The sequence below is a fragment of the Enoplosus armatus genome, chromosome 21 (genome assembly GCF_043641665.1).
Source record: "Enoplosus armatus isolate fEnoArm2 chromosome 21, fEnoArm2.hap1, whole genome shotgun sequence".
NCBI classification, from domain to species: domain Eukaryota; kingdom Metazoa; phylum Chordata; class Actinopteri; order Centrarchiformes; family Enoplosidae; genus Enoplosus; species Enoplosus armatus.
Genome location: NC_092200.1, coordinates 3,741,616 through 3,863,511, shown reverse-complemented (window position 1 = coordinate 3,863,511; position 121,896 = coordinate 3,741,616). Strand labels below are relative to the sequence as shown.

The 121,896-nt window shown below is 39.8% G+C and overlaps 1 protein-coding gene across 2 annotated transcripts; it reads right to left on the bottom strand.

Annotated features, from left to right (window-relative positions):
• Positions 1-9,759: 9,759 nt before the first annotated feature.
• On the bottom strand, positions 9,760-67,206 carry LOC139304387 (cadherin-18). 2 transcript variants are annotated; one of them, XM_070928319.1, is made up of 11 exons: positions 66,976-67,206; positions 54,701-54,995; positions 49,824-49,943; positions 38,086-38,253; positions 36,832-37,019; positions 35,770-36,023; positions 30,883-31,019; positions 28,252-28,373; positions 25,768-25,885; positions 16,522-16,773; positions 9,760-10,262 (listed from the first exon to the last, which is right to left on the bottom strand). In XM_070928319.1, the coding sequence occupies exons 1-11, from the start codon at positions 67,204-67,206 to the stop codon at positions 9,760-9,762; spliced, it is 2,388 nt and encodes a 795-aa protein (XP_070784420.1). The 2 variants fall into 2 exon arrangements, with proteins under 2 accessions (XP_070784420.1, XP_070784421.1); XM_070928320.1 differs by lacking the exon at positions 49,824-49,943 and having other exon boundaries at positions 66,976-67,044.
• Between the last annotated feature and the right edge of the window lie 54,690 nt (positions 67,207-121,896).

The following is a 121,896-nucleotide window of genomic DNA, read 5'->3' as shown; positions in this document are numbered from 1 at the left end:
TGACTGAGTGGCACCAGGTGAAGGCAATTAACTGTTAACTAGCTGCAGGACAGAAGCACTAGGACTGAAAACCACTTCTCTAACTGCTGTTTCACGAGCTTTTACACCTTCCAACAATAAACAGTCTTTTAAATTGTTTGGATGTGAGAAGGCTCGTATTTCAACACATCTTTAAAAAAAAAGAATGTTGCTACGTTTTTAAATTTAAAATCCTAAAATCAAGTGCACTCGTTTAACAACCGAGAACACTTAATACTGCTGTATTACTTGACCGTTATTATCTGTTATCATCTATAATTGTCATCGCAAGTGAAACGCTGCAGTGCCCTCCTTACACAAGCATCAGTTTGAGGAAGCTCAACGGTTTCGTCTCTTATGAAGGCAAATCAAAGTGGTTTACATATTCTGTCCCTCATTCAGCTCAATGTCAGAAACACTCATCAGTGTCTCCCCAAAGACCTCATTATCCTCTTAATTTCCAATTATTTCAAAGACAAATGAGTACACCTGGCATCCAAGCAAACCTGTCAATGATGAACACAGGAGACTGTGCCATCCTCACTTCTCTCACTGGAGATAAATGGGCCGACGATCAAACAGTTTTTAATTTTTTTTTTTTCTTATTCCAACTAGGCTAGAATTCAAGTAGGACTTCATTCTCATAGCAGCAATTTTCCTTTCATTTACATTCACAAGAAGGGTTCCATGCTAACAGCCATGCAGCTCGTTTGTGGTTGACATTGAAAGAGGATCTTCCCATTGTTTCCCAACATGTGTACAGGCGTCCTTGTGGCTCAGCTGGGATATTATTATACAGCGTTCAGCTTTGACCTGGGACCCTTCTCTATTAGTTAACACCCTCCAAATATACAGTAAACACTTTAAAGAATTTGTTTTGAGTTAAACCAATACAGTTCTGTAGCATAGTAGACTCATGTAGGTCTTGGATAAAGAGAAGAAATAATGGGCTTGGCCATTGCATTTGGCCATGAACATCTGAGAGATTGATTGTTTTGTCCAATGTCAATGAGTCCTTAGATGAAGCTTATTTGCTTGGTTGGGACACCATTCGTACTTGATTAAGTTTTCATGTGTCACCACCTGTGGAGCAAAGGAATATGGAGCCCAGCAGGTATTGAGGGTAAAATCTTTGATCATGCCTGTGCACAAATTAGTAATTAATTCCTTCAAAACCGTCTTTCAGAAACCCAGGAGTGATGTCACAGATAACCTACTGCGTGAATTATTTTTTTGCATGATTTACAGCGTACATTATTTAGTAAGTCACATTAAAATTTTACCTGGTGTAGCTTTTTTGAGGAGTGAGTTAGAGATGGCATATGTACTTGTGGGTATCAAGTGGCAACCTCCCATCACTGATGTTTAATTGAATTAAGCCCGTGAACACTGATCACACCACGACATTCATACTTTGCTGACAGTGCACCAGCTGATATTTAGCCCACAAGAGGCCAAAGTTATCAAGTTAAAAACACACCTCATTTGAATCAGTGCAGTAAAGCATGGTTCTACCGACTGATCACTGGGAATAATGTTCTAACACATTAGTGGTTCAATGTGTGCAGTACATATGGCACATTTTACATTTCATCATTTAAACTGTCGTTGTTGACTTCCAACTGTCAGAACAGTGGGGAGTACCAGAGCACCTAGATGAATTGTTAATGTTTGTAATGCATCTGCAGTAATCACTTGTTTAGTTCATGGGGATGTTGACAGTCGGGAAGGTATCACCACACTCCTTTTAGTGAAGAGCTGTGAAAATTGCTTGCAGCTGCCATCACTCATGTATTAGCAGTTTTCACATTTAGCATACCCTTTCAGAAGATGATAAACTCATGGAGTAACTCAAGAACAACATTTGTACTTTAACCACAGGTTCCAACTATAGAGCTGGTGATCTGATTCGATTTTGGAGCATCTCGATGCCAAATGCACATATTAATCGGGTGATATTTAATCATAAGTAAATCTGTAATGCTTCAATGTATGGAATATAAATGAATACTGTGTGTGTGTGTGTGTGTGTGTGTGTGTGTGTGTGTGTGTGTGTGTGTGTTATGGGAAGACCCTAACCCAATGACAAAACACCCCGAAACTTTACAGCTGAGAACCGATAGACGGCCCTTTTTGTAGATGAATAGAAGTTTAAACTTTCCAGTTTCAATTGGAGAGCTTATGCGAGGAGACGTCCACTTCAGGGGCTAATTACCGTATTAAACCCTAATGTTGGTGGACAGATTCAGGTGTCAGAATGTTTTGCCTATTCGTTGCAGTAGTAGTTGCACAGAATTAGTCCTCACTCCAAAGAGAATTGCCCCTTCGTTCTGCAGCGGCCCATCATCCCCTGAGATGTAAATCTGTGTGACAGAAGATTCCTTCTCCAGACAGTGACTGGAAACTTGCACCGAAGCCATGCCAGATGTATTGAGATTCTAAGGAAGAGTAAGGAGTGCTGACTTGCATAGCTTGCTTTTTGGACATATTTGGGAACCTTCGAAAAGGGACCAGGTCAAGCCAACACGGAATATTAACGGTGCCCAGGTGGAGCTTAAAAACACTGACCTGGGTTCAATCCCCAGCTATGACGCTTTAAGCATAGTGCTCCATCTTAACAGACTGCCAGTGTTTGTGGTGTGAGGATCCTCCCCCAACCGGTCAAAGAAGATGACCGCCCACCTAGAGTCTGGTTCTGCTCGAGGTTTCTGCCTCTTAAAGGAAGTTTTTCCTTGCCACTGTCGCCATAGTACTTGCTCATGGTGGGAACTGTTGGATCTCTGTAATAATATTATAAAAAGTACGGTCCAGACCTGCTCTATTTGTAAAGTGTCAGTTGTTATGATTTGGCACTATATAAATAAAATTTAATTGAATTGTTGTATTATAAAATCTCCCTGGTTTGGCAGAAACATGAACCATGAAAGATGACCACATGGTGGTCCAAGGCCATCTCTGAGCAGACAGGCTTCAAATTCAATGCACAGAGTCAATGCAAAGATGTTAGTGGATGCAAACTATTTGTTAAAGATACCCTGTGGAGTTTCTCACCATTAGTAGCGCTATAATTTTTTATGTGGGTCCCCATTTTGTTTATTGTACTGACGCAATAAAGGTGATTCAGTGCTAGCTCGCAAACCTGAGTGTGGCCTGGCATGTTTCAGAACTCAAGGAAACACATCATGAGAAACACTGAATGCAGAAGTTTTCTTAAAGATTAAAGTTAAGGTGATCTTTAAGGCAAGACGTTCAGGCAAACATTATGGAGACAATAAGAAAGGAAAAGGGTCTGGAGGACCAACTAGCTAGCAGCAGCTAACATTCGTACAGTACATTGCCTGTTTGGGGCGAACAAACATGGACAGCAAAGACAATCCAGTGGTGTACTTGAGCGATGAGTATACTTATCTTTAATACTGTATATTTTGGTGGAAAATTAGCCAGGCTAAAGACCATTAAAGAGAAAGGATCTCCACCATTCATTTCACTTCTGTTAAAAATGAATCGCTACTGTCCATTTCTGGAATCGAGTGCAATTATCAAAGTCTAGCTAACACGCTGACTGAATTATGTTTTAAGACAGACAATATGCAGTTCATTCCATGTGCATTAAGTGGCACATGAATCCGTCTCATATTCATGAAGAGGTTTCAATTTCATGATGTAGCTTTATATTAGTCACACGCTGGTGAAGAAAGTCTGCAGCAGCCTGTCCCCACTCCTCCCCTGCATAACTTTTCAAGGCTATGTAGGTCAGCTGTCTCACTGATGGTGCTGTTTTGAACCATGATCTTTTAAATTCTTCATTGTTTATTCTCCCACGTCCCTGGAAATTATGTTTTACCACAGAGGTGAAGTGTTAGGGAGACATATGCTAATCAACAAATGTAAAGCCTTCTTTCCCCTTTCCCCTGAAAGCTCCAAATATCAGAATTATGTAATTGTACTTTCTAAATAGACTCACTTTCAAAGCCCTAAATTCACAGGCATACAGTTTTCCCATTTTGGCCTCTCAACCATCATAAACAGTGGAAGATGTGACACTGATAAGTCATTTTGCATCTTAAAGTAGAAATTCTAACTTTCACGAAGTACTTTTAAACAGCAAACAAACCTCTGCAGCTTCCCAAACTTTTGGGTAAAACAACTTTAATGATCGTGAGTTTGAATTTGAAAGGATTTTTAGTCTCTTTGATCTTTTATTTCCAATTCACCTTCACATACTCCAGAGTCATGAACATTTATGATATGCAAAGCCCTCCTCCATTAAATCATACTCTATGTGAAAGCTTCAAACCTTCTTAGAAGACTCTGACCTCAAACGGTATGAAAAGTAGCACCGGCTGGCTCTGCTGGCCCTGAGGTCTTAGCTTACACAAACCCCTGAAAAATAAAAAAATAAAAAAATTACCCCCCACACACACCTTACCTCTCAGGCAGATACACAAACATAGGCCCTGTTTATACCTGGAATTAATATGCTTCTTGGGTGAGCTGTTCACAAGTGGAAGTGAACCTGACATTAGAATGCATCTCCACATGCGTCTTGAGTGACCACTTGTTATCGGATCTCACTTCCGCTCTATAAACCACGTACAGCATGTCCATTTGCAAAGACCAAATGCGTTGTTGTTTTTAACTGGCGGGAGGCAGCAATGCACTCTCTGTGCCTAGTTAAAATTAAAAGAAGAAAAGGCTTCTAAAGACCTTGGTGCGCAGGCAAAATCAAAACAATACAAGCGGGGTCTATTCCTTGGCATGTTCCAGACAAACCAAATCACCCAAGAGGTTTGACTCACTCGTAATGTATCTTGTGCGACTGAGTACTCACTTCTGCTTACACAAAGGACGTCACTTGAATAGATGGTCCTTCAGTGTAGGCCAGGACACATTCGTGTACACACTGCTAAAAGAATGTGGCCATACCTCCCACCTCTGAATGTAGCCTGAGCAATCAGATCTCAGCGCGTCCTCAATACGTATTGACATTATGTAATATGTAAACAGGGCCATAAATGCACATCCATCCTTGACCTGATATGCAAAGTCCAATTAAAGCTGTTTTGGTATGCAAACATGCTCCGTAAACAAAGTCTGCTGGATGATGCATGGCTGCTCTTCCAAGATATGAGGGTTTTATGGGTGAAGGAGGCAATAAAATATCATGAGAACCATCACCACTTGCAATAGGACTAGTATTTTCTTAGATAATCCATTCTGCTTCTTTTGACAAAAGATAAAACCTTGGGAGCTATTTCCCCAACACATATCCTCATACGGCTTGTGAGATACAGTATTACCCTTGCCTTATCTTGGAAACATATGGGCAGAGCTTTGTAGATTGTGGCTCTATAAGGAAGAAATCTTTATTCAGGGAGTGACGGTTTAATCCATGTAAACCTCTCTCGGTGTCTAACGCTTATCTTACCATTCATTTTCTGTACAAAAGCGCAATTTGGCACTCTTCTGGAAACTTCATACCAGTTTTTAATTAATTTACATTTGAGTTCATTTCTCAGCTAAAACGTGTTCTGTAAGTGTCATGTATGCTTAATTACCTAACAAGTAACTAATTGCCTCGAGATTAGTTTTTCCAGTCATAGATGAAAAATCCCCCCTCTTAAAAAGCTTTATTCTCTACAAGATTTATCTTCAACACAAATTGCATGCCTATGGATGTAATAAGAACATGCTGTGTACAACAGAATGGCACTGCATCAGTTGATTATGTTGATTTCATGTCATTAGTCTGGCACAGATATACCACAGTGTAGTGTTCAGACCACGGTATCCATTAGTGGTCAAAATTGGTGCCTTCAAATTGAATAGGACCCTTAATTACACGTAAGTAAAATTGGCTGATCATGCAACTAAATCATTTAGAGATAGCAAATGATTTCCAGCTTCAGGGCTGTTCACTGACGTGAATATCATCAACAAGTCAGTTTTGTAGGGATTTTGAAATTATGATACTCTGGATATGCTGTAATGTAAATAAAATTCAGAAACTGTATGTCGTTATCACTGATAGTACTGATTATTCCAATTATTGACTGATCTGTTGCTTATTTTTCTTTTTTCAATAAATACCCATAACCCCTAAAAGTGAAGATCGACTTCAAATAACCTGTTTTGTCCACCCAACAGTCAACATATTTAGTTTGACAGGATACAAAGCAGAGCAACAAAACAGCAAATCCTCACATTTGAGAAGCTTGAACCATGCAACATTTGGCATTTTCGCTTGACAAATAACTTGAGTTATTAATTGATCATCAAAATTGTCATATTTCTCTCAACTGATCCATTAATCAATAAATCATTTCTCCTGTAGAAGAAATTAAAGGGGTGCTCCCATGATTTGACAGGGTTAGGGTTAAGACTGATTACAAAAGAAGGATGACAATTTGTGCAGCACGAACCAAGATTTCCTGTTTTTAGGTAAAAAAGCTCCAAATATGGTGGATGCTGCACTTGCCATAATTAATTTTGAAAGTCATCTTTGTGGACTGCCCCTTTTAATGCTTATTTTTTTATTGAGACTAGTATAATATACAAATGAGTTTTAGGCACCTGAAAGGCTCCCTTGGGAAGCCCTTAACAAATACACAACAGTGCTTTGATTCACAAAAACTGAATAATTGCAGGTCTGTATTTTCTATCGTGTAGACAATTTTACCATTGGGAGCACTCTCCTGCTGTATAAGGGCAGCAATCCATCTTCCAGAGCAAGGCTCCCTTTTTCCAAAACTACCTTAAAAATTTCCAGTTCTCACTTGTTCACAAACACAGCCCTCCAGGGCAGGTACTGCTATATTTGTTGCCTGAGGAGAGAAATTTTGACACTTTAGGAGCCTGGGAGTCATCAGAAAGTTGCAGTTTTGTGGGCTATGTTTCCCTTGGCAACCACACTAAGAGAGAATGATTTTGTGAAGAATGAGGAAAAGAGAATGGATGAGAGGGAGGAGGATGATAGATTCTGAGAGTTTGACTGACTGCTGCTGCGTTGATCTGATAATCAAACACAATTCATGCTGTTTTAAAAATGCAAATACACAATGTCTCAAATAGAAACATAAGCAGAGAAAAGGCTACTGAATGTCTTCTGCGCTTGCCTTTGTCTACCTTATATGACCTTTGCTGTGGGCCAGCCCTTGGGCTACTCTCAAATGTTGGAAAAATGTCTATGCTTGTCTCCTTGTTTCAATCCAATTGTGAAAAAGACAAAAAACATAGTCATTCTGAGAGCAGAGGGAAATAATGAGCAAGAAGAAGAGGAAGAAGAATGACACAGAGGATTGTTATGGAGAGAAGAGAGTCGTGATCTCAAGAGGTACGAGTGGATAGTCTAAAATATTCATTATCCTCCGTTCCTCTTTCTTAAGACCATCGTCAGCGTTTCTGAAGCGGCCAACAATGATCGAGAACATGACAGGACAGGGCTGTGTGGAGATAGTTCATCAGCATGTACAAAAACACCAAGTACAAGTGATACTAGTTCTATAAGTTAGTGCCCATGCACTTTTTGTTTCCTGTCATCATTACACACACAACTGGAGAGTTTTGTAGTAAAATGAGACATTCACCATTTGTGGCAGCTATTGAACTCTTCAGACATGATCCTGTTTTACAAAACGCTTGACATCACAAAATGAAAGCAAATCGTACCTCTTGCAGGTGAGCTGGCAACTTTAGCTCCCTGCTGAGAAAATGACACCACTTTGAAGTTTACTTTTCTTCTGTCTTAGACATACTGTATTACATAACACATGTGAGCTGATTCTTTGTTCCCTAATGGATGTAAGGGATGGTGAAGTTCCTTCCACTTAATGTCATATAAAGTATTATAAAGATGCCACATTACGGTACTTTAAATGGGACAAGATATCTTATAGAGAAGGCAAGAAATCATGTAAATGTAATAATGAATGTTCAGGTTCTACATGTCAGGTATCAAAGCATTAAGACTCTTCTGAAACAAATCACTCAACAAATTTAAAAAGGCTGTAATCAGTCTTTTATATTAACAATGGATCACGTGTTCTTGTGTGTAAAAAGCGTCGCTCGTATGGATGAAACCGCAGAATATCACCTGACTCTGCAGAATAAAGCTCTCCCCTCAGCTCTATAGAACTCCAACATCTTCCAGTCTATTGTGTTGGTATTATGGCCTGCATCTTTGCTTTTTTTGTTCACTCTCATTGTTCTCATTTCAGGCGACAAATTTTTAGAGAAAAAGCTCTAAAAACCGAATGACAGACTGACAAAGTTGGTAACTAGCTGGTGAACACAGTAGAGCATTAAGCAGCTAAAGAGCAAGATATTTCCTCAGGAGGCAGTAGAGACCAAAACCGGAGCTAAAAGGAGAGTGAATATTGGACTTAAATATTTTGGCAGAGACACAACTCCAAATGTAAGATAATGTTGCTCTGTATCTCCTGGATGTGAAAACATGGTTGCCATATGTCAGTGCTGTGTTCATTGCAGGTCTGAGACTTTTGTGTGGTATATGTGTGCACACTCTCTTCCCTTTATGCATGACCCAAATAAACACAATATTCTAGTGCTATGCAGTATAGATGTAATGCTAATTTTGTAGTATACTGTTTTGGCAGTTTGTACACAAGAAACCACGATTTATACTGTACTAAGAAGAAATGATCTTGTGAGCTGAAGGACGTCAATCAAACTAGTGACAACAGGGAACATCAGCACACTTAAAAACCAAGCAAGTTTAGTATGCATACTGAGCATACTCTCTTCTTCAGTGTCAAAACGTCATACTTCATAAGCCTGTTTGAATTAGTACGTAGTATTAGCTTTGGCAAAGTTCCTCTGCACCATCTAAAGAGTGCATACCAATTAATCCCAAAGGTCCCATTGCAGAAAGTGTCATGCAAACAAATGACTGAACCGATGCTCGTACAGCCACGTAATACATTGGAAAGGTGACCATGAGGAGATCCTGGGGAAACTTCGAGATACGAAGGTTGCATTTTTTGGTTCGGTTTGGTTTTAGAAAATCATCTGTGTTTTGCTTTTGGATTATATTAATTACATATACCTTAAGTATAATGCTGTATATATTAAAGATGCTAGTTGTGATAACATTATCCACTTAAAATTGTATTTTATAAAAGTCATTCTGTGTTACCATGCCTCTTTTCAGTTAATATCAAAGAAGCTTGGATATAAATACATATATTCCCATATATGGCAGCATGGAATAAATAACACAAAACATATTCTATGCTCAGTTGACTGAAGGTGTCATTATTGTGCATATGGCTAGCTCAGCATCATCCTCTGCGTGGTGAATCATGAACACCTTTGGTAATGCCTCCCACCATGATAATCTTAACTCAATGCTGTACTGTATATCCATTCTTGGAGGAAGAAGACAAATGTACAATTGTTTCACATATCCACTCACATGGATTTCAGGACTTTATTGAGCAATAAAAAATATACACCAAGGAAAATACCATTTTCCTTTTTCCCCATATTGTTGTTCTTCCATCTCAAAATCTGATTTAATACTTCCAGATGAACGACCCATGATCCAAAGCGACAAAAGGAAAAAAATAAAATAAAAAATAGAGCAGTCTTTTTAGTTCAACAGTTAAAGTTGAAAACCACCGGAACAGTTTGAAAGCATCTCTGTTTGTTTTATATTGTTCGCTGAAATTTTGAAAAACTGATTTCAAACAGATTTGGTTTGAACAGGAGGGAAATCACAGACTAGGTCGTCACATCTGAATCTGCTTCTCCGTAGAGTTCTGCCAGTTTCTGGAACTCAGGGCCCCAGTCGTCCAGGTAGTTATAATCCTGCTCTGAATGCACGCCGGGAGAGTCTAAAGGGCTGATGGATCCTGTGGGTGAGCCCTGGCCCTCGTAAGCGTAGGTCTGGAGGGAGTCGTAGGGCGGCACACTGGTGTCCATGTCGGCCTCCACCAGTCTCTGCTTGATGAACTCATGCACATCCACCTCGTCCAGCTCCATTGACGGGCTCCGGCGGCTGCTGAGTGGGCCGCAGTGCCTCGCCTCTGGGCGAACGTCCCGTCGGAACTTCAGCTCTTCAGCGGCCGCTGGGTTACGAAGGGCAATGATGTCGAAGGCCTCTGTGTCCTCCTCGCCTCCGCCCTCGTCGTCGTAGGTGACCACATTCTCTCGGATGTCCTCTTCGGAGATGATGAGGGGCTCTTTCTTGCTCCGCCTCAGTGTGATGAAGAGAACCACGATGGCTGCAAGACAGAGCAAGAACATTTTTTTTGCATCAATGCTTACATTTCCCAGAAGAAATTGAGAGGTGTAGATGACAGGATAATGTAAGTATAACTGGGAAATCATAAACTGACATATTTAATAGTTGCTTTTCTCAACAATTAAATTGACAAATGATTTAGAAGAACAACGACATATAATGTAACAGCTGAATGTGGTTACAATGATCAGCCATGTTTTTTATGCTAATACCAAACCCTGTGTGTGCCTGTGTTGTTTGTTAATTCATAGTTCATGACAGACATGAACATGTTGTGGTTCGTAAACAGCCAACCAAATGAACACAAGACAATTTTATGTGCATATTTATCCGATTTTCCATCAGGACACTTAAACTGGCCAAGCGTTGAAGAGTTGTAAATCAATAATACGAATTAGCCCGCTTTAGCGATGGCTGTGATGATACTTTGAATGCAAGCTGTTGAGATGAGGGCAATATAAACATTGTCATCATCTGTGGAACAAATTTAACCTCACATCCAGGCAAAATGCAATACACCATGCAAATAGAAAGCAAACGTGTGTCAGCATATGGAGCTATGACTCATGTGATCATCTATTAGATTTAGGTGAGGCCAGTAATAGAAAGAATGAGCCACTTGTGCCACATTAAAGAAAATATAGCACGCTGTTGCAAAATGTCTCTGCACATAAGTAGCTTACAGTGAAATATCTTTTCCAACTGTTAATGAAGTCATGGAGCCAAGTAATATTTGATGACATGCTACAGCTTGGAACTTCCTACAACTAATGAGGGTTATACCTCTTTGGGTTAATGATGACCTCTCTGCAAGATGTTAACACTAACATCTATTTAATAAAGTGGCGCCAGCCAGGGCAGTACAGAGCTCGATCAGTGGCATCTTTGCTTCCCAATCAAATTGCAGTGGATGTTCGCAGGAGGAAAAACAAAGGTTCAAAGGAACAAAAAGGGAAATCCACCTGATGAAAAACACCTTTCTTTATATAAATGTTTTCGGCATCTTGGCTTTCTGCATCAGGGCGGTGGTGGTGGATTAAGAGGAGGTCGAGGTTTCAGCTTTCATAACGTCAAGGATGCAGTGATGCATTTGGCTAATCTACTATATTTACTCAAGCAATGCATTTTTTGTATACAATATTATGGTGATGGCATTCTGTAGACATACTATAAAGCAATTTCAAAGACAATATTTAAGCCTCAGAGTAGACTAAGACTTAAGGTGCTTTGACACCAAGCTTGAAGAATTTAATTAAACACTGGAGCCTTTACTTCAGTTCAGGTGAGAATAATCCTATTCAAACTGTGGTAGTATTGAATAAGTGGACCAAAACAGACAGAAAATGTCATATCTGACAAACTGTATCAACTACAGTAAATGAAATGCACATTTTATCACCAGTCATGGACAGTGTTTTGCTGCCTTCTCTGGTTGAAATTTCCAAGTCTGTTTCACCTCTGAACGAACCCTAAATGACTGATGAGTGTGGTCAGAAGTGTGCTCTGTTGCACAACCAACAGTGATGTCACAGGGTCCTGGAGTACACCTGTACATCACTGCAGCAAGGTTAAACCAATGGTCAGCAAAGACAACATTTTTAAGGGGTATTACTCTTTAAACTGGCCGTGTAGGATCGTATTTTCTCCACTCACCAGCATTGAAATGACAAAACTCCACCAACGCAAACCCTTGCATTTTATAATGCAGGGCTAAAATCTTTTTGACCATGGGCCTCTGTACAAGGTGGACAGGTAATAATAATGTATGTGATGACATACCGTAATGCTTATGATTTCTGATGATTTTGTGCAGTATTGGTGCATATTCGCCCAGAAAGCCTTTAAACAATGAATTAAGTTACCTCACACCAAGTGGATAAGTGAATCAGGTGGGTCTGAGAACATGGGGCACTTTCCCATTTTGCCCAGCTGATAATCCAGCCACTGGTATGAGCAGGCATCTAATAGCCAACAGTTATGCTCGCAGCCTAAGGTAATAAAATGATTTAACATAGTTTGGATTCACACTCCTACAACTATTTCTTTATATTTTTCCTTATATTTTAACTGTATGGCCTGGAATCAAAATTCTAAGCCTGGCAGGATAATGGATCACTAAAACTCTAGTAACTGAACTATTTATGAGGCCATGGGGAATTTTTCATAAGCCCTGATTGAGTTGCAGTTGGATAATGTCAAACTAAATGTAGACTGCTGCAAACTTTCCCAATATGGACAAAAAAATTGTTTGACTGTACCCTAAGACATCTTATGACTAAAGTAATTATGCACATATTCATCTATCTACATATATTTAATTGTTCTGTGGGGTTCCTTGCTTGTGTTTTTAATGAAATGTCCCCCAACCCGCATGTGATTAATCTATGCAAAGAATCCAAATTCACTTCACTCCACCTGGTGCAGTGGCATTGCCCAAATGTGGTTAGAGAGGGTGAAAAATGCAATTTGTGTGGGACAGTGCTTATCGCTCGACTTGTTTAAAGCAGCCAATTACACAATGCAAGGATGTGAGAGTGTGTGGGGTGAGCTGGGTCAATCACCGTGCAGAACTAGGGAATAAAGTATTTTATTTTTTCATTTACTGCCTTTTTTCGAGCTGCCACATTTTTTGCCACTTCCTGCTCCCTCTATTTACAGTTGACGACCTCAATGTAGTTTAGAGGTAAACAGCCTGAATATAATGAAAAATAAAAAAATGTTACCCAGACACTCAGTTAATGCACCTTTTATTATTTACCATCATACACCAGACTGCACTTTCCAGAGTTCATGAGTGGATAAGAATATATAAGTAGTATATTCCTTTTCACTGTACACACCATATTGTAATACACTCTCTACATTAATGGTCCCTCAATGGTCCATTCAGGTCATTTCATATGCCTACCAAAGGCCAGTTGAGGTCTTACTGTGCTCAATATACCACTTATGGCACCAGGGAGCACTACTCCAGTCTACAGTCTATTTGCTGCAGTAGAGGTCATTGTAGAAGTCTAATTTATGCTGCATTTACATTGGGTGCGGACGATTACACTTGAAGCCTATAGGGCTGTGTTGTATTGTTAAATAATGTGTCTAATCCAAATGAGAGGCTATTCCATGTAACGTCTCAAGGCTCAGCTCAGCTCAAAACTTATAGAAGCTAAAGTCACACACTAAATTGTCGCAATTACAGCTTTGTCACTTGTTGTGTCATGTTTTTGAAATGAGTACAGTACAGCACTACGATCAACACGTAAGACATGTCATTGACCACCTACATCTTCACGTGTGAACGATCGGTGTTGAAACAGCTTCATAAATGTGGTTTATATCTGAGAAATATATTTGGCAGTTTGCCTACTAGTCCTTTAACTTGTTGCTGTGGCACTGAAATGAGAAAGAACTGCTACGGATTATTATATAAAATAAGATCCTCAAATTAACAACAAATGTTATCTTTTACCAAAGACATGGTATCACAGTTACCTTAAGTATAACTATTTGTTTTGTGTTCACTTAAGTTTATTCTGCATTAAGCAGGTTATCTTTGTATTTTTTATCCAATTCCTCTTTTAACCCAATTAGCACTGGAATACTGTACCGGTCCAAACAATGATCTACTTATGAATATTTTATATTATTTAAATCATGTGTCAGGGCCATTATCAACTGAGTCAGCTCAGAGATCTGCATCCCTTTCTGGTTTGCTGCAGGCTTAATTAGGATGGATTATTAGAGGGCACAGAGATAAAACACCGACATTAATCGGACAGATGGAAAACAGTCCGACACAAACAAATCATGCGGACAAGCAAAGATGAGCACGAATTGAACGTGTGAACCATTTCTATGTCAGTGATACAGACATTGATGCGCTGGCTCTACCACTTTTATCTGCCAAACAATCAACTTCAGTCTGCATTTCTAAAACCAGCTTGGCACTCTTTCACTAAGTAAGACCTCTCGTTCACTTATTCTCGTATGTCTCTCATGGTGTGTTCATGCAAAACTTGTCTCATAATTTGTTTTCAGCCTTGAGCAGTTTGTTTTTAATGGAATTGTTGACCAGAATGAGCAAACAATCCCAAGGTTTTATGGGTGCAAGGAGATGCATATGGACAGTTTCTTGGTAAGCACTGGCACATACTGTAGCTCACATTAAATAACTTCTTATTTTATTATCAGATTTTTTTGGAGGCATTTCAGAAAGTCTTCAATATTGGTGCCAAAGTGATACATGAGTAGTTTTTTCTATACTTCAGTTTGGGAAGTATAAACATGTTTTAGCCCTTATTTTAAAATGTAACCAAAAAATACCAAACTGAATGTATTAGTGTTACAGTAAAATAAATACTTTTTAAAATAAAGACTGAAGTTAGCTTACGTAGCAATAGCTAGCAAGCCCCTAGCAAAAAACGATGCCTGTCCATGCGAGTGCCTTCCTTCCTTAGCACTTTGAAATCGTTACCAGGTGTACATGGGGCTGATAAGTATTGAGGTTTGATACTAAGCCTTACAGTACAGACAGACAAAGACCATAGAGAGGGGGGTGCGTGACATGCCACTTTAAACTGGGAATATTGCCGTTACTTAGCGTGTGTCTTAGACCAGTATTCCACCAGGACACCCACATTCAGTTATTTCTTCATTGTACCTGGTATGAACACTAGAGATGGTGAATTATGAAAAATGGTGCAGGGAAGTCAAATGACTGGCTGTTAAATGGAGTGGAATCTGATTTATTATGACTGCGGCCTACTGACAAAATGTCAAACCTGTTGGGGTGACGGGTTACCAAACCTCTGTCCGGTAGCTATGTGTGAGACATTTCGCTTGTAACTGGAAAGCGTGAATCCAAAATGCAACGCAGGTCAAACAAAAAAAGAAAAAGGTGTGATCAGTTCCTGTCTGTCCCTGTTTCCCTTTCTCTCTCTCCGTCCTAACTGGTATCTGCCTTGTACTGATGATTAGGGATTCAGCATGTGTCTCTCACTCAAGCGTTTGCTCCAAACAGTGGTGATGGCCTTTTGTTCGCCTCAGCCAGAGGCTTTGGCATCGAGAAGGAAGACAGCCAGGATGAATATGCATAACCTTCACGCACTAATGTCCACAGACAATAACTGAAGAGGGGAGGGGAGAACGGCAACGGTGAAGCTGCGTTATTAGACAGTTTTGTCTAATCATGTCCTTCTGCAGTTTGGTTTGCAGAGGAAGAAATTGGTCTTCGACATCTCTCACAGCCAGTGTTTGGCTGACAGGAGATTGTTGACTTTGGAAAATTTGAATTTTTTCTTTTCCAGACATTTTCCAGCTCTAACATTATGTTCTGATTCTTTTTTTTTATTTATCTGACCTGTAAAGCTGACTGGGCAAATTCAAAGAGACAAGATCATATTTGCGAGCTTATACAAAGACTGGTTGCTATAGTAACAAGGCACGCATAGTCATTTACCGAGGACATTTTTTTTTTGGGGGGGGGGGTACTACAATGAGCTGGTAACATGGATGTAGCCCCTGTTTATGTTCACTGTATTTCCGATGCAGTTTTATATTCATGGTGCATAACACGTCCGTCACACATGAAATCAACACGAGTGGTATCTGTGTTGGCTGTCACTACGTTCTTCCATGCTTGTCCTCTGCTCTTCTAGTCACAACATGCGATGTCAAACATGTGCCAGGCGGGGAGTGATAGGGAAGAAGATTCAGTTGCATAGAAGGACAGAAGGTTTGAACTGAATTTCAAATCGTCAACAAATGTGATTTAGGCCTAATCTAATTTTCTGATTCGAGCTGCCTTTCTGAACATGAATCCTCACTGCTTCCCCCTTCAAACACTGCACATTTATTCAGTATTCTATCAGTTGTATACACCTTCTCCCTGAATCACACTGACCCTTAAATGCCCCTCTTCTTTGCTGTCTTTGTCCTCACCATCTCCTTTCTAGTCACCTCTCCTCCAGTCTCTGTGTCCTCATTCTCTTCTGTCCTTCATATCCTTTTCTTTTTCTTCCACCCCTGCCCTCTCCAACTCGTTCTACCCTCATTCTAAATTCTACCTGTGTCCTCACATGTCTATTCATCCCTCTCTCCTCCTCTGCCCTTGTCAAACCCTTTCAAACCCTTCCACCCTTCCCTGCTCTTCTATGGTTCATCTCCTCCATCCATGCCCTCAGGGTATCTGCCCCCGGCAGCTCCCCCCTGCTGCAGTCCCCACAGCGGCTGTCCCAACTTACCCAGCAGGATGACAATGCACAGCAGGATGGCGATCAGAGCCCCTGTGCTGAGACCCGCCGAGGAGAGGAACGCCTCGCCTTGGCACATCCGGATCCTGCCGTGGCGTTGGCACGGGCACACCCGCAGGGTCAAGGTGCTGGTGCCGCTCAATGCCGGCTCCCCACCGTCCCACACCACAATGGGCAGCTCGTACAGCTCCTGGGTCAGGTGGTTGAAACGCCGCCGCCTGGCAATAATACTGGCCGTGCTGTCTATAATGAAAAAATAAAATGTTAAGGAAAATTAGACCCCTTGGCTAAATGGACTAATTGATGGTTTCCTCTTTCTTCTCAACTGCGTCACTCTTTCAGTGAAGCCTGCAATTACCTATTTATACAGACAGACATTTAGATTAAGGGTAAGAATCATCAATCTGACAGAAACATATCCAATCCACAACATTTGCCATTGTGAATTGGATTTTTTGCTTTTGAAGTATCTGAAGATGGCAGATTTCTCACTGTGTCTTACAGCTGCTTCCCTGTGTGCCAAGGCTAATTAATTTCAAAGGTGTTCATTTACTATTTTAATGTGCAGCAAAAGAGCAATTCACCTTGGCCTCTGCAGAAACACTGTCAATAGAACATGTCATGTAGATAAACAGAAAAAAAAGGCTGAATTTGTAGAGACGAAAAAGCAAATGAAAGAGAACTCGAGAGGAAGGTTTTATGGAGAGATTCAGCAAAGAAAGCAAATAAGCCCACAGATGCAACACTTGTATAAACATGAAAAAAGGTGGATTGAAAAGGAGCTTATTGTTATACTTGTGATGTCAGTACTGTCTCTCAGGTGGACCTGAATGCATGATCTGAGATACAACCACGACAATGACAGTGATGAAACAACTCTTATTGGCTTGAATTCATAGCTGCAGCAGGCAGGCTGTGTACAACAACTCCAGTCCACACCAATATTCCTGATGAAAGATGCTCTGAATTCTTCAAAATCCGTATTTCTATGTGTTTGTCATAAAAACGGAATATTTATAACATGTACAGCAGGCTACTTGCCAATATCCTCTATATTGCTGTGGCCAACTGAAGCAGCCTTGTTTACTTCAGCCAGGTTTATTTTGACATCAGTGGATTGTGGAACTACAGGGACAATACATATATATATATATATCTATATATATATATATATATATATATGCTAAAAAACAATCCGACAGTGAGAAGCACATAGAGCACATTGCTGACAGAGCTGCCATTAGCCATTTGACTTTCACGATGGACTGTTTTCAAAAAGATTGCCAGCGGAGTGCTTTAAACTTTCTTCAAAGATAAACCTAAGAAACTACCAATGCCAACAGGAACAGGGGACAGCTGACTACTGATTCAGTGTATCTGCAACTTCTGTTTGTTTGTACATGAACAGCTATATGATATGTAGTAAGATCAGATGTATTTTTCAGAGTAAAAGTAAAAAAGTGAGTAAAAGATGGTGATTCTATATTTTGAATAATAGGCCCTTATTTTCATGTTTTGATTTGAAGAACTTCACTGCTCAGGCATCCTGTAGCTTTCCAATATCATTTGTTGTGGTTACATGGCTAGCATTACTGCCGAGGCTAGCTTGTTAGCCAAACTTGCACAAGGACGTTCATAGTTTCACCTGCACCATTCTATCTGCACAGAAATTGCCATTGTTCTGTTCCTTTTGCAACAGTGGAGGCTAAGCTCTTTTCACATTTGTTAGGGATGTTAAAACACTTCCCTTCAAAAGGCGTGCACGCTAAGAAGCTTACACCAACACATAGGCCATCACACGACCACTTCGCATGCTGGGCTGGTCTAAGGGGTTTACCATTAAGAATCACGCAATGCTTACTGGTGCAGGCTCTTTGAGAGGGGTTATCTCAGCACGAGATCACCAGCTTAACTGTAAAATGAAGGGCGTCCAAATGGCTACAGTTTTGTGGACTACATAGAGAACTAAATGAGCACAGACTGAATATCTGCAAAACTTCATCCCTATATCCCTTCACATATTTGAATAATGAGATAAGGAATCACAGTGTTGAAAACCAACAACCTACAGTACACGATCATCCAGCCCTGTCCGTTCAAAGTATGGCTGGGTGAATCAGGTACGTGGATGACTTGGCCTCACATGACTGACAAACTAGAAACTTGCAGATTACGCATTTCTGATATACATCCGCACGGTATTTTGAGTTACGAAAATGCTGAATCGTGCACAGGGCAACCTTTTCCCTTCCACCCAGCGAAAACACCTCCGTCGTGCTGTACTATCGTGCCGCTGCTCTCAGACCTCGCCTCCCACTCCAATCTCTGCTCCATCTATGAATAATTATAATGATCGACAGTTGGAATGACAACACGTACTTCAAGCTTTATTAAGTCAGACTCGCAGTATCACCGTATCAGCAAGCAGATGGGTGGGGGGTTGGAGAGACAGGAGTGTGAGAGATGCAAATAATAAGGAAGAGCGATGGGGAGTTGGAAGATGAGAGGAGTAGAGGGGGAGGTGAGGGGGTGAATGAAGGAGGTGTGTGTGTGTGTGTGTGTGTGTTTATGTGTGAGCCAAATAGAGAGCAGAGAGGATGGAGGCTGAGGCAGAGAGAGACAAACAAGCTGTGTGTACGTGGTGTTCGCCGTCACAGCCTTTACACTGTGAAGCACACAACCCCGGCAGCACGGGTCCTTGTACAGACCACGACAAGGAAGTGCACATCAATTAGGTCATGCTAATTTCACATTAAACCGCCTCTCGTCGCAGGTGGGTGGAGGAGAGCTGTGCGCTTGTTGATTAACGCCTCAGCGAGATGGGCCATCTGCAGCCACGTGGCTTCCGCATAAGACGAGAGACAGCACGAATTACACAGTCACAGTTTAACCGTGTTGTGACAGCTCGCGATACCTGCAGTGCGAGGCAGGTGACCATCCAGGAAATGAGGGAAAATATGCTTTTAAGAGCATTTCACGCTTCATTGAAAATTATCCTGAACATTTTGCAGATCACTAGCAATTACTTCTCCATTTTTTCTTCTGGTGTCTGGTTTTCCAGCACATAAAAAAAAAAATCACACAGGCATTAATATGCATGTGTGTGAGGTTCTACACAACCCTGTGGAATTCCCCCAGCACTGGGTTCGTTAAGCCAGAGTACGAGCCAGTAACTGGCAAATGGCCTAATTTTTTCACTTTTCCAAAAGCATTAGCATGATAGGTGAAGTATCACTTACATAACTTTTGTATTACTTATGCATTCCTGTCTCTCCATCTCAAGATATAAAGTTAAGTGAGATTTCACAGCGAGTAGATGAAAAACTTCAGATGTGCAGAAATTAGGCAATTTCAGGGGAGTACTTGCCCTATGGCTCAACTGTGATCTCTGTGGTCACTCTCAACTCTTTCTCACAGTTTGTTTTCTTGATTGAAAACATTTTATGACAGTCATGAAAAGACAATGAAGCCAATTAAACTGGACCATTGAACGTGAAAATGAAACGCTCCGCAAGAGGAAGGCAGATGCAAAATCCCTGGAGAGATGGCCAATTACATTTAAACGTATTCAGGGTATTTACTATATAGAGAATGCAATAATTGTTGTCATAGAGCTGCTTCACTCTAAAACATATGAAAAAAAAAAAAAGGCAAGCCAAAAATATACCAACAATAGACACACGCAACGCAACCACATCTCTACAGACTTCACACTTGCCTACACATGCACTTAGCTGGATTCCTTGTGAACTTTGGTGGGTGTGTGTAGGTGCCGCTGATGGGATTCAGCACGAACCCTCTATTCAGTTGCCACTTGGAGCACAACATACATTGAGGTGGCACTGTTTTGGGGCAGAATATGTATGGGGTCACATACGTCTAAAAGGAGGGTACGTAATGCTCGGGATGGCTACATATATTTTTGTTAGAATCCTCTAAGGTTTATAAGTTTAAGGAATTTTTATTTGTTGCAAATAGTACAGAGCCATGTAGGTAAATAAGAATTGTATGTACCGGGTTGCATCAGTGAAGCAACCTTGATCTTAGGACCTACGTAAGGTCCTAAGATCAACTGCACTTTTGAAATGACTGTATGTTCCACATGTGCCAAGATGTAGACTGCAATCAGTCTGTATTAGACTAATTATACCGTAATTATTTGGATGGTTGATATTATTATGGCTTACCGAACCAAGATAAATCACATGCCAAACCAAACCTTCTGCACCAAACAGAACAGGGCAAATACAGATACAATTACACATCTACGTATCATTATAGGGCAGCTGTGAATATCAAACAGTAATATCATTTTGTGTAGAAATAACGAAGTATATAAGTCTTTCATGCACAATAACAAACAGCACACCAAGAGACAAACACAACACTCTCCTTTAAAAGAAGCCCTTGCGTTCAATAAGGATTAGTCTGACTCCGTAAGTTTTAGCTTAACAAAACATGCCCAGCAGTGACAGGAGGTAGCAGTCAGTGATCGCGCTGCGTATGGAACAACAATATGTTTTTCCCACTGCATTGGTTTCAGCATATTTACACTGTCACAGTATGGCATGTGTGTGCCATAAGGTTGTGTTGTGTTTGAGTTAATTATAGGTTAGCCTGTATGCCTCCGCAGTAACAATTAAAGGGGACCTCAGAGTATTATTATTATGTTCCTATGTTACACAGGAACAAATTGGTTCACAGTTGTTTTAGCCACTACGGCTTTTATCTAGTTTCCTTTGACTTGCACTTTTATTGTTATTAGTTTTATTACATTATATTTTATTTTAGTCAATTTTCTTTTTAACTATTTTATGATCAGCACTTGGAGTGCATTTGATGTATGACTTGTGGTATATAAATACATTTTGATTGATTGATTGATGTAGCAGCAACGGCTGCTGAGGCCTTAGTGCACACAGGGCTTATGCAAAACAATACTGGCTTATTTCATCAAAAGAAAACAATGCTATCCCTTTATCATAATCATAAACATCATGTAATTAGGGCAAAAACTGAACTTTGCTTGAATAATCGGAAAGCTAATCAAATACAATTCTTAGCTGTTTGTTGTACAAGTTTTGACAACCAGCACGAGACAAGCTGCTCTGCCCTTTATTCACAAATCATGCTGTTTCAGCAGATAATGGGTGTATGGGAATCTAGAAGTATAACACCCATTGCAAGTGAAGTGTGAATGACATAAAAGCTAATTAAACGTCCCACATATCAATGGCTTGACAGCGCTTCTTTCAACGCAGCTGATTAACTGTAATATTATAAGGTCTTCTATATGCACACTGGAAGAAGATGCCTTCAGAAATCAATTGATCTCTTTAAGTATGTGGGTTATTTAGAGATCATAGCCTCCGTTTAATTGCCTTTTTAGAAGCAAATGTCATCACAATGTGACAGATAAGGAGATCAAAGAGGCATTCAATTTTCAGTCATTGTAAAACAGGCATAGTCAAGTTGAATATATTTAAAAGGCTTTTAACAGAACAGGTTTGTCACAAAGTGCTTTCCTAGAGCAGTTGAGTAGAAGCATCCCCCTTGTTTTTCATGTTTAATGGTGCCTAATACACTGTAGGAGTTTGACCTGCATTTATTGTAGCACATCCAGCACTCTAACTGCATCAACACATCCACATGACAACTCTGTGTTTAAGGAGCCCTGGCTTCATCGCCGCCATTCCACAAAAAAGGAAACGTCCTGATCTGGATGTGAGGCTGAATCTGTGTTTTCTTGCAAGCTAAAAATCGACTCTCTGCCGCTGTGCTGATCGGATTTTGTTACACAGAGCTGGAGCTGTTACAGGTCCCATATAAAAAGCACCAATCAAAACAAGATAATAGCTTTTAGCAAATCTGATATGGTTGCGAGTACAGAAAATAGCTTGCTGAAAAAGCCATAATGCTTTCGTTAATGGGTTAATTTAAAAGTCATGATTGTTAAATTACCTAAAAATGAGCGAGAAAGCGTAATCAATTGCAGATATCATTAGTTACTTAACCAAAACAGTAGTCATGCCTATCAGTGTCTCAAAAGAAATCCTTTTTTTTTCTAATGCGAAAACTGTGCATAGAGCCACGAAAATCCAAGTTCATGAGGATCCACTGTGAGCAAACTGTAACTGAGGAGGAAAGGAGGTCATGAGAGAGTTAGTCGTGTGAGTGACTGAGAGGGATTTTCGTCAGTTGCACAACAACAGAGGGAAGTATTAGGCTCTGGCACAGAGCAGCTACCAACTGTTGGTCTGCTACAACAGCAATGAAAGAAGTTGCTTCGAGTGTGAAGAGCTTACTTTAATTATCAGACACAGGAGTCAACAGTATGGTGCATTGTGCTTCGCTCTCTCACCCAGATATTGTGAACACAGCAAATAGCTTCTAATACACAGTGGCAGTAGAGCACTGTATGACTCCGACACCTCTTTTGAGTGCAAGTGCAAATGCAGGCTCCAAGTGACTGGAGATGACTGAAGCAGCATGAACTCCAGAGTGCAGCGGCTTAACATTAAGAAGGAGGCTGGTGTTTTGAAACTACAGATGAGCTAGGAGGAATTAAGAGGAAAAATAATTGATGAGAGTAATTCTAGCTGGACAAGACATGACAATATAAATGAGCATATTACACAGCAGAAAAGGTAATCTTGATGCTAAACATTGTAATGTTTTGTCATTTGAGTTTTTGGCCTGAGAACGGACCTGTCCTTCACTGATAAACCTTTGAACACTGTGTCTGGTAGTGGGTGGCTTAAAAAGTAGTTCTTAAAACAAGAACCACTTTGCCTGTCTAAAAGCTAGCTTAAATGTGCCCTTGATCAATAACTGCTCCAGTGGTAGAAGTTGGAGGCTTTGTTGGGCAGCTGCCTCCCTTTCATCTGGTCAACTAACCGTCAGGGTTGTTGCTTTGAATCAGAGCATGCTCTTTAACAGCTTTCCTGGTAAAAGAAAGGAAGCTGTATGAGGAAATACAAGGGTCCCTGTAGGTTAAAGTGATCCTTTCAATTCCCACTATGCTAGCCTGGGAGGGGGGGTCAGAGAGAACTTTTATTTCAAGTTCTCTCTAACAAATGATTAAAATATGAATATTTTTTTATTTCCATGTCATGACACATAATTGGCCTATCCCACATGGGATTATATCACAGATATAGTTTGAGAAAACAAGATCCTGTGGGATGGTATGCAGCAGGAGCTAAACCCAAATTGAAAGGCACCATTACTCAAACAGCGTGAATCAAAAAGACTGCTATCAATCCTTCAAGAAAGAAGGCTTTCCTTCCTGAATGCTTTGGGAATATTTCACTGCAGATGGCTCCGTTGTAAGACATCTAACAACTTCTGAGAGAATGAGTTTGTACGAGTGGGTCATATTTTCAAATTTTGGGTATATGGATTAGACATCTAGACTTTTAAGAGTTTCATTTGCACTATGCACTCAAAGTACACCCGGCCCAACCGGACCCCATCCACAAACCCACCCAGCTGGCACCTGCCTGTAAGGCCTGGCTTCAGAGGGGCGCCCTGGTTTCCCAAGCAGACCTTTCCAAAGACACTGATCCACAGAGGCATTAAATTGTTCTCACTCTCGTCTGACACCAATTTGTCCTGGATGACCCTACCAGGCGCTACCCCCAACAAAAAATCTGCAAGGATCACAAGGTCTGTAATTCATTTGGTCAAAATATTACACATGAAACAGTCCCCCTAACCCTTTACCTCACTATGCCTTTACGTATTAGTATTTGTGGCCATGGAGGACATAATTTACATTTTACTGTTCACACTATATTATGATATGCCTCACATCATCTGGCATCTCACTATAAACAAGAAGCAACAGAAAAAAGTGACTGCATCAATGTGGCCAGCTTGTTGTTGCTTAAAAAGTGATTTTTCAGTATTAGCTTCTTTTAGCGTTCCCTCAAATTAACACTGTGATTCGCTAACACAGCATATGGCAAATCAGCAAGAGATGTTTTGCAGGCAATAGTGGAGGTGTACCACCTTGTATTTCTCAGAAATACCTTAGAGTAACAAAGTGGCAAAGAAATATATTTAAATGAAGTGTTTCTCACAACATATACAACATAGTCACACCAGTAAAGAGATGCCAAAATAACAACAAACAGAGAGTTAGGTGTCATGATGGCTCTAGGTTTTATACCAAGCCCAGACATTTTCAGCATGGTAAAAATATTCTTCTGCACTAGACAGTAATAGATGTAATAAAAGAAAAATGAGTAATGATCAAACTTGGAAACTTAAATAAATACTCTCTTCTCTTCCCCAACAAATACCATCACACTTCCACTACTTGGGAGTGTTCAACAGTTGACTTCAGAGCTGCACTTCTGGTGTTAATATGTGTAAATCTGAGGCAAAACTATCGTTGAATAAAATAGTTTACCGAATTTGCACTTTCACAAAATGATTTATTGTCCTCCAGGAGACACGAGTCCTTGGAGGAGTGTTGCAGTCAATCTTTGCTTTGTTTGATTCATCTGCCCCTTAGCAGTGGAGGTGAGCAGGAGGAGGTGAGGGATGTCCCTAAGTGCCACTTACATGAACGTAGCAAAACTTGCCACTGCATCAGTTGCAGTTGAAGTAGACAGGGGAAGGCTTGTGGTGGGAAGTAACTGGACCAAGGGCTAAACAGACTTATCTCCTATTATCACATCGATTTTTTTGATCTCTCCCGCGCTCTCTTCCTCTGTTTTCTGCCTCTCTCCGGCTCAGAGATTCATCTGGAGTGCTGTGAACTCCTCCTCTCAGTGGGCAACTGTGAGATCTTCTGGCTGAGAGCTTTTAAAAGCCCTGTGATTGCAGACCAACCTAGGGCTAGGTATTCACCTGAGGCTGAGATGGTTGCCATGGTAACACCCACCGTTGGCCCTGCGCCGGCACAAAAAAAAATGCACGCAGGAGGGGGAAAAGTGAGCGCCAAAGCGGGTAATCCATTTGACAACACAATGCGCAAACATGCCAAACCTCTATGACTCATGTTTCATGAAGACCCAACTCAGAGTAGATCCCAGTAGCATTTGGATCTCTAGATGTCTACCGTGCCCAGTTGACAGAGCGCATATTTTATTGAACCACCAAGGTATGAGGAAATCAGTACAGCTTATTGGATCTTGGAATGTGTGCAATGAGGATGGAGCCTTGCCCTGAAGGCAGAGTGCAAAACTCATAAGAAATGCAAACAAACATATTGATCACTTTAATTACCTTCATTGTCTTTCAGGGTGAAGTTGAGATTAACTGGTAGCTGGCTCGGCAAAGCAAAAGAAAACCGCTGTCCATTGGCAAAGTCATCCTTATCCACTGCCGTGACAGTCTGGATCACCTGTTGTTCAGAGGACACCGGGTAAATTACTCTCCAAAGACAACACCTGCAACATTTAATTAGCCGCTGAACCATTTAGAAACACTTTTCACTCTAATTGCATGCAGGACAAGGAGTTGATTTAGTTTCTGATGCATGTCTCATGATTTGTTGATCATAATTGGTCAGAGTCAGAGTTCCTCTGACCTACAGCTAACTGGTGTTGTAACATTTTATCTTCTACCTGTGTATGCTGCTTGAAAGAGAGTGGCTGGTTGCGACGCTAGGATTTCAGAACATTTGGCAAGTGCCGGGGGGGGGGGGGGCTGGCATCTAACAATGACAGGGGTGCTCTCAGGGCAACCTCACTGCCACTTTTGTCAGCTTGTTACCCCTTAATTGGAAAAAGACACAGTGAGAGCGGGGAGAGAGCTGGAGTTGAGAGAAAAACGACCTGATAGCCCCTGTCACCACGGGGAGTTCTTATCTTCAATGTGAGATTCGGGGGGGTGTTGGTCTACTTGCACAAGCCCCTGTCTTTAACTGTGCAGTGTTAGGATGTACTTTCTGTGCACTTTCGTTAACTTATGTGGATGTCATGGTTGACTGGGTTGCACTGGTAGGAGCGTCTGGCGTTAGTGTTAATGGTTCCTAAGTTAGGTTGTAATGATTTTGTAACTGCCACTCGATTACTCTTAAAATCAGGATAATGGGACATTTGAAAGAAACACAAAGAGGAATACAACCGGCTGTTAGCTTGAATATTCCTGCCTGAGGAAACATCACCCCTTGGTTGGTTTCTGAGTGGGTGCAAAGTTGTTCTCCATAATGTAAGTTTTGGTTTAGAGCATAATGACCCTAGTCTAATGTGGCTCTCCTCTTGTCTAAGCAATTTCTGTGCTTGAATTTCTTCAGAAATCTGTGAGCTTGTCTATACAGAGGTCTAGCTACCAGTGGTGTAAAAATACTGCACTGTATCTTTCAGTACAACGTTCTCAGTATTGTGCATTTAGGAATTCACAGTTTCAATTAGTTGAGCAGTACAGTGCTGTCATTGTTGAGCTGACAAGATTCCTCCTCTCACTGTTAGCACATGTAGGTGTTTTTGTAATGTGACACTCTTCATATCCAAAAACCAGTTCATTTTATTATGTACTGTTTCAGCACCTGCTGTTCTCAACACCATTCACGAATCTTGAACCTAGATTTCTGACTGGCAATGAGAATGGCATCCGCCAAACTTGAATTATGTCAAAATGCGAATGTTGTGAATCATTATACCCCTTCCAGTAATACGAGGTTACCATTTTGCTAACACCACGCTAACCCAGTAGTTCTCTTTAACACTGAAGCTCTGCTTATGGGGGCTCTATGTTTTACATACAGTAAGTGATAATGATGTATGTTTTTTCCATATCGGAGCACCTTGAAATGTACAGTTATACTGAGGCCACTTACCAAAGGCAAAGAGAAGCAAAGGAAAAACATTTCCTCCAGTTTTAAAAGCGTATTTGTGGTCATTTTAATTCATAGATTGGTCCATTTAACTGGTGTTCTGTTGCTATGGTTACCTGCAGTTTAATATACCCTGAGCACTAATTTAGAAAAGAGAAAATTCACTGGAACTAGATTCCCTGTTTTTTAACACCTGCCAACCAATCAGGACATTTTCCATGTCCATGGTATAAAAATTTGAAACGCAAACAGATTCTCAAACATTAATGAGCAGCTCTATTCTTTCACGTGTTGTCATCTTAATGGTGGTGTGCCACTGTCTCATTCAACAAATTCTTCCCACTTAATCCCCTGGGCCAAGAACCCTGAGGCTATAATGCAACTTTAATTCAAATTTAATGCGAACTTTAATTCAAACTTTTCTTCCACAAGCTTGAAACTATTAAAAATGTATTTAGTTGTGTCTTCCCAGTCTTTACTCCATCATCCTTTACCGAACCATTTCCATGCTGCTGATTGCTCTATATCTCAAAAACCTTCTTAATTCGAATGAATCAAAGACTACTGAGAGCAAATTGGAATGAGCTTCGATTTAGAGCTGTCATGGTTTGCTGCTAAGATACTCATTTTGAATGAGGGATGATTAAGCAGCTCTCTCCAATGCCTTTACAGTCTCTCACTGCTCAGCTCTCAGTGAGCAACCCAAACTGCTGAGGGAAACAATAGTTTAGTGCAGAATGCATGTGGTCAGGGAGACAACTGAGGTTAATACGCAGCTCTCAACACTTTGCTTCAGTTGTTGGAAAGTTGTGTCTGTGGTGTAGAAAGATTTGAACATGTGAGGAGAGAGAGAGAGGGAGAGACAAACAGAAATAGAAACAGAGACAGAGATAGCTGTTGCAGATTTTTCTCGGTGAATCCTAGACGCTCACCTGTCCCTGCCTTGAGCTCTCACACACAATGACCTCCTCGTCTGTAGCTATTTCTGGCGGATTGTCGTTCACGTCCAGCACCTGGACGGTAACAGGAACGTGACTGAGAAGGCTGGGGTTGTCTGTAGCAAAGAGAGAACAAGTGACAACGAAGATGAAAGTCAAATGTAAGCCTTAATAAGAAAGTAGAGCGTCAACACTGTAATTTTAAACTGGGACACACTGTGCTCTTCTTGTTAGACTGCTTATGGGTTTTGTCTTAGGCTGTGCCACTATGAAAGCACTGAGGGATGCAATGCTGCAAAGGGCACCTTTGTGTACTAAAGCACATCTGATCATCTTTGTGCAACATTTTCTTGTCCCAGTTGATGTGCTTGGTTGTGATGCATTATTTTCCCCTTGTAATGCATGAGCAACTTATGAAGCATGTCAATCTTTTAACCACCTATGCCACTGAAATACATCATTTTACGCTTAAATTATGATTTGCCAAATTAAATGAAGATTTCATATTTATTGCTGAATATGGCATGCTGTGAACACCTATATTTAACTGTACTGTACAAATGTGAACAATCATTTATATCAATATAGCTAGTCTTTCCTCAAAACACAGCCTATCGTTTTCCATTATTTATCTCTAGTTCCACAGATCTTATGGAAGTGCCCCAGAGCAAGGCATTTAACCCTCAATCCTGGTTTGCACCCAGGTGCGAGTATGTTTTACAGTATGAGTATGTAGCAATGACAGTGCTGAATAATAGCATGCTCACTCAGCAAAACCTCCCTTGAATAGAGGAGACGTCATGCAGGTGCAGCAGTCTTTCTGTTTAATTAATGTCTCAAGATTTTTATTTACTTCATCTTGTGCATAAAGGTTTCCAAGCGCTGTGTTTTTTCAGCGCCTAAAGACATTGCACCTACTGCAGTTTAAGACTGCTCTTTGTGCTTTTAGATGTTAAGCGTCAAGGTGATCCAAAACCTGACACTACAATTCAATCATATGTTTATTCTCTAATTCACTCGCTCACTATTGTATCTGCTACTCCTGGTGGCCATTATTAGGCGGGGTAAAGTCTCTTTGTGTCTATGACAGTGTTTGTCCTGTCCTAATAAAAAATTATCTTTCTGCCTTTTGACAGTGTCTTGGCATGTAACTGTATCCTTGAATACCAAGGAGAGGTGAAGAGATAACGAACATTAGCATGCAGCACCTCTGTCGGTTGGCAAGAGATTTGCCTAATTGTGATTACAAATTACCCAAGTTACCTGATAGCAATTCTTGAAGTTAGCGGGGCCTGTATTGATTTAATTAATTTTCAATGTAGGAAAGGACATTGAAACAATTGGGACTAATTTGATTTTGTAGTTAATTATAAGAAAAATACACTCTAACCTATTTGAATACATTCTAATCAATATGCAAATGATCTCCTTCATCCTTGTTTTTTTTAATTTCACTATTAACTCATCTTGCTGCTCTATAAACTGGATAGTGCAATGAACTATACTACACTTATGGTTTACTATTGACCAGTGATGGACATCTTAAGCAATTTGATTAAGAATCATAAAAATACAATACAAAACAAGTGCTTTTCCTTGTTGAAGGCTTCACCTTACCATTTGAAGTGGGGTATTGTTACAGCATAATCCAAATAAATAAGATATATAGGTCTTTGTGGTCAGGAGTGGGTTGCATACAGTCTGTTCACTGTGACCCTTAAATACAATTTAGCAGGCTAGTTTTGCATTAGAGCAATGATTACCTGAATAGCTGCAGGCAACAGCCACTTATTTGTAAACCCTTGTTTCCAAATATGTAATTGCTGGAACTGTTGACTGATAGTTAGGCTAAGACTGACAAGTCAGAGTCCTGCTGCAGTGGAAGTGTGTCCATTAACACGTACAGTATCCTGTGAATATCTGAATAAAATCTGCTCAGGGCCTGAAAGGAGCTGTGGGTTTTATTCTGTAGGTAAAGGGAGAGTGTGCAGTGCAGATTCATATAGTCATTTCATTTTATGGAACCTTTCTTTTGTTGATATTGATTTTGACTCCAATTTTACACCCTATGAATTTGAACCTGGACTGCTCTCTGACTATATGATCCCCTCAGGGTGTCTTGTTATCTTGTGGGAAAGGAAAAAAAAAACCTTCTGGGTAGAACTATAGCACCTAGCTTTATACTTTAATTTCTACGTTTTGAATCACGCTGTTGTGGCACAAAACCCGCCCATGATTTGAATGCAATTCTGATATACGATTTATAATGTCTCCCATTCGCTTGGGGCTAAACAAGATGAGTATGAAAAGAAAGAGCAATCTGTTTTAAGTGCCTCTTTCAGGCAGCTGCATAACAGTATTTCATATGTTTACTACAGTCCCCGAAGGTGTGAAACATGGAGGAAATACACCCCGGTTATTTAAATATTTATATGTCAGCAGGTGAAGAGAATGGTATGTTCAGTATGTGCAGTGTGTGCATGTGTGTACCCCCATATCTGCTTATTCACTTACTGTATTCTGTTTTAAATATGTCAATATGATTGCAAAATGTAGACAAGAAGATGAGTGAAGGATAAGATAAAGTGCCATTTTGTGATAGCACTGAGACACCTCGGTACCTACCAACCTCCGAGGCCATCACAGTGATGTTGTGCCAAGGCATGTCCTCCCTGTCCAGAGGCTGTGTCGTCCGTACAACTCCATTGCTTTCATTGATTCTGAAGTACCTTACTCCTTCCTCTTTGCTGTCCAAGAAATACCTATTAGGAACGGAAATTATGATTATGATTATGTATGTACACATGTATTTTTCAAAAAACAGAGCAATGGAAAACACGAGGTACAAGTGGTCGTCAAGATGGCAGCAGATCTACACTGTCACCTTCAAAACTCCTCACACATACTCCCCAACCACCCCACATGTTCGCACTACCCACCACCACATCCAGCTCACATAACCTACATGCCTTTCATGGTCAAGGAAAGTAAAAGTAAGATTAATAATAGTGGCAATAAAAATGATAAAAATAGGAAAAAATAACAGTAAAAAAATGAAACGGTACAGTAGGAGTAGATAAATAGTAGTAAACAAAAACACAACAGTTCAATAATTATACTCTTAAAAGGTTTTCAGTAAGTATAAGAAATGAGTGATCTGTTCCATACATTATAGTTCCAGACGTTTTTGTAACCAGCTCACATGCGTAGGGAGATCTGGATCTAGCCAACGAATAGTAATACATTTCATAGCTGCAGTAAATAGAATATGAAGAGGGGAAAATGCTTTTTGATCTGCAGGGGATTCTTTTACTTGCAGAAATGTTGTTTGGCCACTGGGACCGATTGCCAGCAAGGCAGACTTGATGCACCATATCAAGCTCCCGAACAATGTATTCACCAAGAGCCTTATGTCTGTCAAAGTACCCTTCAGCATCAACATGGAGCCACTTCCTGTACAACAACACTGTTTGGAAAATACCTATAACGTAGAATACGGCCAAAAGGCCAAAATGGAGTATTTAGTGATATGAAGCAGACTTAAAGGGGCATTCCAGCAATTTAAGGTTGGTTAATGGTTAAAATAAAAGCAACAGAGGCCGAGATATACAGTCTCTTAGTCCGTATGGGTCAAGCTCCAAAGATACTGGGTCCTAAATGTCCCGGATGCAACCAATAGCATCATTGTGTTTGACCCTCCCTACTTAGTAAACACCAGCATCTTTCAAACTCATTGCCCACAGGCTTTCTGTCAGTAGTGAGCAGTCTCCAAGCCCAATCCGACATACAGTAAATGATGATATCATCAGGAGAAAGCTCCCTTCAGGGCCACAGCAGACATTATACTGAGTGTTACTGCTCATTACGAGTAAACTGACCTTTGTGTAAAACTAGTGGAGTTAAGCCAAATTGTACTTAGTTAAATGTCTACAACACTGCGCATGTGCTTTCTGTGTTTTCAGTCCAGGCTTTAGTTCACTAATTCTATTAAAATACACATTTATTTATGTCATATTTGGTATCAAATGTATCAAACCAGATAACATTAATGGTAAGAGATTCAGTCAACCAAAACCATGCAGTGGAATGAATGAAGTGCAGAGCAGCACAAAAAAGGGGATGTTCTTATGCTTCTGTGATTTTCAAAGTCTGGTCCCACCTCTAAAGCCCACAAATAGAATAATCCCAACTGCTTTTAAATGGACTTTAGGTCTTGACAAAATGTTCTTAAAATACATATTTCAAAGTCAAGACCAATTATCTTCAATATTTAATAATGACAAAAGGCTATGTTCTGCTGGCAATGTTTACACTGTTGTAATGGCTTTCTTGCAACCCTGTTATCAAACTAGAAGCAAAGCAGTCTGTGGAATACAAAGCAGAAATGGGCTCAGCTGCTCCTCTCATGAGTTCAAGCACAAAATGAGCATTGACTGTGTATTCCCTAATTTATCTCTTAATGACCTATTTACACCTTTAATCCAGCATTCATTCTCCTGAGTAATATGGCCTAAGTCGACAATTTTCAATTGACATGAGAGTGGGAAATGGTATATGGGTATTAACGCCAGGATTGCATTTATTTGAAATAATGAACTTTTTTCTTTAGCTTGGATTGCTTACAAGTGTAACAAGCACCCTCAGTAGAAATGTTGTCAGGATTTATTAAATGCTCAGACTCATAAGACCATGAAGGCTTTTCAGCTGTAAAAATAAGAGTTTAGGTGCTGAGCATTTGCATTTCAAGAAGAAAAAACATGTTATTTTAAGGCTTTTAGCGGAAAATCCACTGAAAAACACTTCAATTCTGTTAATTAAAACTGGTGATACATTTTGTTGTTTGGTGATTTATTTTCTTATTCCTGCGGATAACTTGCCAAAAGTACAAGATGTTACATCATATAATGATTATTTTCCAGAACATCTTGTTAGCAAAAAATGTTTTCTTTTCTTCAGTAAATATCAGGTTTTCATAGCAGAGCCCCTGAATCATACAACAAGAACTGCTGCATTTGTACATATTTCCATATGTATGGCAATAGCCCCTTCTCTGGAATTCTGGGTAATGTAGGAAATTCAATTCAATTCTGAAATACAGTAATTGCGGGTGCGTTGGTGCACTGAACATCAACACGACTACAAGTCTACAGTATTGCAGACCAGTGAGGGGGGGATGCTTATTACACAACACAAAAACAAAGTTGTTAGATGGAACCTTAATCTGTTCCTCTTTGTCAGCCTCAGATTTACTTTTCTCAACTGGCCTTTTAGATGAGTGCTAATATTTTGCTGCAAATGTTAACTTGCTAACGTGAGCATGTTAGCATGCTAGATTGACATCTCAAAATAAGTCATTTAGGCTTCATGAGCTAAAGTATTAGGACACAAATTTTAACTTTTTGGTGGTATTAGATGAGGAGTCATCCGGATTGTCCTCTGGGTGTCATGAATATTTGTGTTCAAAGGTGAACTTCTGTTTTGAATAAACAATCTGCTTTTTGAAGTAGACTGTTATTTTTACAATAGCATTTCTACAAAATGATTCAAATATGTTAAAACTGGTGTAATCAAGTGTCTTGTTTGGTAGCCTTTCCTAGCATTTCATTATCAATTTAAAACTCACTACTTTCATCAGTCACTTGATCACAGCTGTTTACACTTGAAGGAAAAAGGAATTGTCAGTTAATACGAGCTGAAGATGGGGCTGACGTTTTCACAACTGTTCCTGATGATTATGATAATGTATAAGAGCAGTGAGAGGTAACGAGCCATCAAGACTTTGTTTGGCTATTTAGATGTCAATTTCAGACCAACATCAGAAATGTCACTTCAATAACGTGTTTTGCATGCATGGGCAGACTTCTGATGATCAAAGAGAGCCAAATACTGATCCCTGCTGCATTCTGATGCCAACACAGGGAGCGGTGGCACAGTTGTTTAGCTTTTTTCTGGGTTCAAGTGGATGTCATCGAAATACTTCGCGCTGCCTTCTTCTTTATGTGGAGAACATTGGCAGTGATGTACTGTAGGAACGGACAAGGAGGATTTATCCCACAAGGAGTGCAAGGAAACGCTTTCATATGTAGATTGCATTCTTGTTTACTACAAATGTTTCACAAAGTCTTAAGATTCTAACATAAATCAAATAATCATTTTTATCCTGTGTCTTCCTCCCATTTGAAATTGTGCATCATTCATCAAGAACCGCAGAGCCCCTGGCCTCCACTGCCCCATGGCAAGGCTTTAGACTAAGATCCTTTAACATATCATAGCAACAGATGATTGCTTCTTATTGATGTAACACCAATACTTCATCTCATGAGGAGTTCCATGTTTACAGCTACTTCATAATTTACGCCAAGGCCATAGAGGGAATTCATATTAAAACAAGCAGTGCAGAGTTTCTTGAGTGTAATGTCATTAAATGAGGTACCTGTGCAGAGTGAAGTCCACTGCCTGAGGGTAATATCAATCTTTTTCCAACACTACACAAGCATGTGTTTAGAGCGCATACAAAAGTACTAAGCATATGTATTGCCTAGGGTTATTTCACAGGCTTGGAGACAAATAACCATCTATCTGATGATGCCAAAAAATTTGATTCACTATGCATATTGCTGATTTTCAGAGGGGATGTGAAACATTAAGGGCATGTATGGTATCAGGAACAAACAAGAGGCTATTAAATATATTGCAGTACATCTTCAATCTATCTAACATTATGCTCTACATTGGTATGACAAGCCAAGATTTGGCAGACTTAATATTTTGAAAATTGTCATCTGGTGTTTACAGACACAAAACATTGTCTCCTGGATATGTTGAAAATGCGTCATGCATTATTTCATATGTATAAATAATCCGATGCGTATGCAAACTACAGTGTCAAGTCATAACTTTAAATGCTTATCTATAAAAGGTACAAATATATGGGGCAGAGATATGACGTGCAAATTGGAGTTTGGAGATTGGCAAATCCAAAGCACCTCTGTTTTTTTGCCGCAAAAGATACCTCACTGGTAAACCTGATTGCCAGGACAGAAACTCTGATCAAAAGATGAATAAATAAGCAAGCAATTTCTGATGAGCTGTGACCAGTTTGGGGAAAAAAAAGCCTTTGTCATTATCAAAATTCTTGCATGGCAAACGTATGTTGTTACAGATATGGTAACCAGGCATTATTAGATTTTTTAGAGATCCATCTGGCAAAGACTACTATGTTTCTAAAAAAAAAATTTTTTGGCAACCAATTAGTCGACAAAGTGACAGAGTTACATTGGCTGCCGCTCACGTCTGAAAGAGCGCTGAGCCTCAAAATAAGCCTCATAATATTAACAACCTCCTCTCTTACCCTCTGCTTTTGCAGTGCGCTTGTCTGATATTTCTTAACAAGAGATCTTCAGACCTCAATTCTATCCAATGATGCGCAACTAATGAGACGGTATGCCCACATTTCTGAATATTTGTAATCCTCTGCAGATTGTATACGTACATACACAGTTCGTGTCTTACCTGACGGGACTGTTCCTGCTGTCAGGATCTCGGGCCGTTACAGCGCCCACCTCTGTGCCACTCGGTGCATTCTCATATACGTCCAAGATATAATGATCTATAGAAAAGACAGGGGCTTCGTCCACATCCCCAACTGTGATTTTAAGGGTGGCAGTGTCTTTGAAAGAGCCAAGATAGGAAAAACGAGGATCCACATGTGTATTCACCCCCTCGATGTGAAGAGTGTAGGTCTTCTTTCTCTCATAGTTCAGAGGCTGTTGGGAAAAGGCACCATAGGGAAATGTGATTAGCACGCTACAAAGTAGTTACACTTTGTCTGGATGGATCAAGTGACAAGAAGTGAATAATAAGTTAGGTTAGTCACTTCAATTCAGCCTTTATAAACACAATTGTAATCACTTTACAGTAAGATAAGGTCAGACAAACTGGACTAAGACTCATTTTAACTCAAGTTACGTTTTTGATATTCTGTCGTAAGACTTTTCTTTCATTTATCTGGGCTATTACTTTAAAAATGAAACTAAAATAGACAAATATTTACTAAACAATATCAGTAAATGTAATAGATTAGTTGTCTGAGAGCTGTCAGTTGAATGCCAGGTGTGTTGACAAGAAAACTTAATTTCACATTTTTGCATGCTATGTTTAGTCAGTTTTCTTCGTAAACTAAATGTAAATATAAATTCAACACGACTACAAAAGACATTGTAAGAGGCTTAGACCTCTATTTCACCTCATAACAAATAAATCCCATGAACTCAAATATTTTCTTTGAATTATTTTGAATTTGTGCAACAGTGTACTTCAGCTTTTGCTACCTTTTTAAAGTGCATTACTTCCACCAACTGTTACCACCCTCTGCAGATGGCAGACTTGTGTATGAGTTTCCTCATATGCTGGTAAATCAATATGAACAAACAATATGAAGAGCTGCTTTACAGCACCATGTGTGGTCAAAACTCTCCACAGTACACCTTTAAGTAAACCTCCAAGCAAAAGACTGACACACGGCCATTTACAAACACATTTTCCTGAGGAGTCTCTGACAGAAGATGTTCTTACCTTTCTGAGGCTGATGATTCCCTCTCTCGTGTCCCTGTCCGTGGATATGGAGAACATGTTGGCCCCCTCTGAGTTAATGATGCTGTACTTGATGTCTGCATTGATGCCAAGGTCCTCATCATTGGCTTTGATCTTCCCTACCGGTTTCCCTACTTGAGCTGATTCAGGGACGTACAGCTGGTAATTTTCTGTGGATGAACATTGATGCGTACCCATTTAGACACAGCAAAAAACACTTTTAAACAGAAGCTGATCTGCCCCACACCGATGGCTGAATGTTGTACTAAAAGGGCTTAGCTAAGCAATTTGATTCTGATTGATTCTACCATTTGTTCCTGAGGGAATGTCATTATTGACATTAAACGCTAAACCGTGGTTGATAGCATCGCAATGGAGCAGATCCAACCCTGAGCCAGATGATCATTCAGAAAATGTTGATGGTTTTGAAATAGTTTGTCGCTGCAGCACAAAATGAAAAACTCTGAGCCATGGGGGGTTGTGCTTGATGAGGCACTTTCAAAGACAAAGAATCTCAACTTTAACATTACTTAAATTCATCATTAAAATGGAGAAAATACATACTGTAAAATAGAGGGTTTTGATGAATGCTAGTCTAATTTAGCTAATTATGGAAAATGTTTCTGCAATATTAGAGTCACACAATAATGAAGTGGAATACATCACAGTGAGGAATATGAGGGGAAGCCTCAACAATCCATGATTTGTGCACTAAATGTTCTAAGATTTGTATATGGTTAATCAATGCATGCATGAAAAAAATACAATTAAAACAATTTTGTTTCTGTAAATACTGAAATGTTGATGTTTTAAAAATAGCACCTTTCTTGCTTGTCACTTGCTGTCTTTCCACTTCCACAAAGAAAATGAAGTACAGACTTCCTTTTATAAATGCTTTTCAGGTAATGTAACTGCCTCAGGCATCTGTAGTGGAGGTCTTCTGCTCAAGGCCCAAAATGGCTGGGAACAGCTGATTAAATTTCCAGCCATAGCTTGGCCATTTAATGTAATAGAAGCTTATGTATTCAGGTTAGTAGTAATAACACATTTACATTACCATTGGATATTTTGCTAAATTACCCTTCTGGCTAGTTAACTAGCAACATTTTTCTTAGGTTAAAGAGTTTTCAAATAGTGTCCTCCAGTTTCCTGAATGTTCCAACACAAACAACTCTCCAACTTGAGCCTGTATCTTGTTAGCTGGACTGTCGTTTTCAGGTAACGTTGTGTACATACTTTGGGGAAACTTGGGCGGGTTGTCGTTGATGTCTGTCAGAGTGATGTTGATGGTGGTGGAGCCAGAGAGGCCTCCGACCTGGCCTGCCATGTCTTTGGCTTGGATAACAACGGTGTAGTGTTCTCTGGCTTCCCGGTCCATGTTAGCTAAGGCAGTCCTGATGATACCTGGATGGTTGGAGGAAAGCAAACCATTTGAGCTAAAATAGGTATTGATAAGGTCTCTCATGACACCAGACACGTTTTATATCTGTATAGAAATAATAAACAGTAACTAAAAAGTAAAATACATAGCCCTCTTTTTAGAATTAACACAAGACACAGTGAAACAGACCAAAACAATCACGCTTTTCTAGATGAAGATACTGTTGACAGAGTGAAGATAACACTGTTACTGTCACTGTCCCAATATTTTTCCCACTAAAACTTCTTTCAGTTATGGACTACTCATAAGGGACTGTGTCACACTTTCTTTTAAAGACTAACACCATAAAACTGTGCTTCTTTCATCTTTGATTCTCCTGGTCTCTCATTGTCAAGGTTAGCCTTTCCTCACTTTTCATTATATTTAAAATGACTATGCAACCTTGGATCGGGGCAGAATGCAACTTTCTAAGGCACCCACTCAATCACATTTATTACCACAATAACACAGCAAACACAGCCATGAACTTTCACAATACTAACTCCGTGATATATGACTGCACCTCTGCCCACTACAGAGAAACTGTACACAGGTAAATTGCACCACAGTAACAAGCCAAAAAGACAGGCAGAGTATTTGCTTCCTGTGTTGCTGTGTGGTGGGTGATTTACTGAATATAATGACCGCATGTCTTGCACATATATTTATCTGTGTGTGTCTTTGTGTGCAGTCTTAACATGTCTGTTTGTCTATATTAGTTTTTTGTGTGTGTCTATATCTGTGCCAGAGGGTTAATTCGCCATTTTAGCTCCTGAAACCACATCGCCACATGGAGCCTGATTTAATATGTTCTACCAGTTACATCAGTGTTCATTGTAAATCTTGCTTTTCCCCAGAGCCAAGACCCTCTGGCAACCATTGAACTTGTGTTCTTGTGAACTTGTGAACCCTGCAATAATACACAACAGTTGACCGGGAGCAGTGAGACCTGGGATGAAATGGGATGGCGTTGATCATGATAGTGAATGGACATTTGCTGCTGTTGCCTCCTGTTGTGAGTTCCACTCACAACCCGGGGAAACGTTTGATAAGATGGCTTAAGAGAATGAATCAAGACGTCACTAACATCACTGAAAACTGGTGAAAATTTATTATTTCCTGAAGTGGTTTATGTCTAAAGCAGAAAGTGCTTATCACATGTTTTCCATGAATAACATGACGAATAACTAAATTATATTATACTCCTTGTTTGGCTAATTTGACCCATTTTCTAAGAAACAAAGGACACCAAATTTGGTTTGTGCACGTTCTTACTCCACTCCCTCTGTTTATTTTCATTCTACTCTGAGAAGCCAGACGAATGCAATTAACTGCAATTAACCCTTTTCACAAACACGGCTGATGAACGTACATTTACTTTGTCTTGGCAGGCAAAAGATCATTCACACTATTACAGTACTACATGTACAAGTGTTACAATTTCACCCTTTCTGCCTCTGTCAATTATTATCTAGTATACCATATCAAATTATGCAGGTGCTGTCACAGCTAAATCTTTCTGTTGTCAGAAGACTCAGAGAGGCAGCTGTTTTCTGCAAAATAAAGCTTTAAAAAACCACTGTACACCACCTGCCTTCCACTAAATGACAGACAGACACATTTAATGACTAGCTGGGTGACTTAGGGGAGCATTTAGCAACTAAGGAGTAGGTGGAGAAGAAAAAACAGAGCTAAAAGGAAAGTAATCATGACCAGTGGCCAAAAACATGACTCCAAATGAATGTTAATGCTGATCCGAATCTGCTGGATGTGCAAACTGTTTGGTATCAAGTTTGCCACATCAACTTAAACTGTGATAATATGTTATATTCACAGCTTGTTTTTGCTGAGGTGGTATGTGGCAACTGCATTTAAAGTAGTTCATTAAAAGTATTTTGCATTAAAAACTGCATTGGACAAAATATAATAGATGCAGAGTACATCTTAATTTCTTGAAATGTGTTTGAAGTACATCGGTTAACTGACTCAGACGACTGTCAATGTAAATGATCATTTATACCAATACCATAGTGTGAATTAATGCAGTTTTATGATTTCCTAATTTCATAAAAGAGACAGCTACGGCTGTGTTATACAATAGGTCATTTACCTCTTTCTTTCTTCAAGACTCTATAGACAGAAACTAATCCACTCGCCTCAGGCAGAATAATCATTAAAAGTGGGTCAAGGAGCAAGGCAGCTAACAGTATTAAGATCCAGGGGATCTTAGGTTACACATCATCTGTCACACTGAGCTGTGGCTGATGTCCCATACACTGCCTGTCCCAAAGACTGCCTGTGAAGTTGGACTCATTGAAGCGGTGAATCAACAAAATGGGAAATGATAACATAAATAGCACAATAGATCCGAATGGAATAGTAATGTCCAACTATCATAAGAAATAGATATAAAATGAGTCATATGAGCAGACGGTGTTGCTCAAGGGGTCAGTGTTCTGCTGAAAATTGAATTCAAGAGCTGAGCTAATGTCAGATGATTTTGTAATCTCCACAATATAACATATAAAAACATTAACTTAACAAGGTGATGGAGTTTCTATGAATGAGCTGTCAATAGAGTTTCTACCGCTGCACCCACAGTGTTATGAATAAACCCTAACATATTGATTCCTGCTGTTTGTATTTCTCTGCTGGCTGATGCTTCTGGAGGTTTTTCCATAAAAAAAGGACAGAATCACTTCATCGGTTAAGAAAGAGTTTTCCAACGTAAAATGTCACAGTATACTGTGTGTCCTCAAAATCCTCTTCAAGGCTACACAGAAACCCTGCTTGCTGGATGTTGTGAGATAAAGAAAAACTAGATTTAGCTTTTTTGTAAGGTCATTCAAACAGTGGTTCAGTCTGTTTTATGTACCAACTCTAATAGTGGCTACTACTCGTATGTTGTCATTTTATGTGTATTAGTTCTGATCGCAAAAGAACAACCGTTAAGTGGGGCAGCAAGCTAGACAGACACTAATGTATTGCAGGGCTTTATTCCAAGGGATATCAAAGCAAATATATTTACTTAACAAGTAAATCTACCAGGCCGATTCCTCTCTGACACTATATAAAAATAGCTGCATTTGCATTTCGTTCCCTCTGCATATTTCATTTACTCATTTAATTGTTCAGTATTAGAATTAGTTATTGATTTAAAAGTAATAGTAATTATATATTGTATCTCTGGTTCTAGCTGAATGATTAGCCTAATTAAATGGGAGTCAACTGGGAGTTGGTGGTGAATTATACTTAGTACATTCTGTCTTTCAAATGCAGACAGCGACCAGTCATATGCAACAACACATTTCCAAGAATCCGAACATAATTATTTTCTTTTTGCCACACTGTTCTTTTCAAATGCCAGCTCTCAGCATGGATCTACTGCTTTTCTTGGTTTCAAAACTAATCAAAGTGCTTGCAGCCACTTTCCTGTAATGATGTGGGCTCTGCAAACTCTGCAATTGGTCCTTTGTTATTAACTGGAGCCTTAGCATTACTTAACCCGGGGTCCTTGAGACCCACAGACCTTGGCAAGTGGCCACACTTTCCATTAAAACAACACCAAGACTGACGATCTGACCTTTCAAGTCTCTTATTACCCCCTTTACTCATGAAGGCGCATCGCTCCTGAGCAATATTTCACAGCAGTGGGTTTAGGAACATTGAGCGCACACTAAAAAGTATTAGGTTTTCTTTTTTGGCTTTGGGAATTCCACTGTTGTCCACAACAGTGAAGATGATCTGCTGTCAATCATTTGTCATCAAACAAACAAATGAAAAGCTATTTCTATTTCTGACCATTCAGAAACAAAGAAAACAGTCAGGCGAGAAGATTTGCGACCGCCTGGGAATGTTCGGGAACACATTCACAGCTGATGCAATGCAGCTACATAACAAACGTACCATTACTGAACTGCATTCATTCTTAAAACAAATTCTTTAACAATAAGAGAAAAGGCCACAGCGGTATTCTCTGGAAAGTGCAAGTACCTGAAGGTATGTCAGTACTTTGACATGAGGATCGCACCCCTGCGCTCCCTTTCCTGACCGTTTCTGAGCCGTAATACCTCAGATAGTCTCTGCTAAATCTCTGTGGAGCTCGTCAGTTAATTTAGAAAATAATTGAGAAAGAGCTGACTTCCTTGAACCTGGGCCCATTTGACACAGTGAGGTGGTTAGCCTTTTCCTCAACCTCCCCAGTCTATTAGAGTTGATACCATCACACTATCCACCTCTTTGTCTGGCTGGAAACTTCTAAAGGGGGACAATCTCCTGGGTGAACAAAAAGGATTATAGGAGATTACTAAAGCGCTCTTCAATCTCCAGCTTCAGGAATCTTGGTTTTTGGCCCATCCAATACGATGTTATCCCTGTGTGTCTGCACTCTTACAGCATTTCTGGAGAAAAGGTAGATAACAGCAACTAAAGCAGCTGTAAAATCATAGAAATCATAATAGTACACCTCTCCTTTTTACTTTACAAAGATTTTTCTGTATATATATATTGGATCGTACATTTGATTGAGAATAACTGATTGGACTGTTCAAGACTACGTCACGACTAATTGACAAAGTGACAGCTTCTTGATCTAACCAGAGGTAAGACTTAATCCATGCGCCACAAAAAACGGCTTGATCTGTGTCAGCTCCTTCAATAAACTCCAACACTCCCAAATCCCAGATCAGCAGAGAAATTAGCCTATTTAGGAAGCAAAAGGGACTTAGGGGTTCTGCAGTGTGGTGTATCTTTGCATGTGTGTGTGAGCGAGTACAGATGTGAAGTGAGGCTGGGGGAGCATTCAACTATGAGACTCCAGAGGAACAACCTTGATGTCTCTGCGGATAAGTGACAGATGCACAGTAGTGATGGGAAAGACAGGAGTTATGTCCTGACTATAAAAAGGATAAATGCAGCCACCATACAAGAAGTACTTTTGCTGAGATATAGAAACCTCTTATTAAAACTGTTGGCTTGCAGTTTTGAGATTTGCAAACCATGTAATCTAGTGAATCCATTGCAGCAAATGTTCTTAACACGGTTAGCATGTCACTTAGCATATATCACTGAAGCACTGAAATTTCTTTATTAAAAGGCGGTAAGTGACCTGAGAATTTGAACAGATTCAATCACTGTGCCTGTCCTGATTTTGTTCGATTTGAGCGCAGCATTTAATACAGTTGATCATCACATTTTAATCAGTTGGCTTGAGGGTGCATTGCTTGACTGGTTTCGCTAGTACTTGTCAGAGAGAATGTTTTTTGTTAGTTTAGGTGACTTTGTGCCACAGACATTTGACACTGAACATGCTGTTCCTAAAGGAAGCATTCTAGGTCCAATTATTTTTCTTTATACATGCTCCCCCTGGGCAACATAATTAGTCATCATAATAGCAAATATCACTTTTATGCTGATGATACACAAGTATATATCTCTGTTTCGCCAGAAACCACAAATTCTTCTCGTAGGTTGAAAAGCGGAACGGCAGACTCTAGAGTCAGTGTTTGCTAGCCTGTCCAAGCAAATTAAAACACATGTTGCAGATCTGGGTGTGATCTTTTAAGCCATTTTAACAAGGTCGCAAAAATGTTTTCTTCTAAGGAACATTGCCAAAATTAGTCACTTTACAAGACACTTAGATTATTGAAACTCTCTTTATACTGGTCCCCCTAAGAAGTCTTTTAGAAAAATTACGGTTATATCAGAACGCTGCAGGCGGGATTTTGACAAATACAAAAAAAAAGAGATGATATTACCTCTCTGCTCACATCACTGCTTTGGTTACCTGTATCTTTTAGAATTAAGTCCTCTATTAAGCCTTACATAATCTAGCACCTTGTCCAAACAAGAACTATCAAATCTTCCACTGCCTTTCTTTCAGAAGTTCCTAAAGTGTCCCACAAGATATCTGGTGAGGCGGCTTTCTGTTTTCATGGCCCTGAACTGTGGAACACTCTCCCCTTGGATCTTAGAACAGCAAACTCCATTTTTTTTTAAAATAAATTGTAGACCCATCTTTTTAACTTTGCTTTTAATTAAGGTTAATTTTGCTGGTATCATTCTTATGTACTGTGATCAAACTGTTTTTTGTTTGCTTGTTCCACTTATTGCTATTATTGCTTTCTCAGAGAACATCTGTTTTGTGTACATCCAGGCTCCATTTAAAAAAAAATTTCCTGTGTGATCTACATTCAGTGAGCAGACAGAGGTTCAGTCTGTCTGTCTAATACTCTGTTGTCCTTGTGCATCTGCTCTTGTTATTGACCAAAATCCCCAGACAAGTCACAACATAAGCAGCAGGTTGGGGGCTTATGGTCCTTTTAAAGGACACCTTGCCAGGATTCGTCACTGTTGTTTAAAACTCTTGACTTCAGCAAACCTCTTTTACCATCCAGCTTCTTTGTAAAATGCAACACGTATTGAAAATGTAAAGGAACAGTTTGATATTTTGGGAAATACACTTCTTCACTACAAAGTACTGTACAAAGTTGCCTGTCTATACACTCTCACATCCGTCCGTGCAATATGAAGCTACAGCTATCGGCTGGTTAGCTTTAAAATAGAGGTAAACCGCTAGCTTTCTAAAAGTAACAAAATCGGCTTACCCGTACCTCTAAAATTTACTAATTAACACGTTTTATCTTGTTATTGATAAGTACAAAAAACGACTCCGGGAAGTCACTGCTTCCAGCCAAGAAATTCCAGCACATAGGCCCCAACCACAAATTTTAGTTTTAACACTGGTTTTTATATGGATTAAACAAATGAGATATATCATGTTAATGAGCTTTTTTACATTTGGACAGTCAGGCTAGCTGTTTCTACCTGTTTCCAGTGGCTATGCTAGGCTAAGCTAATTTCCTGCTGGCTCTCTGCAACAAAACTAATAAGCATATTTATCCATTTCCCTCTAAATCCATTTCTAGGAAATCACAAATGAATTCCTATTTATTTGTGATGAATATTAAATACTAGTCTTGCTTCTGAACTGCTGCCTCCTCATGCAATTGCATGGGTAGAAAAAGATTGCAGAAAAGGGTATTGAATTAAGAGTCTGCAGGCTTTCACTCCAGCCACACACTGCACCAGGTGATTTCACTGATTAGTCTCTCCACTCCTTTTGAAGGTGTGATAATCAGTGGCCTTCGTCGCTGTAGTGTGCAGCTGGAAAGAAAAACCGCAGTCTCTGTGCCTCACGAACCAGCAAGTGGATAATCTCGACACACCTCTAAATTACATTTCGGTGTGCTGTATATAATTCCAGGGACACCATCTAATTTTGAATTTGCAAAAATCTGCACGCAATTTGAGAGGTTTGAACAAATGTGTTATTGAGCGTAATATTTAAGTCTTTATTATGTGATATGCATATTGTGTGTGATTTCTGATTAAATGATTTGATAGATCAAGCATTCATTCATCAGTTCTCATCTTAAAACTCCAATGACAGCATCAAATCATGACATACTGCACAGCTACTTCATTTAAATGTGACAATGTTTGCCTTTGCCAGCAGCGGTATCACCTCGGTATTTGCTCTTTACTTACTTTAGTAGATGTCAGATCATAAATATAAAACATGTTGGTCAATTTGAGCGGTTCTGATAGAAATGCAGATCTCTCACACCGCCACATAATCTCTACTGACACAACGAATCGTTGGAGTTACACCTCATATTGCTAGGTTGGGAAACAATCTTATTACCCATCCAAATGTCAATCACACATGATGAGTACTTACAGACAACTCTGCCCTTTTATGTAAACTCTTGGAGACATTATTTATGAAAAGGAATTATTATTATTATCATTAAGGTCATACAAAATATTTTGAGATGACAAATTATCATAACGCAGCGCAAAGCTGCCACATTTGTTTTCTTCTGCCCACATCTTTCCCCTCAGGCCTCCCATCATTATCAGCTGTATCAGTTATATTTCTGTCTTTACAAAGTCTATGTCATGCTCATTTATTTCTTCAGCGAAGTAAATCTAATCCTAAATTCCTATCGCTCCTTCTTTGCATGCTGCATGACACCATGTCGCATGCTTCAATTACAATTTTATTGTATTGTATAATTATTCAACTTTACATACATGATTGAATGTTATTTCCAGTGGAGACAAGCAGCTGCCTTAATGCTGCTCTCTGTGTTAATTAGTCAGTTAGTCAGTTAGTCAAGTATGAATGCAGTGTTATTTTGTATTGAGTTATTAACATGTCTGTCTTAGTTATCTGACTTTAACACAATGTGCACAATGTGCAATGGAATTTGCCTCTTGTTTGGTAATATTTAAATGAGTTATTGGTGGTTCAGTGGGGTTCCAATAAAGCTGGAAATGTTGTTCAAAACATAAAACAAAAAATCTGTTTCTTTGTAAAGGATGATGCAGTTTAAGAAAGTCATAGTTCAGTTGTTACAATATAAAAGCCAAGTGCTTCACAAAATCGTATGATCATGTTATTTTCGCAGATATTGTCTTGATGAACATGGTTTATCATATTTAATGTCTTCACAATGTAGGATGCCTAAATGAATATTAGACTCGATGATATGGATCTACAGGATGGGCAGGATAAGTGGTATGATCATAAGCTGATTCTGCTTTAACATGCTTATTCCTGTACATCACAAACCTGTCTGAATCGAGAAATGTTTTTTATAATTTCAAAGAAGAGACATGAACCACTTCTTGCCACTGTCAAATAAAAAAAAAAATCCAATACTAAAATCTCAGAGAGATAACCAATCTAGAAGAACTTGTTAAAAAATTCATGCTTCATTTAAGTAGTACCATTAAGCATATTCTCTTTTTTTCTATATAGTGTACTGTATTTGCCCAGCGTTTTATTTCAACCATTTACTGTAATTTTTTTTCTATTTTTGCATTTGTGTAACTATGTCCATATACCTCCTTGAGGGGGGTCAAGTGATGTTCTTTATTTGTTTTTTAACATAGTTACCAAACATGTTATAAAAAGGAAACTGCAACTGCAAAAGTGAGATTGTGTATAGAGTGAAATAACTTAAAGGGTCATTAAAACGATTTTACACATGAATGTCAGTCCACTTGCCAAGAGGAGCACTACTCAACCTGTGAAAAAATGGTTGTATAACGTGTTCTGTGGCTCTGGAGGAAGCTTTCATCAGTCTGAGAAAGTATCCCTGATTATGTCATTGGGGTTATTATTGGATTTCAAATTCATAAAAGAAAGCCTTCGTTACAAAATGTAGGAGTTCTTTAATGTTGTTGGAGAGTGGGAGAGATGTGGGCATTAAGCAGTCATAGACAGCCTGAGAGTTGCATTATGGGAAGTGTAGGATCCAGTGTTTTTGAAGCTTGACTTTTACAGGGATTACAATTAAGAATATCTCAGCCTCCACTGCTTGGATTTTGACTATTCTTGTTTTAAGTAACCCTTTAATTTTACTTTTAAGAGTTTTAAAGAGTAACTGCATCTTAGCGAATGATGTGACCACCTAACTTATTTTGCATACATTACTTTTCAAATTAAAAGGACATGGCCCTAATTTAGCTACAGAGTGTCAATACATCCATACAGTATTGCAGGCATAAGGTCATCACATTGTAGCAATACCCACAAACACTTAATGGGGTATTTGATTTCAGGAGCTGGTATCGAGTGTATGATTGCTTGGCCAAGGAAGCCTGTTATATAAGACCTTCATCCCATTCTAAGGTTGAAAAGTGTACTGTAACTGTGGTCATTTATCATTTAATATAATTTCCAAACAATCAGACAGACCTGTCATTTCAGTCGCTGGTGGGTTTGAGATGGATGTTATCAAAACCACTAAGCCAGGGAGAAGACCCAGGTAAAACTGTTCACTTTGTGAAGTCTGTAAGTAAGCAAGTTTCAAGTCTAACACGGTCCTTTGGGGATTCCTTCAGCGCCATATGTGCAGGCCAAATGCTATCATTACCCTCTGTCCTTAAACGATCTTTCCCTCTAACTTGTGGGTCTTGTAAAATATGTCGCTGCTGTATCAGGCCACCAGACCAAGGTCAAATGGGAAGAGAGGGAGTTGTGTGTGTTCTTTTAATCCTGCTAATAATATATGAATTCCCCGTGACTTTGTCTCTACAGTTTAAGCATGGTTGGAGCCAGGTACATGTGGATATGAGGAGGTGTAAGCAAGCTAATGCACTGCGATACAGAAGCAGCTTCAGCTCCCCAGTGCGGTGCTCAAATGTGGCAGCATGCCAACACAACTGCTTTAAGACTTGGGTTTAGCATATTAAAGATCACATGCAAGTGCAACTCCCTCCATGTGCACATTTTCCACTGACCGCTGGAGTTCCTTGTCCTAATTTAAGGGAGGAGGGTGGTTTGCCAGTGGTGAAAACAACAGCCGACTTGTATAAATTAATACGTGTGGGCGGAATAGTGCTGTGCAGAGAGTGCAGCTGCCTAGGCCTTCGATCACGTCCCAACTCCTCTGCACGCCCCGCACTGAATTACAATGCAGACAAGCTGCCGAGTCAGCTCAAGCTAAACAAGCCATCTGATGTGTCCGAAAGCACACTGCATATGGGAAAGAAAAGCAAATATCACTGTAGAATAATAATTTTTACAGTCAAAATGTGATTTAAAATAGATTTCAAGGTATAGTTGATAGAACAAAGTATGTGGCGTTGCGTGAGAGAGCCCAGTTTTCATTCAAAAATTGGCATTGCTTCTGCCTCACCACACGGCTGCAAAATTGCTCCATCAATCCCCACTGCCTTTTCCCTCGAGGTAAAGTCAAAATATTCAGCAATTCATTTGTGTTGCTCATTCAGCAAAAGAATTCATGTTTTACATGGGCGGTATAGTCTCAAAGGGGCCAATAGTTGTTACAGACAGCAATGAATCAATTCATACAAGTCGATTGTTGTTGTTCATGTTAACCGACAGCAGCAGCAGCAGCAGCAGCAGAGGCAAGCATGCAAAACTTCAGACACACGCACGTACACACTCTTTTGTTAGACAAAAAGAGATCAGAAATAAACAGACATGCACACAGGCACAACAACACATATTTCACATCATATAAAAGTTATATGTCTTGCACTTTAGAAGGTTTATTAACATTTAATAGATTCCAGCAGAGGCCTCTCAGAAAGAAAGATGGACTTTGAAAACACTGAGCACTGCGAGTTGTGGCTTTTTACCGCCTTTGAAAAGGTAGGAAACAATGGCTTTCTGAAGGCACCTCTACAAATGTCTCCTTTGACCCTTGAGGAGTTAGTTATGGCCCACAAAGAGAGGATTGCGTGCTGAACAATATAACAGTAGTCCATAACTCTACTGTGGCTGCTTTAGCTTTTATGATGTCAGACGTGCTGCAATAATAGAACAGGATGTTCACTGCAAGAAGCGTATGGTGCACATATTTCACGGCATGACATACACATCACTTTAGGAGATCAACAATAGAAATGATAACAAAGTTATTACTCCCATTCAGCGTTATAGTTACCATGCTTGCAAGAGCGTGGGTGCTTACTTTGTCTAAGTATTTTCCCAGAGCATGCAGTAATACCACACCTGTTTTGGGGTCGACGGAGAAATATGGCTGTCCTTGTAGAATACTGTAGACTATTCTGGCACTGTTTCCATAGGTGGGATCGTCAGCATCGGTCGCCGTGACTTGCAACACTGAAACACCTAAAAATGAAGACAGCAAAATTATTTCTTGATAAATACTGTCTCTCTTAATGGTTTGCAAATGTTAAAACCAGTATCGTGTAATGGCTATGTGTTGAAAAACTGTAGCAACCACATCTGGTGCCTTTATATTCCAGGAGGACTGCTGTGCACAAAATGTGATAGCAAGGTTAGAAAGAGAGAGATACTTAAAATGCTGGACACATTCTTAATAAACAGAAGAGGGGTAGCTTTAAGAAGATCACTTTATTTAACCCAAAGAAACAGCTAGCTAACTAACAAACGTATTGATTTAGCATGCTTTAACAAATACTAACACAATGTTTCACTGCACAAAATAGATAAATTAAAAATAAATGTTATCTGTGCAGATAATATGGTGAGCTACCTAGCTAATAGACTGCCATTATGTAAACACAAAATAAGTCATAAGTGATCATATTCTAATAATATATATTCACTTTTTCACAGGCACTGTTGCACAAAAGCTGACTGCAGTGTGTGTGTGTGTGTGTGTGTGTGTGTGTGTGTGTGTGAGTTATGTCACAGGAAAGTTAAATTGCTTTGCATTTTTCAGCTGTTAAACCTTAAATGGGAAATATGAGTACAAACACTGGTCCTAGTTTTCAGCCGTCTTTCCTTGTGAAAGATGACAAAAACAAAAACAAAATGAATGATTTGAAAACTTAGAGGGATGGCTCATTACGGCTTATACACTGTTATTTACAAATTATGTGTAAAAGCCATTGCGGTTCAATTTAACACTTGGACTGTTGCTCAAAAAGCATTGCAGGCTTCATTAGCCCATTATAATTACACGATGAGTGCATTGTAATTGCACTGCAAGCTTATATAACGCATGTAAGAATCATGGTATGACTGGGTTAGGAGACACAGTCATACATAGGAGCTAAATTATACATCCTAGGGCCTGTAAATCTTCTGGACACTTGCTCTGTTGTTGTCCTCTGGGAATTAAACTAAATTAAACAAGTGAAACTCACTCCACTGTGTCTCACCAGATATGACTTATTTTTCTTGAAAACCTGATTGAGCAGAGTGAAATGCCACCCATAATGAACCATGTACTCCACAGTATGCTTGGTCACTCTGAATCTCTGTCAACCTTGCAGCAAAAATTGTACTGGGAATTATTGGACTTAATCAATTCTGGGCTTGCTTTGGAAGCTGAGCTGGTTCCAAATCATCCGTCTAGGAAAACTTATTAGTTAGTTCATAATTCAATTGACAAATCTTAAATTGTTCTGTGTTAACGGCTTAAGTAAAGAAAATGTTGATCTGCGACCTTGTATGATTGATATCTCTGTATATTATGGTGAAGACGATAACGTCTCAGTATATTTTTATCTTCCAGGTTTTTCAAAATGTGAAAGCACATTCATATAAATGCATATTCTGATGGATAATGCACTCATTATGCACTCACTGTAGAATGTGCATGACATTGCTCACAATGCACTTCAACTTAAGTGTTCAAGTACTATATATTTGGTATTTAAGTATTTAGGTAATGAACGCTACATTAAAAGGTCTGATTCTTCTCACTCGAGAGTCAGTATGCTCATGTTTTCTGATCATTAACTTTAAATATCAGTTTCACAAATGCAGTAAAACTCTGCAGGGAATCTGGTCTCAAGAGTTTTAAGGTCACAGTAGCTAATTTCATGTTAAAAGACTTCTTGGGGAGAAGACACTTGACAACACAGCCACTAGTAGACAAAGGCTCTCACAAGCAGCCTGAAACCTCTGTCTGCGCTAACTAACTACTGAAACCATGAATAACAATTGCTCAAAACTTTGCTTTAACACCAAAAGTTGTCTTTATGGCAGAACACTTGGATTGGATTGCATTATATTGAACAGGTGTACCTAATAAAGAGACCACTGAGTGTATATTACTTGTTTATATTCATTAAACTTTCCAAAGGACTAGCAGTCCATGAAGGTTTCTCAGAAATATACCATGCTAGAAAAAATGGCTTCTGAATTTCTTGCAAACACATCTACACTTGGTTCAACATATACAGATGATCCTCTCCATTATGAAGCCAGTCACATACTGGGTCCCATTTTTACATCCACTTTCATCACCTCCTTTAGGTTTCAATTCATCTATCTCTACTGACCTCCCTGGACTCATTGCCGTGACCACAAAACATAATGCACTTTTAAAAGATCAAGGTTGGTCTCTGAAACTGGATTACAACTTCCTTCATCCTCCCTCAGTCTGAGTAAAGGGTCTTGTGCCATATGCTTCATCCCCACTTTCATTTGGTTGTGAAATGAAAACCACCCATTTCCTGGATGAGAAATGTAATGAAACAGCAATTAGTTAGCAAGATGTTGCTGTTGTTCGTCTTAATGCGATAAAGGATGTCAACACACAGCCATATCTGCCATTAGATATGGGAACTGATTCAAAATTTGAAAGAAAATATACACATTTCATAAAACATGGTGTGTCCTTGTGTTGGGGAGTAAAACCAAACTGATATGTGTTTTATGATGGATAGAAGTATCTACTGGAAACATTTGAGAGAGGCTAATAGGAGAAATTAAATTAAAAGTAAGTGTTCAGTCCTTTGCATGCAACCCTGAATCTCTATTTTGTTTTGTTTATAAAGGGTTCGACACGTACCCATGTGTGCGGTTCTGCTCAATTTCCATACATTAGTTCCGATACCACTCATTTAATCATAACTATTCATCTAAACAAGCCGCCCTCTCTGCCTCTGGGTTTTGGAACCCCTATTAAACAGTGATTTTCCCAGAAGTGAAATGGTTGACAGGAAAGCAGAGCTACTATCTCCAGCATGTCCATTTAGAGACATCGCAACTGGGAAACAGTAGTTGGAAATTGATACTCCTTTCATCTGGCACTCTAAAAAATATGATTGTACGAATGAATGGGGAGGTACGAAACAGTAACGGTGGACTACCTGGCACGTGCCCAGCTAATCAATTTAGACAGGGAAAAAGAACATCACAACCAATTAGCTGCCACACTCCCAGACAGCCCCTTCCTTCACTTGGGAGCACCAGTATTGACAAATGCTGGGGGATTAGTGCTCTGGAGTGTGAGGACAGTTGATTGTTACAGCCGATTTGACGCTGCAGATGCCGAACCAAAGAGGAATTACTTTAATGGACATCAGCAAAAGAGGGGGCGGGAAAAAGGCTAATTATTTTCCCCTTCACAGTCCTTGATTTCCTCCCTTGGGTCATCAATGGTGATTGATTCTTTTTGTGCAACCACTGATGAAGTTTGCAGAAAACATTGAAACTTTGAAATGAGTAGTCTCATTAGAACTAAACGAAGGATGCCAATACGCAGATTAGTGCAGCAAGTATATTTTCATTACCCTATAATGCACTAATTCAGAAATAAAGATTATAGAAACTAATTCATCTAATAATCAAAATCCTTTTATGTACGATTTAAAAGACATGTTTTTGTGCAACAGTAGCAACAGCACCTTTATCTACCTTAAACTCAACCTAAACCTAAAAATAAAATATTCAGTATGTGCCAATAAATATTATTTCACATACAAAAGCATCAGAACCTACAGTGCCGTACTCCCGGAAGAGATTAAGAAATGTACTTGACACATCCAACTTAGACACAAATATACTGACTGGCAAAGTTGTGTATGTGTGTCAGGCCTGTCTGTTTCATGAATATTCATGAATGCAACCAGGGAGATATTGACTGTTTATAAAGAGGGCGCCTACAGGTCTATTGGGGTTTGCATATTTAATCGGTTCTGCACATTTCCATCTTCTTGCAGCAAGAAACTGATGAAGCTGTTCATTTTCTCTTTGAGATATTTTCTAATACGTATTTCTACTTCTTTTCAGCAACTGAAGGGATTATTTTAGACAGACAGATATAAATGGAGTGTTTTCACCGAACTGTCAGCGTCACGAATTCGCTATCTTATAGTATATTTGAGGCAAAATCGCTATGACAGCAGTTTGGCCACCATTTGGACAACCTACATATGTTTTGAAGGAGTGCTGTGAAATATTCGAGCACCATACGTTTGAGCTATTGTGCTGTGAGGCAGAATCCACTGGACTGAGAAAAGGGTGGCTTTTGTTCACCCGAGCTAAAAACAGAACTGTACAATAAAGAAATAAAAAATAGATGTTTGCTACATGATGCTGGGCGTACGAGGAGCAGCTGTCTCAGAGGAGGTGGATAGAGGCTTTTCTTTCCTCTATGATGTGAAGGACTCCACAGTCTCGATGGCGGGGATTGCTGTGGAGGCATTATTGAGTGCTTTGTAAAGACCTGCCCACCCGGGAAACCATCACAGCAACCAGAAAACAAAGATGAAAAAGAGGACTTGGCTGGCTTACAGAAGATCAAACATTCTGGAGAACATTATCACATAGAGGACAAGCCAGAGTGCTGCACAGAGTAATAACATGTTTGATCATGGTTCTTCATGCTAATACCTTCTTTTAAACCATCTTGGAGCAGTATGTGGTCATGAGTCTATTAGAAACGTACACAAGATGTGAAGTCAAAGGTCTTGCCATAATATTTTTCTCTTTACCGTAGAGATAAAAGGGATTATAAACATGCAGAACATCTAAAAAGCAACAGAAATAAAACTCAAGTTCAGGCAGTTTTTTCATCTTTTAACCCATTCAAATTAAGGCTTATTGCTGCTGACAGTAGAGAGCAATCATTTGAAGGTCCAGTTGATTTTGTAGCTACTACTCACCCACTTCAGACATCTCAGGCACCGTAGCTACAAAGGGTCCATCTGTAAATTTTGGTGCATTGTCATTGATGTCTTGTACTTTGATGATGAATTCCGACTTTGGTTCCAGGGCCTCCTCTGTGTTGCGGTCCAAGGCTTGTGCATGCAGGACATAATGTGTTTTCCTTTCCCGATCCAGGCTCTTAGTGGCATGAATATCTCCCGTCACTTCGTTGATGATAAATATAGTCCCAGCTCCTTCCCCGCTCAGAATGTACCTGACGGATCCATCGCCTTTATCTGAGTTTGAGTGAAGCTGCAAGGAGAACCAAACAGACGGTGTGTGAATACAGAGAATAGAACGTTGCCAAAATCACGTCTTCGGGTTCTTTTTGTTTCAGTTTCAAAATATGATTCACGGTTGTAAAATTTACATTGGCCCCAGGACACTAGTCCATATGAAGGCAAGGATTGGGGCTTTATAAGAATAAATTACACATCTACACTACTACGCTTTGATGTAATCTCTACCAAGACCATTTAAACATCTGTGGTTTATATAGCAGTAACCTTTGCCGCATTGCTGCATTGGATGGTGGTCCTCACCCCATGTTTTAGCTTCAGAAAACTCCCAACATCTAACCCAGGCATTACATTATTCAATATTCTTCTCTCAGGCTTGACTGTACCCGAGCATCGCTAAAGAAATGCATCTTTAGAGATTAAAGTTTGGGGGGAAATCCTTACAAGTCTGTTCAAGATGGAAGAGCGCTGGCTCTTTCTCACCAGGAGAGAGAATAAGAGAAAAACGAGCCCCTTGTTCAGCCATAATTGACACCAAGAGGATTAAGACTTTCATGGCAAATGCTCAGCTGCAGTTTTAGACTTTATAAATATATTTTACAATACCAATGAATTTCCAAACCAGGGCGCTACGGTAACATCATCATTTAAACAATTTCATTTTCACCCATGAATAAAACATGTTAAGAAACAGACTTTTTTTTTGTCTCAGGGAAATGTCACAGCTCAACATCACAGTGCATTGGCTGAGCTTTACAGACTTGTGGTAACGGTGGTCTTTCTGTATTTCATATTTGCAGATGCACATCATTGAGCTGTGAACACAACCTTGGAATTCCAAAGCACACCTCTGTCTCATCTCAGTCAAGATTTATGCAAGTCTTCGGAGAACATAAGATACACATACTTGCAAATAAATAATTCATGCTGTGTTTGTAAGGAGATACTATGTTACAATATATACATAGTCTGGATAAGCATGGATATTATAAAAACCTGTTTGCAAATATCAAAATGTAGAGGGGGAGACAAAATAACAAAACGGTGTAAAAATGGCATGAAAAGGGACTTTGACTTTGAAGTGGTACCTCACAATTACAACCGTTGCTACAAAGGTGGGTAATTTTCTGTTGAATGCCAATTAGCAGCACCTGTCAGAATTAACGAAGGTCTGGCACTCTGAAGTGCCAGTGAGGTGCATCAGTCAAAACAACAAAAAAATATAAGAAAATATATCACAAGTTGAGTGGTTTAAGAGGACCACACAGAGAACAGCAGTCACAAGTTGAGACGAATCAACAGGGACATGACTCCTTTGAATCTGAGATAGTGTTTATAGGGGTACAGCTCTCTAAGTCCTAGAATCTGTGACATCTTGATTTTTAATATTCAAATGAAAATGAAAATATGTGCCAATTATGGAATACAGTATACAATATGTTTCAGCAAAGAGTACTTTCTGCATTGTCTGAGCGATATAATGTAAACTAAATGAACAATGATCGGGATGGAAAATATCCTCAATAGGAAAATTACAAACTTCAACATACTGTTGATACATTGCTTGACAATGTACTTGCAATTAATCACATCAGAGACAAAGATATTTCTGTCATATGATTTTCCAAAACAGACACACCACATGAAATAGTGATTTAATTTTTGTTGTGAAATACTGCATAGTGATATCAAGCCCAGCCCTAGATAAGGATTTATATAACGTTCCCCTGCAAAGCTGGCAAAAACAACTGGTAAATCAACATGATTTTGTTGTAAACACGTTTAACTGGTATAGTCCCTGAATTGGGACACAGCTACTGTGTTTTGGAGTACAGACTAGAGCTGAAAACAATCTACTTTCATAGTAACCCAAATTTAGAAACAATCAATCATACTGTTCAGTTTTATCTAGAGCATTAAACACTGCACCCTTTATTGACCAAACCACATAACACACCCTTTTCCTTTCTGTTACATAATTAATTGCTATTTCAGCACTGCTAATCCTCCACTGGACTTCCACTAGACGTCTCTGCTGGGAGACGAGACATGACTGGACAGCCTGTATACCTGTAGAGTGCATTAGGACACAAGTGGCAAAAATTCAATGAATTAGCGTGTGTTGCCTTACTGATCCTGAAGCTCAGTTCTGGTGTATTTTCCAATCGCTTAACATTAAGTACAACCACGGAGTTACAAATTGATATTAAAAAAAAAACCCAAAATATTTTAGTATTACTTGTATAACACAGAGACAAGTTATGTAACAAGTTGAACGGCAGAGGTCCTCAGGCCACATCTAATCAAACCCTGGACTAGCAAATAAATTACTAATTACTAAACAGCTGTTGATTGCAGGCCTGACTCTTGATGAGAGCCGACTGTCCTTCCTGTGGTAAATATCAAGCCTGTAATTAGATAAGGAGTCAAAGATCCTGTTGAATCGGGTAGTTAATCAGTTGCTAGATTGTACTAATATAAAACATAACCTTCAAAGCAAGAAATCAGAACATGTTTACACATCAATGGTCGAGTGGACGTACCAATTACTTTGCCGACAACGTTTGGCCCATTTTTACACTCCTTAAATTTTTAATGTAGCGAAAGGCATTTAGAAATGGTATATTCCAGTGCAAGATCTAGTTTCATAATCAATTCCTTCATACAAATTTTGTAATTTAAATGCAGAAAACCAGAGGTATTACTTAAGGACATACTACTTCCATAACTACCACCAGGATATATCCACTTCTGTCCAGCAGCACTCTACAACTTCAGCTTATAAATGTAATTTCACCTCCAGTCAGAGTGCTAATTTAGCCATTGACTTCCTTTGCAGGAGCCAATAAATCATGCTCGGCAAAGTGCTAGCCAATGATGCATATGGCGACTACTGCCTTCCAAAATCTATGGGTGATAAAAGTGTCAACAGGTTGCGGGCCATTACACCAACATCGCAGGCTGAAAGCACAGCAGTGTCAAGCCAGATGAGAGAGAAACAACATGAGGATACTCAACATTCAAAATCAGAAAGGTTATTGAACGATAAGGATTCATAATTGAATATGAGCATTTTCAGGTGTTCTCTCTCTCTAAAACCACCCCCATCCATAATCCCCCATCATGGTCCATTATGTACTCATGAAGGCCTTAAGCCGAAAAGAGTCGGTCCACCAATAAAGTCCTTCTTCATACTACAAGTGTTGCTGGAGTTTTTGACCACCATTGTGTACTCAACAGTTGTATATCTGAAGATTAAAATGGCAGAATGAGGAAACAGAGATAAAGAGGTCAACCTTATCTTCAGTACCCAGTAAATCATGTAACATAATGTGAGAAACACTCACAGCGAGAAGATTTATAAGCAGCGGCGAGTGGAATGTGGGCCCTTCATTGCCCCCGGTTTCGTCTGTCAGGCTACATACAGGCCACCATAACCATCTGGTTGGTGGAGCTTTTTGGGGCCAGAGGCAGCTTGAGAAAAGGATCTGCAACCAATGTGATCTTCCTTGCATATTTTACTATCAAAGAGGAATCATTTAATCTAAAGCTATCAGCTAAATACAGCAATTTACATGGCATTTCTGTTATTTTGGCTTTGAATTATCATTGTTATAAAAAGCATGATAACCAATTTTATCATAACATGTAACTTGCTAGTTCAGAATCTGACTTTATTATTTGCCCCTAACATTTGAAATCAAACATACACCCTTGTAATTACTGAATTATATTATGGGTATTTTGGGTGGCTATGGTCAGACAAAAGGTTAAAAAATGATTATTATCTTAGCCAAGCAGAAGAAAAAGCGTTCACTGTTCATTTCTATTGGAACAGTCAAGTAGATTCAAATAATTCCAGTCAACTGCAGCCTCAAGGACCAGAAAAAACATCCAACAACTAATATTGATAGATCTTATACTGATATACCTCCTGGCTGTAAGTAAACTGCACACAACTTTTGCATGTTTACTAACCATCTGTGACTGCTTGATGATACCAGAGAGAGGATGAGAGGCAAGAAATACAGAGGAGGAGAGTTCTGGACTGAGACCTCCCTCTACTATATTTCATATACTATATATTCCCTTCTTAGTCAAAGCTGATTGTACTAAACTGTGCTTGGAGCAAATTTCTGTCACATGATTTCATGATTACAGAGCTTCATTTCTCCACAGACGGTGCTGCTACTGCATTTTGGCTTCAGCGTTGGTATGTTTTATTTATACTTCATTAATTTTGATCACACAGAAAATTTCATGACTACCCGCCTTAATGTAATTGGTGTCAATTTTGTTAAACCGCAGAGCAGGCCTGATATGAGCTTAACAGCACTACATGTGGCATTCTTGAAGAGGGGGGAACAAAAATGGCAGTAATGTCCAGTTCATGCAATAATGAATGGAAATGTATGGAAATCTCTCATACACACTGATCAGGGAAGTCCAGGGAGACATCATGAGAAAGGTGAAATCATGACCTCTGCAACCTTGTGGTTTTGTCATCTCCCCACAAAGACTTAGAGGAATCCTTTTCCTCCACAGGGCATCAAAACAAGGGATTGTGTTTATCTCTCTGTCTCTATGGGCGACTTTATTAAAGACTAGTGGAATAGATGACTGGCATGTGGCTGGCGGCTGGCAGCTGGCAATGCATTTCTGAGGACTTTAAAGAGATCAACGGAGTCTGGGGCTCTAAAGTCGCTGGCGAAAACACTCCAATCTCAAGGAGAACCTCACTTATAATTTCATCATATGCCCAGAGGAGTAACCTGAGAGAAAGTGTATCTTCACTTTCTTTTGTCAACAAGCTACGTGTTTTCACTGCTTGGGCTCTGTATACTCATCGTCAAGAGCAGCCTTAAACTGTTTGTGTTCACAAGCTAATTGGTGCTCAGAGCCAAACAGTCTACCTTTGGCTCTGTCGTAACGCTTGTCAGGTGTCGAAGTCAATTACAAGGAGAGAAGAGATTTGAGGAAGAAACCAATCCTCTAACCTGACAGATATTTGCCAATACAACATTATTCCTGCAACATTAAATTGTATTTTCTACTCATGTTGTAATGCTGGGTAATATAATAAAGTTAATGGGTCACAAATGTAATCAAACTATCATGAAAAGTCATGAGTTACCAGAGCACTGATGTATAAACAGAAGCTATAAGCAGCAAATGTTCGTTTTTTACTAGCACCTGTATACCATGTACACAATTATGAAAATTTTAAGCAATTCATTTGGTTTCTGACAGATTGCTCACCAACTAATCTTGCTGCTGTCACAAGCTTCCCGGCAGAGATTTTAAGAGTTCAGCCCAATCACTATTATTGTGATTAGGATTACGTACATTATTATAATCCGTTATTAGCCGATATTATTTCAAAATCTTAATTTATATTTATGAGAAACTGTTAAAATAATAAGAAGTAGATTATAGGGCAGGACCATAAGATCTAATACTGGAATCATTGATTTGTTACATTCAATTTAATGAGTATTTTCTAACACGTCAGTAGATGATATATCTTCTGGTTAGATGACACTGGTTGTTGTAGCTACTCTCAGTTTAATTAAATACAATCCAGATTATTATTCATTGAGGAGTTAAGAAATTTGGGTTGGCAAGACATTCACAATGTCTGTAATTTGATCAATTTGGTTTATCATCTCATCCTCTTAATGTAATGCTGTGATGATATTGTATCTGTAACAGTCTGTTTCGTCACATTTTAAACCCAATTAAAGGAATGTTTTATCACACATTAACTAAGGCTGCAATTTATGATTCATTATCAATTAATCTGGCGATTCTTTTCTTGATTAATCCTTTATTTGTTTTCGCTATAAAATGTATAGCCAAAAATGCCCATTACAATTTCCCATAATTTTTGGTATTTGTTTTCAGAAAATGACAATAATCCAGTTTCAAAATTGCTGCTTTATTTTCTGTCATTTGACTAAATAATGAATCAACTAATTGTTTCAGTACTTATGTTGAGAAATAATCACATTACCCAGCAGCTATTTAGTCCACCAACAGAGCTATCCCGCAACCAGCTATATACAAAAAAACCAACAACTACATAACACAGAATATTTTACAAACATATTTTAAACATTTATGAATACATTAGCACAAAACTTGCAGCTGCAATGGACGACCAAAAGCATATAATTTCTGAAATGACACATAACCACCGAATAAACCTGTTCACCCACTGCAGAAAGATTCAAAGTCTCCATTTGTGGGCCAATAGAACAACATGCACCATTATAGCATTCAGTCCTGGTTTAGACATAACCACCTTGCCAATTATTCTATTCCTGCCAATTTTTCTGCTAAACAAATATGGAGCTGACTGGCCACATGGTGCTGCGATAATCAGCCAACATGCTTAGAAGCATACATAACTCATGTCCCATTTCAGGTAGAGTCAAGACAATTACTTAATCTCCTTACGTTGGCAAACATTAATGGAAAACTCTTTGTAAAAGGAGTACATGACATGGAACACAATCTTCATTGTACCGGCAGAGGTTACGTTCTATTCAGTGCCATCCTGATGCATTATTAGTTGCTACACAGCTTGACCTTCATCTATTTTGCTCCTCTACTTCTTTTCTCTGACCAAGACATTACAAAGGTCATTCACCAGGAACGCAACACAACCAGGTACATACATTATCAGGATCTGGAATGAACTTTGCAATGTCTTGGTCGTATACGGTGTACAGATCCACATAATGTATGTCCATAGCCAGGCTTGTTTGCTCTCTGCTTGCATTAAAGGATGTGGCTCTACTGCTGTTATGTCCACTCATTATGTGCTGAGAGTACTGGCTGGAATGAGAACACGCAAGTGAACAAGAAGAATGTCTCTCTGGTGCAGAGGCAGTAAATGAAAAAGTAAGATATGAAACTCTGCATGTGACAACTATATGAAATGCAGGACCAAATTTTATACCAGCCACTGGGCATAAAATATGTCAAAATACGACCACGGTGGCTACATCTCAGCTGATTGATCCCATGCTGATTTATAATCGATTTTCCAGCGAGTTAGACTTTCAGTGAGACATCAACTTTATGGCACAGCTAAACAGCCTACGGGCTACACCAGGGCACAGCACATTTGTATAGATGCATCGAGGCTACAAATAGCTAGTACATGCTTTACTGCAAGCTCAACATCTTTGTTTATCCGTGCGTTCTCTGTTGTGATTTCACAACTCTTGTTTTCAGACCGGCACTAGACAAACAGCAGTGACATTTACTTCATGTTGGTTCCGATTCATTCAAAGATTCATTAAAACTACATCGCTTTGATGTCGAAAGCAGGCCTTGCTGATGCAGAAATGGGAGTTGAAGGTGGGAGTCAGGGTGTGGAGCAGTTGTTCCATCAACAATGTGCATGGTGAGGGGGGTGGGGGGTGAAGAGATGAGAAACGAGCAGGCTGCGTGCCCTAGCTGATCAGTGCCTTGGCTTCATATTTGCAATTAGTGAAGGGGGGTGGGTTAGTTTCTGATTGAATCTCGGCTCTTATACTTCACTCAAGAGGACTTAATCACTTTCTATGTGGGCGTGCTTGATTGTCTGATTATCACCACATTTTGGCCATGCTCCCTCCCAATCAACTCCTCTGAGCGCCCCCTTCTCTTCGATTGATTTGTAACAGTCACAGTAAACCCTGATGATGGAGCGCCCGCCTAATGACCATACATCAAGAGACAGTGATGAGGGGCGTGCTGAAGACGTGTCGTTGATGCACATCACGGCGATCCGCCCTAATAGTTGTCCTCTATTTTGACATCTGCAGGGAGAAACAGAATGAATCGTTGTCTTCCCAGCAGGATGGTTGGCTTCTTGATGTACAGTAATGAGATTATTAGAGTCCCGGAAGCAACTCTGACACTCATTTAATGGCTCTGCCTCTAACTGCTGCTAAAATTTGATATTTGAATGAGACAGAAATGAAATCGTCCACAAACCAGCTTTAGAAAACATGAAATTTCTGCTTTGTGCTCTGGCAGTGAGTGAAGGCAAATGGTTTTAGTCTCAAGTGTCTAAATGGTGCTAATATGTTTGAATGTTTCAGCCAGAGGACAGGGGAATGCACTTTGGAAATTACGCATGCCTGCACAGACAGCAGGCATAAGCTTCAAGTGTTATTTCCTGCAGTTGTTGAATCAATGGAAGTTAAACTGTAATTGACTTGGCTTAACTTCCTTTTTTTTATCATCTTTTGTTTTGTGAAAGTGAGACTCTATCGAGGACACAGCACTGCAGATACATTTCTATCCCTGACCAGACACCAATGAGCCTTCACAAACTGTTGATCCAAATTGCCTAAAACACAGGTGAAAAAAATCTGAAGAGCTCATTTAATCAATTTGGAAATTCATTAATTGTTTAAAGCTGCACCAATCAATATTTTTATAGCAACAGTGGATTATGTGCATTGTGGAAGGTGTCACTCACCTCTACAAGGCTTTTGAGGTTTTTCAGCTTATTCTTTTAGTTTGAAAGCCTGCGACTTTACTGTTTGTGTCAGTTTGAGTTCATCAACCTCATTTCCAGATGCAGCAGGCAGCTGTTTTAAGCAGAAAAAGCCCTCATAAACCTACTGTAGGCTACCTGTACAGCAGACAGACGAAGTTAGCATCTAGCTGTTGAACAGAGGAGCGTTTAGCAGCTAAAGAGCCGGATATCTCCCGCAGGAGTTTATGTGTCAATGTTTAGAGCTTGTTCAGGTGTCCAAATCGGCCCAAATAAAATCAATGAATGCTGCTTTAAGTCACTTAACAAATCAAGCTGCTGCACATTTTGCTGTTTGCAGCATCTAAAAAGAAGAAAATCACTGTTTTTGTCCGTTTCATCAGAATTTAAATAGAAAATATTTGGTTTTACGACTGACAAAACAAGCAATCTGAAGACACAATTTTGTGCTCTGGGAATCTACTATGGACTTTTCTCACGTTTTATATCAATCAAAACAGTTTGAGTTAAAGTACTCTGCTCAAGAGTACTCCATAATGAGTAACAGACTAACATAGACGCGATGTCTCACTGTCACAAACATTTCTCAGTGGATTTTAAGTATTATTTGTGAATCATTCTCAGAATCTTCCTCTTTCCAACAACGCAGAGTAGTAATATAAACCGGCTGTGAAATTTCCCTTGTTATTCACGTAACGCCTCACTGGTTTAACACTGAAAACATTCCGATGCACTTGTTTCCCGTATTGCAAAGTTTCGGTGAAAAGCAATTCTATGTAAAAACCTTGCTGTCCTTTTTTTCCTTCCCACTGTTGAGCTATTACTGTACATAGAACAAGACAGTTGCCTGATTCTGTCACAGCACAATCCATTTTTAGATGTATGAATAAAACATTTAGGCACCTTTCTTACAGGTTGCTGCTTTGCTCTGCAAATGAACACAGGATAAGACAAGGGGTATTCCTCCAAGTGTGGGCACCCATTCTGTCAAATCTGTGGGCACCCATTCTGTCAAATCTCAATTATTTACTGTATATTTTACCAGCAGCAAGACACCCAATGATGGACAGACTCAAGGTTTTCTGACCAAGGATCTTTTTCTTTTAATCCAACAGTTGCACCCCGTCCTCCAACTGAGTTACAGCAGACAGTTCACATTGCATTTCATACTCATTCAGGGTTTGGGGATTTGCATCGTCTTCTAAAAATTACCATCTGGTCTGTAACCTGCTCGACTACTTCAAAGCGTCACGCTGAGCTGATTGACGTGAGGACATTCACACCTCCCATTGGGAGAGTGGGTTGTCTCCTGTCTCGTATCTGGACAAGCCCTGTCCCCGACCAAGCATTTGCGTCTCACTCATGCACAAAGCTGTCATTTCCCAAATGCATCAGCCCCCCAGAAAGGTGTCACTGGGGATTATGGCATACCTCAGGGGGATTAAAAATGTTCTTGTCAGACTGGCCGCTTCACTTATTCCCAGAAGTCACTCTTTGCTGTCCTTTATGTGAGAGTATTGGTAAAATGTACACATAACATTTCCACCTGCCAAGGCCAAGTGGTATGTTTGTATTGTGTTTGACATTGCAGATCTCGTAGCACATATTTGCTTTTTATGTCGTCCATGCAATAATTAGAATTGCATATATGTGTGCAATATTCCACGCATCTTATCATGAAATGTCTGTTTCAAAGCAATTATTGACAAAGAAAGTGATGGCAATTCCCTGTAGTGGAACTACCACTGCGCGCTAATGTCCAGAGTTTTTAATCAAGCAAAGGCAGTTAGAAAAAAAAAAACACAATACAGCGCAGTACGTGCAGAGTGAATTAATCCTCCTCCTCCTCCTCCTCCTCCTGTCTTCGTCTAATTAAGGGTCATTCTGTCTCCTGGCCACATTAGGACACTGCACACCAGTCCCAGCCCACATAATTAAATGTTTTTTTGTGCTAACCATCTGGAGACCTCATCTCTTTAAACATGCATGTCAAATTGATTCCTTAATAATGTTTATGTTTCTTCTCAGTGCTTTATTATCATCCAGGATTAGCTGTTTATGTTTATTCTGCTTTCATCAGCGGTACCCGCCACACACACACACACACACACACACAGAACAACACCCTTAAGGTAGGAGCAGAACTAGCACATCAGCCAACCAGCCAGCCAGCAAACCAAACAATCATGAACTTCAAAGCAGTGGATAGATTTAATGTTAGCGTAACTACTTCTTCATGCAGTTAGTGCATCGACAAACTGACGATTTGAATATGCAGCAAATATCTTTGGGATTGTCTAATACTCAGGACACAATGCCTCAAATGCTGAGGGATTGTTTTTGTTGGCACTGTGGGATTTTACGGTTCATTCATGCATCAAATAATATTAGCAAATACAGGTTTCACCAATAAATAACCTTTCTTTCCTGCCTTGTCAGCTTCGCAAAGGACATTTGTGATTAAAACCTCGGGTTTATTCAATAAATAGACATTTGAGGTGGAAAGTGATATTTGCTGTTGTTGTTTGTGTTTTTCCTCTCACCCTTTTTCCAAGCATGTCATCCCTCTTTTCTTTATTTTTCCCTTCAAATGGTACTGTTGTTGAAATACAGACATATGCGCAGTCAGAGGAACGTTCTGCCTTTCTCATTCTCTTTCTCTCGGAGTGCAGTTGAGGGGATTAGTCTGTGCCTGAGTGCCTAGAATAATGATCACTGCAGCGGAGAAACACATTTTAACATTTCAGGAGATAAGGGCAGGCAATCTGCAAGCAGAGGACTTAACCAGCTCCCTGTGGCTTATTGTGGAGCTAACAGAAAAGTCACCACCAACAAACGGGCTACACCGTGCCCTATGCACAAGCAGGAAGAATACCCACTACTATCTTTTCCACTGTAAGGGACATAAGTCACTCTGAAATGACACTGAAATTACATTCATACATTTCTTTTTTTAACTCTGAGGTACCCTGGCTTACTATGTCCCCATTGCACTACTGTCCAATTTCTTACTGTGGTGGTTCATTTCCCACCAAGAGATCAAATCTGGGTTCATTTCCCACAGAGAGACCAAATCTAATATTTCAGTTCAAAGACGCTTGATGTAGAGGGCTATTCTCACTTTCAAACTCCACTCTCGCATAGCTGGCTTCCCAGAGTGGCTGGCATGCTGAGAGGCACTCCTTAATTACAGGGAATAAAACATTTTTTGGACATTATCATAAGAGGAATTCAGTCAGACATCGTAATGACAGAAAGAAAAAAAACGCACACCTTCACAAATGAGACCTGAATTTCCACATCAGAAGGAAAAAAAAAGTGTGTACAATGCCGACGTGGCAATCTACCTCAATAGAACAGCTTGCTCCTGCTGTAACCTATTTCTCAATAAACAAGAGGAGAGAGAGAAATGCCAAGTAAGCTGTTCAAAAGCAAGTTCCCTGGGATCAAAAGATTTCTTTTTTTACAGTTGCAGTCAGTTCAATAAAACTCCTACCTTTCCCACATACTGTGCATCTGGTCCCATGTGCTCTTCTAAAACAAAGAACTGATTCCAGATCCAGCCACGCTTAGGCCTGTGGTGCACCTCTGTATCCCCGTTGGCCAGTTTGGTCTGGTTCTTGGAGGGCACATTGCTGGGGAGGTGGTGGCTCGCCCCATAGCACCTCTGGATGAAGCAGAGGCAGACCAGAAAGGGACAGAGACAGGAGGTGGTGGATATCCTCATGGTGGCGCGTGCTTTTGTAAAGTTATCCCCGTGTTCCAAGGTGATAAGGTCCTCCCACCACCGCCGCCGCAGCCGCCACCACTAGCCACCGCTGCAGGCCTGTGCAGTAGTCCCAGCAAAAGACGAATCTAAATCCAAACGAAAGAAATAGTGGTCCTGGTAGATCCTCTAAGGTTCATGGCCCAAAGCCGAAGGTTTAACGGAAAAAAAGAGCAAGACACGTTTACATTATGGAATTTCCCAAGCTGTGAGATGCTGTGCAAATGGACGTGAACTTCTGGGTAGTTCTACGAAGAGCACAGGTTAATCCTGGAAGCCATTCTGGATTTCCTGGGAGAGAGAGGAGGGGAAAGAGAAACACAGTTAGAGATTAATTTGATGGATATTAGAAGCTAAATGTCCACTAATTCCCTCCAATTAAATTGCAACTCCTAAATCCTTACAGAGGAGGACATGCACTTCAAACTGGTTGACTGTGATAAAGTACAAAGAGGCAACAAGAACTCTAGTTCCAGTATTCCAGCCACTTAGCCATTATGCAGATGATATAAACAAGTTTAGACTTGAGGAGTTACAGTGCTATTAAAAGGTTGTCCATGCCTATAAGGTCAGAGCGCTGCTGGGTGACTGATACAGCCCTGTGAGGTCAGAGTCACGTATCAGAGCAGAGCAGCGCCGGCCCTGTGACTCAAAGGATGAGCTGGCTTTATTAAAAAATATCCGAAAAAAGCTTTGATTTGGAAGTTTTAACATGACCTGGGCACACTGCGAGGCTCAGTGTGTGCCTCAGCGCGGTGAATAATAAGTGTGACAGGAAGAAATACATTTACTATGATAAGGACAGACATCAAGCCACTCAGACGTAAAGCAGAGGGTGATTTTTCGGAGGCAGTGGAATGGAAAAGACGGAAGGAAACTGTTTTTCTAAATCTAAATTATATATTGAAGATGGCTTTGAAGTAGCAAAAAATAACTGCAAGCATTGTTGAATTTCTATGTTACTGAGCATTCAAGTGAAGCCCTGCTAGTCCTGTGTCCCGTTTGCAAGAATACGCATTATGCCAGCATGTGCAACTCTGTGGTCTTAGGGGTGGATTTTAAAGTTAGATATGTTAAGTCCTGCTGAAGCATGAAATCAGTCCTCACTGCTAACATTTTTTTTGATGAGAGGAAAATTGACCATGCTGTTTTGAGATGCCCTTCGGAGTGACGTGGCAACAACAGACAATAGTGATTTCAGAATCTCATTTAAATTGCTATACAGTGAGATAAGAGGCCTTTATCACACAGTACGTCATGTTCTAACTTGCACCAGGAGAACGCAGAATGTTCAATTTTCAGACGAGACAAAAACGTTCTGCCAGGCTCCGGTGATTATACTTAAAAACAATTGTGCACCTGCTGTGTGATAAAATATTCTCAGTTTAAAAGGTCCACTTATCCATCTTTTTGGAGCTTTCAACTTGTTGCCGGTGTGGTCAAGAGATCATTATTATCACTCCAATGTATATTTGAAATAAAACAGTAAGCCAAAAGTATCCAGAGGCAGATGTTTAGCCTCCAAAAAGAATTATATCCTATGTTTAAAACGCTATGGAGACATCACTGCTACTGATAATTTACCAAAGGGCTTGCTGAGGTAAGACTGTTCGGGATGACCATGAACACTGAACCACTTATCCAGCTAGAGGTCCTCACATCTCCAAAATGTCGGAGGACATTTTTCAAGTAGGCTTTATTTGATAAATCAACCATATATTCGAAATCTAAATGGATAATTTCTTCATAACAGTTTTGTCAGACATTGTAACAAGCCACTCGGATACTCCATGTTCACACAAAGCTCCCAAAGCATCATCGATAGAAGGGGTGAAGGAAGAACGCTTTCGATTAGGACGATACTCAAGTCCACAAAAACACAGACAAGAACGCAAAATGAGACGGCGCTACGGTGTTTGGGTATGACAAGGGGTAGGGAGCCAGGTCAGTATTAATGCAAGCCAATCAGTGTGATGGTTTATGTATAATGCTAGTTTACCAATAACCAGCCTGTTTCAGTGGAGGCTGGTGTGGTCTGACTCTTGGATTTTTGGTGAAAAAATGTCACCGATGTGCTTCTTTGACATGCAGCAATCATACCAAGGAAAAGACCACCCCTTTTAAAACTTTTATGAGAATTATATGACAAATATTAGTTAACACTGTAAAACGCCTTTCCACAAATAAGAATAAGAAGTACCGAAGTCTCAAAAACTGACTTAAAGCAGGAGAGTTGGTCCAACATTCAAAGTGCTACAGTAGAATAGCAGCTTCGTGGGGATTATCGAGAGGACAAACACATATATTTGATATTTAATAGGATCTAGGAGCTGAGGGACTTCAAAGGCAGCTGCTCTCTATCTCTTACAATGCATGTGACAACATTAGAGAGAAACGCTAAAACGAGACATTAATGCAACTTACGACTGTCACGTACTTTGAAGGATAATCAGTGAATTATTTTTTCATAAATATAAATATTTTTACATATATATGGATTAAGATGTGCTTAGAACCCTTGACTAATCCCCATGTTTCAAATATCTTTACATGCAAATTACGCAGCTCTACTATGTTGGTGATGTTGACTAAGTGCAGTGGTTGTAATGGGTAATATCTACTGCCAGCCCAGGCAGTGAAAGGGAAGGCAAAGTCTGTTCCACATCGACTTGGATTAAAGCAGCGGAGGATAAATACTCAGCCACACACTAAACATGTGTAATCTGGGAAAAGATTCTCATCTGCATAGGTAGAGCTACGCCCAAATCCTGCTTCGCCTGCTCTCTTCCAGCAACTGTGAAAAGGCTCTGCGAAAGAACTACTCAATCATTATTCTTTGCAGGGCTCGATATCATTTTCTGAGATTTTAAGGTTTTTTCTTCTTGGTTCAAAATCATTTTTCTAGATTCAATAATATCATGATTCGACCGCACTGTAGCAAATTTTCCTACACAGTCGAAGCATCGGTGAGACATTTGCGATACCTGAGTGAGTCAGCCTCTATGTCAGAATGAGAATATCTTTTCCAGTGGTTTCACTTTCGCCTCCTGGGGCTCTCTTCAATCAGTCGCCTAATTGTCTGATTATCATGCTGATTCTAAGCAAAATACATTTCAGGGAGCCATGAAATCAACAGCATCTGGCTCCGTCAATGGAAATAATTTCCCTGTTTTTATGATGATGGTATTGTTTTGTACAGCCTTCTGCCCATGGCATGTTTATATATGTGCAGCGTTTAACAGGATGGGTTATGCAGAGCGGCAGCCACAAAGACTTTGGCAGGATGCATGCAAATGGCTATGTTAACATGCACATGCAATTCTGCATTGATCTGGTTTTGTCAAAGCCGTACCTTGATTTCAGTGTCCTCGGTAAGTTCACAGTCTGATCTCATTTGTCAACAAATCCCATAAAAAGACCAAAACCATCAATGATTTGATCCTACTGACAAGTATTTGTGGTTTCACTGGATGACGTGCTACAACATTACCACACAGGCCTGCTGCTGGAAACACTTACATCTTCAGTAGGAACCAGTGGGTTTGGGATTGAATCACAGACAGGACAGGGAGGATTAACACATTGCCGATTTTGGTCTTTTCATGGGATTTGATGACATTAAAAAATATTTGAATATAACATAAATATATAACACCAGCCCAATAATTTTATCAGGTTCTTGTGGATTTTACACTTTACACTTTTTGCATCGATCTCTGCAAAAATACTAGTTTAAGATTAGTTGATGAAGTGTTTAGGCAGTTGCAACATTTTGCTAATCAATGAATCGTTTATCAAGCAAAATATTCCAATAATTTACTGGTTCCATATTCTCTAATGTGAGTATTTACTGCTTTTATGCTCTGTTTTAGGAAATAGTTTTTCATCATCGCCTTTGATGATTTGGGCTGTTGGTCAGTCAAATCAAACGACTGAACTTGTGATCTGCATTTTTGACTTTTTTTGACATTTCATAGACTAAATGATCAATCAACCACTCAAAATAAACAAAACAATGGTGAAAATGCTAATTAGTTGTAACAAGAGGTCCACTGCATAGCTGCTGGATCATTTCTTTCCCAGATCACCCACTGCTCAGTTGTCAAAGATATCAGTCCACTACTTTTTAAATGTATGAAATTATTTCATATCTTTGAGAAAAGTTGCATCACATCGCATATACAATTTAGATGCATTGAGTTATCTGTCCATATGTATGCAGACTTGCACAAAAGTGATTTTTCCCAGAGAATCCTTCCCAGCATCATACCCTTTCCCCCTTCTTTATGCCCTCTTCCCACCACCCCCAGTAGTACTTGAACCTTTTCATGCTTTATTTTTTCGCTGGTGGACTGTTCAACTTGTGGCTAAGACACCACAGGCAGACAGAAATACTCTCTGTCTCTGTCTCCTGTTTTATTCATGGCAACAGGAAAACTCAATCGTAGGGAATCGACTGGTCATGTAAACAACTTAAAGCAACAACAAGGAGTTTTTAACTGGTTATGAAACAGTCTCAGTTTAATACTGATGCCTCTATATGACCAACATAAGCAAAGGAGACCATCAGCAAGACGACTGGCTATTTCTGTACAGTTATTCTTAATGCCTGTCACCAGGTCCGATTCCCCGCAAAATCAGATGCCGGAAGAGCTTATATTTATTTTTTAGGTTAAAAGGAAGCAAGAGGAGATTTTTCTTTAGATCATTTTATTTTTCCTGTTATAGTTTGAAATTATGGCTGATACTGGGGCAGGATCAGCAAAGAGAAAAGGGAAATAATTGACAGAAGAACAAAAAAAAGCTAAAAAGGGACAGTGATAAAGCACAGGCGAAAGTCAACTTTGGTCGGTCATTCCACAGATGAAGAGAATTGCGGGAAAGAATTTAAAACCGATCCTGAATTGGCCGATAGCAGAAGACTGGGGTGGGTCAAAACACATATCACTGAACCACTGTTCTATCCCCAGAACAAAGAGGGCCAGTCAGAGAGAGATGACCACAGCGAAAGAGACTCTTGGCTTTTCACCTCAACTGAAAAGGTACAGTTGAGGTGACAAACATTTTCCACCCATTTATAGGGCCTGTTTGTTGCCTGTAGTCTCAGGCTATGTTTCACTGAGCTGAGGTAAATAAACAAGAGGGTTAAATTAAGTACAGGAAGACAGAAAAACAGCAGAGGAGAAAATTAGTAACACAGCAATGTGTTTGTGAGAAATCAGACTCTAACGCTGCTGTGAAATGTTCCTGAGGCCTGAACATGAATGAATCTGTTGCTCCGTGGCTTCTCTGTTGTTTCTGCTGAATCAGAAGGAGCTCTCCATGAACCTGCTGTAATGGATGCTTCAATGGAAGGCGAGCTTAAAAAGATCAACTGCACCAATAGAAGCTATATGTGTTCTAGCATCTTGTCTAAAACCAAAAGTTTTTATTGCTTATAGCGTGAAGCTTTACGAATATTATTATACTGACTGCAGTGTAAGGCAACGTAATTTGGTTGCATTGAAATTAAAGGCAGCAGTGCCAATAATAAGGCCTGGGTGGTACAATTTGTCTGCCATCAAAGACTGATGGCTTTTATTTGTTTTTTGGAAAAGTTTGATTTTCATATGATTCCTGCATCGATGTGATGATGTAAATTAAAAACACGTTCTAAGTTGATTTTATCCATATGACACCACTCCTATGAGGCAATACTTGGAGTTAAGAGTTATGCAAGTTTATCTGCAGAATCAAGTGTTTGTTCAGTCAGAAATGTAATTATTTGTGAGATAGATCTATTGTTTTAATCCCGTGTGTGTGAAATTTGTTTCTGCGTTGCAGCATTTTGCACTGACCTAAACAATGACTTTGGGTTTGTTTGATAAATGTATTTTGGTCCCTTGCCTGCAAAAAAAAACAGTTTTAAAAAGCAGCTATACCTGTCATACCTCAAGTGTTGAACAGTCAATATAAGCACTCATCTTGTCCAATCACATGCACCTTTGAACTAAATGCTGATAAGTGATAACCACTTTTGTCAAATAAATGCATTTGATTTATCTGTACATCCTCGCGTTTTCCGCCTGGAGTCTATTGGGTGATCTGACCCAGCTCACTATTTGTGAAAGGAAGCAGATTAGTCTGATCAGCTTCAAAAGCGGGGCAATCCTCTGAATGTGTGGCACACCCTGGAGGTTCTACGAAATTGGAGGAGATAAATAGGTTGGAGAGAGGTGCCAGCGATTCAGGGGTTTAGCCAAGCAGACTGTAGTATTTCAACAATGCCCTCTTACTAGAAAACACACGGGGAATCATGACTGAATGAATTGTTTTAGTAGTTAGTCTACAAAAACTGAACTATCTGAACCTGTGAGCCCTTTTCCTCTCTGGTCTAGCTCAGGGTTTGTGAGATACATGCTTTGGTAATATGATTTATATATATATATATATATATATATCATTCTGCTTTTTTGCAAATTAGCATCAACCACTAATGTGATGATGGTACATAAAAAGTGTATTGACAATATCACCGTTTCTCTGCTGTAGCAGGTGTTAAATGCCTCTCTCACCTTGAGAGTGGTTGGTGAGCCAGAAATATGTCCTGACATTCAGACCAGCAACCCACATGACTTGGTCACACACTTGCTCCCCTAACCTTCAGGCTTCCCTTCCAAGCCCAAATTGAATTGCACTCATCTTCATAAATCTCATTTCATACTTACAACTGCTCTCCACTTGTTTTTAATTAAAACTCACAAACATTCCACATCAATATCAGTACTTTTCCAGAAGCGAATGACTGATATTTCGTTCTCCGAGTTAACTTGAGTATAAACCCCAATACCTGCAAGAATACGCCTTTGATCACATTACATAACCCAAGGATGGTCTGCAGAAAAACAACCTTCAGATCATCTAATAATCATGACCCGGCTCTATACATAACACTTCCCTCGACTCGTCTTCTTGTCAAAACCGAGATCTGAAGATCTGGGAATCAACTCTCTTTCTTCTTGCCTAAAGTGATGAGGGTGAGAGTCATTTAGTTTTCAGACTACAGACAGTACGTCTGTCTGAGTAGCATTTTAAAATGAGGTGTAAGATGTGAAAAACAGAAAGAAAATATTTGGTTGTCAAACACACTTGTGCTGTAGAGTATGACGACAGTTAAAGCCCTCTGTGTAAACAGTCCAGGCACAGTACAGAACTACACTGAAGCTACAATTAGGTATCTGAAGCCAGAAAATATGACACATTATACCAATTTTCTGCATCTATTTTCTCTCTCTCATGCACATACAGATGCGGAAACACAACAAACAAATGCTCCAACCTTGTATTTCAATCTTTTTCCGGCACTTGTGGGTAATTAAAAGCAATAAGCAGCAGGTTTTTAAACACAGATTAGGCCTGAAGGTAATTAGGCCCATTGCAGTAATGACTCCCACTGAGTCATGTGGGCAGGATGGTGTGTCAGTCACCCCCTCCCACCATGTCTCCCAAAGTAAACTGCGACTTGTCCTTCCAGTACGCTACCCTCCAAACGCCATCTGTCCTAACCCTCAGCTTTGATTACCTCAAACCCAAAACGCACCACTCCTGTACACTATTTGCTGGCTCGGCACAGCAAAGGTTGCCGAGATGAGAGCGGGAAGCCTCTGAGGGCTTCAACTCCTCATGTTTACATGCCAAGTTAAACAACCTCAATTATATCTGTGAAGGAGGAGTTCTTCGTTTTTCTTCTTGCTGTCAAATTAGAAAACATGCCTGCACTCGTCAACCCCACTATATGTTGTTTGGCTGCTTAATGAGAGCTGGGTGGAAGATGGAAAATGTCCCATCTGTTGTGTGTTTAATGGCTGGATTCTTGAGCTCTAATCATACAGCGGGAGTGCCAGGATGGAGCAGACAGCACCCATCTGCTGGCCACTGCAGGGAAAAAACATGCAGTTTTTCAACTCGTATCATCATCATCTCTCTCCACTCTCACTGCAGCCGCTGCCGCATAACAACCAGAACATCAGCTTTATGCACATAAGATACAGGAATCTGGCTAATGCTTGGATGTAGGGCTCCAACTCATGATTATTCATTATTTATTCATGAATCTGTTGACTGTTTTTCCCGGATTAAACAATTCATAGTTTAGTCTATAAAAAGTATGACAATGGTAAAAAAAAAAAAAATGAGGATTCAAATTGCTTGTTTTGTCCAACAAACTCACGTATATTCAATTTACAGTGATCATTAAATGACTTAAACAATCATTTATCAAAATTGCTGCATATTTTTTCAATTAAACGATTAATGCAACAAATGCTCATCAGTGTTTTTTCTCAAATCCATCGGGTTTGACGGAAATCAGTATTTTTAACTTACAGTTATCAGTATTATTGTGATATGAAATATGTATACAAAATCACATAAAATCCTTGAACTAATGTTCAAAGTATGAATCTAAATCTCCAAGTTTTGCAAGTTATTAATTAATTAATTGGACAACAGATCTCTAGAACACAAGACATAAGTTCATCATATTATTATTTTATTATTATTCTGAAAGTCAATCATTAGGTTTAATTATCACCCATCCGTACTTGTTTTGCCCAACCAACAGTCCAAAACTTAAAAGGTACCTGGTGGAGTAGCACTGTAGAGCAATGTTTTCAAATGTGGGTTCCTGTTTTGTTCATGTCTCATGCCAATCTCACAAAATGTTTCAAAACTCAACGACAAATGTTTGATGGGAAAGGAACTTGATTCAATACGTTTTGTAGGCCTCAAGGATACACAGTCGGTTTTGCGGAGAGAAGCGTGAATGTAAACATTCACTCCATTTGTTTACAAAAAACTCCACAGAGTATCTTTTAAGGCATGAATTCATGATGTCAACCAGAGGCAGGCAGTAAATCCTCAAATTTAAGGAAATCATTCACATATTGACTTGGAAAAACGACTTGAATTGTTCATCGACTATGAAAATTGTTGGTACATTTTCCATCAGTTGACTAATCAATGAATTGACTAATCATTTCAGCACTACTTGGATGAGCCTGTGATGCTTTTGGGATTTAAGTCATCCGCTGCCAAATAGAACAAGAGAAAAAGACACAAGGTAGACTCCGGATGGAAATATATTCATATCACCTACAGCGCTTGGTTCTCTTCATGTCTGAGAAGTCTAAATTCAGGTTGAGGCTACTAGAGTTTGGCAGGCTTCGCCGTTTCACACATGCTAAAACACACAGAGCAGGTGGGTTTTACAACGAGGAGAGGGCCTCTGTGCTCTCATCCACAAAGTAGGGCTGAGGCTATTCACATTAGCATTTCATACACAGATAAGCTTGCTTTCTCGCTGCCAGGTAGATTCCCTCATGAGAGGATGAAGTGCGAGAGATTTGGGGGTTTCGCAGATGCTCGCTCGCCACACTGCTTTTCAAGTGCCCACAGACTCGTGGGGGGGGGGTGTTAGGAGCAGCAACAGACAAATATGCCGCCTCATCCAAATAAAGAATAAGCTTGTGATGTAGAAGGCAGAGACGGAGGTAGTGAGGAATAGTCGTAAGGAAGTGTGATGAGGGTGTGCAGTATGTTGTGTGGGCTGGGGGGACAATAGTGTTTTCATGCTGACATGGTTTTCATTACAAATGCTGTTAAAAGCTAAAACTACTGCAGTGCCATGAAAAACAAAGAAAATCGTCGATTAAAAGACCACATTTCTGGGCGAAAGGAGAATCACGACTTTCTCATTTGAATTGAGATTATGATTCTCTCGCAATATATTTCCTCTTTCTCTAAATCACCAGTGGGGTTTCCTTGATTTTGGCTCATTTGTTGTTCCTCCGAGGCTTTTCCTGTCACTGTGAGAAACTGATTTGGGAAAGATATGTGCCATTTTTGCTGTGTGCCTGTGCGCTGGCATCATACGGTGCTACGCAGTTTGTCATTTGCTGATCAAACTTAAACAACACTAAATCCACTTTTTTAATTAGTGAATCACTTTTTCTTGATAAATTGGTTCCCAGTCTATAGTGTTCTTTGGAACAGCAGCTTGTTGGACTTTTTCCAGATAAAAATGAGTTATGCTGCCTAGTAGATAAGAGCTTTTTTTATTATTGATTAATCTATAGATGGCTGTCTTAATTAACTGATTATTAATTTCTAATCATGATGTTTAAACTGGCCATCACAAGTTCCCTGAGCCCACGATGAGGTCTTCAAATGTCTTGTTTTGTCTAACAGTCCAAAACCCACAGATATTCAGTTTCATATCATAGTAGACTTAAAAAAACAGATAAGAGTCTGGAACCAGTGCCATTTTTGCTTGACTTACAATTTTCTGTTCAACTAATGAACTTAATCATTCCAGTTCTATTCTAGACCAAAAAACAAAAAGGAAACAAATGTGAGAATAGTAATCCAAGCTCCAAAGTAAAAGGAAACAACTCCATTATTTCTGTCAGGGTATACAGTATATACAGTGTAATCACCTCTCAGTTATGTGCACTTTGAGTTGTAATTTGCAAGACATATGGATTCAAACGCATTTTTTTTTTTATATGCAACAGGGGCCATGTTCAAGCTTCAGGGTGTGAAGTCGCTCTTTAAAGAGAAATTAGGATCATTTGATTTGATGCAAAAGATCTCTCTGCTGGTACAAATACTACAATATAGTTGCTGTGCAAGAGTGAGATTGTATAGACATATGAATTGATTTTACGATTATCAATTATGCAGACTGAGACTGAGACTGATATGAACTTAAATAAATACCAGTTCTGGTAATAGCTGGATGTGAAGCTTGAAATTAGGCTCCTGGCACAGGGTGGTTGACTTGTTTAGGCGCATTGAGATTCATTTCAATACATGGAGAGCTGTTTGACACTTTGGCACATGCTTTGACAGTTTGGCAATGGTGCAATAGCTCACAAGCACAGTCCTTGGGGCGAGGAAGCAGGCAGATGTTGCTACAAAGTGAATGGTTCAATCACAGTTCTGGAGACTGTTCTAAGAAACTCTGCTTACACAACTCAGCTGGAACATAAACAGCAATGGTAGCGGTGGAGTACAGTCAGCGTGGTACTGACAATATGACTGAAGCAATATATTCTTTTATTTCAGAATTATAGAGTAAATGCATCAAAATAGAAGCAATCTAGAATTAGTGCCCTGCAGTTGTATGCCTCCGCCATCCTGTCAAATTAGCAGTTAACCTTCATGTCTGTCCAGATTCGTAGTGAATACTTGGAAAGAATTTAATAAAAAGGTATAAAAAGTGTATTTTATGGCTGTATGGAAGTTATCACTTTATTGCTAATACATAACTATGTATGATTCCAGTGAACATACATTGTTGAACTGATTAATGAAGGATTATCATAAATCTATTGGCTAAACAGGTACACATTTACTTCATTACTATGTAAAGATGGAATCTTTTAGATGCAAAACCTCTCCATGAGCTATAGGTGAAACTCACTCACTCACAGGATCACAATTAGCTAGGCGCACTCCAGTACGTTGTTTGCAGTCAAATTCAGGCAGAATGGACAAGATGGAGGCCAGAGAGATGGCCAAATATGTTTTTTTCCCAGGACATTGACATGATGTCACAGTGAAGTTGACCTTTTGGGTAAAATGTGCCATCACTTCATCGGTGCATCCTATTATCTGTGTGAAAGTTTGTCGTAATTATCGCATACATTTTTGAGTTATAAAATGTATTTGTCAAGGTCATTTTTAGGTTACAGTGACCTTTAACCTTGGAGGCAAAAGTGTCACAAATTTATTGTCCGACCAACTGTGAAACATGATCATCAATTCTTGAGTCAAAAAAAAATAAAAAATCAGTTCTTCCTTGAGTCCAAGTTGACATTTGTGCCAAATTTGAAACAACTGCCTCAAGGCATTCCTGAGATATCACGTTCAGGGACGAGAAAGGGACGGACAGACTGACTGATGGAAGGACAGACAGATGAACGGATGGACAACCCAAAACATAAACCCATAAAGCCTCCGGCCACGGCTATCACCAACTACACCAAAGGTCTACGTTCTTGCCTAAATGTAGAAATGTTTAGACCCTTCTTGTTCCTGTGTTAATTCTGACATATACACCCTCTAGATGGGATAATTAAATACAATTTCAACTTCAAGAATATGTTTATGTTAACTATTGCTCGTACATAAAACTCATTGATTTCATTCTTTTGCAGAGGTATTCAAGCCGCATTAAAATTCGAATTCGTCTTAACTCTGGTGGACAGCCCCCCGCGGCTCGCCTCTCATGCACCCTTAGATCTGTGAATCAGTAGGGACGCCCTGTCCATCACCCCGCCTCTCACTCTCACTCTCACCCTCATAAAGCGTTGGCATGGTCCAATTAACATCTCTCTCACATTTCCATGTCCCGGCATTGCACGTGAAGGGTGAGCAGGTCTGACAGGCGAGCAGCACACTAATGTTTTATCTGTGCCACACATCAGGATTTCTCTTTGCACTGTGACACCGACAACTAACTGACGTGACTCGCCTTTTCTCTCTGTCAGGACACTACAAGACTTTTGAGTTAGTCCATATTCCGCTGAGAGCAATAGTTTCATGTAGCGAATGTAATGTCTCTCAACATTGAAAGAGTAAAATATAATAAACAATTCCAGCTGGGTTTCACTTATACGCAAACACTGTACATCAGTTTTACAAAACTCATTCAATCCCGCAAAAATAAAGTGGAGTGCGACATTATTTTCTCCTAAAGAAATATTTTGAAGACAAGTAATTTGTTTTAATCTTGTACTTTCACAGCAAAACTGATTTCCTAGTGAAAGTTTCTGCAGAAGCCGCCTCATCAACATTAGTTTAATGTCAATATTGTCGATCAACGAGCAGGATGCTGAACGTCTGCTAGTTTCTTCTGTATACATTGTAGAGTATAAAAGTGAAATGCCTAAAGCTTAGAATGTAGAGGGGGATAAGTACGATAAAGGATGTGCCCAAGTGAATAAAACACAGGCTTTCCCTTGAAGAAGCTGAAACCTCCCAAATGTGACCAAAAGCCATAGCCACCACCCTAATGCTTTTGAGCAGTGAACAAAATAAAATACTTGGAGGCAGCCCCCAGGATCCCATGCAGAAACGTGCTGTGATTACATAATGACAGTTCATCCTTAAAAGCTATTTAAAAAAGGGAAAGTCTCTGCACAAACACTCACGAATGTGAGACGGAAACCCAACCCCCTAATAGTACATTAACTATTCATGTAGCGTATTGGCAATCAAATGACTCTGTTTTCATGACTTGCAAAGATACTGTTCCCATAAAACAGTGAACGAATATGCAGACAAAGAATTTTCTTCTGCATCCCACTGCAGCTGTATTTTTGTTCTCTTTCACGTCACGCTGTTTTTTTCTGCAACATCACACTTTGAAGCCTCTGCATCTTTTTTATTGTCATTTAAACCAAAATCCTGCCAAAGCTGATCGACTGAACAACCCAAAGCCTGTCTGCCATGTAGGGCAGAGCTTTGTTTCCATTAAATCCTTAAACGGCGATGTGTTGCAGACTATGTTGACATGTAGGACATCTTGATGCTGGAGGATGTTTTGCAGTGGCTGGAAAGTTGGGGATGCCTTCTTCTGGAGGTTAAAAGGAGCATGAATTGATTTTTTTCAGCCTCCATTTAACATGGATGACATGTATTTTGAGAAATCTATCCTTGAGTCTTGAAAAAACACAGATATACAATATTTTATCATGGAAAAGCCCCCACAAATAGTAAGCTAAATAGAAACCTTAGACTATCTATTAGTTCATTTCTTTTAGCCAATTAGGGACACCTTAATCGTTTATTGTGTTTTCCTCTGGTCAAAATCCAAATGCTCTAATGCCATGGCCTTATAAAAATGCTCTGTCATGATCAAACTTAAACTCCCTCTCACAGTGCTGAGTGTTCTTTAAAGAAATGCTTTGCTGCCCATTCGTCACTGACAGTGAGGGCAGGAGATGAATCATTCTAATGCTGCTTTCAGCCATACTGAAGAAATCCAGAGTGCAATAATGTCAGCGTGATGCAGACTGCTCTGTGTCCCAGAGTTAGTAATGAAAGTCTAAATCAAAACAAGGAAACACTAGATGAGTAAAAGTCCAGAACCTGATGTGCCAGGTGTGTTGGGTTGTTCAGTCAAGATAACTCTCTTTTCCTGAATTTCCTCAAAGCAAGAGAACCCAAAAGCCTCTGAGACGTGATTAGCAGGTAGGCTTTCTGACCACACCGAGCTGATGAGTTCATGGAAAACACCTACTACTTCTTACCACCTGTCTTCTGATTGGTCATTGCTGTTGATCTGTCAATCTGGAACATGATTGACTAAATGAACACTTACATGATCTGTAAGTTGTGCTGGTTATGGTCCTATGATCAAAGTTTTATACTTATGCTGTGACTTTTTGATAAAGAAATTGATCCCTTTTTGCATTTAATGAGCCATGAGTGTGGGCTTTTATTGTACATGACGGGACTGAATGGCAACAATGCCAATTCCCAACAGGGAACTATATCAGAGAAAGGCAAAGAGAAACGCTGAGTATTGGATCATTTGATATTTGACCCATGATGTCCCCATTGAAAGACGATACTATTTGTAGTGTTTGACAACCGGAATATCTTTCGATCATTTCTGTATGATAGTGACAAATGCACTGTATTGATTGCCACAGCGTGATGAGTGTAGGTACCTCACTCAAAACAATAATGTCATTGAATCTTTACTGGAATCAGTTTAACTGGACACCAGGTCAAGTGGAACCTATAAAAGATGCACAAAGGAGAATATCATAAATGATGGCAGAAAAATGGACCTGAATGTCAATACCATTGAGTCTTTAGGTCTTACATGGCAGTCTTTATCCATTTATACTATTCTCTAAGAGATGCTGTAAGAAAATAATGCTTTTCTTTCAGGATACAATTGGTGAGTAATGTCTGATTCAGTGTCTGCTCAACACTGGTAGCCATATATTGTCTGTATTGTCTGCGGTTTCACTGTAGATTGAGCCAGCAACACAGGTAGATCTGAGAAATACTCATGTGGTATACTTTGATTTTTGTATTATCATATTTTGAAACGATTCCATCAATAAAACAGTACAGGTATCCGTTTATTTCAACTTTCACACTTTTCTTCCCCTCAGTCAGCCCTGCTCATGTTTGCTATCAGTTCGTCTTATTCCAAATGAACAGTTGCTGCTGCCAGAAATTTAAAATACAATATTTCCAGCATGTTTCATGCCCAATGTGAGAATTCATGTTTGTGAGTGTGTGTGTGTGTGTGTGTGCATATATTCCCATCAGGGTAGAAAGTCTGATAAGAAATTTAATGACAAAATTCATCCATCATTTATCTTTGTAAGCCACACAATACCATCACAGTGCAGCATTAAAAGCAGGGGATTATTTTACCTTGTTGCATCTTGGATTTAAAAGAAGATGACAAGACCGATCAAGACTTGCCTTTTCAAAGCTATAATTCTTACTTGCAGAAAACCCCTACATTGTCAGTCTTGGTTGGCAGACAGTGAATGCCACTTTTTGTTTGCTATCTGTGAAGAGACTGTTAATGTTTGGAGGAAAGCATGATTCATTTTTTGAATAGCCCTTTCAATGTGCTGTTGGAACAATAATCCACTGTTCCTTTTCCTGTCTAGTCTGCTAGTGATATGATTGAAAACCCAATGGCGGCCATCACACTGTGGCCACCTGGGGTGAACCATTTCTGCATGGACCATTACTTCTTGATGCACCTTGCTTGCTTTTAAGATTTGGTACGATCTAGAGACGGCGTTACAAGCAGGTTCCCAATGAGGGGTGCTCCAGCGATTTAGTATTTAGTATATATTGGAGAGAAATCCAAGCATAAGAGGCAGAGATGCCCTGACATTGAATCCCTAGTATGGGTCAAGCTCCAAAAATACTGGGTCCTACAATTCCTATAAAGCAATTGGATACTGTCTTTTGTTAGAGCCTCTCCAACTGCTAAAACACCCATGACTTTCAAACTCCACACCTCCAGGTTGCAACAGAGGCTTTCTGTTAGTCACCAAGCCAAAGGCGTGCAAACCCTGATGCCACAGAAGACATTATGCAACTGTTCACATGCTAAGTAGTACTCCTTTTAAGATGAGTAAACTGATTTTCTGATGTACAATTGCTAAAATACTCCTTTTAAAATACGAACCCGGGTGTCCTTTAAGCCTTAATGACAAAAGTCAGCAAACTCAGATCAGAAACAGTCCAAAATTGGCCGTTCAGAATTCAAACAGTAGCAGTAAGTGACTAATTACAAAAGTTTTTACAGTGATTGTCAATGTTGGATCTAAAATTAAGCCCAGTTTGACAAATAATTACTTTATGGTGCTGCCACCAACTTGCCACCATGCTGAGCAATACACACCGTTTAAGATGTCTGCTCTGCGGCAAGCACGCTGTAATGAGTGACTGATAATTGCACTATTGTTCACACTTGAGTTCACACAATACTTCAGGGTAGGGTTTGTGTGACTGGCGTCCAATCAGGGATTCCAGTGATTAACATGTGCAGGTTGGCCTTTGTGCAGTATTCATGATGTCAACATCATCATCAGTGCGACATCCACACACACCACAAGTCAGTGTGAGAGGGAATTGGAAATGAAAACTTCCCATTGGTTAAAAAACTCATTTGTTCTGGTGCGACAACAGGTATTATTTGGTGGTGATGAGCAAACCCAGTCCAATGGTGGGCTGAGACAATCATCCGATTGACTGATTATCCAGAAAATGAATCAATCACAATTTCTATCATTTAACATTTAAGCCATTTATCAAGTAAAAATGAGCAGCTACGTAAAGGTTTCTCTCTTTGATCAGCTTTGTGTCTTTGTAAATGTAATGTTTTTTTCTCTTTTGCTCGGACTGACTAAGCAACGTAAAGGCCTCTCTCTTGGCTCGGCTACCTTGATTGACATGATGGCTGGATGGATGTTCAGCAGAGGGCCTTCTGAGGCTGATGCCTTCAGTGCGTGCCACGCAAGCCTATGTGGTGCATATTACATACTGTATGTCAATGTTTGCAAATTCACCGAGTTCCTGATGTTCAGTCTGGTGCTGAAACTGATCAGCTATTTTGATGACTGATTAATCATTTAAGACATTTATCAAGCAAAAATGCCAAACATTTGGATAAAGCTTCTCAAATTTGAGAATTTGCTGATTTTCAACTGTTTATATTATTGTAAATGGATTCTGGACCATTGTGATGGACATTTTTTTACTAAGCTTTGAAATGTTATAGACTAAGCAATTAACCAATTATCTGAAAATAATCTACTCATTAACTGAAAATAATAATTAATTGTAGTCTTAATCCACATGGCAGTAAACCACTGGAATATGAACTGCTACAAACGTCCCCAGGCACTAATTAAAGAAAATGAAATGATCAAAACTTCTCCCTCAGCAGAGTTTTTCCAATCACATATGAATACAACATTTGCATATTGTCTGCATGAATGTCAAAGCCCATATCTTTGAGCCATTCTATAAACTATTCAGCTGTGTGGGAAAAACATCATCCACGGCTTTTTTCACACACTACAGCCCAACAACATGCTACTGAATCTCACGACACTGGCCTTCTTTTTCATAAACGTTTGCAAACACATCAGAGAGGTGTTCACCTTGCAAAAAAAAAATAAAAAAAAATGCAATGCTGAGGATTGGCAGCCATACAAATCTGCCTGAGCTCACCAGAAGCCAATCAATGCAACATTAACAGGGACAGCTAAGCATCTGGCACTTGGCTCACGCATCTTTCTACACACACGACTGTCAAAGCATTTCAGAGCGTCCAGATGACTGAGGCGTCCCCTCAAAACACTCTCCCGCTACACAGAGATGGGATCCGGTGCGGGGAGACAGAGCTCGACTTACAGACAGGCTGCAGTCAATGAGTGGACTCCTGTTTCCTGCAGTGCGCGTAAATTTCAGTCTGGCCACACTGGTGCGGCACGCGCATCAGAGGCATCGGATAGCCTCCCACTCTGTCACAGCAGCCTGTCCATCATTCACAGCTACACCGAGGCTCCCTCCCCAGGAGAGAGGACTGAGGCTGGCGACAGCCAAGTGCACTCAGTATAAGCTCAAAAGACTGAGAGGAAGCGCGCACTCTTCCACTTCTGCTTCTTTCTGCTTAGTGCCTAATGTCACTGCGCACACACTCCTGTTTATTAAGCAGTTTCTTTCAAACACAGGACAGGCGGGGGCACACGCCCGCGCCACACACAGTCACGCGCACAGGTGCAAATGTAAAACTTAGAGTGTAACAGCCAACAGATAACACAAACTTCTTTCTCTCGCTTACCTGTCCGCGTGCACGCCCCCGAGCACACATGACAGCTGATTAACGGTGAAAACGACGCACGAGTTTGAGTTTGTTCCTCATTTCTCGTTTGCTCCGTCTCTCTTTCAATTCCTTCCTCCTACCGCTGTCATCCTCTCCAGGGCAGAGCTTGACTGCACGGCTTGCGGAGAGCTGATACTCTCCGTTCCTCCCCGTGTGTGTGTGTGTGTGTGTGTGTGTGTGTGCGGGCGACGGGACGAGCGAGCCGAGCCGGTGCCTGTGTGCGCATCTCTCCTCTGAAGCATCCTCCAATCCTGCCCGGCTACTGCGGCGGCTCAGGCCGAGGAAGCCGCCCGATTGGTCGGTTTTCAGATCAATCCACGGCTGTCAGGCTCGGACCGGCCTCTCTGTGCTTCCCCCTACCTCTCTCTCCATTATCTCCCTCTCCTCCTTAGCTCCTCTCTTTCTCTGTTAACACGTGATTATATAAGATAGTGATCAGGAAGCGATACGTTATCCCATCTCATTTTCTGACACACACACACACACACATATTCTCTCGGCCTTCCTTCCCTGACTGCCCCAGTAGGATACAGAGCCTCAGCAGATATGCATGTTTTTTTTCACATTTTCAAACAACACATCAGAGGCATTTACCATTGAATAACCTCATAAAGTTCAATCATGTATCTAAATATCATTATGATATCATTTCTTTGTGGAAACAGTATTACATACTATTTGTACCAAAGTCAGGAAGTTGCTCAAACTGCTTTTTCATATTAAACACGACGTTCAGGACTGCAGGAGCTGCAGACTTCATGTCGAGCAAAACTGGAAATAACCATTTCACTCCCATTCCAAAAACTGTTTTAGTCCTAAAGTGGAGAAACAGTTGATGTGAATAATTGCATTCAATTGGCCTGTATCCCTCCAAATCTACACATAATAGGTATTCTAGTTTCTTTTTTTCCCAACAACGATGGAAAAGCTTTAAACACATTCAGACATAAACAGTCCAGTGTGTTTTTTGGTTGAGATTTTGGAGTCATTGAGAGTTGAGTGTTGCTTTCATCCCCCAGAATCTTAATAGCGCCATCAGTAAAGCACGGCTACCAATTACTCCAGTGAGTTCAGAAGAGTTAGGAGAGTGAGGTCAACATCTAAGCAAGTCGGAAAAATAGTCTGAAGATTCATAAAGTTTAATTTGCACATCTCTCCTTGCCTAAGAAGAAAATGTGTACCATAGCTTTCAATAGTAACTAGAAGATTTTGCAAACTATTTAGGGCTTTTAAGAGTCTTAGAAAAAGGAAGGAGCACGTCCATGTGCTCCGATACAAATTTACCAGAAGATGTGTTGAGCACAAAAGCTCTTTATCGGGTCAAACGTACACTCTTAAAGACATTAGGACATAGGTATGCCACTGGCACATAGCCGTATATAGCATGCAGTGGTCAGTCTGTGTCAACCATAGAGTGTATATAAAGATGGACGACGCGTCTCTACTTCCTCCCTCTGTACAAAAATGAAGCCAAAATATTCCGGATACTGATGCTGCCATCTTGTGCTGGTCACGTCATTTGGAGCCAGAGTCTGCACACTAGTGATCAGGGGGTGGAGCTGCAGCATCAAGGTCCCGCCCATACACCCGTCCGACTCAATCTGGAGCACACCACAGCTGTCAATCATGATGTCACACTCACTATTTATAGCATCAAATAACTAATTAAAACCCAGCTTATCAGAAAAATGAACATTTGAACAAACATCAGCATGTATGAACTACCTGGAATGACAGAAAGCATCTTTAGGAAAAAATTATTTGACCCATGTCCCATCCGCTAACATGGAGGGGGCGGGGTTTATGACCTATACTGCAGCCAGCCACCAGGGGGCGATCGAGACGTTTTGGCTTCACTTTTGTAGGGGCTGTTATGGCGTCCATCTTTATATAGAGTCAGTGGTGTCAACGGGATGTTTGGGTTTTTCATTTGGGCTTTTTCTAGTAATAAGTCAATATACATATAATTGAAGCGTCAATTCACTTTCAATACCTTTTTTTTTTTGAAAAAATATGAAACCAAGATAAGTAAACAAATTATTGAATTTTGCGCAGACAATAAAACTACAATATCCTTGCTGCCACCACTAAATTTGCACCTCTGCAGCACATAGCCTGTGCTTACAGACAACAGGGTGCATCAGTAGTCAGCTGTTGCTTTGAGGTGCATAAGTGATGCACTGAGGCGTTCAATAAAGAATGACGTTTTGTTTTGAACCATGTTTCGAAATGCTTCTCTCCGCTCTCTGAAATTCAAAGCTGTATCTGCAACCGTGTGTGCATCTATAAAAACACTTTCCTTCTCAAGTGTCTACACATCTGGTGTCACTGACAGTCTGTCACAGGGCCTTTCCCCCGGGGCACTTCAATGATGTTCAGTGTCTGGCCATAATCTGACCGGGGATTGAGTGCACAGACTCACAATCGTAGCACGGACACACGCAATACCAAGTGTGGCTAAACCTTGTTTTTAACAGCACAGATGTTCTTCTGCAGGCCAAAACATAAAGATGTGATCCACAGTAACATGTTTCACGAAGATAAAACCCTCTTGGGTACAAAGAAGAGGCAGAAAACAATAAAAAAACAAAAAACGTATTGTTCCGTAGACACTAGTGTTTAAACTGACAAAACCAACAGATAGAAAAATAAATGATGTTGATGACATGATGGAATGATAATGGCACCATGAGCAATAATGCACATCTAATGCATCCTGATGTAGAAAATATCACACCAGGACAGCGATTTGCTCAGTATCACTTAGATAATGTCTAGGATGGATGACTTCATAGGAAATGTATTTGTCAACTTAACCCTTCATTATCCACTTTTCTGAATAATTTTGAAATAAAAACACAACCAAAGTAACCTCTTTTGTCCTTGGATGCACCAGCGAATAAACAGAAGAAAAAAACTCAAACTCCAACATGGCACACAAAACGTTTGTTTTTAAATCCATTCAAATTCTCATCCCATTTGTACTTTCAGTCCTCCTGTACATGAAACCTTCTCAGCTAGGTGACTCTTACCTTCTCTTGATTTCAAAATGCAATCACCTCCTGCAACCAGCTCCTCTCAGCTGAGCTGCACTGTGTTTCCTGGTTTCAAAGCCCAATTACACTGTTTTGAACTCTTTTTCAGCAGGGTGCTTTAATTCTTTGACTTTCACTCTTTCTTTTTCTCTCCATTTTTGTTTCTGTCAATCAATTATTCAATCTGTCAGTCAGTCACTCTCTGCCCTCCTTCCTCTCTTCCACACACACACACACACAGTCACATTGCTCAGGTACCCTTGGGCCAGCTGTTGAGTCTGCCTACGAATTCAGCTGTGCTTTTGCTCTCTCTGGATCCAAAGGAAAACTTAATGAATAATGAACAGAGCAGTGAAAGGCGTGGGTTGGGGAGTCGGATGAGGAGATGGGCAGCACGAGAGAGAGGGAGAGAGGCCCTTCAGGACCAGGACACGATGGAGAGATGGAGGGAGGGAAACTTGTTAGTGTTCACCCATCAATTAGGCCGCAGAGGAGACACGAGGCCAATGGAGAGTGATGCGTCATGAACGAGGGAGAGGAGGGGGTGAAGGTCTATAAACTAAAGAGTGTGCTTGCTGAGGAGACAGATTAGGCATCAGAGACAAGGAGGCGAGCTGCAAGATGAGAGTCGGAAGGAAGTGGACATGGAGAGGCAGGAGCCTCGAAGACGTCAGAGGCTCCTCAGTACACTGCCTCCAGCTTCATCTATCATCCAGGCCTAGTTCTTCCTGCCAACACAACTGTGTCTCTGGTCCATATCCAGAGCTGGCATGCAGCTTCAAAACCACTCTAAAGTGGATGTGCTCAGTATATTAAAAAAAAAAAGAAGTAATGACTCTCCTTGAAACTGCAGACAGGTGTTTTCATTCTTAGCACTAAAAGAAAAAAAGAATCACACCTCCTAATATTCAGATTTTACATTACTGTCAAATGTTAAGGCTGGATTTTATACTGTCTCAGAAATGAGTGTGACACAAGTACCTAGTTTAAATGATAATGCTGTTGCCTCCTCTTTATGCCCATCATCTAGTTTGTCCTACTTCTTGAAATTATTGCTACTGATAGCACAAAATCAGAGGAAGCTGTTTCCTGCTATTCTTTATAACACCTGGTGAAAAATCAGCCCAATCTCTGCAAGTCGGATAATTCTGCAATACATGTTTTACATCCACCTGCAACGTTCAGGGTCAATACAAGAAGAAGAAGTCAACCCTGTCTCCTAAAAATGTTTTAGCAACTGGTACTAATACTGATATACTGATGTATATACTGTACATATACAGCATTATTAAAATCCTTGGTTATGTTTAGGCATTCACAGCAGCTGGTTAAGGTTAGGATTTTTGTTTTGTTTTAAACATGAAGACACGAAGTCACGCCATGTTCACCACGCTGACTTTTAACCAACATCACAATCAGTCAATCCCTGACCTTAACCAAAGTGCTTTTTGTTACCTAAACCATAACCACACTCTCCAGTGTCAAAGTCCTGCACTTCACCACCTCCCTAGGACTTCTGTGTGGTACAAGAATCTAAATGGTGAATGTAAATGGACTTCACTTATATAGCTCTTTTCAACCGTAACGGTTCCCAAAGCATTTTAGAGATCGGGTCACATTCACCCATTCACATACACATTCAAACACAGATGGCGACCGAGCTGCCATGCATGGTGCTGGCCTCCATCGGGAGCAACTTCAGGGTTCAGTGTCTTGCTCAAGGACACTTAAACATGTGGACGGGGGGAGCCGGGGATCGACCCACAGTTCAGTCAATTGCCCAAAACCTCACATTAAGGTATGAGACAGCTTCTTCCTTATTCTTCTATGTCAATCAAAGAAGGCTAACCAGACTCTGGACATCATCATCCAGCGACTGTGCATTAGTCACTACTATTAGACTATGAAGATGTATGTGTCACAGTGGAAACATCCTATATAGGTAGAAGACAAAGCCTTACACTTAGAGCTGATATCCTTTGTGATTGCATCACCATCACCGTTATAAACATCCACATTCGCTTGCATCTTTATTTGCTGGGACAGCATTTCACTTCAATCTGGGTTTGATGCTTTTAGGTTTATGAACAGAAAGAAAGCATTGTATGAATTTCAAAATGATTTGGGGGGAGAAGTAGCACTAAAATAGCGACAATGGTACAAAATGCATGGATTTCACTGATGGGTTAATAATGATGGTCAGGAGAACTTCCTTGCACATACAGTGTAAGTGTGTAAAACACAAACACAAATGCTTCTCCGTCGCGACAAGCTGCGCAGTGCTTCAAGGGTTACTCGGGTATCGATCCAAAGGGCCGTTTCTCTGCATGATGTCTATTTCCCTGACGTTTCTTTTAATGACAGGTCAGTAAATCATTTTGCCAGGCGGGCTAATTGCTGAAGAGCCTTTAACAATATATTGAGATTACAATGTGTTCTCTGGACAAGTTTGCAAGCGATTAACTTGCGAGGACATTTTTTCGGTTTACAGAATAGCCAATGTTCTTTATTTCTTTAAATGGTGCAAGCTGGTTCTGTGGACCCTCCATATATAAGAGACATTTGGTCAATTAATCACAGCTAAGCAGAACTAAGGGATTATGCACTTGAGTGAATCTCATTTCAAGCTGCTGGTTCGGGTGGGTGTGTGCACAGGAACTGCCGTCGACACAGACAAATGGTGTAGGCAGTGGGCTCTGCTGGAGCTGGGAGACACATATCAGCAGGGTAGGACTGGGAATTGTTTGCCCCCCGCAACACATTTAATTCATACGTGGTTGACGAGCATCAAGGTTACACCACGCCCGGCCATTAAAAATCCATATACTACTCTTCCCTCTGTGGAAAATACTGTGAGTACTGTTACCCCTGAGCACTTACACAGCCAAAACAAATTGCTGCTCAAGAATCAAACAAATATTTGTTTTTGCTGCCAACTCTGAAAAAATATTGGTTCCTTGTTAAAATGCATCAAATGTCTTGCTGAAGAATATGCACCCTCTCAAAGGCCGGTGGTCTCTCTCATACAAAATGTTTTATGCAGTAGTTACAGTTAGACATAGACAATGAGTATTTCTACAGTTTACGTTTCAGGAAATTTGCTGCAAGTAGGAGGAGGATTTGGAGGATTGTTTTAAAGGACAAAGATATTGTTGAAGACATTGGTTTTGAATAGTAGACTTAGACTTCACGACTGAAAACAGCAGATGAATATATCTTTTTGTCTTTAAAACACACAAGGGTTCCACATTCCCAACCCACACTTTATACTCTCATTAATTATGAATTCTCAAAATCTGATTTACAATACAAACACAGGCACTGCTGGGTGAGAAGGAGGGGAGAATGTCGAGAGTCAATCTCTTTTACACAGGGGGAAGTTTACAAGCAGCTTATTTACATCCAGCTCATACACACGATGGAAACCGTGAAACCGTCAGACAAACTGAAAGTAACCGCAAATCATATCTGACACGAAATATTAGCTGTATAATTGGAAATACAACAAGTAGAACATCTGACAAAAAATGAACAAAAACAACTGAACAATAAAAAAAATCAATCCTATGACAGAACAGAGTCATTGACTTTCAAATCCTACATTTCTTTGCTCTCATGTATCGAGTGGCACCATGTGGCTCAGCTCCGTTGCTCTGAGTAATGACTAAACACAGGAAATGGTGTGAGTAGAGAGACACTGTCGAGAGTTATAACTCCTAATGGGCCGAGTGCACTCTGACTGAACGATGGAGCAGCTGCTAATGAAAACAAGAAGTACAATTATAGAAGTGGGTCAAGACATTTAAATCCTTATCAAAGTATGGAAAACTCTTTCCAATAAACTGCTGATTGGTTTAAACTAGGGCTGCAACTAATGATGTCTTTTCATTATTGATTAATCTATTTTAGCTCATAAATTCTCAAAAAATAGTGGAAAAAAATGCAACATTGTCTCCTAAAAACTGATTTAGGTCAAATACTGAAAAGGTTGACACTGACAACACGACAGGACATGTTTTTAATATATAACCTAACTTTACCCTGTGTGATTGTAGCTCAGTCTAAGCTGGTGTCAAAGTCCTGTGCTTTGTGTGCCCACCGTTCATTCACAATTCACCAACTCTGTGTGGTTCAAGAATATAACGCTTTGTGGACTGCCACTAAACATAATCCATTCCTTCAAAAGGTAACAGCCAAAACCATTTCGTACCACTTAGATGTTATTCTTCAGACACCTGGTTGAAAATTTTTTCAGCCTCAACAGCCTTACACCCAAAGATAATCTAGAAATAAAACTGAGAAATCAGCAAATCCTCATGTTTGGGGAGCTGGAACTACCAAATATTTAGCATTTTTCCATCATAAACGGCTTAAATGAATAATCTATGATCAACAGTGGAAGGTCGGCAGAACTAGAGCAGTATGCCCAGAGATATCATATTAAAAAATAAGTAATTCATTATGATTCATTTGTGTACGTCAATGAGACATATGAGTTTACTAAAGTGTTGATTCTTCACATACGGGAAGTGTGAAACGTACACGATGCGGAGAGTAAAAGGAGACTGTTGATGGTGTACAATGACCTTGACACCCTCTCTAATGCACAATAATAAGTCAGGCTCCAGCACGCTCCTTCCCATCCTACCTAAAGGCTTAACCGAGAGGCCAAAGGTCTCTCTGTAGGATACTCCTATTCTGCCTTCAGAAATACTATGACGACCTTGATGGCAGCATCTTTGAGCTGTAAAAGAACAGCAGATATGCTGTCCGCCTTTTCCCTGTTCTCCTCCTCCAGTGGGAGCTTTTTCACATCTTGTTAAGCCCCAATCTGTGGGGACTTTGTAAAAAATCGACATGTGAAGACATTTTCATCTACAATTAGGGGCTGTTTCTGCTACATGTCTGCACGCTGAGCAAGGTGGAAATCATGTCCAAGTCGCAGGACAATGAACTGAAAATGAGAATATGTTCACAGTTAGTGCTTTTCATGGTATATTGCTTGTGAGTTATGGATATTATTTCAGAAGAAAAAAAAAAGAAAGAACAGAAATAAAAAGGCTAATTCATAAAAAAGTTGATTTCAGCTGTTGATTCTATTGTGGAACCTGTGGATGTTCTCCGAGAAATATATTTAAATAAGAAAAACATTTTGAGGTATTTTAGGCTAATTGATACTTCTACTCAACTTCATTTAAAAGTGAAATATTGTACTTTTTCTCAATACATTAATTTGACAAATACACTATAAGGTATGTGGACAGCCCTATCCACATGCTTTTGTGTACTTTTGGTCTGGAGCTGATTTTCATGGTCCTGGTTTAGCCCCCTTGACCTTAACCCCATCCAACTCCTTTGAACTGGAACACCAACTATGAGCCAGACCTCATCACCCAGTATCAGTGTTGGACCTCACTGAAGCTCTTGTGGCTGAATGGGAGCAAATCCCTGCAGCCAGGTTCCAAAATCTTGTGGAAAAACTTCCCAGAAGAGTGCAGGCTGTTGTAGTGGCATGTGAATGCAACATTGTGGAATGACACATTTAACAATCACATTTGTGTGTAATGTTCAGGTGTCCTTACTTTGTTTTGGTGTCCATGTACTTTTTTAGAAAATGAAAAAATATACTGCAATTATTTATAGATTAACTACCCAATATGAGCTCCAACTCGACCCTACAACACCAAAATGTGTTTTACCAATGCCAAAATAATAAAAATACAACATAAAATAATATAACACTCTGAAATGGGCAAATCTGCACAAGTACTTTTGAAGTACAATTTGCAAATGACAGACTTACGTAAAATTTTAAATTCAGGACATTGTTGTATTTTTCCATTGTGGTACTACAACTAATTTTACCATTGTAAATTATGTAAAAACCACTTCCACCACAACAATCTGAATTTATTCTGCCTTGTAAAAACATGTAATTGCAATTGTGGTGTTGTTTTTCTGTTTCTTGTTCAAACTGAAAGGTCACATTCTGATTTCTGTAACATGGTATCCCAAGCCCAAACCCATTGACTTAACGGAAAAACGTACTCTTCCAGTTAGAGTTTCTGTCTGACAAGAGTAGCTGTGAATGAATTATTTAACATTTCACATGGCGAGGTATACACCATTAGATATGCACTGTTGTGTGAAGCATGTTTGTTTGACACTTGCTTTCTTGTAGTCGGCTTCTATGAGAGTGAATAATGGTACATTTGCAGCCAGATGATAAAATTATAACAGTACGTCACAAAGTATACATGTTTTGCAGGTTAATGTTGGAAGCTCTCCACCGCTGTATGCTCCCGCCTCTGGCAGTGCCCCAAGGATCTCTGTCCTCCCATGCATGGAAATCTCATTTATAGACCCACAGTAACCAATCTGGACTGACTGTGAAAAAGTGACACCTACTTGTAAAAAAATAAATCAAATTCTGGAAAGTTTTAGATGGGAAATTATGTGCGTATTTGACAAAATGACTTATATACTTAATTTGCATACATTTCATACATTATGGCAACATTGGATTCACAGGATTTTGCATCAATGTGATGAATTATTTTCATTTAGCAGGTATCTTGTTTATTGTCTGTCTTCTGTTTTATTAATTGCTGTTCTTGTAATTGTGCTTCTGTAAATCTATTAAACTGGGTGTTGCTGTAAAAGAGCATGTATACTCAGCCAACCTACTTTGTATAAGTAAAGATTATATAATGAATAAATTATAAATAATATTGCTCGATACAATTCTGTATTCATGTCGGTCCATATGATATGACATAGTGTTAATCGTATCATTTGTGTGACATTTTCTCTTTGCAAAAAGACACAATGGTCAAAAGACAGCAATAAAAGAAATGGTTAACACAATCTCACTGCTGAGCAATTGAGGAGGACAAAGGTTTGATAAGTTTGATTATCTTTATAAGAGAAACCTAAGAACAAAATGAACAGACTCTCTGTTGCTTACATGGTGATAAGCACAGTGGTGGATGTGCACTAGTGTAGCTTGTATTCTTATGGGACTCATTACGTCCAAAGTATGGTCATGTAAGGCACCTAACCACACTATTACAGTGTGACAACCACAGAATATGAGACCATTTCACACAACATAAGCACCCCTCTGTGCAAACAGTGCTGCCTCACGGTGTTCCCATATGTTAGAAGTTAATCAACCTGCAGTGAAAAACTGAATGTATGTTAATATTTCAGTTAACCTTCTCAAAAAATCCCGGTGGTGAGCTTAAATAATATATTCTGAAAAATGTGCAAATATCAGGATATATATTATTAATGAACACATTCATAGGATAACTCGTACTTTATAGACTTCAAAATAAAGGGATATATATACGTGTATAGACTGAAATTAAATACTGAATGACAGATAATTGTTTTCTACTCCGAATAAACGTGAATTTTTATTTTGTTGATTGCACTGTGCTCACAACAGTTGAGGAGAAGGAGCTCATTTAGCAGGACAAAGGGGCTTACACCTCCATCACCTCAGATAATGTGGGCAGTGTTTTTTAGGTCAGTCGCCTTCCAAAAACAAACAGAACTTATTTAAGCTACTGCAGGACTGTTGACACGGTGCCGTAGTTATTTGAGGAGTGGAGAAATTGGACGGACTTGCTGTTTGTACAAAGAACTCGGACTTTCCTGAGAAGTCACAGCCCCAGCAAACAGCACAGAACCCCATTTAGCACTTGAAATGATCCACTTCACTCCACTTAATTAATCCTTTTATACAAGTAAGACAACGTATAGGTATTTTGTCACTGCTGACAGCTCCAAATAAAAATTAAATGGCTCCCTAAATTTAAACACTATTAATAATGGTGTGTTTGTTTATTATTGTCATTTCATGGCTGCTTGTGACTCACTTTGCCCTTTGAATCATTGATGTGATCAATACCGGGTCCGAGTGCTGCAGCTGCGCATGAAATCCAAGTCGGAACTTTAATATCAGGGCAGGCACAGTGACCACAAGGCATTGAATCATCCATAATAATAGCTGGGTGAGAGACTGCATGGTGGATGATGGTTAACATCTGATGCATTATAAAGGATGCTGCAGACGCGGTTAGAGCTGGAAACATGGATTTATTTCATCTTTTGGGTCAACAACCTCTTGGGACAGCCAATAATAGTGGATATCTATGACTAAGTGACTTGCTGATACGCACATGAACGAGAGATGACTCCACACATACATTACTGCATGTGTATAGAAAAGCTCTGTCATAGCTCACTTATTGCTTATCCTATAACAAATCGGAGCATGGGGTTAGTGTTAGCCAATGCTAACATGCTCATGACTCCAAGAGGCTTGTGCGTGAGGACTGAAATCAGACATCAGAGTCGTGTCGTGAACTCAGACCTATTGAAATGATGAAGGTGACAGAAGGAAAATGACTTTACAGCGTTCTGCTAAGGTTGCACTTTGAACTAAAAAGATGGAGTAATACACCACCAGTATATTACTGGTGTGGTAGTGTCACACAGCATGAACCCAGTGTTTTTGTTTGATCACTCAAACAGTCAAGACACATCCAGGTTTTAACAGTTCACATTATACATTTTAGTTTGGCCTAGTGGCTCTGAACTACTGCAAGGCTCCATTTTATAGTTTTGTATTGTTATAGTAAAGTTAAGTCAATGAACTATATATTTAGCCATATTTTGATTAAATTACGAGTGTTTGGAACATATTGAGAATATAGATCAAAAGCATGTATTATTATTAATGAGTGGTTTGACACGTTTCTGTGGAAGTCTAAATTTCTTTTCAGTCAAATCACACACAGTAGTGCAACATGTAATGCATATCTTTTTAAAACACACTCAAGCTCTGTAATTAGGGACTGCAAGGTGTAAAAACTGGCGCTGCCACTTGGTATGGTATAAGTCTGTGAGTCAGGTTGAGGGTAGCGGACGCCAACAGACTCAACAAACTGATCTGCAAGGCCAGCGACGTTTGTGGGGGTGGAGCCAGACTCTCTGGCGGTGGTGTCACAGAGGAGGATGCAGTCCAAGTTACGTGTCATCTGGTACAACGTCTCCCACCCACTCCATGATGTGCTCCAGGAGTGCATTCAGTGAGTCACCACAGAGCACCACAGGAAGTCATTCTTGCCTGTGGCCACCAAACCTTTCAACCCCTCCCTCAGAGTGTCAGACACACTGAGTCAATAGGCCATTGGACTCACCTCTGTCAGCAGCTATAACCCCATCATTTATCAATTTATTTATTTATCATGTATATTTGCAACTGGGCAATACTGACTTAACTGTACAATATTTTTGTGCAGTAATTCACTTTTATTTACTAACTAATATTTCTTATTTATACTATTCTTGCATTTTAACACAATTATTACATTATTATTATTATCATTATTATTATTATTTACAGTTACTGTATGTATTGTAGTACAATGCACATATTTATACATACTTCTTATTTTTCTTATTTCTATTTCTTATAATTGTTTCTATGCTTACATTTATTTCTATTCTAGAACGGGAGCAACTGTACTTCCCACAGGGGATCAATAAAGTAATAAAATAAAGTATTTCTGATTAAGATGTCATGTCTAAGTCTGTGAAAGTTGCCAGTTATGATTCAAATATGCTTTGCAATGTGCCTACAAGGAAACTGAATATTTGCAGAATCAACTATATGTGTAGGTTCTTATTAGTCTACTTACATATCTGATATATGTGATTCAAATTCGGCCAGGAACCATTGTTACCTTCTTCCTCTCTTCTCATTTCCTATCTGCTCCTCAACTGTACTCTTGTCAAATAAAGACAAAAAAGCTCAACATAATTTTAAAAAAGAGTCCACTGTATTTGGCACTGTATGTGTCAATTTAAAGTAACACCATATTCTATATTCTATATTTTATGCCACACCATAATCGTTTGGGCACAGGGCATTGCCCAAGACCCTAAATATGTCGTCTTACATCTTTCAGACTTTCAGGAGGGAGGAAGAAAAATCTTCAGGGACCTACGTGAGAAAAGGGTCCAGTATTAGTTATGGATGGACTTTGCAGAAAGTCATGGGTCAAAAGATTTCACAGGATCTGTCTGCAGTTCAGCTTTATGAGGCTATACTATTTTTTAACCCTTAACCCTACTGGAGAGATACATAAGCTTGGTCAATTAGATTTCATTTTTCAGAGAATATTACTTTCTCATATTTTCAAAAAGGATGTCCCCTTGCTTAATAAGAACTCTGAAGCTTTTAGTGGGTGTTGTGCACCATAAAAAAATGAAGGTAATATTTAGTGACAGCTGAATTTGCAATCTTTTCTTAGGATTGCAGGGATACATGGGGATTGTAACATTCAAGGGACCAATTAGAGTAATGTCCTTTTACCACTGAAGTCCCAGTCAGCCTCTGTCTCAGTTTGTGTCCCACACAGCAGCAAACCTATACCAACGCTAATAGGCCTGAGGATCATTTTCAATATCTTTTACATCCTCTCAGATGGTTAAACACTGTTAGTTCAAAGCATCACTGGCATGGATACGAGTTACATTTGGGTAGTGGCTTTAAGAGCTTCTCTCATTACGCTGAGTCAAGAGCATTTGATGAAACATGAAGTGACAAGCGTGTTTTCTACAGCAACACCTCCTAAATGTCTGACAGGGATTTGCTGCAGACGAGACGAGCAGAAAGGTTCCTGAAGCCCTGAACCAAACTGTTCAGTGGAAATCGACACTGTCAGATGTCACTCACGCGAAGAGGAGGCAATGTAGAGACACCTGCGTCACTTAAATTGTCTTAGTCTCTGAGACTAGAGGGTCGCAGACAGGAAATGGTGACAGAAAGTGATAACACAGAATCTCACATAACACAGGGGGGCACTGAATTCCTTCGAGCAGACTGGAGTTTAAGTTCTATAAAGTAAAACCACAGTTTTCTTGCAAAGGAATGTTAGATTGAAGCCAAATGAAAAAAACAAAACAGTGGGGGGTTTGCTGTTTGACCTATGGCTGCCGTAGGTCATGAATGAGTCATACCAAATTTATGTTTATGAGAGTTCTTGCTTTGAAATTTGTCGAATAACAAACTCAACTAATTAGATTATTTCTGCCAGCAGGGCAGCTCTGCCTCTATGAAGTGTTCATATTAAACCAACCTGCATCACTTGGAGTACACATTGTACGAGTTCAAATGATGACAAGTAAAACAACTACTGCATGTTTATGAACTGATCTGGGTAATTTGTTTTGCAGTTTCTTTATCTTTTGCCTGGTGCCTGCTGGGAGTCCAGCACACCCATGGACAGAAATAAGCAGTAAAGTGAATGGAGAGATGCAGTTTAGTAATGGGTTTCTGTATTTACAGAATATAATCAAGGCTAATTATTATTATTGTTCACTTTTCTTCCTATAAAAAGCACAGAAACAAGCAAATCAACTGGAGCAAAAAGTTTTAACTTTTCATCGAAGTTTTCTGTAATCATGCTCCGCTTGTGACGGCGACGGGAAAAAGCTTCTGTTGACAGCAAAGACAAAATTGGGAAATGCAAATGACTTGCTTGTTAGCTCGGACTCATTAGCACAGTGATTAATCAAAACGATAAATGATAGAGAGGTAGTGTTTCTGCAAATTGTATTTTAAAAATCAGATTTTCATGCAATTAAAAGAAAGTTGGACGAGTATAGTGAAGCTGTATAGTCAGAAGTTCAGATACAGAAATCATCTCCACTCCTCCATAAGTATATCACACCATCTGCCAATCAACACCCTTCACCAGACACCCACTGCCACTGATATTGTATTGAGCTGTATGGTATTTGTTGAAACAGACCTAGAACCACACAACAGAATCAGGATCAGCTGTGTTTTCTGTGATTGTCCCTATAGCGCCCAACACCACAAACTTATGATTTACACCAAAGTGGGACAGATGGCTCAGCTGACTTGTAACCACGACTGAGTTGCATTAAGCACAATATTATCGACAGTTGTAGGCTAGACGGACCGCAGATTCGGTTTGCAGAGACAGAGTGGTCAGCTGATTTACAAACTGAATCGTCAGCACTCAATTACACCAAATATTCATAATTAAACTAGATAGCAATAACTCTTTGTCTTCATTCAGCGAGGACACATTTGCATTTTGAGCAAGATTCTGGATCCAATAAGACGTCATGCACAAAGGTAATCTTAAAACTCTGCAATATTCACTGTGCAGATCAGACATGGTCTCAATCTACAATGTAACTACAACGACACATAGAGTCCTTTTCTCTTTCAGTCATGGCCGCTTTGGCACAATACACTGTCTTTTCCTTTGAGAGAAAGGCTCCATAATCTTGGAACAACAAGATGCTCTCCCACAGAGAAGTGAGACTGTTTACAAATGTTTCAAGCTTCTTGATCTATATGTGGGTCCCGCTTCAGTTTCTCGTCTCCGACGCCGTGTGTTCCTCAGGAGGTAGCGCTCATTATGTTCCATAACACCAACCAACACCGCTCTAAATTCATGGAACATGTGTCACATATACAAGCGAGACCAGTTGTTTTGCCGGTACATTAGCGATGGCATCTGGGAAAACATTACGACAATGTAACCATAAATTGTTTTTCCTAAACTGTATTTATATTTAAAGTAGAATGTATTCTTTGCATCAGGTGCAACTTTTTCCTTCATAAATGGCTAAATTTATATTACGCTTTTATCCAAAAACGCTTTCCGAGGCTTATGCCGCTCCATGAATGCATCCTCAGCAAGTCATTATAACAATTCCAAGAATGCATTAAACAAGCTTTTCTGATCTGTGGATATCTATGGTTAAGGTCTGAAGTTTAGGCAAACCAAAATGAGAGATGGAACATGAACTGTGGTCGAAGTCACACACTTTGTCAGCCCAAACCTCCATCTCAGCCTCCCCCCCGTTTTGTGGCAATTTAGCAATTTAGCAATTAACATTACTTCTCCTCTCCAATCTTCCAGGTATTTAAATGTTAAATTATGGGGCGCCCCGGTACTTCACCTGGTAGAGCATGTACCACATTGTCTGAGGCCTTACAGCAGCGGCCCAGAAAATGCAGTTATAACTGTTAAAACAGTTTTTGAACAACAATTCACACACAACAGTTTTTGAAAATGCTAATTGCAATGAACAATTCTTTTAAAAAAGAAATCACCATTAGCTTTTTTTTAAAACTCACTTTATACAAAACTTTTTGTTTGTGTGAAAAATGTTCCTTTAAAGTAAAACATACTGTACAGGCATAGATCAAACTGATCAAGCTGAAGCAAAGATGTAAAAATGACATGTCCATGGTGTTTTTGTTCTGACGAAACCCAACAAACAACTCCCCTCCTTCCTACGCTTGTGGGAAAAATCATCTAATGAGAGCAATGTTTGGGGAAGATGGAAATAGCTCAATGAATATTTTAAAGCCACTGGCTCCGGCAGCTATTTACTAAGAGCTAGTTTCATTGCTATTCAAGAAAAAAACTATTAACAAACAGTGAGGTGGGGGTTGTTGGGTGGGCAGTTAAGGTGTGTTACATCTCAGCCTTGCATGTGGTTGATTTCCTCAGTGCTAATCTTTGCGAGACAGATCTGGGATTAGAGAATCAGGAGCGTATCACCAGGTAATCCAGCTTGTGTGTCTCGCTGGCCGAGGTCAAGCATGTCAGCGTCTGCTGCTAAATATGGCCTCCAGCCGGCGTCCTGCAGAATGGCAGCGAGAATCTGGTGGGATAAGCTTCTCACCCACCAGAACAAGCAGAGTTTGTAAGTCAAGGCATTGAAACTGGCCATGTTGGTTGGTCCACCAGGAAATGTATTAATATCCTGAAAGTGTACATAGTGCACATTTCCAGTTGACCCCTTGGGAATTCCATAAATCTACACAAAAGTGCTTCACTCACAAGGGCTGTAAACATTTAATAACATGTAATCAATGCCAGAGTTTATGAGGTCACTGCCCTTGCTGCTCTCTCTGCACAAAAGAGAGCAGCTCTTTTAACACTGGTTCCAAGAAAGCTGAAAAGGTCAATCTTCATACTGTCAGAGAGTCCACAGAGTCCACAGGTTCAGAAGGAAGAGCTCCCTACTCCAAGAACCTCCAGACCTCCAGACATCTCTACCGAGAGCATCCAGATCAAGATTGGAGAATTACAGTATCTTGGTTGTGAGCTCCCATGCCAGTTGCCTTTACACCCAGCCCGATCAATACAACCCACCCATAACAGCCTCGCAGCGTTGTGATGCAACACAGATACTAGGTAGCATCCTGACCTGAGGAGGCAGAGGCCATCCCTCCCAGGTTAATATAGAAGCTGAAATAAATCCTTTCCTTCAGTCTGCAGCCACAGCTCTGGGAAGGGGTCCTCTCTGCTCACGAGACCTCTGAGCTCTACAACCGCACTTTTTCAATGGAACAAACAATGACAGGTCATAATGTGGTGCCATTATGAAAAGTCATATTTCAATATGATTGTCAATGGTTATTTGTATTTCAGAATAAAAGAGCTCCTTTACAATTGTAATCCTTAAGATTTCAGTCCAAGTTGATTTGAACCACACCTGTGGTTACCATGGTAACCTAGTAGTAACTGTGCTTTAATACTACAGCCAACACTCCTGGAGCAGCTACTTCGTCAGGAATACAACACAGGGATACAAAGACTAGTGTATCTGTTTACAGAAACTATCTAGAAAGGTAATTACAGAATGTATACATTGAATGGCTATTACAGAAAAATCAATTTATGACCATAAATAGTATAGAAATGTGATTTTATTTTGTGAAAATTTTGTGAAGATTTTAGAATTAATTAGATCTAATTACATCATTATTTTATATGGGTCAACAAAAATGTAATATGTAAATAAACTTAATGAATAAAAAAATAAAATAAAAAACTCTGTCTTTGTGGAATAAAAGCTTCTAGCACTACAGAAAGGTTAAATACAGATTCTTTTGGAAGTACCAGCACATCATCACAGTATAATTACATCATGCAATAACCTCTGACTTAAATAAAATGAAAACTGTCTTGCTGACCTATGAGGCCAAAAGAAATCCCTGTCTACTAACTCCACAGCCAGAAATGACATCCAAATTAGAGATTTGTGGAGTAATCACCAACCACTCCATCACTCTCGCCCCAAACAATGCCGCAAGAGGTAGCCACAGAGCAGAGTCATTTTGAATCAAATGTGCTAATACAGCCTTTGCAATGTGAGGGCAACATCTTAATCTCTTACCTCATTAAGCGGTATAATGTGCAATAAAAATCTCATTCCAGGCACAGAAGCGGAAAGTGTTGACTTCGCCGTCCAGTCTTAGTGCAAGTAGCGGTGATGGTGAAATCCCACATGGGCAGCAACAGCAGCAGGCTTGTTGTGAGAAAAGCAACACACAGCGGGCGTAAGACCATGCACTTTTGCCAAGGCTTTATGTTAATACCTGGATAATCCCCCGTTATCAATTTAGGGATATAAACACATGAGGAGATTGCCTTTTCATAAATTATTTCTAACTATCTTTTTGGTACGGACTGAATAACCGCACCAAATTTCACCTGCATTTTTCAGTGTGCATGTAGGATTTAAATGGGTGTTGAACATGTAATCTGCTGCTTACAGGACAGTCTCTCTGACCACTGTGCCATCTCCTTAATCAGTAGTTTAATAAATAAATAAACAACCTCTATATCAGCATAATATTGGGGCATGTCGTTGTCATTCACTGTCAAGACAATGGGAGTTTCTCCATAAACAGAACTACATAAAACTGTGGTTAAATGTTGATTTTATTCTCTATTCATTCATTTAATTGTTAAATAATGTGTCTTATAAATGATTTATTTGTGTCCTACACTGTCCCCTGTCACTGAAAAGGTGTGGCGGTGCAGTGGTCACACAGTGTCTTACAAATTTTCAAAATATCTGTCAGGAAACACTGAAATCTTCCACAGTTAGTTTCATTAAAATATTATTGCTTTAAGCTTCAGTAATGTGGATGGGTTAAATGAATAAATTAGACCACAACCACATCCATTTGGAAATGTGAACAAAGTTCAAACACACACCTCCTGCTATGATATGCTCTGGTAGCTACCCACTGGCTAATGGCCAGGTGCGGTCTTATATGATGGGCGGGGGTTAGCTAGTCGCCCCAAATCACTTTTGATTGAATACATTTATGTAATAGCCCCCGAGTTCAAGATGAGTCACAAAAATATTTCAACATTTTAGAGGAAGAGGAGTAGTTCTCAGTTTACTCTACCCAGGGCATGCATCCTCTCTGAAATATTAAGAGGAGGTTTCAAAGGTAGTTACAGTGAGCGACATGTTCATTTATCTTTTGGATGGTTATCTTGTGCTGAGTCTAACATTAAGGGATCATCATCATCATACCAAATTAAATATTGAAATGCATTGTGGAGGGTGCCACAATGTCAGACCTTATTTAAGACCCTTTTTTTCTTCAGTAATTTAATGATTTTTCCGTCACACCAAACTACAGTCCTGCGTCGGTCACACAACAACAATCCATCCTGAGATATGGAATCACTTGTCAAATATAATGCATTAGGACACAAACGGGCCGTCTCATCGATCCAGTCCCAAGGGTGCTTTAAATTGTTCCACTAGCACTATACATTATAGCAGTAAGAGAGAATGTGTCCAGTTGAGAGCCTCCATTCACCATCCTTGTCAGTGAGACATCCTTAATATATCCCAGTGATGGTAATTAACAAGCTAAATTTTGAATCTCATAGAGACTGTTTAGGGTACTCCAGACAGCCTTTAGTCCAGATGCCTTAGTTTTTTCCCGCTTGCATCGCCAACACTCTCCCCAGGGCTTTGGCTGCTCCAGAAATTTCTGTAGGAATGCCTACGCTTCTGCTCTGTCAGTCCCAGTGATCTTCAGGAGGAATGGCCCTGAAGAGATAAGGCAGCCGGACAATGAGCATGTCCACCTGGCAAGGCAAGATGCTCCATCACGGGGCCCAGGGTTACTAAGGTGTCAGTAGCTCTCCCGGTCCGCTACATTGAAGAAGTGCCATATCCTCAATGGTCCCTGGCAGATACAGAAGACCTCCTGGCAGAGTAAACGCCGCTGACTGTGCTGACTGCAATGTCTGATTTTTATTCTAAACTCAGTGTCCAAAATTAAAGCTGCACTAAGCAAGAATGTTATGTAACAAGGACACACAGCGTCATGTTGTGAAGTACCTGAAACCAGGTCCAGGACGGCTGCAGTGCACTTTGAAAATACCAAGTCTGGACCTGCAGTTCATGGCCAAACCTGCGGTACCTACTGGCAATGACAGTAACAGCAACATGAGTTTGGAACTGCAGATGTAGACGTGCTAATGTTTTAACTTAAACTTGTCTTTAAATCATTTATAAATCGTTGTGAAATGAAAGAACAGTAGTTTATTTTAGCTGATTATTTTATGAACATTTGAGTTAAATTGACTTTCTAAACCTACAACTTTGGCTTTTTCAGGCACTTCAGTATCAAAGATGTAAAAACTCTTCTGAAGGTAACACTTAGTGTAAGCATCAGGCTGAGGTTGATTGGTTTTATTTATGGATTGTCAGACACCGGAAAACAAGTCCAAAAGATAACATGTTGACCTGCAGTGAGCATATCCTCCGTCCAGTGAGAGATGGACCCACCAAATTAGATTTCTTTTCTCTTTTTTTTGGTGTATTGACGTTCAAGCTGACATTTAAAACTTTTTGATTCACTTTTACAGCGTGACAGGTTCGTCACTCACCCTCTAGTGACTTACCAACAGGAAATAAAGTTTCTGCTAACATGAGGCTAGTTATCTGTCCTGACAGAGGAGAAACAGGAGATTAGATACCATTTTGTGTTGAGCCAGCATTATGAGCTGTTTGATATGGAGCCATTGTTTTTCTTTTTGATTTCATTGGCTCATCATCAGAGTGTACAGTAGCCACGGGGAAAATTTTAATACAGGCAATCCAGCAACTGCATATAACTGGGCCGTTCAAATAATATCCCGTTCAAATAATATGCCATTAAAATTTTCCAAACAAAGGCACATTGTGTTTCAAATCTCTATTAATTCATCTTCTCAAATTGAAATGAATGAAAAATTCAATGCGAGCAGAAGCATCCCAGTCAAAATGTATTTTATATATACACAATGACTGTTCCAAATACCGTTCTTGACCCATAAAATTTCACCTGCTTGATTCCCAGCAGAGCAATCGAGTGCTGCATCCTCTTTTACTCCACTATCATCTTTTTTTCTGGACACTATAGAAAATAAACTAGTTCTGCAATACAAATGTCCTTGGAGCTATATCAGTATTTCTGATTGTAATTCACAGCACAAAATAAATAAATAAATAGAAAAATCTAGGGAATTTATTAAGTCACTAATGGTGTTTTGGTCTTTTTTAATTGACTGAAGTTGTAGCCAAGTAATTTCTGAGCCACTGCCATCCTTCCCTTTGGTCGGGGAAGAGCTGTTGTTGAAAAAAGTGTTTCCCACAGCTTAAATCACACCAGATGGCTCAAGAAGCGACACAAGAGGTAGGTAATCTGGATTTATGACCTTGCACATATGCTGAGTGCAGGGGCATCTGCTGTGATGAAAATGGCAGCTATTTTAATGAAAGTAGGAACTTTGCGCTAAGATGTCATAGAGAGGGGACTGTAAAATTACGGCACATTACACCAAGGTTACTCCTGAAACAGTCCTGGCCTTGCTATTATAGAGCAGCTTTGAATCACACTCAGAAAGGATCGAGCTCACCATGCTGCTTCTTTCAAACCCTTCAAAACATTTGTGTGGTGAAATATGCAAGTAATAATAACAACAATCATCACCATCATCATCATCATCATCATCATCTCTGTTTATATAGCAGCACCGAAATGTTCTTTGTGGCTGGTGTAGCATGCCTCACATCAGCAAGTCTTACTGAGGGTCAGGTGCGTAAAGAGACGATAGAGAGACAAATGAGATGGTACAATGTGTTCTGTTGAGGCTGCGGAAACAAGTGTCACTTGCTGTTTAAAAAAAGTAATTTAATCTTGTAGTCACGCATAAGAAATGCATTTTCTTGCCACGCACTGCCACTTTACAGCAATTTTTCTTGAAACAAAAAAAAAGAAGTCAAATAAGGCAAATCACCCAACTTAATTCTTTTGCATGTTTATATGTTTCTTTGATTATTGTAATTTGTTTTGTTTTAGTGATTCTCTATGCTCAGGTCCAGGTCTCTACAAACAGGTCGGTTAATAGATCCAGCTGTTTCAGCAACATTTTCTAGAGTCACACAAAGGCTGCTTCTGCTACAGGAGTGAGTTGATTTATTTCTCTCCGTCACCTAAGCATTGCTCATGCTCCTTTTCTCTCTACAAAGTTGCAATTTGGTATGACAGCCATAACACGTAATCCTGGCACGGAGATGGCGAGGGAGTATAAGTCATGTCACATTGACTCTGAAATAGTAACTGATTCAGAGGCTCCCTGAAAAGGTTCTTGCATTCAGAATAACAACCTGTTCCACAGAGAACTGACAACCATGTTGATTATGATATATACACCATTGATAATGACCACTTTGCTGCCATAAGAGGACTTGAGTCTTTTTATACCTGAAGCTAATGTTATTTTGGCATAAAAATAATACCCTCAGAAGTTAGACAGCTCTTTTAATGCAGCCTGGCGGAGATGACTGTGAGCTCTCATTTTGTCCATTTGAATTGTGCTTAAAACTCAAGCTTTATGACTAATTGGTTGTTAAACGACTCGAACACAAACCGATTCAGTTGTTTTTCGGCCCCTTCATCAGGGGAAGTGACAAACGCAAACAACATCATCCATTTGATCTGCGTTTGTTTGATTCAGAATGGGGGCGCCTCATCAGAACAAAGCCAAATCCTCATTAGTGATCTGAGCTGTCAGCCTCAACAAAAGTAATTTCCCACATTAACTTGTAAAACACAGTCTGTTAACCCCGGGCTGCTAGGTAAATGGAAATATAAAGATTTTTTTTCTATCCATATTGACACAATCTAATATGATGCCTTTGTTATAGGTTCTCTGCAAAAGAAATGACCCACTATGTGAGCTGCTGCACATTATCAAATATAGGTACCAGGTAAATTAATCCCTCCTTTAAGTGACACATTCCAAGTGCGAGCCCAGCTGACACAGGAAATGATAAAAGAATGAAAAGGGTGATTTCCTGAGCAAAGATAAGGTTCACACTATGCGCAATAACTTTGCCAACCTTTCCAATTTTCTTCAATGACCATTTTTCACACAACTTTCCCAAGAAAATGATCATTTTAACATGTAGGTGTTGCATAGATTTGGTAAACTTGTTTATTTCTTCAATCACAAACGTTAAGTTTTGAATTTTGTTGTCCTTAAGGTCCCTGGAGACCTGGGACCACACAGTTAGGAACCTTTAGGATTTACAACACATCAGGATTATTGGTAACATTTCTCTTCTGTGTGCAGATGCAGTGTAAATTCTGGAATCCCAGTTCGGTCCAAATGACAACACCTTCACCCTGAAAAGTGATCCGCAGATGGCAGGCCATGAATCTTGACCGATAAATACCCTTGGCTCTATCAATTCTACTCAGCCTTTTCCAGTCAGACGTGGTTTATGTGAAGCTACTATGGGCACAACAAACTTGGATAGGAAACAGTGTGTTCTGACATAGAAAGGACCCCGTTGTCATCTCTTCAAACTGCAAAACTGAGTCATAAAGCTTTTGGATACAGCCATCCATCTTCCATTTTGCAGAACTCAAGAATGTAATTGAGAGGCTTCTAATTCACTACATCCAAATGGTAGCCAAGTGTTTTAACATTTTGTAATTTTTCCTAAGGCTGGCTTGTTAAGATTGCTTTAACCACTTAGAGCCTGTCAGATATGCCTCTTTCTCTCTCTGATGATGAACGCGAACAACTGTGAAACCAGATTTTTAGTCTCTTCCTGCATCCACGCTGGGTTTTACATTTTGCTCCCCACTACTGCATTTTGGATACATGCCTACTACCCATGTCCTGAGCTGTCACGGCGGATCCTTCACTCTTTTACCCTCTTTGAAGTGCAATTACTGTTGATGAAGATCCAATGCAAGCTGTGTAACTGACAATCAAACCGGAGCAAAGTCAATTTGATTTAATTGGTTAAAAATTAACTGTGGAACCAGCATCTCAAGGCGCTCCAGCTTTAATTGTGGCATTTCTTCCTCTCAGTAAAAGCCACACACTTTAATTGATCGTGGGACAGTCACTGTCACAAGCATCCAGGGCAACCGCTGTTCATTCTCAGCATGGGTTTGCATGCTGAATACTGAGGTAATGAAACCTCTCTCCTAATATTTGGACGACAAGAGCACCACTGTATGGCATATGCTTGAAATTTGCTCTAAAAGGGTGAACAAGCTGGCAAACGCATGTGACCCATGTGCCCCCGCTGCTACAAGCTGCGCTGGTTACCAGACAGCTAAATTAGAGCTTGATGCAGCTCGATCTAGCCTCCCTAAAGAGCCTGACTTTGTATTGACAATTTGCTAATCAAATTAGAGGATGGATTACGAGCCGAACATCTGGTCTTTGTAATAACACTCATTATTAAGCTCCACTGCGTAGCAATGAGCAGACTGTTCAAGCACCTGCATTGCTTGTGTTCATATCCCAGTACACTACATACTGTATGTGCTCATTGCTTGTGATGCACAACATGAGAAATGCCTGTATGCGCCTGTTACTTTGCCTTTTTTTTATCCTCTGAGTTAATTTACTTTTACATATGCGTCTGCAGAAAATGAACAGAATATTTCATTTCTTTCCTCATATTGTGGGAGATGGGACACTTCAATCTTATGGCTGGAGAGATGGCTGGCCCCTCAGAGAGCTTATCATCACTGATGTATAAACTTCGGTGTAACTTAATGAAAGCAATTTTTTTTCTCCCTGCTGTGCAGCACATAGCTGTAATGCATTATGTTCAACCCAATCTCAGAATCACAATTTCCTACATGCAAGCCTGACTGTCCCTTCCAGGGGAGAGGTAGTAACCCTTAATAAGAAACAGTATGTTCCCTTCTTTCAAATAGCCGTTGACCTCTTAGCATCCATGTTCTTTGGCAACAGAGGATTTACATTCATTATCATAAATCACCATCCATGAAAACAAAATTAACAAAAAAAAACTACATGAGAACTTTTTTTAAAAGTCACACTAATTAGATTGCTCTAAAGCAGTAACAGTGGCATTTATATTGCAAGCACAAAATTGCTAACCAGGTGTAATTGGCTATGGTTAGCATGCACTGCTAAGCCCTTAAATGTACAGCAAATATTACTTCATTTCGGATTGGTGGCATAAAAACAGATCTTCCCTAGGTTGTAATGTTACATTGCAAATTACCTCCAAACGAAATAAAGATTTAGAGTAATTACATTTTTACCGCTCTGTTCTCTTATTTAGCATCAGCAGTGCACACTGACAGTCATAAGGGGACTTACAGCTGGGATTACCAAAGTAAATCAGAAAGCTTCTTAGCCCCAGGACCTACGACAGTGCTAGCACTCTGAAAATTAGTGTTTGCTTGTATGTTTGTGTGGGTGCATGTGAGGGATTGTTTGTGCTGCAGGGACGCTTCCTGTGAACTCAGTAGGATGGCTCTAAATGAGAACAGTTGTTCTGTGGATTGTTCTATTAATTTATCTCCAACTGATAGATGCCATCTCATGCCACAACACAGAAGCCACAAGCTGCTGTGTTTACAGTTTGTTAAACCAACAGGTCTCCTCTTGGTTTGCTCCATACACTTTCTGGCTCTAGTCTCCAATCTTGCTAATGGCTTTACTGTTACTGTCACTTTGCTTCTATTTGCTTTTTCTTTTAAGGGAAAATGAATAAATACTTTAAGTCTTTTTCTTTCACAGTAGAGGGAGGCTCCAAACAAGTGGCGCTTTTTAATACTGAAAAGTACATTTTAGACTTTAGACTTTACACATCAAACTACTAAACCTTTGAACCCTAGACTGTTTTTGCCTGGGTTCCACTCAGTTTACATGCCTATGGCATAGGCACTTCATGTCTTAGCTAGGCGACGCATTTATTGTTATTTGCAGAATAAGTTCAGCTACTCATAAAAGTCATATTTTGGTATATGAGAGGCACTATTTGTGTTCTATAGGAATCTGTATAATAAGAGAATGTCAGTTCTTTAGGAACGTAAGGACCATGATGACGAGTCTATGAATAGTATCAGTACTGTAAAAAAAATGTATATTGATATAAACTGAAGAAAAATTTGCTGATTATGCAGGAAGATATTGAGTTATAAGGAGTGCTTTGATGAGAAGTGTTTTGATGTCATTTCTAAATAGATTAATGGACATGTCTTATTAAACATCAGAACAATCACTGCAACGAGTTAAAGTGCACTGATTCCAGCAGCATGTGTATGCCATTTCTGATTTATGAGTCTAGGAAGAATAGGTGCAATTTTTTAGGAGTCACTTGGTCAGTAAGGGAAACAAGTCCTTCAGCTAATCACCAAACCAGTCGTTTCTCATTGCTTTTCAAAATGACCACTTCAACAGAATCACACCATTTGTTGGTGCCTTCCAAAACGCGTACGACCATTTCAAAAATGAATGGAAAGAGTAAGTAGTCGTAACTTCAGCAGTGCATGACGTTTTTTTGTGGTTTGTTTTTTTAAGGATTTATGACTGAGAAGAAAGAATGCAATGTTTGAAGCAACAGTTTTGCTGTCAAGCAGCTTCTCTACACCCATTAAACCATCACGCACAATAACCAAACATAGCCCAACTAGAAAGGTTTGCGAATCAGCACAGGCCACAGTTGCCGTCGTACTGGAGAGGTAAGATTACTCGGCTTCCATAGCAGTTTGGAGCCCATGAGATCCTGAGTGAAAAATGAGAAAATAAGTGACCGATGCGGCCTGCAGGCGCGACCCTCGCTGGGGTTGTGTGGCACAGCAGATGATCCCCATCATCATTCTCCTGTTAGGGTAATAGGAGTCGTGAGTAGCTCTGCATCGATTTGCTCTTTTCTGAGCTGTGTCTGCACCATAAACAGGTCTGGAAGACAAACCGACCCTCTGTCTCTCTGATTGTTGTCTAAAAACAACAATCTCCCACCCCTTAAATCATGCGAGTGACCACCGCTTGTAGTCATTTTATCAGCACGTAACAACTTAATTCTGTGGGACCACCGTGGTGCAATGAGCATTCAGAATCTTCATAATCGGTGTGTTTGTCCACACAAGCTACACGACCGCTGAGAGAATCCAAACCAGAGCACATTTGCATGAGCTGCTGAGGTTTTCTCTGGTCCCAATGTGGTCTGATGAGACTTGCGCGCTGACAGCCTGGGGCCTCGAAGCTGAGCTGAGGTCTTATTGACATGGAGCACACAGCTTTGCTGTGACCGCCACCACAGCGGCCAAGCTGATCCACCAACACTGCCGCAGAGACACAGATGCCAAAGTTAAAGAACACAGCAGGGAGCAGTGGAAAGGGGGAAGAAAAACTAGAGCCAGAGAGTGAAAGAGAGGACACTATGGGAGAAAACTTTTTAATTCCCTCGCTCAAGAATTTCAATTCAGAGAGAGACAGAAGCCACTTCAGACTGATAACTTACAAAGATAGAAAACTGTTCAGGCAGGCATCTGCTTTTTACCACACATTCAACATAAGAAGTTAAAACAACAAAGCGGTCGTATGGAACCCAATCTTTTTAGACTACAATGAAACCACATTTGCAGGTTTGGAAATGATATGGATTAACACAAACATGTTTGATGTTGCCCATTAGAACTCCAGGGGCAAAGAAGGTGGAGGCGAGCCAGCAAAAGAAAAAAAAAAACAACAACATTGGTGCCTGCATAAAGGACAATATTTCAGCCCTCCTCAACAGCATGGCAGTCAGCCTGTTTCCGTGCTGATGTTCACCTCGTGTGACGAATGCATTCTGCAACCTGACTAGAAAATGCCACCATGAAAGGCAGTCAGAATGAGCAACAGTGAAACTTAGCATGTTATTAGCCTGCTGTGACATCCATATCAATGTGACAGAAAAATGTGACCATGTAGTAGTTAGCGATTGCATGCTATGCTGTTAGTAGGCCAAGTGGTGATGTAATGTCTGCCAATGAATGTACACTACCTTGTGTGAATGTACAGACTAACTGCGAGGAACACAACTGGAATGCTACTGTATAAGCATTATGGAACTAGTCAGTATTTCAGCCCATGCATGGCTATCTGACTCTTGTTTGCTTAACCATTACCTGGACTGGAGGTATGTAGCGCAACTACAGGGCATGACCCACGGAGAGGTGGTTTGTGAGAGCCAAAGCAGCAGGCACTTTAGAAAGTCTGAATCTTTACATAGTGATAAGATGTTATCTCAGGGCGAGATAATTATGATTATCTTAATGGCTTAAAGCCACCCTAAATAACTTATTCAGATAGATTTTTGCAGCCCCCTGCCCTGTTAAATTTAATATTATTATTCTACCCACAAATAATTCACTTACTTGATTAATTTGATTCCAGCTAAACAATTGTGGTCACAGTTGCTGTCTGCCTGTCTGTTAGGACAAACAGCATTAGTATTGACTGTGTTTTCAAAGCAGCAAGTGAGAAATGTCACAGACAACTAATTGTTTCATATATTATATTCAGTCCTTATAACTGGGCTTTTCTGAATATCTTCAGATCTCCATCTCACACTACAAGGTAAAGAGGATCCACACGTTTTCTATAAACGTTTTCTAAACATGTTAGGAGAGCTCTTACACGCTGTCTGACTGAATAAAATTCTATCTTCACTTTAGTCGACTTAGGTCTTTTGTTGTCATGTGAAGGAAAAATTCACCATAACACTTGAAAAACAGCAATGGGCAATATTCATGACAAAGAGCAAATACTTCTTTGTACTGAAGGCTCACCATACTGCACAGAGCAGTAAGTCAGACACAAAGAGAAAAATAGGTTAAAAGAGTAAGAGGGATATTTTCACCATGAAAGGCTTCGACAGACCAGAAAGCGAAGAGACATGATGTGCTACATTTTACACTCCTCTCCTAAACATGTAACCAAGAGCTGAATACATGGTGTCAATCCAAGAGGCTGCAATAAATCAAGTCAATGGCCATTCTGGGAAATGAGGTGGGGGCACACACAAAATGATGATGTCTAAAAGTATCCCAGTGTAAGGTGTTCCTCCGATGCTTGGCAAGTAAGATTTGTTATTCCATAGTTAGAGAAATGAGAACAAATCGTGTGTTTGCCCCAGTGAGGCCTTCATACTCATGTCTCCTTGTTACTAATTGCACAACAGTACAGCAACAACATCTAAGAGCACAAAGAATCAGAAGGACGCAGAGAATGCTTCTCTTACAAAGTGACTGCTGTGAATATAATTTTATAATCAATTTAATCTGCTTTTATATTCAAATCAGCGACAACACTTGTCTGCATGTTTAGTCAATTCGGATTGAGTGATTGAATGAATTTTGTGGTCATTCAGAAGACTGTGTGACGTGCTAAAAAGATGACAGCGCCTTTCTGCCTGTCGGGAGGAGCAACATTTCCCATTAGGTTGTGTTGGCTCTGTTTCACTTGATTTGATTCAATATGCAAAGGCCCTTTGAGAAATCAGACAGCCTGTAGGGTGTGTGCCATGGTAATGTGGCCCTGAATGAAAAGCATGATTATGAAGAGGGTAATACAGAGCACGCAGCGAATGACGATATCTATCTATCTGTCTGTCTGTCTGTCTGTCTGTCTACTCTCCTTCTCTTCTCTCCATTACCCTTCACCCTTTCATGCAATTTATACAATCCATATTAATTGCACCACTAAATGTGGCCTTGGTCTATAACAGCCACTCCTGGAACAGCTGTGTCCACAGGGTGCCACTTTTTAACCTGCAGTGCTAATAGGTAATATGTGGGAAGTGATGATTATGGCTCTAGTTGTTGCTAAGCAACTATTGAAAACTTTTCTGCCGTAATTCATGGTACTTGACACTGCTAACAGCTCTCAGGGATGACTGACATTTCTTCATATGTTCAGACCGCTGGCTTATATGTGATGTTTAGGCCATTTTATATATATTGATATTATGTGTTCAGATGTCTAAACGGAGGAAAAGTGAGTCTATGATTTAAACAACCACAAAATTGAAATTTCAGGCTATCCTTATTTCCTTTATTTAGTCTTATTCTCTTATCTTATTGCTCTAAATGAGGTGAAAAAAATATTTTAAACACCTCATAGTATAATGCGAAGAAATCAACTGCATCACTAATTATAGCCTCCAAAATTGCTCTCTAAAAGGTTTCAACAAAAACTCGGGATACCTAATGAACTGGCAACTGCGTGTACATTTGACATCACAAGTCATGGAGACCACAACACATGTAGTAGAGCCAGATTGAGAAGTGATACAAGGAGAAAACTAGGAAATGGTGTCATGAAAAGAGAATAAACAACAGCTACGGTACACTCTCTTGTTACTGGTTTCTTCCGGCAGACCAGGATGTCGAACACAAAATGCATCTGCACATTTGCATTGTTATTGCGACAATGACAGTATACATACTGTTCAAACTCACAAACCCAATCTGGTCACTTGTAAAACACAATGTGGATAGTCATCCATGAATATCAGATTCGACAAAACAAATTGCATTTGCTTGCTGTCTGAGCATCTCTCTCTCTCTCTCTCTCTCGAAACTCAGTCCTCCTGTTCCCTTTGAAAATAAGAAGGAAACGAAGCCAGCATTGTAAAGCGAGGCTCCTAGCGGGCCCTTAAACTGTAAATGTTTTCACACTACGCCAACTGAAGCAGCGGTGTGCAGCCAAAGTGTGACATGCATTCTCACACAGGCGCACCGCATTACACAACAATCAATGATACGTGGTGGTCAGGTGAGCAGGTCCTTAGCCTTCACACCAACAGAAGATGAATGGTGTCGTGAGGAAAGGCTACGACTCAGCAAGCCATCACAGGCGCAGGTGGTGTACAAAAAAAACCCTCATCCTGCCAACCAGCATGGCAGACAAGATTAATATGGTTGTTTTGTTTGATTAAGTAGAAAGGTACATTTCACGTTTGCTCGTAGCACAGACATGCAACTAATTGCAGGTGTCCACATGCATCCTTGTGAAATTCAAAGTGGTTTCATTTAACTGCTGGAGTGACTTTCCTTTGTCTTTGCTGGTAAATAGATGAATAAAGTGGAATAAATGAGTAATGCTGCCATCTGTTAATGCCAATTCAAACAGCCATATAGTTGATTTCTCAGGTGCTAAACAGTAGAATTTCAGCGCACCTGTAGCACTACGTGTGGAGAAATCAGATGCAATATTTCATATAATGTGCATTTACTTCATTGCCTCTTAGCCGTTGATTGCTACCTTGTCCTTTGTCACCCCTGCATTCCCTTGTATTTAACAGGATCCCTCTGAAGCTAACTACCAGAGTATTCCCACCTGCAAAACATCAGGTCGTTTGAACACCAGAGCATCTCTGACAGCTCTGCAGGAAATAATTACTAGCTTGTGAAATGTGTGACACCTGCCAACTGTAATATATGTTTTTATTTTTTACTTGATTTAACCAACATAAAATACAACATAAATAAATTCTAACACAACATGTTTTTTTTATTTATGTTTAACCTTGGCTTGGTCAAATAAAATGTCAAATCAATCTTTATTTGTCACATACATCATTATACAAATACAATGTGCAGTGAAATGATACATGGTCACAGCCAAGGTCCAAGATTGTGCAATGCAGTACTAGTATGTGCAAAAAAAAAACCAACAAAGTATATAAATGTGTTTTAAAGGGTTCAAATAGTTAAGTTAATGATAAATAACAACAAAAACAAATTAAGAGACAGCACTGAACTGAGATGAGCATGAATAAGGTAAAGTGGACATGAGTAAAGAATATAAGGAATCACGCTTTACACCTCACAGACGTTACACTGTCTTAGAATATCTCTGGCTTCAAACATCACTATATATGCTGTAGTAAAATTGGCCTTAATTGGAGGGTAGACAGACAGACAGACAGACAGATAAAGATAACATCAGCAGTATGGTGAGATATTTAAAGACGCAAACAACCTGACAAGCCTTTTCCTTATTTGTACACATAATCATAAACAGAATTATTTTTCCCATTCTATTGCACTGATATGGATTTCACACTCAGGTCTCTTTTCTATAATTATATACAATTGCAATAGCTTTACTCTCAGAAACGACTGCAATGGCACTTTATTGTAATTTCATACATTTGATGTGAAGCAAACACTGGCCAAAATGTCCTCTATTTCCATTAACAAAATCAACTATGGAACTAAAGGCAATTCACATGACATGCAAAATTAAATTAAAGTAAACTGGGACTGCTGCAAGCTTATTTTCTCACTCTCCACCAACTAAAATGGTATTCACCATCTGGTCCCTCAGGCTACTTTGAGACATCACTTCAGAAACACTCATATGTGTGAAATTTGGATTACTAAACTCTCTTTAATCACTCATTTAATTCTTAAAACCGTCATAGTACGCTTGCTAATGTCTTGTAAATCTACAAGAGCTGAAGTGCCATGGCTTAAGTCTATGCTGACACGTTGTTGTGTATTTATGAGCCTTTTTCTTCTTCATGTGCCGCCATTAAGTTTGCAACATGTTTGTTTGGGGGGGGGGACTTTCAGGCGAGGCACTTTCTACTTGCAATTTAGCACTAAAACACATCAGGGACTATTAAAAGAATTACAGAAATTATTTTGTTACTAAAGAAAAACTGACAAATTCAGAAAGAGCCAGACTGAATGTGTGGGCAGACACATGGCTCCATGTTGCTCCTGGATCTAAAATTGTTCTGATAGCTTTCTGATAGAAGGCATTTCTGTCACTATCTTGCAGTGTCTTAAGAACCAGGCCATGCTACATTTATTTCCCTAAAATAAACAAGGAAAAATGAGTTTTCCCTTACATAATACACCATTGGAAGTTTTGTGATGCCTTTAATTACCTTTAATTCCACTAAAACTGACACCAGGCATGTGTAGTGTTATGAGTATTTAGGACTTTGATAAGCAGTGATATACAATTAGTTTCTCCTCTCAATAAACATACAACACTACAGTTCTGTTCTCTTTAAAGCCTTGCCTTTGTTTGCTCATTCATGAAATCAATGCTCCCTCTTTAATAATTAAGAGCATTGCTACTTGCAGGGGAAATTTGTGTGTATTTGTTTGTGTGACAGATGCAAAATAATGCTCCAAAACATCCGGACTGTGTGGGAATTAGCATACACTCAACACACATTACAGGACAAATGCTTGTACATGTTCACAGTCAAATGCACATACACTCACACACACAGCGCACTCATTATCATATATGGCACATTAACATACCACTGTAGATCTGATTATTTACGAAGAAACAACTGCATGCACACTAACTGCAAAGACATACTTCATACATGTGCATACTGTAAATTCACATGACCCCACTGTGGGTACGACTGCTTGTAAATTCTGAGATTCTAGTCTAAAAGCAACACAGGTCTCTCCAAGGATCTGCAGACAAACAATGTGCACATTTAAGACTTCTGGCATCACAGCCATTCATTTCTATGGGCAAATAAACCTTAGTTCGCCTTGGTTTGCAGAGAACCTTCACATGGATCCATAAAACTGTCAGCGGCTGGCTTTCCAGTGGTCTGTAATGTGCACCCACAGCAGTGAAATAAAGACTGTCTTTCCCTCTGCAGTACGACAGCATCATGCATCTTGGAAGTAACCAAAACAAGCAGCAGGAAAAGGAGGCGGCTTCACAATTCTGCACACACTGAAAGCTTCTGAAACATATGGAGGCAAAATAAACCTTCTTACATACTTACTCGATGTCTCTTATTGCATTTGATTACATGTGATAACATCAATGGACATTTCATCATGACACCTGGCAGAATAACATGTCTTCCGTACGTCTCTTATAATAAATAATATACTTTACATACGAAGCCCACTGGTCAAAGCACATTCATTTGCATCATCAATGCACATACATTGCCAAATATAGGGATGGAAAATCTAATAATATCCTTAGGTCTCCAAGGACCACACTTTCCTGGAAAACAAGCCATGCCTGGAGCTTATTGATTTCATATGAAAACATTTTTGATTCTAATGTAACAAATATCATACATCCGCTCAGTATACACCAAGAGCTTAGGCTTTGCATCGCACTTTGGCCAAGCGTTAATTAGACTTGTCTTTATATAAGATGGAGATGATTTGAATTTCCTCCCTCACGAGTAGTCAGACAGTGTTGTATTTATTCTGAGAACAGAGGAGCATCCAAATGAAAATTCTTTGAAAGCTGGCAGAAACCTGTCTCATCACAAATGTTGACATTGGCCTAGGAAACCAAAACATTGCTTGTTGCACAGGGATCATATCAGCCCTCACTGATGTCTCTCCCTTTCTCCTTTCTCCCTTCAATTTGGGTGAAAATCAAGGCAAGAATTTGGACCTGGACATTAGTCAACGTGGTGACAGATGGCAAACTCGAGATTTATTTTCATGGTTGAGCTGGTGCTGCTGCTTTGTGACTGAGGAGTGGCATTAATCTTCCCCCTGTATCGCGGTGGGCCAAGGAACCAGTTCAAGGTGGAACCCATATAAGACAAAAGTCCCAGAAATTGATGAACCAGCAGAGGGCACATTAACATTCTTCCAAGGGACGACTCAGGTTAGCTCTGTGAGAGGACAACCACAGTGAAATACAAGGTTGGACAAGAAAGAAATATCCATTTAGGGGGTTAAGTCATAGCTGACTGCTTACTTAAAATAAAAAATAAATGTCACGAACTGTTCCGCTCCACCTAATTTTGGGCTATCAGTCAGTAAGAATTTGGTGTCTGTCTTTCCTAATGGTGCATAGCTCAAATGCAAAACATCAAAACAAGTTGCTCAAATTCCTGAAGACTGATAATCTGTAGACGCAGAGGGCTAATATTCCCTGAGGTGATGAAGTGATTTGAAATAATCACAGAGAGTTGATAAATATAATCCCATGAGGAGCTTCCATGCCTGTAATTTGTAAATCTACCATGTTTGTTGGAGAGGACAGATGTCCTCTGATAATACTAATCCCATGCAAATCAAATACTGGATCATTTCATCCATCTATTGTTTGTTTTTCTTTTTTGTTTCCTGGATGCAAGATTTTGTACTCCTCCTGTCGTGAAAATGAAGACAGAAGAGGAATTTGTAGATGAACATTCTGAGTCCAGTTTTGATGTCAGTTTTATTTTGTTAAATCAGAATGTGCCAATAATTCTGATGTGCCTTCGTAACAATATTGCCATGGAAAGAAAGCTAATGTGGAATACGGTTACACACAAAAAAACTACTACTTTCAACGTTTGGTCAATATTAATAAGGCAATAATAATGTCATAAACTCAAAATAATGAAAACACCCCAAATACAATGATCTGTTAAAAGGCTGGATGTGGAACAGCAACAGAGTGATGGCTTTAACAAGCTCTAATTGACTGGTTTGTGAAATTGCCAACCTCCACATGATGAAAGGCTGATAAAAGTCTTTGATGCTCTCTTTTTTTTTTAAGCTAGCTTTTACTTGAAGTTGGAGGTGGGGGGATAAGTCACAGACATCACTCTGAAGCCAGGAATCTCCTCTGAAATACCTGATCCAGGCCTTCATCTGATCCTAATGAGCCGCACTAATGAAATATGATAAAATAGCCTCCCACTGAATACCAGCTTAGCCATTACCCAGCTTAAATGTCAACAGTAAACAAAACACAAACAGACCTTTTTTTCTGTGAGCCTGTTCACTGAGTGGATGATATGGGAATATTCAGTCTTACCTTGACACCTACAGTGCATTAAATTCAAACTTGAAAGTTTCTCATGACGCCTCCAGTAAATACAAACTTTAAAGTTTTCCATCTGTGGTTATTTCATAACTCATGTGTCTGTATCGTTGCTTGTTCCCAGTCAGAAAGATTTTCCTTGTTCAAAATAAGCAGGGCATGGTGTTCCCTGCCACTTCCACTTAGACTCGTCTCTTCCTCCCCA

Excerpts from the sequence above, each read along its gene's own strand:
- LOC139304387 (XM_070928319.1), bottom strand. The coding sequence starts at position 67,206 with ATGAGGATATCCACCACCTCCTGTCTCTGTCCCTTTCTGGTCTGCCTC. Across the intron at positions 16,774-25,767 it reads CACCCTGAAAGACAATGAAG|ACAGCACGGCCAGTATTATT; the intron begins GTAATTAAAGTG and ends TTTTCATTATAG. Across the intron at positions 10,263-16,521 it reads GTGCATTGTCATCCTGCTGG|CCATCGTGGTTCTCTTCATC; the intron begins GTAAGTTGGGAC and ends TCTGTCTTGCAG.